Source organism: Heteronotia binoei, chromosome 16 (genome assembly GCF_032191835.1).
Source record: "Heteronotia binoei isolate CCM8104 ecotype False Entrance Well chromosome 16, APGP_CSIRO_Hbin_v1, whole genome shotgun sequence".
NCBI lineage: Eukaryota > Metazoa > Chordata > Lepidosauria > Squamata > Gekkonidae > Heteronotia > Heteronotia binoei.
This window is the reverse complement of record NC_083238.1, coordinates 51132202-51274045: the sequence shown is the minus strand read 5'-3', so window position 1 is coordinate 51274045 and position 141844 is coordinate 51132202. Positions and strand designations below refer to the sequence as shown.

Sequence of the window (141844 nt, the reverse complement as noted above, 5' to 3'; positions counted from 1 at the left end):
GGTTAGAATGCCATTGAAGTGTTTTATCAAGCTGGAGATTTCCACGCCTCCTAACTTCCATCTCTAGGAAGTTCTTTTTTGGCTGTAAACAGGAAGCCATCTTTCCAGGCTTTGGCTCTCGAGTGAGGCCATTTCGAGATTGAGCATTTTATTGTCCTCTTTTTCTTTTTATTATCCGTCTGATACTTCTTTTTTTCCTGAACACAGAGACAATTGCATGCTTCTTGTTTTATATTTTCTTCCCTAAACGCTCGCCCTCCCTGCCCCTCCTGCAGTGAACCCAATGTCCTCGAGGACTCCCAGGGCCTGGCCGCTGCGGGCAACCTTACTAGGTACAGTCTTCACCCTACCTGTGTGTCTCAGTGTCTGTGCTGGGGAACAGTCTGCTTCCTCTCTTCACTGTCTTTCCCTCTGCCTCATCCTTGACGCTCTTTCTCTCTTTCCTGCCATTTGTTTTTCTTGTTCTCCATCGATGACCAGGCCTGCAAGTCAAAGGTGCAGCCGTCCCGCTACGGTTGCGAGCTTTTCCCTGTGAGCAATCCCGATTGGCTAAACGTTTTTGAGGGAAAACAAAACGTGTCAAAGTTAACCAGTTCGAGGGCATGTTGTGAGATTGGCTGAAGGGCTGTAAGAAACTTTCATCACACATTATTAAATTTATGTCTCGGGTACCTGATTAGACCCGTTTATTTAAAACAACAACAATTACCTTTATTCATAGTATGATCTCATAGAGGGCAGATGTTTTTATAGGGATTCGTTTTATGTCCTAAAAGTAGCGGTGGGATTCTAGGTGGGAGCTCCTTTGCATATTAGGCCACACCCCCTGATGTAGCCAATCCTCCAAGAGCTTACAAGGCTTTTTTTGTGAGCTCTTGGAGGATTGGCTACATCAGGGGTGTGTGGCCTAATATGCAAAGGAGCTCCTGCTAGAATTCCACCCCTGCCTAAAAGGATTCGTTTTATGTCCTAAAAGAGTAGATTCTCAACAATATCAGAACCACCCTTCCGTGTAAGAACTAGGGTTGTCAGGTCCTACCTTCCTGCTGGCAGGTGGATCCTGGAGACATTTGGAAGTGATGGCATATGACGTTGCTGCTGTCATATGCAATGTTCTAGGTTTTGGGCAAAAACTCTGTGTATTTTTAAGCTACAAAACCATAAGAGTTTACCCCGAAACAAGAACGTTGTCTCGCAATGTCCCCAACATGATGACGTCACTTTCAAGTGACATCATCGTGTCAGGGATGTTGCACGGCAACAGTCCTGTTTGGGGATGGGGTTCCTGTCCACCAGCCAGCTTTGGGACAGTGGATTGGAGCCCCGCAGGCCAGGTGATCCCTTGGCTGGCCAGGGACCTAGAACTCCTAGTAGGAACAGCTCTCCCCAAGCCATCATATGAACATATATGAACATATGAAGGTGCCTTCTACTGAATCAGACCCTCGGTCCATCAAAGTCAGTATTGTCTACTCAGACTGGCATTGGCTCTCCAGGGTCTCAAGCTGAGGTTTTTCACGCCTACTTGCCTGAACCCTTTTTATTTGGAGATGCCGGGGATTGAACCTGGTACTTTCTGCTTACCAAGCAAATGCTCCACCACTGAGCCACCATCCCTCCCGTCCATCCTTAGAGACCCCCTCTTTATTATCTAAGTTTGTTGTCATTTTTTGTGCTTTCGTCTATTCAAGAAACAAACCGTCGTTTCAATTTGTGTGGTGTCAGATATCAACACAAATCTGTCCTGGAGCTTTGCTTGAAGATCAGAGAGAGGTTGGGCATTTGGGGTCACCCCATGGCCGTGCTTTGAAAACACTTTCATTTTCCTATTCTAAAGGGGAACTGCACCTTTAACATTCAGCTCAGTCATTTGAATCATCCTTATTGTCCTGTTGTGTTTATGCCTCTCAGCTGGTCCTCAATAGTTGGAAAGGTGCATGATGCCACCCTCCCCATTTCAGGGACACCTCCCCCTCCCCCCCAGCCCTTGGTGTCAACTGTGCTGTGGCCTCCTTTACCATTCTTGTCTAAAAACGAGGAAACTTTGAGAGGGATTTTCCTCATAGACGATTTCTTTGTTTTCTTCAGCTGTAGATTTTTTAGACCAGGAAATTGTGTCTGTCCTTGGATGTGCCATCTTGATCATTTTCATGATTCATGGAGCTCTCTATATTTGCATTCGTTGGCTCAGCAGGCGGATCAGTTTTTGGTGGTAGTCAGGACTTTTTTGTAGCAGGAACTCCTTTGCATATTAGGCCACACACCAATCCTCCAAGAGCTTATAGGGCTCTTCTTACAGGGCCTACTGTAAGCTCCAGGAGGATTGGCAGTATCAGGGGGTGTGGCCTAATATGCAAAGGAGTTCCTGCTAAAAAAAAAAAGGTGGTAGTAGTGTGTGTCTGTGAGGGGGAAGAGACAGGAAAGTCCATTTAATGAGAACAGAGCTTTTTAAAACCTCAAGCAAAATGTAAATACATTGATTGAACATGTAAATACTTCAATCAAATAAGACATTATGAAAATTTTCATCTAAGAAACTCCCTAATAGTAAAGTGAGGCCCAATATGTAAACCCCCTGATCAGGGCTCCACTGACTAAAACAGATAGTTCTGTAAACTTGGGGACCTCTTCAAGTTTTCAGAAAAATCTGAAACTTAAAAAAAAATTATTGCAGTTGAATGGAAGGAGTAAATGGCACCTTCCTTTTCATTATGGCATGAGAAGATATGGGAATACTTTGTGATAGAGAAAACAACATAGTTTCAGGCATACAAACTCTGATACATACAGGGCTGGTTGTAGGGTGCACAGTGCCCTAGGCAGGTCCACCAACCATAGGCAGGCGAGCAAGAAAGGCGGCAGAAGAGCAAAAAAGGTGGCAGCTGAGTGAGAAAGCCAGCACAGGAGCGAGAAAGCCAGCAGGAGAGTGAGAAAGCTGGCAAGAGAGCGGGGAAGACCTCTGTGAGTCAAATGGGGGGGGGGGCTAATTTGCCTAGTGGAAGGGCTGGCCCTGGAGACGTATCATCCTTAGGCCTCCAGGGCAAAAAATATCACCTGGATCCACCCACTGATCTCCAGATGAAAGAAATCCATCCCCCTGGAGGACTCTATGGCATTATTCCCTGCTAAGGTCCCTCCCCCCTCCAACCCCCAGATTCCAGCCCCAAATCTCCAGACATTTCCCAACCCAGAGTTGACAACCCTACTATACTTTGTTCCTTTGCTCGTTAGAGGAGAATAATGCTGGCATACTCTAAAGTGGGGGTATCTAAGATGGCGTCTGTGAGGGCCCTGATGCCTGTCAACAACTTCCCTGCTGCCTGCCAAATGTTTTTAGAAAGTGGGTGGATCCAGGTGATATTTTTTGCCCAGGAGGGCTTCTGATTGGCCACTGGAGCACTGATTGGCTGAGCAGCTTTATAAAATGTCTCTTTGGGAGCAGCTTGCCACTGCAGCACAAGAATCTTCACTGAATGGCTGAAGGTAAGCTGTGTATATATGAAAGGAAATGTTTTAGAACAGTATATTCATTTTAAAAGGCTCCTTATTAAGCAGAGCTTCTGCCTGACGTGTTGAAGAGTTGCCCTTGGAGTGATGTGTAGCCTCGCTCCCTGCTATTTTGTGGTTGGCTGCACCTCCTGTGGCAGCCATTTTGTAGTTGGCTCTGCCTTCTGTAGCAGCCATTTTGTGGTTGTGCTCACCACTGTGTCAGAATTCCAGAGGTACCTCAGGTTCAAAAAGGTTGAGGACCCCTGCTCTAAAGCAACAATGGTGGACGAAGTACTAAAGATGGCATATGTCATTACAGTCCACACGCTTCCATCTGCATCAATATATGAATTGTGTTGATGTAGGGATACCATTCCTCAGAGGGGGCAGGGAATCCCCTCGCTTTTGTGGGATCCTGCCTGTCGCTGGCCAATTGGCAGGCAGGAGGAAATCCCCCCCCCCAAAAAAAACCAGTTAGACCGCGTGTGATGTGCTGATGTCACTCGGAAGTGATGTCAGCACTTTGGAGATGTGGGGGGTAATGCTTTACTTTTTGGGCAAAACTCTATGGTTTGAAGCCAATTTTACCACAGAGTTTTGCTCAAAAAAGCAGAGAGTCACTCCCGACGGCACCAATCCGCTATCGGCATTTTTGGGTGATGCCAGCACATTGCGCCATGTCCCCCCTCCCTCCGGTATGCTTCCCAAGTCTCCCTGCTGGCAAAACGAAGGGACCTGGTAACCCAGAGGAGGGGGTTGCCTTTGCTGAGCTCAGATGACAGAAGCAGGCCGGCCATTGATCTTGTTACTTCCCAAGAATGCCAGTCATTCGGTCGGTCGGTCAGTCAGTCAAAATTTTTATTGTGCATAGCCATTGCCCATTACGAAACAGAACACAAAGTGTTGTCAGTCCAACTTGTCATATTCTTGGATTGCCAGGGCGATCCAAGAATGCCACAGGTAGGACTGACAACTCTTCTAAGTTCAGACCCTCAGAATGAGGCGGAGCTTGGTAGGGTAGGGTTCAGGCCCGGTGTTGCCAGGAAGTAGCACCTGGTGGACTGGAAGAATAGTCTGGTTGTACTGATCCTTCCGGTGTCGAACGGACAAGTTAGTGTAATCTTGTTGTAAGAACAACAACCCCCAGTTCTGGACCCTCACTGAGCCCTAGGGTTGCCAAGTCCTATTCAAGAAATGTGTGGGCACGTTGGGAGTGGAGCCAGGAGACACTGGGGATGGAGCCAGGAGCAAGGGTGTGACAAGCAAAATTGAACTCCAAAGGGAGTTCTGGCCATCAGATTTAAAGGGACTGCACACCTTTTAAATGCCTTCCCTCCATTTGGAATAATGAAGGATAGGGGCTTCTTCTTTGGGGGCTCAGAAAACTGGACCCTTTGGTCCAATCATTTTGAAACTTGGAGTGTGTTTTGAGGAGAGTTACTGGATGCTATGTTGAAAATCTGGTACCTCACAAAACAGCTCCCCCAGATACCAGCAGATCAATTCTCTATTATCCCATATGGCAGGGGTGGGGAACCTCCATCCTGAGCGTATACGGTGCTCGAGGTCACTTGGTTTGGCCCTTGGGGATTGCAGGACCAAACCGAGCCATGTGGCAGCCTCCCAGGGCCTGGCTGGCCAGCGAGGATCGTGGAGCCCAGTAGCGCTGTGCAGCAGCCTCCCCAGAGTCAGGCAGGGATCACAGGGCCCAGATGTACTGTGCAGCAGCCTCCTTGGGGCCTGGCTGGCCGGCCAGAATTGCTGCAGGGCCTGGAAAAGTTACTGTCACAGTTCAGTGTGCACTTGATTATCCCAGATGGTGTGGCCTAATATGCTAATGAGTGTGTGACCAAATATGCTAATATTAGGGGATGTGGTCCAATATGCTACTGAGTTCCTGCTGGGCTTTTTCTACAAAAAAGCCCTGGACCTATGCATTTGCCTAGGGCGGCGGGCCGGGTGTGTGTGTGCCAGATAACGCTTTCTCCACATGACTTCAAATAGAAAAACAATTATTTGCATTAATTTTGCTGGCCTGAATCATTCTCCCGCAGCGGAGCACTGTTTTTTTAAGTTGATAATTTTTTATGGCCCGCGAATGATGTTATAAATATCCATATGGCCCTTGGCAGAAAAAAGGTTCCCCACCCTTGCCCTATGGGAATTGGTCTCCATAGGGAATAATGGAGTGCCCAGCAGACATTTCCTCCCCCCCCCACTTTCTGATGACCCTGAAGTGGGGGGAGGGCCTCCAAACTGGGGGATCCCCTGCCCCCACCTGGGGATTGGCAACCCTACTGAGTCCCTTCATCAGAGCTCCTGAGAAGGTGGCTAAAACTATGGAAACTTTTTTATCAGGACTTGAGGCCTGGCAACTCTAACTAGGGTTTCCTGCTCCCTATAACACCTGTTCTAAAACCCATTATAAAATCTAGAGGGTAATTATACAGAGAGCACATTATTTGCTATACACCTTAGATAGAAAATTGAATCTGTGCACCGTTAACCTTGACTCACGCAGGAAAGGGCTGTAATCGTTATGGCAACGTTTTAGTAGGAGCACAGCAACCTTTTCTTCAATAGAAATCGGCGCTGTGGAGATAAAATCGGGGCTGGGAAGCCGGAGGACGCCAGCAGGAGGCGGTGGTGGCGCCAGCCGAGCTGTTGGAAGAGGTGACGATCGAGTTGTGAGGAGAGACAATGGGGCGAAGTACCGAGGTAGCTTGGGGCTACTGATGGGACGATGGCTCCTATCCCTCCCCCCCCGTGCTGCCATGATTGGTGGGGTTGTGGAGACAACCACGCTGTGGACAAAGAACTGGGGAGCCGGAACAGGCCAGAAAAGACCAGCGGTGCGGTGTGGCCGGAAGATTGCCTGGCGGGGCTGAGACATCTGTAGGCTAGTGTATGACGCCTGTGATTTTCTGGGTCCCTGAGAGGCTCAGCTGCACGACTGGTGGGGCACAGGGAGGCTGGCACCCCCCTGGGTCCCCTATGTTGTGTGGTGGGTTGCTTCAGGCTCGCCAAACAGCATGACAGCATTATTGTACTCCTGGGTATGACCACGCCCCCGGAACAAGAACACTTGCACTTTACGGTTATCGCTCCAAGAATAAGAACATTTGCACTTTATGGACATCGGCACGCCCCAAGAACAAGAACACTTGCACTTTACAGACACCGACACTTTAAATACAGCAGCGCTTTATTTAGTTCTTTTAAACCTCTTTTAACTCCTTTTAACTCTTGTTGATCTTAACTGCCAATATTAACAGAATTGGATTGCTGATGATAATTGTGACGGAACCGGCCCAATTCTGCCTTCAGACCCGGTCCCGTCAACTCCCTGTTGAGTCGCCAACTCCTAGAGGGAGCTATTTCTCCTCCGGCCACTTGGGCTCGCTGCCACCACCTGCTCAGTCTAGGGGTTCAGATTGAGAGGGACAGGACTCCCAATCCCCCTCTCCAGCTCTGAGGCCAGGCCTCAAGGTCCTCTGCCACTCTGTACTTGGGAATCACAGAGACCCCAGCACTTCTTCGGGGAACCCCTGGAGAATTGGCATCTTCTCCAACTGCATGCCTTCCCCCTTCCCCGGGGCCCCCTTCATAAAGCAGCATGGTCTAAGCGGTCGGGATCTATGTGGTACAGAGTTTGACTGCCAGCATTCAAAACAGAACAAAATGTTTAATAAGAAGAGAATAAAATAAAAAAAACAAACAAAAACAAAAACAGTTACATGTAAAAGTGTAGCACAGCACCTGATCAGCAACAAGAAGGGCAAATAAAAGGTGGCTTTAAACGCATCCTCTCGTCCCTGGTGTAAACTTGGTCTACCTTGTGAATTACTTACTCGGTCTGACTGTCTGGGGTCCTCCTCATCTTGAGTAGGCCTCTCCTACAGTCAGGAGCCCACAGACTCACAACCTTTCTCTTCGAGGGCCAGCTGCGGACTGGCCTTTTCCCGCCTAATTCGAATAAAAAACCCAAAAGAACTTCCTGCCCCTCTAGGAGGCTTTCCCCCTAGAGTTGCTGGTTTAACTCCAGAAGGGAGGAGGGAATGAGGGGAAGGCTAAAGAACTTCCTGCCCCTCTAGGAGGCTTTCCCCCTAGAGTTGATGGTTTAACTCCGGAAGGGAGGGGGGAGTGCAGGAAAGGCTAGGCCCCAAAGCCTGCCTAGTAGTTTCATGTTCCCCTCCAACCAAGCACCAACATTAACCAAGATGGCATTTCTCCACAATAATTCATTGGTTATTTAAATTAGATTACTGTTTCATTAATTGGCTAATTTAAGGAAACTGTGGCAAATTAATTGGGGAAGAGTAATTGATTGGGAGGGTTTTATACTTAAGGAGCCAATGGAGTTAATTAATTAATTATTTTTAGCTAATGAATTAATGGGTAGATTTGGGGTGGTGGTTTTAATTAAATAACCATTAGACACTATTGGCAGGTTAGCATAATTGATAGATTGGCTAGAGAAGGGAGGGTTGAAGAGGGAGTAGGTTCAGCTATTTCACCGGTCTGAAGTTCTGCAATTTCGCACCCGGTACAATTGTTCAATACAATTCGGACTCTTACAACACTGCCATAAGGCAGACCAAATTCTAAGGAATTGGAGATCGGCTGTGAGGCTTTTGCAAATTTCTTTGCAGATAAGATCGCGTCGCTCCACTGCGACCTCCCCGCCACATTGGAGACAGTATGCGAATCCGAGGCTCCGTGCCTGTCTTCGGATCATGTTCTGGACTGTTTCAATGTTCTCAGCCTGGAGGAAGTTGACTGGATTCTCTTGTCTACACGCCCTACAACTGGTGATCTGGACCCTCGCCCCTCCTGACTTATTAAAGCTTGCCAGAGGGAGCTCCGATATCCTGTACGGGATATCATGAATAGATCCCTGATGGAAGGGCATTTTCCAGCACCTCTTAAAGAGGTGGTGGTCCGCTCTCTCCTAAAAAAATCAACGCTAGATCCGGCCGAATTGGCACACTATCGGCCAGTCTCGAATTTACCCTTTTGGGGTAAACTCATTGAGAGGGCAGTGGCATTGCAGTTACAGAGTTTTCTGGAGGATGCTTCCGTTCTCGATCCCCATCAGTCCGGCTTTCGCCCAGGTCACGGGACGGAGACAGTGCTGGTTGCTCTGGTGGATGACTTTCAGTGGCATCTGGACCGAGGCGGCTTGGCGGTACTGATGTTGTTAGACCTATCGGCAGCATTCGATACGGTTGACCATCGTTTGCTGACTTGCTGTCTTGCTGATGCAAGGATTCAGGGGCTGGCCTTACAATGACTTTCCTCAATGGTCGGGGACAAAGGGTGGCGATTGGGGGTGAACTGTCCCGGAGGCACACGCTTGATTGCGGGGTGCCTCAGGGGGCGGTGCTTTCCCGGATGTTGTTCAACATCTACATGTGCCCCCTTGCCCAGATTGCCCAGAGATATGGGTTGGGTTGTCACCAATATGCTGATGACACCCAGCTCTATCTACTCATTGATGGCCGGCCTGACTGTGTCCCAGAAAATGTGGACCTGGCGTTACAGGCTGTGGCTAGATGGCTCAGGCTGAGTAGATTGAAACTAAACCCAGCAAAGACAGAGATCCTTTGCTTGGGTCAACGTGGTCCGGGAAGGGAAATTCCCCTACCAGCCTTTGACGGTGTGCCACTGACAATGGCACACAGGGTCAAGAGCTTGGGGGTACTATTGGAGCCTGCCTTGACAATGGAGGCCAAATAGCAGCCACTGCTAAGTCCGCATTCTTTCATCTTAGGCGGGCAAGGCAGCTGGCCCCTTTCCTGGAACACGACGATCTGGCAACAGTGATCCATGCAACGGTCACATCAAGGTTGGACTACTGTAATGCCCTCTACATGGGGCTGCCCCTGTTCCGAACCCAGAAGTTGCAGCTAGTGGAGAATGCTGTTATTAGGGCTCCCCAGGTGGGAGCACATTCATCTGGGGCTCCGGGGACTGCACTGGCTGCCAATAATATATCGGGTTTGGTACAAGGTGCTGGTTATTACCTTTAAAGCCCTATATGGCCTAGGACCTGCCTGCCTTAGGGACCGTCTCTCCCCACATGTTCCCCAGAGAGTGCTTAGATCTGGTTCTCAAAATCTACTAACAATCCCTGGGCCGAAGGAGGCCCATCTGAAGTCAACCAGGGATAGGGCCTTTTCGATTACAGCCCCTTGCTGGTGGAACCAGCTACCGGAAGAGGTGAGGGCCCTGCGGGACCTTGGGCAGTTCCTCAGGGCCTGTAAGACAGTTCTTTTCCAATTGGCATATAACTGACCGGTACCTGAAAAACCCCAAAGGTAGGTTGTAGGATAGCACATTGATAGATCGTTTTCTTGTTTTGACTGCTGTAAAATACTTAATGTATTTTAATATTCATTAATCTTATTGTTAGAATTTTATGTTGTGAGCCGCTCTGAGCCGCCTCGGTGGGGAGGGCGGGATATAAATAGAATAAAATGAAATGAAATAATTGCTAATGCAGGGTAGAAAACATTAAGAAGGGCTTTGAACAGAACAAGCAGAGAGTTTGTTTTCAGAACCTTTTATCTTGTGTATAACAGACATATGCGACTACTTAGTGAAGCCTGGCCTGGTGAATTGAAAAGCCAGTCCCTCATAACTAATTATAAAACCAGGAGTAGGATGTAAACAAGTTAGTCACGGCTAATAAGTGAAAAGAACCAGCTTGGCCGAACAACCATAAAAGGGACAAAGTACAAGTTAAAAAAAAATAAGAAAGGGTGGAAAGACCAACATTACAATCTGTTGCGGATGGTTTTGCATTGTCCTTTAAATAACAATGCAGAACTATGGAAGATATTCCAAAACTGCAAGCAAAAATAAATCCAAATTATACAGTAGCTTAAAGTAATTCCTGCTTCGGGTTGCCAAGTCCAATTCAAGAAATATCTGGGTACTCTGGGGGTGGAGCCAGGAGACTTTGGGGGTGGAGCCAAGATCAAGGCTGTGACAAGCATGATTGAACTCCAAAGGGAGTTCTGGCCATCACATTTAAAGGGACAGCACACCTTTTCAATGCCTTCCTTCCATAGGAAATAATGGATAGGGGCACCTTCTTTTGGGGCTCATAGAATGGGATCCCCTCGCCCAATTGTTTTGAAACTTGGGGGGTACTTTAGGGAGGGGCACTAGATGCTATACTGAAAATTCAGTGCCTCTACCTCAAAAAACAGCTCCCCCCGACCCCCAAAACCTCCAAATCAATTCCCCATTATACCCTATGAGAATCGATCTCCACATAGGGAATAATGAAGTGCTCAGCAGACGTCCCCCCCCCCCATTTCTGGCGACTCTGAAGTGAGGGAGTGGCCTCTCTAGTCACGAGTTGCTGCCAGCTTCTTCAAAGTAACACAGACACTCCACCCCAAGAGGAAGCCTTTCGGTCGGAGACTGAAGCCTCCGGAGGTGGAAAGGCACATGGTCCTCTGGGGGTGGGGCTTCCCCCTGCTGGCCAGCTGACTGGGGGCAGGAAAGAGCCTGGGAAAGCGGAAGAACCCCCGCTGGGACCTGCGGATTGGCAAGCCTATCTTTCACACGTATCGTGTGGCTCTAGGGTTGCCAATCCCCAGGTGGGGGCAGGGGATCCCCCCGTTTGGAGACCCTCCCCCCGCTTCAGGGTCGTCAAAAAGCAGGGGGAGGAGAGGGAAATGTCTACTGGGAACTCTCTTATTCCCTATGCAGATTTATTCCCATAGAAAATCATAGAGAATTGATCTGCGAGTATCTGGGGCTCTGGGGGAGCTGCTTTTTGGGGTAGAGACACCAAATTTTCAGTATAGCATCTAGTGCCTCTCCCCAAAATACCCTCCAAGTTTCAAAAAGATTGGACCAGGGGGTCCAATTCTATGAGCCCCAAAAGAAGGTGCCCCTATCCTTCATTATTTCCTATGGAAGGAAGGCATTGAAAAGGTGTGCTGTCCCTTTAAATGTGATGGCGAGAACTCCCTTTGGAGTTCAATCATGCTTGTCACAGCCTTGATCTTGGCTCCACCCCTAATGTCTCCTGGCTCCACCCCCAAAGTCTCCTGGCTTCACCCCCAGAGTCCCCAGATATTTCTTGAATTGGACTTGGCAACCCTATGTGGCTCTCAAAGCCCCCAATCCCCCATTGTCTGACTTGGAGAAAGCATTTATCTCTTTAAATCACTTCTCCAAGCCAAGCCAGCCAGTGGCTTGGAGAATGCATTTTGAAGTGAAGACTGTTTTCTTTCCTCCTCTCCCTCCTTCCCCCTATCTATTTTCCTTCCTTCCTTCTCTCCCTCCCTCTCAAACACCTGATGTTCATGCCTTGTGGCCAGAGCCGGATTAACAATTAGGCTAAGTAGGCACTGGCCTATGGCCCCCACACCTTTAGAAGCCCTGGGCTGGCTCCCCCCCCCCCCCCCCCGTTTCCCCCCCTGCTTGCAGCCCTCCAGGCCTGCACATGCAGCCAGCAACTGAGCCACTCTTTGCCTGACTTGCCTGGTGCGGCTGCTGCTGGCGTCGTTGCCAAGTTTGCCTTTCTCTGCCTCTCCCCCACAGCTTTGTTAAAAAGGGCTTTTGAGAAGGTGCCAGCAGGCTGCAGTGGGGGCCATAGGCAGTGGGATGGGTGCACAGAATCTGAGATCATTTGCAAGGGGCCCCACAAGATTTCAACCACCTGGGGGCCTCCACAGGGTTTTATGTGGCTCTCAAACATCTGATGTTTATTCTATGTGGCTCTTACATTAAGCGGCTGCCCACCCACGTCTGTCTTAAAGTAATTCTGCTGTGCAAGCGTAAGTGTTGAAAGTAAGTCTTACTTTGGGCAGAAATGCCTGGAATTGCTCTGCGACTTCAGCAAGAGTTTGTGTGTTTCTTATTTATTTCATTGACAAAATGTGTCACCTTGTCTGCCTCCCCGCCCGCATCTGTTCATTCTTCCATGGCATTCTGATCCAGCTTATAACAGCTTGCCATAGCCCCCAAATCACATCCCTTTCTAAATACTGATGGCTGGTTCAGTAGCTCGTGTTGTGACTTTGGGGGAGACGAGTTTGTAGCAGGAGGGCTGTTTTAATTAAATGGCTGCACGTGCGGAAAAACTAATTGGGCTGACTGATACGTTGGTATTAGTTGTATACCGCCCTGAGCCCTCTGGGTTTGATTTCCCACTCCGCCATATGCACCTGCTGATGTGACCTTGGGTCAGTCACAAGTTCTCGCAGAGCTGTTCCTCTCAAGAGCAGTTTCTGTCAGAGCTCCCTCAACTCCATTGACTTCACAGGGTGTCTGTTGTCGGGAGGGGAAGGGAAAGGAGATGGCGAGCTGCTATTGAGACTACTTCAGATAGTGAAGGATGGGATATAAATCCAATCTCCTCTTCTTCTAGATATCTGGTAAAGGACAATATAAAATTCATTAAGAAATAGCATCTGGATTACAGCAGCATCCCCCAAAATGAAGCTCTCATTTTCCACCCATCTGCAGAAAGGCTTCCTTCGCGACTGCATGAAGCATACGAAATCAGCAGATTGACGGTTCGACCCTGAGTAGTTATACCCTTTGACAGGGCTTCTTTTTTTGTAGCAGGAACTCCTTTGCATATTAGGCCACACCCCCTGATGTAGCCAATCCTCCACGAGCTTACAGTAGGCCCTGTAAGAAGAGCCTTGTAAGCTCTTGGAGGATTGGCTACCTCAGGGGTGTGTGGCCTAATATGCAAAGGAGTTCCTGCTACAAAACCCTTTTGAGAGAGGTAAAGGTAGTCCCCTGTGCGAGCACCAGTCGTTTTCGACTCTAGGGTGAAGTTGCATCACAACGTTTTCACGGCAGACTTTTTATGGGGTGGTTTGGGTGACCTTGGGCAAGCGATACACTCTTAGCCTAAAGTGAAGATTGCTTTCTTTCCTCCTCTCCCTCCCTCCCCCATCTATTTTCCTTCCTTCTTCCTTCCCATCATCCTTCCCTCCCTCCTCTCCCCCCTCCCTCCTTTTCCTCCCCCATCTGTCTTCCTTCCTTCCTTCTTTCCCTCTCTCCCTTGAGAATAAAATGAAGAGAAGTTGCCACCTTGGGGTCCCAGTGGGAAGACAAGAGGAGTGTAAATGAAGTAAGAGCCCCATGGCGCAGAGTGGTAAAGCTGCAGTACTGGAGTCGGAGCCCTCTGCTCATGACCTGAGTTCGATCCCAGAGGAAGCTGGTTCAGGTAGCTGGCTCGAGGTTGACTCAGCCTTCCATCCTTCCGAGGTCAGTAAAATGAGACCCCAGCTTGCTGGGGGGAAAGCGTAGGTGACTGGGGAAGGCAATGGCAAACCACCCCGTCCGTAAAAAGTCTGCCGTGAAAACATTGTGAAAGCAACATCACCCCGGAGTCAAAAACGACTGGTACTTGCACAGGGGACTACCTTTACCTTAAATAAGTAAACAAGTAAGGAAAAGTTAAGTCAGTTGGCAAAACTGAGTCTAGAAAAGGGTATCTCTTAGGGTTACACTGCTGGGGAACCATAGGACAGTCTGTTACTTAGACATTTTGTCCTGTTGTTCTCTGCCTCCGCGCAAATCTTGCATTTTTCTGCTGAGAACAGTGACCAACGGATGAGGGTCAGAGAGCCTGGAGGATGGAATCTCAAACCGCTTCATTCCAAAACACTTGATTTCCTTTCTTTTGCTACGCAAACATTACAGTTTGCTGTCGACCTGCTGCACCGCAAGGTGTTTTAATGCTAATCCTTTTGTTCTTTGACATAGCACACTTTCACACCTGCTGAGTGGTGCACTTTTAGTGCACTTCACCTTCCTTTGCAAGTGGATTTTGCTGTTCCATGCAGCACAGTCCTGTTGCAAAGCGCGTTGAAGATGGATCGAAAGTGCCTTATTTAGCATGTGAGAAAATGCTTTTAAGCAGGAGAAATCAAGGGGTGTCTACTTATAATATAGTGGATTCAATGCATTGAAGAGGCAAGGTGGTAGTGAACATCAGCTCTTTATTAGGTACAGCATAGCATAGGGCTGCACTCAAAGACTGGGGAACTGGGCCAACTATATACAACTCAGGGTTCCCGCGCAAGCATGCGATTGGGTCATTCAGACCAGCAGGGGGCCTGTGATTGGTGCAGGGCAGCAGGGGTTTGGATCCTGCTGCCCATTGTTCCCAAGTCCCCAAGCTCCGTTCATCTGGTTCCAGTGAGCCCGGCAGGAACACCCATTTCAGTCTTCAGTTGAGTCCGCATACACAACACTACTAAAAATTAGGGGAGATAAAGAGTCTCGTTTTGGATTTTAACACTGCCAACGTCAGAATTTATCTCAGTGCCGAATACTCAGCAGTGCAAGTAGTGTGTTTAGGATGGAATGAAACTGAATTTATTCTGAGTTAGCCGTGATCCACTTTTAAAAATTGCCCCTCTAAGTATTTACCTGTTCGCTAATGAGTTCTGTAGCAGAATACTAGCGTCTGTTTAATGGTGAAAATATGCTCATTCTTAATTCTATTTTTTAAAATCTGAGAGTCTCGTCAATCTTTTTTTTAAAATGCAGACATGCTTGCTCTAGGATTTGTGCATATCTTATTCTCTAGCCCCTAAGAGATTTGAGGCTAAAAGTCTGTGTTCAATGTAGTACCTTTCACCCCCCCCCCCCATTAAGTCTCATACCCATGATGTGAATTAAACGTTTGTCAACTGTGTTCATTATTCATTTTGTTCTAAATGTGAACTAAAGACACACAAAACTATGGAATTAAATTTAGGCAGGGGGGCTCCCATCTCTCCCCTAAACTCCACAAAAGCTTTTCTAAGATGCTAGAGCAGCATTTGGCCGATCGTCCTATTTAGACTTTTCTGCCATTGAAAGGGGAAAGCGGTTTTAGTGGAAACCAGATGCCATGTTGCTTGGCTGAAAACTGATCTCAGTTTTGACCCCTGGACACTGCTGGGATGTGTTGAGTCCTTTCTCTGCCCAAACCTCACCGATGAGCTTCCCTAGCCTTCCAAGACGGAAGAGTCTTTGAAGTGTCCGTGCCATTAGAATCTAGCCATATTTGGACCATCCCAGCATTAGAATGTAGCTGTACTTGTAGCATTCCAGGTTTATGTTCTCCCGCAGGGGTGACAATTATCTTGATCGTTCACAGGGTAGCAAGTGTGCAGAGCGAACCGGGACACCACAACCTCCTTCTGCAACAGCCGCTGGGAAGGAAAAGAGGCCTGAGGCAGGTAAGTTTGCTACCAGTTCCCAGTCTTTGAGATGGAATTGCTCCCGATGTTTTCTTCAGGGGAAGTTGATCAGGGGGTTAAAGTTAGGGGGGTTAACCCGACTGCTCAGCAATTGCGTTGAATGTCCACGAGTTCTCATATTGTGGAGAAAGGGGGGAAAGTACTGCATTCTCTACCTTCTCTAAAGACACACAAAACTGTGGAGTAGTTATTACATTGTGGAGTAGTTATTAAATCTAGGCAAGGAGACTTCCATCTCTCCCCTAAACTCCACAAAAGAGAGCCAGTTTGGTGTAGTGGTTAAGTGTGCGGACTTTTATCTGGGAGAACAGGGTTTGATTCCCCACTCCTTCACTTGCACCTGCTGGAATGGCCTTGGGTCAGCCATAGCTCTGGCAGAGGTTGTCCTTGAAAGGGCAGCTGCTATGAGAGCCCTCTCAGCCCCACCCACCTCACAGGGTGCCTGTTGTGGGGGAGGAAGTTATGGGAGATTGTAAGCCGCTCTGAGTCTCTGATTCAGAGAGAAGGATGGGGTATAAATCTGCAATTCTTCTTCTTCTATCCCATGCATAATCTTGTGAACCTCTCTCATGTCACCCCTCAGTCAACGTTTCTCCAAGCTAAAGAGCCCCAAGCGTTTTAACCTTTCTTCATAGGAAAAGCGTTCCAACCCTTTAATCATTCTAGTTGCCCTTTTCTGCACTTTTTCCAATGCTATAATTTTTTTTTGAGGTGCGGTGACCAGAATTGTATCTCCGTATTCCATATGAGACTGGTATTCTAAATGAGGCTGCACCATTGATTTATACAGGGGCATTATGATACTGGCTGATTTGTTTTCAATTCCCTTCCTAATAATTCCCAGCATGACGTTGGCCTTTTTTATTGCAATCGCACACTGTCTTGACATTTTCAGTGAGTTATCTACCACGACCCCAAGATCTCTCTCTTGGTCAGTCTCCTCCAGTTCACACCCCATCAACTTGTATTTATAGTTTGGATTTTGGGTCCCAATGTGCATTACTTCTCACTTGATCACATTGAACCTCATCTGCCATGCTGGCGCCCACTTGCCCAGCTTCAACGGATCCCTTTGGAGTGCCTCACAGAACACAGACCAGAACACTATCCACCTAACCAAGTGCTACAGCTTCCCGAAAACTGGGGGAATCCCCACTGGGAATGTGGGGACTGGCAACCCTAACGTTTCCCCAGTAGTAGCTTCCTGTCCCTGAAGACACAAGGTTATAATTTAGTATGTCTACAGTGCCATTTTGTTCAAATGTCTTACGGCCCTAAGCAAGAAGCTCTTGTTTGCAAAAGCAAAGTGTTTCTCCACTAAAAGCTTTGAGGGCTGGGAATATACCTAAAACAGGCGAGAGGCTCTTCAGAACAACCGTGTCCATCTAACTCTTCTTTCCACATTTTCCAGTTAAGGAGGCCCCTCTTGTCACGCCAGAAAACCCAAACTGAACCGCGCAGTCGGCACGGAGCCCGACTGTCCACCACGCGCAGAAGTATACAGCCGAAAACAAAACCGACCGGTGAGGCAACATTTCTCCAAGGCTAGTGTCTTATTATTTCTTTTCCAAATCACTGCATTTCTAGTCTCCCACACCACCAAGTTTGTGTTTGTGTGTGTATAATGAATTTAGCAAACTAGAATTAAAGTGATGCTCTGTATGCTTGGGAGGGACAACAGTGTGAGGACTTCTAGTGTCCTGGCCCCACTGGTGGATCTCCTGATGGCACCTGGGTGTTTTGGGGCACTGTGCGACATAGAGTGTTGGACTGGATGGGCCATTGACCTGATCCAACATGGTTTCTCTTATGTCTGGGGCAGTGATGCTCTGTATTCTTGGTGCTTGGGAGGGACAACAGTGTGAGGGCTTCTAGTGTCCTGGCCCCACTGGAGGATTTCCTGATGGCACGTGGGTGTTTTGGGGTACTGTGTGACACAGAGTGTTGGACTGGATGGGCCATTGATTTGATCCAACATGGTTTCTCTTATATTTTTATGTCCGGGCCAGTGATGCTCTGTATTCTTGGTGCTTGGGAGGGACAACAGTGTGAGGACTTCTAGTGTCTTGGCCCCCAGGTGGACCTCCTGATGGTACCTGGGTGTTTTTGGCCAGTGTGTGACACAGAGTGTTGGACTGGATGGGCCATTGGCCTGATCCAACATGGCTTCTCTTATGTTCTTAATCACTGATGTGCTTACGAGATTCTGAGATGCCAGACTTAACTGCATTCTGTAACTGCTAACAAGATCTCTATCTAAGAACATAAGAAGTATATATACACAGAAGTATACCCAGCATTAAACTTTGTCAGTCTTAACGTTGCCACTGAACTCAAACGTTGTTGTGCTCACCTGAGATTATGCCTTAGCAGCTTTCTGAAATGCATCTGGAGCTTTTCATCTTCATTCCTGGATAGGCAGATGCTAACCTCAGGAGAAGGGAGCCCGGTGGCGCAGTGGTAAAGCTGAAGTACTGTAGTCCAAGCTCTGCTCGTGACCTGAGTTCGACAACATTTTAAAAGCCATCCTGATAAGCGGAGCTTCAGCCTGAAATCCCTACGAGTTGCTTTTAGAGTAACGCGTGACTCCACTCCCTGAGTTTTTGTGGCTGGCTCCTCCTCCTGTGGCAGCCATTTTGTGGCTGGCTCCTCCTCCTGTGGCAACCATTTTGTGGCTGCAGCCACCATCCACTGTCAGAACCCCAAAGGTGCAGGATCGAATATATTGGCATTTTCAGGCATCAGCTTTGTATTCAGGGCATGACATGCAGCACAGTTTGGCGCTTGATTTGAGAGAGCGTGCCGGTTAACGGATGTGTTGCGAGACTCCTTGTTTAAAACCAAAAAAACTGGAGAAATGCATAGCCAGGTTGCTCTCGGTGGTTTACGGCAAACTGAAGTCAAGGTCAGTGTTCTCGTTATACTCAGTTACAAAGTAACCATGCTAAGATGGTTTTTGTTCCTGGAGGGAAAACATGCATTTCTCATTATTTTTAATGGTGCATAATGAGCATATTTGAAGGCCAGAAAATTCCACCCCTTTCTGGAATCTGCTGAACTTGACGCTTTTCGTCGGCTAATTACAAAGGAAAGCTTCTTTCTTTCAACTGTGGAACGGCAAGCCTATCAGAATATTTTCTCCATGTATTCTCTTTGTATTTCTTGGGATATAAAGGAAGGCATTGTGTCTGCCTGCAATTCCACTGTGCCTCAGGAACCGATGGCACACGTCACAATTTAAAAGCATCTCTTCCCTGGGGCCTGTAACGTCTAAACTGTCTCAAAGGCTCCACTCTTGATTGCTTTCTCAGCAGTTACTGCCTCTCAGCATAGATAAATTTGGTTCACTTTCAATAAACTTGTTTAAGGTCAGGGTGCCCGTCTGATGTTTATCCACCTTGCAAGTCACGAGGGGTGAATTTTGGATGTGGGGAGGTGGCAGACGAAAGGGGTGCCAGACAAGCCACCCCCCTGGTTTTCCGCAAACAACGCGAAACAGAATTATTCAGAAGTGCTTTTTTGCACAGGGTAATTCAACTGTACTGGAATGAAATGGTCAGAAGGGTGCATTGTAAAGAGGGACTGTGACCTACACCACTGTATTACTACCTAACACAAAGTACGCTCTAGAGTAGGTGGTTTCTACACTGTTTAATGCAGGGGTCATTCTGTAGAAAAACAGGTGGTGGAGCTCATCCAGAGATTGTTATGCAGCTGCACCTACTATTCAATGGACAAGGTAGGTAGGTGGGGAGCTGGAGGGGGGAGCGTTAGAAAGGCGTAGGAGCTGTGCTCCTGTTGAATTCAAGGCCTGGTTTAATGTGTCAGGTTTAACAGTTCATGCTTTGTTTCAGTTCTGCTTGTGGTTTCTGTTTGTTTTCATATTTCTGTAACCCAAACCCTGTTGTATCACTCATTGAATGTCTCATCCCGTTGATTGTACTTGATTTATAATATATAACCTGCCTTGAGTCTGAGAGAGGTAGACTGTAAAGATGGATGATGATGATGATTTCTGAGGGTTTTTCCACCCTTATTTTCTTTGCTTGTATGGTCTTGTTTCTCTCCCCGCCCCGCCACCATTCTGCATGTGTTTACCCCCTCCCCCAGTGGTCGATTTGATAAAAGTTTGCAGGAAGATATACTGGACACAAACCACTGTGATATTGAATTGACCACTAGGGGGAGCAAGGCACATGCAAAACAGGAAAAAAAATCCCCAAAAGGAACAGGAACTTGCAAACAAGGAAAATAAGAATATGGAAAAGCCCAATGCTACAAGCTGGTTTCAGAATGAAGGTAAAACGCTCCTATCCAAAAACCAAAAAAGACCACAGTTGCACACACAGCGGCTGACAGTCCAAGGGTGAAACGTGTTCAGATTTATTTTCCAATGTGATTCCGCCACTGTTTGTGTCTAACCCTGCAGTGGATCAGAAGCGATCTGTGACTTTTACCGAAGCGCAGTCAGAAACTTCCAGCTCGACTCCTGACCAAGCCCCAATTACGGTCCAGCAGCAGAGCAGCAAAAGGGGCAGCCCTGCAGATGCTGAGAAGCAGGAAGCGACTGGCAAGCCCGTCCTGACCTCCTCCCCGGCCATTATCGTGGCTGACCTCCACAGCCAAGCCACCACTAGCCAGGTAACTTTGGTGGCCGGGTGGGGGGGGGGAGAGGAGGAAAACGGGCCCATTCTGGACTGCGGAATATGACTGCAAACATTTGTGCTTCACATATCTGTGGAGAGCCCACAAGCGATATTAAGAACATAAGAGAAGCCATGTTAGATTAGGCCAATGGCCCCTCCAGTCCAACACTTTGTGTCACCAGGTGCCATCAGGAGGCCCATCAGTGGGGCCAGGACACAAGAAGTCCTCACACTGTTGCCCCTCCCAAGCACCAAGAATACAGAGCATCACTTGCCCCAGACAGAGTTCCAACAATACACTGTGGCTAATAGCCACTGATGGACCTCTGCTCCATATGCTTATCTAATCGCCTCTTGAAGCTGTCTATGTTTGTAGCCGCCACCACCTCCTGTGGCAGTGAATTCCATGTGAAAAAGTACTTCCCTTTATCCATTCTAACCTGACTGCTCAGCAATTTCATTGAGTGTCCACGGGTTCTTGTATTGTGAGAAAGGGAGAAAAGTACTTCTTTCTCTACCTTCTCTATCCCATGCACCTCTATCATGTCACCCCTCAGTTAATGTTTCTCCAAGCTAAAGAATCCCAAGTGTTTAACTTTTCTTACTCTGTGCTAGATGATCACTGTTTGTCCTCATTGAACCTTGATATATATTCAGTCAAAAGGGAATGTGTGTAGGAGCTTCAGTGCTGGTGGACACAAATGTGTTTCAAAAAGCAACCCCCCCCCCCAACTTCTACTCTTAAACAGATGCCTACCATGGAAACATAAAAGCTCCTGACACCTGTGGCAGATGGGGAAACACATCCACTATCCACTTTCCCTGTAAAAGGAGTGGTCTAATAGATATTTCCTGTCACTGTTAAATATTCAGCAGATCCAAATCTACATTCAGAGCAGTGTTCCCTTTAAGCTGAGTTAGTGTGAGCTAGCTCACAGATTTTTAGCCTCCAGCTCATTCATTTTTGTCTTAGCTCAGAAAAAAATGGCCCCAGAACACACTAATTTATGCAGTAGCTCAAAGCTTTAATGCCAGTAGAATTTTTGCTCACAAGACTCCACAGCTTAGAGGGAACATTGATTGGGACTATAAAGAAAACAATTACCTGAGCCATTATATAATTTTGGAGGGGGAGTTAGGTAAACCACGTTCCCAGGCAAATTATCATTTGATGTCCTTCTTCCAGTTTGATGTAGTGGTTAAGTGTGCGGACTCTTATCTGGGAGAACCGGATTTGATTCCCCACTCCTCCACTTGCACCTGCTAGCATGGCCTTGGGTCAGCCATAGCCCTGGCAGAGGTTGTCCTAGAAAGGGCAGCTGCTGTGAGAGCCCTCTCCAGCCCCACCCTCCTCACAGGGTGTTTGTTGTGGGGGAGGAAGGTAAAGGAGATTGTGAGCCGCTCTGAGACTCTTCGGAGTGGAGGGCGGGATATAAATCCAATATCATCATCTTCTTCTTTGAAGTGGAGAAAGCCTCAGAGCATGGACACTCTCTCTGCCTCCCAAGATTAAGCTGCTACACCCCTTTATTCCAAAGATCAGGGAAGACCAAATTTAGAAATAATAAAATGCATTGCCCTTCTGGGGGGGGGGGGATCTACAGTGGGGGTTCCAGCTGCATTGAGGCCAGTGCCTCAAAAGTCTGGCAATAAGGAAGACAGTTCTTCTGTCCTTGTCAGTTTCCCCTGCTGTTTTCTGGTTTCTTACTTTACTTCGATCCAGTTGGGTGAGACCACAGCACTATCCCTGTTAACACCTAAAAGGTGAATGGTGCCCTTGCCATGGAAGTTCAAAACAAGCTCTACAGAAATGTTTAAATGTTTTGTTATACAGACAGGTCATACATGCAGTTATAATGTGCGGACATTATAACTGCTTGTATGACCTGTCTGTATAACAAAACAGCTACTTGATTGTGGCAAACTATTATTTATACAACTTTACCTCATTCCTGTTGCCTGTTCACCTTCTAACTCTTAAAACTGTTACCTATCCAACCATGTCCCCTCAAAAGTGAAATAAAGCAGTTTGTTAGTTCTGAATTACCATCAGCTTTTCACGTGCCATAATCAGACAAAGGCAAAAGAAGGATTTTAGTTGGCTTCTCTGTTCCCTAGGCTTGGTCAGTATATATCTGAATACATTTAAATAACAGGGTGGGACAGTCAGAGAAACAAAGAAGTAAAAAAAGGCTGCTTAGCAGAGAGAAAAAATAAATGGAACCCCAAAGAGGAACTGTTATAAGTTAATCTTTCTGATTCTTGCTCCAGCCTGATCATAAACTCTCTTCCTTCCAGAGTGAGATGCTTTCTGTTGAGAAGGATAAAAAAAAGGAGGACAATCCAGAGGCGAGGTTGGTTCAAGCCCCCGGGAGCCCCCCACCCTCGCAGCTCTCCGACACGGAGGATTTTACAGGCCTGGAGACCACCAGCTTACTGGAGCATGGAGACACCGTCCTCCACATTAGCGAGGATAACGGGATGGAAAACCCCCAGTTCACCTTCACCCATGTTGAGGTGGGGCAGACTGACACTGGCCTAGATGAGTCCCACGTTTGACTTGGGGGAAGAGGCGACTGCCTTCGTATCCATCAATAAGTAGTTAAAAAAAGAGCACTTTATAAACTATGCGGGCCACATCTGGTAAGCCTGTCTGTGACGTGTGGGCCAATTTGTTGAAAACACATCAGCGCCTTTAGACAGATCCAGTTGGACTCAGGGCAGACCATGAAAGAGGAAATAGTTCCATAATGGAACCTTCCTGTGCACAGAATGAATCCCTAGAATCTGGCTCTTTGGGGTATCTCGTTTTTTCCAGTAAACCCCTCCCCCCCCAAAACAAACTCATTAAGAAATGCCAGGCAGAAAATCAGGCCTTTTCAGAGGCTAGCCACCTGAATACAGAAAGTTTATTTTTGTAATCTCAGAAGGGAGATATAGATAAAATATATATACATAGTATATTAATAAAAATATTACTGAGCTATGGATGCTTTATGACTGTATGTTCTTCGTTTAGCATCAGAATGCCAAATGCTCGATAGCGACCAGAGATTAGGCAATTTCTATCCCGTGTTTGAGATTTCAAACTCTGGGTTATATACCTGAAGAACCATAAATTTACAATTCCCTTAAAATTAACTGTACACTACAGTGAAGAATGTTAAGACTATGCAGTAACGTGGACATTTGGGTGGAGTGCTCTGTACATGAAGTAAATAGTATTAAACATTCTGCTTCAAAATATTAAGCAAATATTGAGCAAACGGGAAAAAGTGTGTGGATCTGCTTCCACAATCCATTTGCCCGTGTTCATACTTACAAGTGTATCTGTGTGTTTCCAAACCAGGAGCTGATATTGTACAGGATATTTACACTCATGGGGCATGTAACAACAAAAGATTTTATTCTCATGTACTCTCCAGCCATGTGTGATTCTCCGCGTGGAAAAAAAGTGTAACATTTATGAATTATACCTCACTTGAAAGTCATGGATAATTTGCAATCTTGGCTAAATGAAATATGAATGTAACCGTTAATTTTCAGGTAGCTAGTAACGTATTTTCATTCGTTATGTTGATATATATTAGTTCAGCTCAAGTCTAAAGGTTTCTAAAGTGGATTCTTTAGATTCTAAAGTCTAACTTCTGTACCACACTCCTTCATGTCCTATTTTCACAGTAGGTCACTTTTTTAAAGATTTTAAAATTAGAATTTGGTTTATTCTTCAAGTGTCTTTCTCGTTGATTTCAACAAGAAACGGGACATGGCACTGAACTTCCCTAAAAAGCGTGTATCTGTGTTTAAGCTCACATTCTTTCCACAGCTTAGGAAGCAGGATTCTGAGCCCAGAGGGAAGATCAACACAGTCTTCATTTGGTGCTTGTATATTCCACACCATTGGTTCTCAAGCTTTCATCACTGTTTTGACCTGAAAGATTCACATGCCCCATTGGAGGTCATGGTTGCTGTCTTGGCAACTCTCTCTGGCTGTTTCTAAACTTGACGGAAGACCTTCTCTAAGTGTGCATTTAAAAGTGTTCATCTACATTGCATACCGCCATCACTTCTGTCTTGTTTTGCATATTCTTAAGTCATCTACACTCGTTTTCTTGAATGGGCACCGAGAGCGGTTTCACCCCGGAGGTGCTCCTCACTTCAGAAGAGTACTTTTGAACAGGAGTTTTCTGCAGGTGGATTCAATGCTCATCAAATCAGAATCAACCCTGAGTGTAGAAACAGCCTACTGGAGAGCGGCAGCCAGTGAAAGGCAAAGCGGCTTCCTGAAAATATTACTTTAAAAGCAGCAGCTCCGCGGCTTACATTTCCATGCGCTGCTCTGCTGTATCTGTGATGTGCTGAAATGATTTATTACATTTACATCCCTCTTTATTTCTCATTGTGGAACCGAAGAGCCTCCACTGCAGATTTTCAAACAGCCTCCTTTCTAGGCCCCGGCCAGAGACTGACTGATCTTCAGTCAAAGAGCTGTGACTTAAGGGAAGGAGGGAAAGAACGATATTTTGCACATCTTCGCCAAAATCATCATCGGTGTTAAGATAAGGCACCTTGGTGTAGATTTGTGCCCTCTTTTCAAAAAGAACTTGCCGTGCAGATAAGGCAGAGGGAAAGAGCGGATGAGGCTGCAGGCAGAAGAAACTATATAGCATGGTACGAACTATAATTGAAGCCATCTCCTTATTCCGGCACCGATTTCCGTCCTGTTATTACCGAGGTAGGCTTGCAGCTGTTGCAGCCACTGTTCTCCAAGAAGAAGCCACACGCTCTGTGATAATTCCAGCTTTGCTTTGAAAGAACTTCCACCTCCTTTGGCTGGCCCCAAAGCAACCACGTCTCGCCTCTCCTGGACAATCAAGGTGAGACTTGCAGGCTCTCGAGTCTGCCTCCTACTGATCTTCTTACCCACCTGGCCAAACTTCAGGTTCTCACCTTGATTAAAGCAACACCTCCTGATTGGTCAAATTATCTGCTGCAGCAGTGCCCCAGAGGTGAAGAGCTCCCCCTTTGCCACCCATTCTACATCCCCTCCCCCAGTACACTCTCAGAGCCCTATTTGAGAACCGCTGTTTGTGTGTAACTCCAGTAATATAAAACGCCAAATGTTAACTGTGTGGCTCTTCTGGAAAATGGAAATAAATGTTGCAGTTCTTTTTAGAAGCACACCAGCCACATTCTCTGACCTACTCCAGTGTGATAGGTACTCTTGTGATTGGACATCATGTGCGAAATCAATTTTTCTGAATTACCAATTAAATATTTTTAGTAAGAAAACATTCAATTTTTTTTTAAAGCCACGATTTATAATTTCTCTGGTTCCTGACTGCAGGTTTTTTAAAATGGGCAGTGATCAAATCGTTTTTTATTTTGTGCACAGAATGACTGCCGTACAAAAATGACTCTGTCCCCCGACACGGCTCTCTGTTTGAACAGAGATGTTTTCGATCCTTACAGTTCAGATAAAGGGAGCATTTGTCTGTACAAGAAGCATTTTCATCAGTTGTGCTCCAGGAACAGAAAATACTGTGATATATCCAAGGTTCTTAGGAAATCTAGTAACTGGATCGTTACCCATTGTAAAGTGCTGAATCCATTGTAGCAAGCCATAATGAAAAGTCTGAATATGCCCAGTGAGGGTTTTTTTTTTAATTGTGATTTTTAAAATGATTAGTGACTTAGGGTGTTAAGTGTGGCAGCCCCAAAGAGGGCTTCTACTGAGATATGAGCACGTCTTGTTGTTCTGATGTATAATTTATTTCGTTCTGGTTTTGCTCTGCTCACTGCAGATGTGGACAACTGTACTCTAACAGAATTTGCGCTATATCGACAAGTGACAAGTATATTTCTGCTGTGAAGAAAAACAATGCTGCTTACTTAGTGTTAGAGGCCTTAAATGTGCGTGCAACGTTCAACAAATGTCCTTGTTGTAAGTCTTAACTGTGTTTTGTAAAATTTTGTGTTTCAGATTTTTACACCGACTTGCCATTGTTTGGTCTCCCTTTCTAAAAGACTGTGAGATCTAGTTTTGGGATCACAGCCACGGTCCTCGGGGGTTGTTGAAAACACTGTCTTCGACATGTGCCTCCTGATCGTTGTTCAAACGAGTGCCCAAAAATGTCACTTCAGTTTTGTAGAAAGGGAGAATTGTTCTATGGGAAATCCTCAGCGATTCCATCAACTGTGTATTTGTGTCTTCTTTTTATTCATGATCTTAGTTGTGCAGAACGTCTAGATGTATTCATGTGTAATCGTCTGTACATGTGTGCACATGGGAATGTCAAGGGATGTATTTTTAAAGGATGCTGCTGCTGAGATTTCGAAGAAAAGTTAACTGGACTTGAACTGGTTTCGTGTGGAATTTCACCAGTGTCGTTTAAAAGAATTGGCATTACAAATTCAACTTAATTAGGGTTATCTGCATAGATAGACTGTTTCCCTCTAAATTTCCAAATTAGGCCATTCCCTGTCTGGTGGAAGAACCCAACCCACCTCGAGTCCAAGGAGGTGAGACAGGAGAGAACTATTTTAAATCAATCAATCAATCCGATGCTTTAATGCCATTTATTTCAGTAATTCCCTCGCCAAAGAGTTATCTGAAGTTATAAAGGGAAAATAAAGTACATTCTACAGAAATCTCTTCAATTTTAAATAACACGGGATATTACAGTTAGTATCTGATCTCAGGGCGGTCAGTAGAATGTACCTTCTTAGCGACGCAGGCTACGCTACTGGAAGCGAAGGAAGGGCTATTTTGCCATGTTCATGTTAAAAGTGATGATATGAAACTGAGGGGCTTTTATGAAAACGTTTATAGAAGATCAATACTATGTATAGATTATAAAGTAAAGCATATCAAACTGTAAACGTTTGTTAATAGAAAAATCACACACACATCCCCCCGCGAGAAGATGCAAAACTATAGGTGGTGGTGGATCTGAAACGTTACCACTCTGCAGCGTGTGGTAAATGACCAAAGACAAAGGCAGAAACAAAAATATTGAGATGTCCGATGATATGTTTACGAAAGAAATGACAATGGTTTAGTGTTTGATTATGCATAAATAAAACTCGCCTACAAATAACTCTGGGGAATTTCGGTTTGTTTGATTTCTTCCCGGGCTTGCACTGTTTGCATTAACACAGCTGTGGCTGTAGGGTTTTCAAGGCCAGAGACGTTCAGAGATGGTTTGCCACTGCCTGCCTCTGAGAAGCAACCCTGGACTTCTTGGGTGGTTTCCCATCCAGGACTTTTTCCCCTAAGGAAATGCGGCGGAACGGAGTTTTGGAACCTCTTTGTGGAAACAAAATTCTGAAAAAAACATTTAAAGGTTCACGAGGGGCGCCCTTGTGTTTCTCCTTCATTTCCCTGAGAGTTCTGTCATCGCTTTTGCCAGGAAAAAAAAAGCCCGTTGCCATCCAAACACTAACCAGGGCCAACCCCACTTAGCTTCCAAGATCTGAGATCGGGCTAGCCTGGGTCATGTGGGCTAGGGCAGATTCACTGGAAAATAGATATTGTAATTGGGTGTGAACAGCTCTCTCATTGCAATTGGGAGCTCTGATTTTAAGTGTACCCGACTGCATGGATGAAGTCCTACACATATACATTTGGGTGCATTTGCAACCATTAGAGAGCCAGTTTGGTGTAGTGGTTAAGTGTGCGGACTCTTATCTGGAAGAACCGGGTTTGATTCCCCACTCCTCCACTTACACCTGCTGGAATGGCCTCAGGTCAGCCATAGCTCTGGCAGAGGTTGTCCTTGAAAGGGCAGCTGCTGTGAGAGCCCTCTCCAGCCCCACCCACCTCACAGGGTGTCTGTTGTGGGGGAGGAAGGTAAAGGAGATTGTGAGCCGCTCTGAGTGGAGGGCGGGATATAAATCCAATATCATCATCATCATCATCATCATCATCATCATCATCATCTTATACATACCTTTCAAATAAATTAAAAGTGGAGCTTGGCACTATTCACTTGGTCTTCCCTACCTGCATTCATTTCATGTGCTTAAAACTGTTGGCGGAGTAATTAACCCAGCAACAGTGGACAACCTGATTCAAGCGTAGATAAAGGTACATTTAAGAACTAACACACGTGATAGTAAAGAGAAGAGAGACAGGGTTCTCTAAACGCCTCTCCAACTGAAAGAACAAATTAAGTGTGGAACTTCTGAAAAGGAGGAGATTGCCCTAAGACTAACAATCTGGAGCCGGAAAAAGAATGACACTTAAAAGGAGAGAAAGTGCTTGGAGAAAATAGAAAACAGCAAAGGTCCACTAGGACTTTAACCAGGGGAGGGCAAACTGTGGATCGGAACCCACGGGTGGTTCTTTCACACATATTGTGTGGCTCTCAAAGCCCCCACCCCCCCTGCCCCATTAGCCAGCTTGGAGAAGGCATCTCTCTCTTTAAATCACTTTTCCAAGCTAAGCCAGCCCACAGCTAGAAGAATGCACTTAAAGTTGCTTTCTTTCCACTTCTCCCACCCTCCTCCCCATCAACCTACCTTCCTTTCATCTGATGTTCATCTGCAGCTCTCACACATCTGACATTTATTCTATGTGGCTCTAATGTTAAGCAAGTCAGGCCACCTCTGACCTTAACTAACAAAATGTGTGTCAAAATACGAATTTCCGTGAGTCACTGTTCACTCCTTCAATCCAGTCACGCCTGCTATCGTCATTCAGCATCTGAAACCACTTCTCTCCGAGATACAAGGACAGATGGACGCCCAGTCTAGTTGTACCTGAAGTAGCATTGCCAGCTCTAAGGTTGGGAAATACCTGGAGATTTTGGGGGTGGAGCTAGAGGAGGGCAGGGCTTGGGGAGGGGAGGGGCTTCAACAAGGCGTCATGCCAGAGTCTACCCTTCACAGCAGCTGTTTTCTCCAGGTGAACTGATTTCTCTGGTAATACCAGAGCTCCAGCTGCCACCTGTAGGCCGGCAACCCTGAGTCCTGAAGAAGTGAGCAGTGACTCATGAAAACTCATCCTGTCACATAGGTTGTTAGTCTTGAAGGTGCTCCAAGAGGCTTGCTTTTTTCTACTGCTTTTGTTGTTGTTGTTCAGTCGCCCAGTCGAGTCCGACTCTTTGCGACCCCATGGACCAAGTCACGCCAGGCCCTCCTGTCTTCCACCATCCTCCAAAGTCTGCTCAAATTTGTATTAGTTACATCAGTAACACTGTCCAGCCATCTCTTCTTTTGCTGTCCCCTTCTTCTTTTGCCTTCTGTCTTTCCCAGCATCAGGGTCTTCTCCAGTGAGGGCTCCCTTCTCATTGGGTGGCCAAAGTATTTGAGCTTCAGCTTCAGCATCTGACCTTCCAGGGAACAGTCAGGGTTGATTTCCCTTAGGACTGACTGACTGGATCTTGCAGTCCAAGGGACTCTCAAAAGTTTTCTCCAGCACCACAGCTCAAAAGCATCTATTCTTCTGTGCTTGGCCTTCCTTATGGTCCAACTCTCACAGCTACAGACTAGACCAGGGGTAGGGAACGTTGGCTCTCCAGATGTTTTTTGCCTACAACTCCCATCAGCCCCAGCCATTGGCCATGCTGGCTGGGGTTGATGGGAGTTGTAGGCAAAAAACATCTGGAGAGCCAACGTTCCCTACCCCTGGACTAGACTAACATGGCTACTCATCTTGATTGATCTCCTTGGAGATCAGAGCCACTTTCTTCAGAGGATGTGCTCTATGGCATTATGTCTGGCTGAGGTCCCTCCCTTCCTCCAGGAATTTCCCAACCTGCAAGTGACAACCTCTCTCTCTCTAGTGACTATTATGGCCAATGCTCCACACCAAGCAGTACCGTGCTACAACAGACTGCAGGTGAGAACTCAAAGGGCAAACCACCTTCTGTATACATAGACCTCGGAAGCCGAGAGTGGCGGGACGGCGCGTTGGCATGTGCTCTCCTCCCAGCTCAGCTTCCCTTGCAAGGGAAGCCGGGCTCAGAAGAGAACGTGCCCAGCCCGGCTGCTCTCGCCTTGAAGGTGTTACTTCTTGCAATGGAAGCCAGGCTCGGAGAACGTCTGCACAGTGTGCTCTCGGAGGTGCTCTGAAAGGTCAGTCTCCAAATGCCTCCAAAAGCAGTGCCTTCTTGGAGGCGCCATCTTCAGGGCAGTCTCAGAGCACCTCCAAGAGTGCGCTGGGCAGGCACGGCTCAACCAGCGCCCACCCAGCCTTTCTGTGCCGCCGCGCATGCCCTCTCCACTGGCAGGTGCTGGCTAGGTGCACCCAAGGCCTAGGGTTGCCAGGTCCAATTCAAGAAATATCTGGGGACTTTGGGGATGGAGCCAGGAGATATCGGGGGTGGAGTCAGAAGCAAGGTTGTGACAAACATCATGGAACTCCAAAGGGAGTTCTGGCCATCACATACTCCTTTTAAGCGCCTTCACTCCATTGGAGATAAGGAAGGATAGGGGCCCCTTCTTTGGGAGTTCATAGAATTGGACCACCTGGTCCAATCTTTTTGAAACTTGGAGGGTGTGTAAAGGAGAGGCACTGGATGTTATGTGGAAAATATGATGCCTCTACCTCAAAAGACAGCCCCTCCCCCAAGCCCCAGATACCCACGGATCAATTCTCCAATATACCCTATCGAAATCGGTCTCCTTAAGGAACAATGCCCAGCAGACATTTCCCTCTCCCCACCCCGATGCTTTCTGATGACCCTGAAGTGTGTGGGGGGAAAAGGCCTCCAAACTGGGGGATCCCCTGCCCCCATTTGGGGATTGGCAACCCTGATCACCTGACACTTTCCCCAGCCACTGGAAGGCTCCCATCCCAGCTACAGAACAAAGGCAGGTGCTCCTAGACCAGGGGTTTGGCCAAACAGTGTCTTGGGAGCCACTTGTGGATCTTTCACACATTGTGTGGCTCCTGAAGCCCCCACCGCCCCATTGGCCAGATTTGGGAAGGCGTTTCTCTCTCTTTAAAATGCTTTTCCAAGCCAAGCCAGCTGGTGGCTTGGAAAATGCATTTAAAGTTGCTTTCATTCCACCTCTCCTTCCTCCATCTATTTTCCTTCCTTCCTGTCTTGCAGCTCTCAAACATCTGACATTCTATGCAGCTCTTGCATTAAGCAAGTTTGGCCACCCCTGCCCCCCTAGACTCTTTCTTCATTCTGTTGCTTTAGCCCCACCTGGTTCCACCCTCCAAGGCCACTGTGGCAAGACGCCGCATGTCATTGGCTAGGCGCCTCCGCGTCCGCCCTCAAAGCCAGCCAATCAAACTCCGCGTACCGCGTGGGGCCACGGAAAAACGGAGGTGATTGGCTGCTCTCGTCTCAACGCCTGAGGGAAAAGCTCCGCCTAGTAACGGCGCTTTGCCCGGCTCCCTCACACCAGCTGCTTAGCCTTATGCATTCTGGGAAGTGTAGTCCTCCCCCCTGCGCTCCCAGACTCCGGCGACAGGCTGGGCGGAGGGACCGAAAACTACATTTCCCGTCGAGGCATCCCGAGCAAGTCCAAGCAGCCCGTTTGCCACCGAATGTTCCGCGCATGCGTTCCGCGCGCTTCCGGCTCTCAGCGTGAGGAAGCCGCTGAGGGGCCGGCCGGGCAGTCATGGCCTCCGGGTGCCGGATAGGCCCGTCCATCCTCAACAGCGACTTGGCGGCGCTGGGCGCGGAGTGCAGCCGCATGATGGACTGCGGGGCCGACTACCTCCACCTGGACGTCATGGACGGGTAACTCTGGAATATCGCGCCGCGGGAAGAGACCATAGAGAACGGGGAGGGAGCGTCGCACGCGCATGCAACTTCCGGTCGAAACCGGAACCCCACGGGCGGCCTTGAGACGACGCTCTGTCCCTGCCGTCTTTGTGGCGGCCGCCCCTCATTGCCCTCTGCTGGCGGAGACCTCAGTCCTCCGCTGCGTTTATTTTGTTATTCTTCGGGCAAAGGGTGGCCAAGTCCGTCTCAAGAAATAGCTGGAGACTTTGGGGGTGGAGCCAGGAGACATGAGGGGTGGAATTCAGTGGCACAGGAGGTGGTGGCAGCTACAAGCATAGCCAGCTTCTAGAGGGGATTGGATAAGCATATGGAGCAGGGGTCCATCAGTGGCTGTTAGCCACAGCGTATTGTTGGAACTCTCTGTCTGGGGCAGTGTGTGGGGGGGAAAGACCAAACTGGGGGATCCCCTGCCCCCATCTGAGGATTTGGCAGCCCTAGTGGCCAAATCCAGGTTTGGAAACTGTTGGAGATTTGTGGAGTGCTGCCTGGGGAAGGAAGGAGGGGCCTCAGCAGGCTACAGTGCCCCCCACCCAAGCCTGCGATCCTCTCTAGAGCAGAGGTGGCCAAACTTGGCATAGTGTAAGAGCCCCATAGAATAAATGTCAGATGTTGGAGAGCCACAAGACAAGAATTTCGGTTGTTTGAGAGCCGACAGAGACAAGAAGGAAGGAGGGAGGGGGGAAAGCATGAAAATAGATGGTGGGAAGGATGTGGGAGAGGTGGAGAGAAAGCAACTTTAACTGCATTCTCCAAGTGGAGTGATTTAAAGAGAGAAATACCTTTTTCCAAGTTGGCTGACAGGAGCTTTGAGAGCTGCACAATATGTGTGAAAGAGCCACTTGTGGCTCCCGAGTCACAATTTGGCTACCCTTGCTCTAGAGGAACTGATCTCTGTTGCTTGGAGGTCAGTTGTCATCCAGGCCCCACCTGGCTGTTGGCAACCTCGTTTGGGACTATGTTTTGGCCTTTCAGGGTTCCTAGTGCTTTAAAGTGCGGTGGCAGAAGTGATTCTCCTTCTGTTTCTGGCCCTCTCCTGCTGGGGAGGCTGTTTTGGCTTTAATGCTAGCGATCTAGCTCAAATTGTTCTCGTCAAGCGCTGGTCCTAGCTAGCAAATGCTACCTGTGGCTGCAGTTGTCTCAAAGCTTCATCCAGCTTAAGGGAAAGCCTCAGTTCAAATAGGAAGTCCAGTGGAAGAGCACCTGCTTGGAGTGCAGAAGAGCTCAGCATCTCCAGCTAAAGGTTGTCGCCGTGAGTCTGAAACAACAATAGCGGTCTTGATGAACCTATGGCTTGATTCAATATAAGGCAGCTCCATGTGCGTTGTGGTGTTAATTCTTCCCAAAGCATCGCTCACCGGTGAAGGAAAGAGAAGCCAAGCCGAGCCAACTCAGTTTTGCTGGAAACAGCGTGGCGGATTGATTTCTTAATTTAAACCTCACCTTACCTGGTTTTCTTCTGCGTTTTATGCTTGTAACAAGCCACTCTGTGAAGGGGCGTAACTGGCCTAAGGTGACCCAGTGACTAAGACACCACACTGACTGGGGGCAGGGCGGGGGGTGGGGTGGAGTAAAGCAGACGTTTTCCATGTTGGTTGTTACTTTTCAGCTACTCCTTTTGGACTGCGGTCCCTCTATTTGCATTAATTGCTATTGTCGTTGTCCTTTGCAAGAACAGCGACACGTTGCGTAACTGTGATCAGGGCGGCATGTATTCCCTGAGGGATAAAGAAAGAGAACTCTTTCCTGCCCTAGCTGCTGTTGCGATACATCACTCTGCTGGCTCGCTCTGCTCTTGCGTCACTTAAGCACATTCCTAGAGCAGGGGTGTCGAACTCATTTCTTATGAGGGCCGGATCTGACATAAAGGAGACCTTGTCGGGCCGGGCTATGATGAGTTGGGCCGAGCCATGTTGGGCTAGGCAGTGTGTGTACCTATTTAAGATTAGGGAGCAGAGATATAAGCTTTATAAAGGACACAGACAAACACAAATATATATTCAAAAAAACTTAAAACGTGCTTAAAACGTTAGCATTCATTGGTCTTAAAGGTGTTTTATTTGCATTTCTCCCATGGGATCCAGGGAACTGGGCAAAGGAAGCTCTGGCTCTTTCCTTCCTCAGGGGACCAGGAGGGGGAGGAGCCTCAGTCAATAGAAGGGAGAGAGGCTTGGCTCAGTAGCTCTGCTGTGTGATTGAGAGAGCCTGGCAAAGCAAGCGATTTCTCCCCAAGGGAGGAGCCTCAGCCAATGGAGAAAATAGAGCTTTTGCTCTGTAGCTCCTTTGTGATTGACCAAGTCTTGCAAAGCAAGCTGCAATGCAGAAGGAAGCAAGAGAGAGGGAGAAGGAAGCAGATGACAGCCAGTTGCTCGGGGGCCTGATAGACCTCCAAGGCCCTGATTCAGCCCCCGAACTGCATGTTTGACACCCCTGCCCTAGAGGGACGAAACTGCAGCTCCTGTTGAAGTTTGGAGAAGAGACTAGAATTCTATAATGTAGGCTTCTTATCATAAAAAAGTACTTTTCTCCCTTTCTCACAATATGAGAACTCGTGGACATTCAATGAAATTGCTGAGCAGTCGGGTTAGAACGGATAAGAGGAAGTCCTTCTCCCAAAGGGTGATTAACATGTGGAATTCACTGCCACAGGAGGTGGTGGCAGCTACAAGCATAGACAGCTTCTAGAGGGGATTGGATAAGCATATGGAGCAGAGGTCCATCAGTGGCTACAGTGCTCTGTATTCTTGGTGCTTGTGGGGGGGGCAACAGTGGGAGGGCTTCTAGTGTCCTGGCCCCACTGGTGGGCCTCCTGATGGCACTTGGTTTTTATGGCCACTGTGTGACACAGAGTGTTGGACTGGTTGGGCTATTGACTTGATCCAACATGGCTTCTCTTATGTTCTTATCCCAGTTAAGTTCTTGGGCAGCCTAGAGTTTGGGCTGCCACTCAACCTGCATTATATTAGTCCTCTTTTTCACCCACGATGACTGTCATTTTACTGCTCTTTTTAACAGATCTGTCAGGCTTTAGGAAGACCACAACCAAAAGCCACTCTAAATTTGGACTGATCAGCCCTTTTTGTCTCAATACTTGGAAAGATATATGTAGCACAGTAACAGGGGTGGCCAAACTGCGGCTCACAAGCCAGATGTGGCTCTTTCGCACGTATTGAGTGGCTCTCAAAGCCGCCGCCACCCCATTGGCCGACCTGGAGAAGGCATTTGTCTCTTTAAATCACTTCTCCAAGCCAAACCAAGAGACGGCTTGGAGAACGCGTTTAAAATTGCTTTCTTTCCACCTCTCCTTCCTTTCGAATATTTGACATTCATGTCTCGCGGCTCTGAGATATCTGACGTTTATTCCGTGTGGCTCTTACGTTAAGCAAGCTTGGCCACTCCTAATATACTGTCTGTCTCAGCAGGAATCTTAACGTATATCATTTTCTTTTCCCAACTGGGTAGGCATTTTGTCCCGAACATCACTTTTGGCCATCCTGTGGTGGAAAGCCTTCGGAAGCAGCTGGGGCAGGAGCCCTTTTTTGGTAAGCTGTTAATAATGGATTTAAAAATGTGCATCCTATGAAATGTGTGAATTCGCCTGCCTAGTTATAGACACAGAATTAGAATAATCAGTTTTTGGCAGACAGCATATGATCTTAAGAGATCTGAAGTGCTGACATTGCAGATATGGGAATAACTGTAAGGTCTCCACCTGCCTATCCTCCCTTGCTGTCCAGTTATGACCTACCTCTCAAGCCCTGCTCCCTGTGCCTCAGCCTTCGGAAGTGAGGCGAGTGCTGACTAATGACATCGGCTTTTCTGTGGTGACACCTTGCCTTTCGAGCATGCTCCCCCTTGAGGATCGCCTGCACCTCCTTTACTTTGTTTCAAGTACCAGGCCCAAACACCTGTTTTCACTCAGGCTTTTCATTAGGGGCATTACCTTACCAACTTTTCACAGGGGTGGAATTCTAGCAGGAGCTCCTTTGCATATTAGGCCACACCCCCCAATGTAGCCAATTCACTAAGAATGTACATAAAAGAGTTTTGTAAGCACTTAGAGGATTGGCTGCATTGGGAGGGGTGTGGCCTAACATGCCAAGGAGCTCCTGCTAGAATTCCACCCCTGACTTTTCTTAAATGGTCTGCTTCCGTTTTATGGATAGTTTTTGTACTGCTTATGTCTAAAAGCTTGTTTTGATATTGTGACAGTTTCAATCACAAGCTGCCACAAGCAGGACTCTGAAAAGACTGCATAGAAATATCTTAACCAAAGGAATAATTTTGCCCCTCCCCCTTTTCCCTTTATAAGCTCTCTTTTAAGTTCCTGAGATGATACAGATGGCATGGAATAAGCTTAAATACAGTTTAGAAGCGATCCGAAGATACAGTTGAGCGACAGCAGTTTCCCAACAGGGCATCCATTAGAATCCCTGCCATGGTGCCCGCTGATGTGTTTCTCATTGCCCTGTTGAGCCTTCCTCAACAGAAAGAGCCAATCCTGGTTTCATTGCAGTAGAACAGGGGTGGCCAACGGTAGCTCTCCAGATGTTTTTTGCCTACAACTCCTATCAGCCCCAGCCATTGGCCATGCTGGCTGGGGCTGATGAGAGTTGTAGGCAAAAAACATCTGGAGAGCTACCATCAGCCACCCCTGCAATAGAATGTTCTTCAGAAGAGGAATCACCTTTCCACCTTGAGGGAGCGCTCATCAGAAGCCGCTTTTTCCCGTCATAGAAGGTTGCTTCCACTGTTTTGTGATTGGGCAGAGGCCCCGGGAGCCATCTCTCCCTCTAGCCAACCCAATGCTTCAGTTTGAAGATTGCTGGGGTCGAATTCTAGCAGGAGCTCCTTTGCATATTAGGCCACACACCCCCATGCAGCCAATCCTCCAAGAGCTTACGAGGCTCTTTTTTGTAAGCGCTTGGAGGACTGGCTACGTTATGGGTATGTGGCCTAATATGCAAAGGAGCTCCTGCTAGAGCTTGGGATGTTCCATTGCACAAACGGCCGCCTGAAGCGATGAAAAGAAAGTAACGACGTCTTCTCTGATTTTTCCACTTGGCTCTTTCTAGATATGCACATGATGGTCGCCAAGCCGGAGCAGTGGGTGAAACCCATGGCCGTGGCAGGTGCAAACCAATACACCTTTCATGTAGAAGCGACAGAAAACGCAGGCGCGCTGATCAAAGATATAAGAGAAAACGGAATGAAGGTGAGGGATGGTTGGAAAAAGAGTTCGAGACGTTGTCACTGAACAGCTGCTAGTCGAAGTTACTATTTCTCAAACGCGTTTCTAAATAAATGCAATCAAATTGGAAGAACTTTTTAAAAAGCCTTCATGGTCAGAACGTCCTGGAGCTGCTTAATTGCAGGGACCACAGAGGGCAGAGGAGTGGTAATTCAGTCCGCCCAGGACTCCTAACGTGGAGTCAGGGTTTTGTTTTGTTATCACTTTAAAATGTTAAAAGGTAAAGGAAAGGTCCCCTGTGCAAGCGCCAGCCGTTTCCGACTCTGGGCCGACGTTGCTTTTACAACATTTTCACGGCAGACTTTTTACGGGGTGGCTTGCCACTGCCTTCCCCAGTCATCTACACTTTCCCTCCAGCAAGCTGGGGACTCATTTGACCGACCTCATCCACCAATCTTGGTACCCAGCTCTGCAAAACACCCTACAGACTATAAATCGCAGAAAGTCTCAGAACAACCAGCAAATTCCACAGAACAATCAGCACAGTCAACAACCATCTTCCTTATCTTCAAGCCCCTTCCAACCCTCCCAGCAATTAACACAGAACAATGGTCACATTCAACAGCCAGTTTCCTTATCACTACCCTTCCAGGAAGCCCCACCAAACAATGGGCACATCCACAAACCAATTGCCCTTTCATCACACCCCCTCCAGCCTAGAAATAGCAGCTCTCCAGCAGCCCTGGCCCCACTCAATGCACAGCAGCCAAGAAGGTCTGAACGCCTGCTCCGGCTGCAACGCCACTGAGGATGTTCTCCGCAGCTGAGAACGAAACGTCTGGAAGGAAAACTTTCTCCAGTAGAACACGGCACTTGATCCCGAAAGATTCTACAAACCCTAAAGTAGCTATGTTGTGCAAAGGAAGGCTATTTAACTGCATTTTTGTACTGTATTGTGAACCTATGAATTGTTGTGATTGTATACCAGTGGAATGATGAATTTTTGTAATCAAATAACACACTGAGAAGTAGTTTTGTACACGGAGAGAGCAAACTGTTGTTTTCTCAAAGTCCCATTTATGTCAGATCCAGCCCTCATAACAAATGAATTTGACACCCTGTCTTATGCGCTACCAAACTGTTTGTCGATGATTTCCCTGGTATAACCCCCATTATAATTTGTTGAAAGCCACTCCGAAGGTCCATGTGCTTTTACTCATCTAGTCAAGACAGAGCAGATGCTTAACGAGATGGTCATTTGCTTCTTCCTCTTCCCTAGGTTGGTCTGGCTATCAAACCAGGAACAACAGTAGAGTATTTAGCGCCATGGGCCAATCAGATTGACATGGCCTTAATCATGACAGTGGAACCTGGCTTTGGGGGACAGAAGTTCATGGAAGATATGATGCCAAAGGTAGGTTTGATGTGTCTCGATTACTGCAAATAGAGGCGGGCGGGCGGGCGGATGTCAGGGAGGGCGATTGATAAGGCAATGGAAATCTTTTAAGTTTTATTTTGGAACGCTGCTATATATAAATGTTGACTCTGCTGTTGCACGCCTTGAAGGAGAACACCCACCGCACTTCTTGCACTTTCTTTTTTGTGCTGCGGACTAGGTTAACTGGCTGAGAACGCAGTTCCCGTCCTTGGACATTGAAGTGGATGGCGGTGTTGGGCCGGACACCATTCATAAATGCGCAGAGGTAAAAAGCAACTTATGTCAAGGTCTGATGTTCCAGGAGCCTGCCCTTGTGTTAGGAAGCTTGTGAAGTCTTTAGGCCTTCTAGAGCAGGGGTGTCAAACTCATTTGTTATGAGGGCCAGATCTGACATAAATGAGACTTTGTTGGGAGGGCCATGTGGGGTTGGATCAAGCCATGTCAGGCTGGGCCGTGTGGGTACCTATTTAAGATTAGGCAGCAGAGATACAAATTTTATAAAGAACACAAATATTTCTCCCATGGGATCCAGGGACCTGGGCAAAGGAAGCTCTGGCTCTTTCCTTCCTTCCCCAGAGGACCAGGAGAGGGAGGAGCCTCAGCCAATGGAGAAAATCAAGGTTTTGCTCTGTAGCTCCTGTGCAATTGAGCAAGCCTTGTAAAGCAAGCTGAGATGCAGAAGGAAGCAAGAGAGAGGGAGAAGGAAGCAGAGGACAGCCAGTTGCTCGGGGGCCTGATAGGAGCCCTCCGGGGGGCTGATTTGGTCCCCGCACTGCATGTTTGACACCCCTGGTCTAGACTTTCTGTGGCATGGACTGTAATTGCAAAAAAGACTTATTCTGTCTCCACTTGGCTCTGTCAAAAAGTTCATAAAGTGAAACGCTTTCATCTGGGAAGTTCCGATTCGCACATATTTTTCCTAAATCCGTTAGCCTCTGTAGTGCTACAAGAGTCCTTTTATTTCTCCATTATTGTTGGAACTGTAGCTTTGTAGCTTAGGAGTCTAGGAATTGTCTCACTCTGACCTGGTGGATCAGGTTGTAAATGCTCAAATGCTTAGGATTTCATTTGAATATTGATAAGGTCTTTTTAATTAACTCTTTTCAGTCGCTCTGCAGGACATTCTGAGTAGCCTTTACATGCATTGGACCAGCCCTGAAATCCTTTACTCAGCACTGAAAAATACCCATGTTGTTTTGGTATCCTCTGTAAACAGTTATCTCCTGGACAACCAAAGTGCATTTCATATTAAAACTGGCAGCCATACAAGCATGGTCAGTAGATTCAGGACAGACAAAAGGAAACACAGACAGTAATTCAAATGTGGCCTTTGCTGTCAGAGGATGTAGTGATACCCAGCTTTCAAAGGGGATTAGGTACCTTCATGGAGGAGAAGTCTATCAGTGACTACTAACCAGGGTGACTAAAGGGAACCTCCTCATTCAGAGACAACAGTGCCAGGAATCCAGGAGGCAACATTGGGGAAGGCCTCAGCCTCTATGCCCTCTTGCTGGCCATCCAGAGAAACTGACCAGTCACTGTGTGAGACAGGAGGCTGGACTAGATGGACCACTGGGCTGATCCAGGAGGGCTCTTCTAATGTTCTTAAGAAGGCCTCGATCTCTCTGCCCTGTTGTTGGCCCTCCAGAGGAACTGCTTGGTCACCACGTGTGAGAGGATGCTGGACTAGATGGACCACAGGTCTAATCCAGCGGGGCTCTTCTGATTTTCTTAGGAAGGCGTTGGCCTCTATGCCCTGTTGTTGGCCCTCCAGAGGAACTGGTTGGTCACTGTGTGAGACAGGATGCTGGACTAGATAGACCACTGGTCTGATCCATCAGGGCACTTATGTTATCCTTCTTTGAGGAAGTTTTTAGTATGAAAGATGTGAAATACAAACTTCTGTCCCAGGGTGGCCAAACTTTGTCTCGGAAGCCACATGTGGCTCTTCCACAAATTCTGTGCGGCTCTCGAAACCCCCATCGCCCTGTCAAGCTGGCTTAGGACGCATTGCTCAGTAAATCATTTATCTCCAAGTCATGCCAGCCGGTGGCTTGGAGAAGGCATTTAAAGTTGCTTGCTTTCCACGTTTGCTGCCCCAGTCTGTTTGCTTCCCTCCCCGTCTTGTGGCTCTCAAACATGTGACGTTTATTCTGTGTAGCTCTTCCATTAAACAAGTTCGGCCACCTCTGTTCTATCGTGTTTTCAGGCGGGAGCCAATATGATCGTGTCCGGCAGTGCCATCATGAAGAGTGATGACCCCAGAGCTGTAATCAACCTTCTCCGGAACGTGTGTTGTGAAGCCGCGCAGAAGCGTTCGCTCGACCGGTGAAACCAGCTCACCAGAACGTTGGCCGAATGCTGCTTTTTTTTGTACGTGGGAGGGTGGGTAACCGTCACTGAATCGCATTACTGCTCAGATGAGACCAGGGGACTAAAGGGTCCTTCCTCCGCCGCAGAAGAGAGCGTTGCAGGACACTAAGCTTGTTCTTGCAGCCAGGGAGAATTTCAGTTCTGTACCGTCGCTCGACTGCCAAAGGCAAACCTGGGTACGTACCAGCATTTTATGGAAAACTTCTGTGTGTTTGCTCCGTATGCAACGATTAACTCTGTGCATTCCTTTCTCTTTAAGAAAAATAACTTCTTAATTGTGTGAAAATAAATGCTTGAAAGAACAGTGCGTTCATTGATCTTGAGAACTTCTGAGGTCTGGTTCTTCTGAAGTAAATTGAAGGGCGTGTGACGAATTGGGGAAGTGAAGAAACATCCCCTCCCCCCAAGTGGATAATGGAAACTGGAAGTAATAAATGGTAATAATATACAAAGTCAAGGAATCTTCGGTATGCCCTGACTTTTGAGATCAAAGTTGATTAATCTTCAGCTTCTTAAATGCCGAAAGTCTGTGTAAAAATGTTTCATTATTGTGAATACGTTAGCAGAAGGTAGTGGCTTATAACCTCCCCCCCCCCCTTTATAAAGCTACAGGTAGTCCCTGTGCAAGCACCAGTTGTTTCTGACTCTGGGGTGACGTTGCTTTCACGACGTTTTCACGGCAGACTTTTTACGGGGTGGTTTGCCATTGCCTTCCCCAGTCATCTGCACTTTCCCCCCAGCAAGCTGGGGACTCATTTGACCGACCTCAGGAGGATGGAAGGCTGAGTCAACCTGGAGCCGGTTACCTGAACCCAGCTTCCACCGGGGATCGAATTCAGGGCTCCGACTGCAGTACTGCAGCTTTACCACTCTGTGCCGCAGGGCTCATATAAGCAGAAGGCAGTGGCTTATAAACCCCTCCCCCCAATTTATACAGCGGCTTTAAAGTTTGCAGAAGACAAATAGAGAGATTATAGGTGTTCCCTCAGGCTTGGAGACGGATGAAGCAGGGACAAAGACCGCAGGCAAATCACGAACTGCTTTCTGTGTTGTCCCACAAAACCACTTAAACACACCTGAAGCTGCCTTCTACTGACTCAGACCAGTGTTCCATTAAGTAGTGTCCACTCAGTAGTGGCTCTCCAGGGTCTTGGGCTGAGGTCTTTCACATCTACTGCTCCCTGGTCCTCTTTAACAGGAGATGCTGGGGATTGAACCTGGGACCTTCTGCGTGCCAAGCAGAGGCTCTTCCACCGTGCCACAGAGCCCTTCTCCAGCGGGTACCCCCAAACAATTTGAGCAGTACAAGACAACAGCAACACCGCAGGAGGAAACTGACAGATTAATAACTCAGCCAAAGGATTAGAGCTCTTCTCCCTGACTATTGCTGTGCTCTTACGCGATTCACATTGCAAAAGTTGTTTTGCAAGACAATCCAGGAAGGATGCAAGTGGGCAGCCGTGTTGGTCTGAAGCAGTTGAGCAAAGCAAGAGTCAAGTGGCACTTTTAAGACCAACCAAGTTTTATTCAGAACGTAAGCTTTCATGTGCTCTCTAAGCACACTTCATCAGACGAGGGGATCAAGTATTGTAGGCTGAAATACATGCAGTTTGTTGATTAAGAGGGCCACACTATTTCAGCATGTGATCACAGCCAGTTTGCCTTCTTAATCAACAAACTGCATGTATTTCAGCCCACAATACCTGATCCCCCTCATCTGATGAAGTGTGCTTAGAGAGCACACGAAAGCTTCCGTTCAGAATAAAACTTGGTTGGTCTTAAAGGTGCAACTTGACTCCTGCTTTGTTCAATCCAGGAAGGAGCTACTGTTGCCTGGTCCTGCTAGAAGTCGCAGGTCTTAAAACCTTCCAGAGAATATCTAGTGGACAGATTTTCATTTCCATTGCACGTGTTGTGCTGACATTATCCTGATTTCTGGAATTCATACACCCAGTTGGCGCTCTTCACAAGTACCACGCACCGTGGTTTGACTCCTGGTTTAGGAAACTCACGCCAGCAACTTCAAGTATAAAGAAATAATTTTTAATTGTAAAACTTTGCACTGAAAATGGCTGCATTAGATATAGGCAAGATTCAAGTGTAACTCACTGGACAAGTAAGTGTTTTTTTAATTAAAAAAAAAGTTTAAAATCAACATTTGCAGTAAACTACAATCTAACATAGGCTGTAGTGCTGAAATGCAACAGAACGTTTCCCCAACATCCAGGGTACTTCCTCTCCACGTACGGTGGGGAGACACTACAATTGGGCTGTCTGTCCAAATATAGCTTAGTTCTGGACCTGAGATTGCAGAAAAGCAGCGATGCTTTTTAAAAATGCCTTCAACTATGCCTCACAGAAAAGCTACCGTCTTTGCAGCGGTGGGTGGCCATTTTGAGTGGGCATTTCTGAATGTGGATTGCAAGCCTGCGCTGTGTTTTCTGCACCGCCATTTATCGCATCACTAGAAGGTGCAAAAACAGCATTCCACACATAGGAATATTGGAGTACGCCAATCACTTGGTCTTCTTTTATGTATCCGAAATTGCTCTGTTTGTAACACTGCCTTATTAAGTTTCTACTTCTGTACAGAATAGACCCTTGTGCTGCTCGGGCATCAACAAGTACGTGGTTTTATTTTGGTAGAGGGTTAAGGAAAATATTTTAAAAGTTGCAGCTTTCTCGATAACTTACATTAAAAGATAAGCGATAAAAACATTTTAAATTTAATGCATGTTTTCAAATAGCAGTTCCAGCAGTGTAGGATTCAGATTTCTCTGCCCTCACATTGTGAAAGAAAAATAAATTATTTATATTGATTTTCTGTTTCTTTGTGTGAAATGTTTAGGTTTCCCCGAGTAAAGGGAACTCAGTAACTGTATAGTGCTTGGTCAATCTGCAAAGGCTGCCTGCTCGCTGGGTAAACTGCTGTCCTTCAAGGGGGACAGTATTTTTACACTGCACGAGCCAACAAATACCCCCAGGCACCGTGCCGGGTAGCTTTTCTGAGGTCACTTGAAATTGTTGCTTTGCTAAAAGTTAAAAAAGAGAGCATATCCTGCTACGCTGTACATACGCTCAAACGTCTGGAAAGAAGGCTAGTTTAAGACGGTGCAGAAAGTGAAGGGTGTGTGTGTTGTAGTTTAGGATCATCCATTTTTGACGTGTGGGGTATTCCAGATTGGAAGGATTTTCCCTTGAGGTTCAGGATAAAGAAAATTGCCCTTGTGATCCCATTCTGCCTGTCAGAGATAAAGACAAAAACACGTGTGTGGTAAGTATCCATACTGCAAGTCGAAAAGGCGACTGCTTGTGTGAGCGGGGAAACATTGTACCTTGCGCATCCTTCGCCCAGATTGGCTTCCTAAATCGGCTGCTTTCTCCTCTTGTCACCTTTGTCTTCTTGGGCCGCCCGTCCCCAAGGCAACCTGGTTGCCATCTGCCAGCTCCTCGGCAGACCTTTTCTTGTGGAGTTCGTGGCAGTTTGGCAAACAGAAGGCGCCGGGCAGAACACAGTCAGAGTCATTGTCGGTGGGCCTAGCTGAACTTTCGTGTTGAACTGGCATCTGCTCTTGGCATAGTAACACCTCTGCTTCTTCCTCCTTGAGTGGAAAAGTTCGACGTTCCCACAAAATGGACTGAAGGGGACAAGAGAGAGAGAGAGATGCCGTGAAGCTGTTTACGAGGCAGGAAACGGTGTTCATGTCCATTCCTAACAATCAAACAATGGCCTTCAAATGTCACTGGGCAGAGAACAATAGTGTTTCATTCTTATTCAACCTTTCTCTGAAGAGCCACGCAGTTCTTTCTCCCCTTCTCTACTGTATCCTCATAATGACCCTGTGAAATTAGGCTGAGAGAAGGAAGCCAACCTAAAGTCACCCGACAAGTTTCAGGACAGAGTGAGGATTTGAATGGGGGGGGGCGGGCAATAGTGTGTGTGTGTGTGGGGGGGCTTTTGGAGTTCTAGCCTTGCTGGTGCACCTTCCGATGGCACCTTTTGACCAATGTGTGATACAAGATCATTGGACTGGATGGGCCATTGGCCTGATCCAACATGGCTTCTCTTAGGTTCTTAACTTGGATCTCTCCAGTCCTGTTTCAACAGTTACCATCACTAATCAATTACCATCCCCAGGGCTTTTTTTTTTTGTAGCAGGAACTCCTTTGCATATTAGGCCACACACCCCTGATGTAGCCAATCCTCCAAGAGCTTACAGTTGGCCCTGTAAGAAGAGCCCTGTATTAATCTCTTTGAGGACTGGCTATATCAGGGGTGTGTGTAGCCTAATATGCAAAGGAGCTCTTGTGACACAAAAAGCCCTGACCATCACTAATCCATTCTAAGTATTTTAAACTGGACTGTCCACAAGAGCTTGCAAAGATGCTGATCCACACAGGTTCTGCTGGGGCCTTGCTGGGCAGCCCGATTTCAATGGGGCTGCCTAACAGAGCCTGGTTTCAACACAGCCTCCAAAGGAGTTGATCCTGCAGGCTGGGCTGCGGTTCTGCTGAGCAGCCACATTTAAACTTCACTGCCCAACGCAGCCTTCAGGAAGAACTCTTCCCCGCAGGATCGGCCGCTTGGAGGGCTCCGTTGGGGAAGTCTGGCTTAAAGGGGCTGCCCAGAAGAGCTTGTGGGGATTTCTCGGCTTCTTTGTGAGCTCTTTTGGAAACATCCCAAAATGCGCACCCCGAGTTTATCACTGGTTAGAAAAAAACAGTGCTGCTTGCTGGAGCTTGGCTGCTTCGGTAGGCAGACTTTTTTTTTTTTAAACCCTGCAAGTTTTAGAATTTAAAAAGCCAAATTTTAAATGTTATACTGAAAACACAGAAGATGGGTGGGAACTGATGTGGCACTTTGATGGTGGAAGCAAGACCAGCTCACGCTTCAGGGCCATGCCAGATGTGATGGCATCCTCATGGCTTCCACTGCCATTTTAAGGTCACTGATCACAGCAGGCCCTGGTTTCCCCTCCCCTTTTCAAGGGCCCAAGCAGCCACTCTTCTTGCTGATGTGCCACAGCTAAATAAATAGTAAAGAGGAAGGCTTAACATTAAAAGAGCCCTGTGACACACAGTGGTCAACTGCAGTACTGCAGCCCAAGCTCTGCTCACGACCTGAGTTTGACCCTGGCAGAAGCTGGGTTCAGGTAGCCGGCTCAAGGTTGATTCAGCTTTCCAGCCTTCCGAGGTCGGTAAAATGAGTCCCCAGCTTGCTGGGGGGAAAGTGTAGATGACTGGGGAATACAATGGCAAACCACCCCATAAAAAGTCTGCTGTGAAAACGTGAAAGCAACGTCACCCCAGAGTCGGAAATGACTGGTGCTTGCACAGGGGACTACCTTTACCTTTATGAGCCTGTGGCGCAGAGTGTTAAAGCTGCAGTACTGCAGTGGGAGCCCTCTGCTCACGACCTGAGTTTGATCCCAGCGGAAGCTGGTTCATGTAGCCGGCTCGAGGTTGAATCAGCCTTCCATCCTTCTGAGGTTGGTCAAATGAGTCCCCAGCTTGCTGGGGGGGGAAGTGTAGATGACTGGGGTAGGCAATGGCAAACCACCCCATAAAAAGTCTGCCAAGACAACGTCGTGAAAGCAGCGTCACCCCATAGTTGGAAACGACTGGTGATCACACAGGGGATTACCTTTTACCTTTTAAGGCTCAACACTAATGTGTTAAGAACATGATTGCAACCCCATACTGAACTAAGACACAACAGAAAAGAGCTGAACAAGAATGTAAATAAATTATTTTGCTAACGTCAAGAGGAATCCTTGGTCACCCACTTAAACCCCACTGTCACAAGGTATATTTCTACCCTTACTTCTTGGCTTCTTTCGAATGGGATGCTTGAGCAGAGAGAGCCGTCAGCTTCTGAAGTGTCAACAGTAGCTTCACCGAACTGGTACACGAGATCAGAGTTGTCGTGTTTCATTGCTGTATCGTAGCCCTCTGAATTCCGGCTGTATGTTCTAGAATGAGACAAAACAGGGCTCTCGTTTCTTCCAAAACCAGATGGATGATGGAAAGTCAAATACTTGCCCTGTCTTAAGTGATAATGGGGAATGGCATCAAAGGTCACACCCCCCACGCCACCGCCAAGGCAAACAGAGCGAGTGCTCCCCTAGAGCAGGGGTGGCCGAACCGTGGCTTGGGAGCCACATGTGGCTCTTCCACACATATAGTGGGGCTCTTGAAGCCCCCACTGCCCTGTCAGCCAGCTTGGAAAAGGCTGTTATGGGGTCTCTCTATTCAGGAGCACATACAGTCAAGGCTGTGGGAACTGCACTGGCTGCCAATAGTATTCCGGATTCGTTACAAGGTGCTGGCTATTACCTTTAAAGCCCTATATGGCCGAGGACCTGTCTACCTTAGGGATCGTCTCTCCCCACATGTTCCCCAGAGGGTACTTAGATCTGGGACGCAGAACTTATTGTCGATCCCCAGGCCTGGGGGAGGCGAGACTGAAGTCTACTAGAGAGAGGCCTTCTCAATTGCCGCCCCCTACTGGTGGAACCAACGTCCAGAAGAAGTAAAGGCCTCGTGGGACATTGCTCAGTTCCGCAAGGCCTGTAAAACAGTCCTATTTCGACTTGCCTTCAGCTGAATTATAGTACCGGAGGACGTCCAACTTTGCTGAACATATTGAAATTAATGCTAGCACTAAAACTGTTTTAAATTGTTTTAAACTATTTAATTGTTATTATCAACTTAATTGTCAAAACTCCAATGTTTGTTCATTGTCTTATTGTTTTAGTCTTGATTGTTGTGGGCTGCCCTGAGCCTGCTTCAGCGGGGAGGGCGGGATATAAATCCAAGAAATAAATTAAAAAATAAATCATTTCTCCAAACCCACCCAGTCGGCAGGTTGGGGAATGCATTGAAGTTAAAGATGCTTTCCTTCCTTCCTTCCTTCCTTCCTTCCTTCCTTCCTTCCTTCCTTCCTTCCTTCCTTCCTTCCTTCCTTCCTTCCTTCCGTCCTTCCTCTCTTGCGGCTCTCAACCATCTGACATTTATTCTATGTGGCTCTTACATTAAGCAAGTTTGGCCACCCCTGCCCTAGAGTTTTATCTCTGGTTCCTAACCACTCTGAAAGTATTTCAGTATTTCAACATCTGTCTCCTGTTATTGTATCCCATGGCGCAGAGTGTTAAAGCTGCAGTACTGCAGTCCTAAGCTCTGCTCACGACCTGAGTTCGATCCCTGGCGGAAGCTGGGTTATCAGGTAGCCGGCTCGAGGTTGAGTCAGCCTTACCTCCTTCTGAGGTCGGTCAGATGAGACCCCAGGTTGCTGGGGGGAAAGTGTGGATGACTGAGGAAGGCAATGGCAAACCACCCCGTAAAAAGTCTGCCGTGAAAACGTTGTGAAAGCAACATCACCCCAGAGTCGAAAATGACTGGTGCTTGCACAGGGGACCTTTCCTTTTCCTCTTATTATCCAGACAGAAGCAAACATATTCATGATGGGGCAAAAGAAAAGAGTGAATTTTCATATTCCTCTAATCAAGCTGACCACAAATATGCAATGTAGCTTTGCATCCTTTGCAAGCATTCTTTCACAACACCCTTCCCACCTTCTGACTGGGATAAAAGGACTCATATCTGAATCTAGTGTTCTTTCTAAGCTGATGAACAAAGCAGGAGTCAAGTGGCACCTTTAAGACCAACCAATTTTTATTTAGAACATATGCTTTCGTGTGCTCTTAAGCACACGGTTAAGGAGTCTGGGTGAGTACTCGAAATGGCTTCGAGGGTCACGGAGTCGAGAGGGGCGGTCGAAATGCCCATGTGTGGGACTGCACAGAGACCACGAAGAAGATATAGCCAATATCCCTTATTTGAGTATGTCAATAGAAAACATTATTCTGATACACTATTATAAAAGAGAAATACATTGGAATACTGTGGATGTAAGCTGAGTTAAATAGAGCCCCGTGGCGCAGAGTGTTAAAGCTGCAGTACTGCAGTCCTAAGCTCTGCTCACGACCTGAGTTCGATCTCTGGAGGAAGCTGGGTTTTTCAGGTATCTGGCTCAAGGTTGACTCAGCCTTCCATCCTTCTGAGGTCAGTCAAAGGAGTCCCCAGCTTGCTGGTGGGAAAGCTAAGATGACTGGGGAAGGCAATGGCAAACCACCCTGTAAAAAGCCTGCTGTGAAAACGTTGTGGAAGCAACATCACCCCAGAGTCGGAAACGATCGGTGGTTGCACAGGGGACCTTTCCTAAGCTGAGTTAGCATGAGCTAGCTCGCATTTTTTTAGCCTGTGGCTCACATGTTTTTAAGAAGAAGAAGAATTGCCCTTCTCCCCGAATCAGAGACTCAGAGCGGCTTACAATCTCCTATATCTTCTCCCCCCACAACAGACACCCTATGGGGTTGTGGGGCTGAGAGGGCTCTCACAACAGCTGCCCTTTCAAGGACAACTCCTGTGATAGCTGTGGCTGACCCAAGGCCATTCCAGCAGCTGCAAAAGGAGGAGTGGGGAATCAAACCCGATTCTCCCAGATAAGAGTCCACACACTTAACCACTACACCAAACTTGTCTTAGTTGGGGTGGAATTCACGAGGTGGCATGGGCAAAGTGGCCCGGCAAGTGCCTCATGCTTCAGAGGGCCTGAATATTCATTCTGGAGAAGAAGTGAGCTAGAACGGCTGTGCGGATCTGAAATGCCACCTGCCTGTTGCGCTTGGGCCACTGGCACTGCTCCCACAGCGACCACCGGGCTTGCTCTTTCTCTTCGTATTTTGCGTGCCGTGAAGAAAATGCTTCGTCAGACAGATCTTCCACCTGCATTGTAAAGAGCCCGAGTGGCAAATGTTATGAAAAGTGCAAAAAGCAGTTTAAAAGATCACTCGCAGGTTATCGCTGCAATACACATGTGTGATCCACACACGAAAGACACAGGCTATAGGCAATGTCCCCTCTAAGCTGCAGGGTCTTGTGAGCAAATATTCTACTTTGTGAGCTACTGGTATTAAAACTGTGAGCTGCTGCAGGACTTAGTGTGCTCTGGGGCCATTTTTCCTGAGCTAAGACAGCTGGAGGCTACAAATCTGTGAGCTGGCTCACACTAACGCAGCGTAGAGGGGAGATCCAAGTGGGCAGCCGTGTTGGTCTGAAGATCGTCTGATGAAGCGTGCTTAGAGAGCACACGAAAGCTTGCGTTCTAAATGAAACTTGGTTGGTCTTAAAGGTGCCACTTGACTCCAGCTTAGAGGGAAATAAAGGGAAATAAATCCATTTGTTTTCGAGGTATTAAGTGCTCCCTAGGATACTGAGGCATGAAAAAGTGAAGTACATCTGTCTTTTGAAATAACATGAAAGCAACTGCCCGGCTGTTAAGACCCCAATTGTAGTTACGTGCCAAGAGAGCAGGAAAGAACCCATAAAAACTAAGTCCATGGGGTCAGCACAAATCTGGCTTCAGTCTCCACAGCGCAAACAAGGAAAGAAAGGAGGCAACGTAAAGGACAGAGATGCTTAGAAAAGCAAATAATGGAACAAGGGACAAGGTTAAGGGAGCGCTGCCAAATGCACTAAGGGGATGGGGGGTGGAAATCTAGAAAGCCACAGAGAAAGGAGTCTGGCTCACAGGCTTACGAATGCAGCTTGCAAAATTCCACACGTAGGTATTTGAGCTTATCTCTGAAACCAGCAGCAATTCAATAATATTTGGACTGCTAAATTGGGAGCACATCCTTATTTACATGTTACATTGCCTCCAAATATTCCAAAAACTTCCCCCTGCAGTAGGTGTCATGGCACTCCTTGCTTGTCCCCAAGGGTCGTTTTTGTAGAAAAATAGGTGGTGGAGCTCATTAGCATAACTCATTAGCATATGCCCCCCTCCAGCCAAAAGCAACTTGATGCAAGAAAGGAGAGCCCCGGGTGAGCGAGGCCTGCTTGGGCTGGCCAGCCGGCCCAAGCAGGCCTCGCTCATCTGGGGCTCTCCTTGGCCACCTCTCCCCACAGTCAAAAGTCCAGCAAGCCACCTGCCACCCCAAATCACATAAGAAGTGGAGAAAGGATGGCATGGGCTTCTCCAGGGGTTACTGAGGGCTGCTGGGGGTGGCAAAGCCCCTGGCGGCTGGCTGCCTGCCTGTTTTCCAAATCCAGGGATTGTTATGCAGCTGCACTTACTATTCAACAGACAAGACAGCTGGGGAGGAAGAGAGGGAGCCATCAGCAAAGTTCAGGAGCTGTGCTCCTGGGAGCTCCTGCTGAATTCAAGGCCTGCTTGTCCCTAGGCTTAGGCCAGTAATGCTGGGATAATCTCCTGTTCAGCGTTCAAGCCGGAACTGAACAGGAGTTTCATGTGGAGGTCCCAGAGGTCAGACAGCCCCCGACAGGGCAGGCTACAGTCCCAGTAGTAGTACTATAGAGCTCCTCTTGAGGGCTTGGCTGCTCCAAACAATTAACTCCAAACAATCCGGACACTAATTATTTGGCCTGACTGCTGAAAAGATCCAGAGCCCAGGAGCACCTGAACTACTAACAAAAATTTGTGGCAGGGAATGAGCTTTTGTGAGTCACTGCTTGCTTCTTCAGATACAGCTAGAATTCGTTTCATAGAATCGTAGAGTTGGAAGGTACCTCAGGGTCATCTAGTCCAACTCACAAACACCTCCCTCTAAATTCACAGGATCCTCATTGCTGTCAGATGGCCCTCTAGCCTCTGTTTAAAAACCTCCAAGGAAGGAGAGCCCACCACCTCCCAAGGAGGAAACCTGTTCCACTGAGGAACTTCTCTAACGGTCAGGAAGTTCTTCCTAATGTTGAGCTGGAAACGCTTTGGATTTAATTTCAACCCATTGGTTTTGGCCCTACCTTCTTGGGCCACAGAAAACAATTCCACACCATCCTCTATAGGGCAGCCCTTCAAGGACTTGAAGAAGGTGATCAGATCACCTCTCAGCTGCCTTCTCTCCAGGCTAAATATGCCCAGCTCCTTCAATCTTTCCTCACAGGACTTGATCTCCAGACCCCTCACCATCTTCATCGCCCTCCTCTGGCCCCCTTCCAGGTTGTCTTTATCCTTCTTAAATTGTGGTGTTCAAAACTGAACACAGTACTCCAGGTGAGGTCTTACCAGAGCAGAGTAAAGTGAAACCATCACATCACGTGATCTGGACACTATAGTTCTGTTGCTACAGCCCAAAATTGCATTTGCCTTTTTAGCCACCACATCACACTACTTCTTGGGATACATCTAGAATTCATTCTAGCTGTTTCTGAAGATGTGGGCAGTGACTCCCAAAAGCTCATCCTCTGCCACAGATTTTGTTAGTGTTTTAAGTTGCTGGCGGACTCTGGCTCTTTTCTACTGCTACAGACAGACAAACATGGCTATCCATCTTGACTTGGTCGTGGTATTCTTACCCCCTAAGCCCAGGGTGTCAAACTCATTTGGTATGAGGGCTGGATCAGACATAAATTAGATCTTGCTGGGCTGGACCAAGTGTGTCATAAAATGTAATGCCAGATAGGGGAGATATACACTTTGTCAAGGACACAAGTTCAGTTAAAGATTTTTTTAAAAAACCTTAAAGCATGGCTAAAAAGATTAGCACTCTTGCAATATTTTGTTTATTTAATGGTCTCTGATAACTGAGACTTCATGCTCTGAATTATTGCATCAAAATCTGGAGGCAATGTCTGTGCTGTAGCAATCTTGAGTATGCTGTTCAGGTGTGTCTGTAAGTTGTAAACCTGGCAAAGCAAGCTGTGATGCAGAAGGAAGCAAGAGATAAGGAGAAGGAAGCAGGCAACAGCCAGTTGCTCAGGGGCCTGATAGGAGCACTCCAGGGGCCTGATTTGGCTCCTGGGCTGCATGTTTGACACCCCTGCTCTAAGACATCAAATTTCTCATACTATGGAACTTTTTAGCAGCTTGAATAGCCCTGTGTAGAATGACTCTGCCAGAGCCTGGAAGTTAAAAACAAGCACCGGTTAGTTCTTGGATAGGAGATCACCAAGGAAGGCCAGGGTTGCTATGGAGAAGAAGGCAATGGCCAATCACCTCTGCTCATCTCTTGCCTTGGAAACCCCACGGTCCTGGGATCGCCAGGGGTTGGATGAGATCTGATAGCACACAACTATTATTATTATATAATTAAAGGACATAGTGACTACAGAACAGAAGCAAAGTTACAGATCATTCAGTAAAGAGGAAAAATACAGTCTACCTTTCCTTCATCTTCATGGAGACTTGGCAAAGGCACAAAGCTAGCGGTTCTCCAGCTGTTGGAGAGAAAAGCATCCTTAGCTCAAGGGAGAGGAACCAAACTCATTTCCTTTCCGCAGTGTGAAAAATAACTTCTCTCAGCAAATTAACTAATTACATCCACTTCTATTCATGGGTTGCAAGTGAACATGAACTGAGAGCCAGTTTGGTGTAGTGGTTAAGTGCGCGGACTCTTATCTGGGAGAACCGGGTTTGATTCCCCACTCCTCCACTTGCAGCTGCTGGAAATAGCCTTGGGTCAGCCACAGCTATCACAGAGCTTGTCCTTGAAACAGCACCTACCTCACAAGGTGTCTGTTGTGGGGGGAGAAGATAAAGAAGATTGTAAGCCGCTCTAAGACACTGATTCAGAGACAAGGGTGGGGTATAAATCTGCGGTCTTCTTCTCTCTGGCCCCAAGGAAGGCAGTGTTTTGCTTGGGTGCGCACATACCTGAGATTTAACTGGATGGTTTGGTAGCATGACAGATTTTGGTACATGCCCCCAAGAGAGGGCTAAACAAGCACAGTTCCTTCAGGCTGCCACGTGTGCCTCCCCCCAAATCACAGTGTTGCCAGCAGGGAAGGAAGGAAGGCCAAGACTGCTGATCTGCCTCCTCCCCCTCCAAGAGCTACATAGACATAGGAGAGAGCCCATGTGTGTGGTGGTTAAAAGTGTCAGGTGAGTAACTGGGAAACCCAGGTTCAAATTCCCACAAGGGCTATGGAAACTCACTGGCTGACCTTGGCCCAGTCATGCTCCCAGGCCCTAATCTACCTCAAAGGGTTGTTGTGAGGATAAAATGGAGGAGAGGAAGACTGTAGATTTATACCCCGCCCTTCTCTCTGAATTAGAGACTCAGAGCGGTTTACAATCTCCTTTATCTTCCTCCCCCACAACAGACACCCTGTGAGGTGAGTGGGGCTGAGAGGGCTCTCCCAGAAGCTGCCCTTTCAAGGACAACCTCTGCCAGAGCTATGGCTGACCCAAGGCCATTCCAGCAGCTGCAAGTGGAGGAGTGGGGAATCAGACCTGGTTCTCCCAGATAAGAGTTTGCACACTTAACCACTACACCAAACTGGGTCTCAATGTAACCAGGACTATTCTCTCAAAGGAGAACAATGTAAGCAATTTTGGGTCCCCAATGCGGAGAAAGGCAGGGTATGAATGAATGAATGAATGAATGAATGAATGAATGAATGAATGAATGAAATAAACACAGACCAAGCTTCATAGAAGTCAAAGAGTTGGTTTTATACCCTTCTCTTCACTACCCAGAGGATTCTTGGAGTGGCTGGCAATCCCCTTCCCTTCCTCTCTCCACAACAGGCGCCTTGTGAGGCCAGTGGGGCTGAGAGAGTCCTGAGGGAACTATAACTGAACCAAGGTCACCCATCTGGCTTCATGTGGAGGAAGAGTGGGGGATCAAACTCAGCTCTCCAGATTCAAGTGCACCAGTCCTAACCACTACACCAAGCTGGCTCTCAAGGGAGCTACAGAGCTCAGGAAAACTGTTCATCGTCCTCCTCTCTCTCGTTTTGTCCTCACAACAACTGAGAAAAAGTGACTGCCTCAAGGTTGCCCCGTGAGCTTTGTGCTTGATGGCAATTTGAACCCAGGTCTCTCCAATCTGAACCTGGCATTCTAACCATTACACTGTACTGTAGTAATGGCGGGGGGATAGACAGTGGGACCATAAATAGCCAGAACCATAGACTGGATTAGAATACGAAGCCCGGAACCAATAATGAAATATCTCTCCTCCAGACCTGAGATGTCAGAAAGGGGATGGTCAATTACTGAGGACCCCAAAGTAGGCTGTGCACCAACTGCAAGAGAGGACAATTAGCCACCAATTTCTGGAGATTGATCCTGGGTATGAAAGTCTAGCAAACGAAAATTAAACAACTGCAACAGAAAAGTACCTTGGAGTGAGAATCTCTTTATACTGCAGCTTCTCCAATTTAGATGGTGCAACCAGCGACATTGGGATGACTATGTTATCGATATCATAGGAGCTCTCACTCCTCAGCCTCCGTCTGGAAGTGAGCTGTTTAAAAATAATTGGAAATTTCCTGACCTTACGGTTTGTAGAAAGACAGAAAAATATTTTGATGCATCAGAACTAGTGGATGAACTGGCCCTTTAAATAAATCATCGCGCTGTACAGATGGAATATTTCTGTTATAGTAAAATATAATAAATCTCTCTTCTAGCAATTATTCACATGTTCTGGTGTATCTTTTCCTGTACAGAACAACAGTTTCCCAACATTCAACCAGTTGACTTCCAGCAAGACACACCGCTGGAAGTCAACACAGTTCATGCTGACTTCCAGCGAAGTGCCAAAGACAGACATTCGTGCTACCCTTAGTAAGTGTAGTATCCCTTCCTAGAATGGTGTACAAACCACTCCAGCAAAAATTTCAGCTCTAAAGCGTAGATCAGTTCTCAGTACTTTTAAAATATAACACTTCCCCCCCAAAGATCTGTGGTCTTTCATAATACCACCCAGGGGTGGAATTCTAGCCGGAGCTCCTTTGCATATTAGCCCACACCCACCTGACGTAGCCAATCCTCCAAGAGCTTACAAAAAAGAGCCTTCTAAGCTCCTGGAGGATTAGCTATGTCAGGGGGTGTGGCCTAATATGCAAAGGAGCTCCAGCTAGGACTTCACCCCTGACACCACCACTTATGGTGGAAGTCTGCCTTCTTAGAACAAAAGCATTATAATAAATCCTGATTTTGAAAGTATTATTTTAAGAGTGAATAGTTCTTACACTACCTTGGCTCCTTAACTTCTGGGCAACTCACAGATACAGGGGCTTGGACATTTGTTCAGGGGATCAATCAAATATTGCCAAATGAATGTTAAGTATTTAAGCCAATATTTGATTAGAACTGTAGCAAAAGAAGTTCTGGAACATAAAAACGTACTCCAATGAAAATACCTAAATTAATTCCCAGGTGATTTCTGGTGATACTGGAAGCTGGGAGAAATAAAATTTAATTTATGGGGAAAGCAATCCTAATCAGGTCTACTCAGGAGTAAGCCCATTTTATGCTATGAGCCCTGCTGCTCCTTGGCAAGTGTTCTTAGGACTGGAGCCGCTATTTCTGCCACAGGAGGGGTGGCGGCTACAAGCATAGCCAGCTTCAAGAGGGAATTGGATAAAAATATGGAGCAGAGGTCCATCAGTGGCTATTAGCTACAGTGTGTGTGCGTGTGTGTATAGAGGCCACTGTGTGACACAGAGTGTTGGACTGGATGGGCCATTGGCCTGATCCAACATGGCTTCTCTTATGTTCTTAAGTAATTTTCAATATACAGAAGAATGTTATATTAAAAAAAAATAGCTAAACCACATTTGCTCCATTTTTCAAATTAAGAACTGGATTTTTTGCTTTAATTCCTACATAGAATCCAACCTGGTGGTGTAGATTTGGCCCTTGTAAGTCATATTTATCACATTCTTCCTGAATATACAATAATTATTCCATTGGGGGGGTCAACATGACTTCCAGAGGTCAACATGACTTCCAGGTGTGTGTGTGTGTGTGTGCATCCCCTCCTAAAATACACAAAAATACCCCCCCCCCCCAAAAAAAGTAGGGAAAACAGGCCAGGATGGGTGTGTCAGAGACTCAGGAAACTCATTTTACAGCACAAGTAAGCAAATTTGCGTTCGGAATCCTACTGAAGTCATTTCAACGAGAAAGCCTTCTTAGGATGGTACTGCCAGTCATGTACAAAGCTTCCACATAAGGGGGGAACAGCATGTGTGGGGCCCTTACCCAGGGGCAGAATATTCTTACCCCACCCCCCATGTGCTAAGGTTAGCGAATTGGCTTAGCAGTGAGCCTTGAGACCACACTTTGTGCCACATCGCTCGACGAGGCTGTCGATCCCCCGGTTCGTTAGTCTGAGCCTACCTGTGATGATGCACCGTCGCTAGACCGAGACACCTCACTGCTGGTAGTTCCCGTGAAATGGTTGTGGGATTCCTGTTCTTGCTGGATGGGAAAGGCCTCGAATCTGTGGTGGCCATCTCCTGCTACTAACAGAAAAAGAAGAGTCCTTTATATACCCGTAAATTAAATTCTAATACATCCTGTACATTAAAACACATGGAGGAGAGCCAGAGAGTTGCAGAGGTCAGAGGGCTGGATGAGGATCCAAGATGCCCAGGTCTGAGTTTTGCCATGGATGCTTGCTGGGTGATCCTGGATCCATCACTCCCTTACAACGTAACCTACCTTACAGGCAATGTTCCCTCTAAGCTGCAGAGGCTTGTGAGCAAAAATTCTACTTCGTGAGCTACTGGCATTAAAGTTGTGAGCTACTGGCATTAAAGCTGGGAGCTACTGGCATTAAAGCTGGGAGCTACTGCATATATTAGAAGGAGAAGAAGATTATTGTTCTCCGGGGTCATCCTTCCTGAGCTAAGACAAAAATGTGTGGAGGCAAAAATCTGTGAGCTAGCTCACGCTATCTCAGCTTAGAGGGAACACTGAATAGTGTTATTGCAGGGCTTTTTTTTTGTAGCAGGAACTCCTTTGCATACTAGGCTACACCCCCCCCCCCCCGATGTAGCCAATCCTCTAAGAAGTCTTCTCACAGGGCCCACTGTAAGCTCTTGAAGGATTGGCTACATCGGGAGGAGGGGGGTGTAGCCTAGTATGCAAAGGAGTTCCTGCTTCAAAAAAAAAGCCTTGATGTTTTGTATTAATGTACCTCCTCATTTCTTTCATTTTTCAAAGGGAAAAATGCTCACCAATTGCTGTCTCGCTTAAATGTCTCTTCTTCCTTCCTTCCGGCAGCTGCACGGTTATTTCTGACAAAGGCTGATGGTTGGAACTGGACGGGTGTCCACAGCTCCACTGTTGAGAAGCTTTGTACTGGCTACATTCTACAAGAGAATAAGCATTCTTTTATTACTGTTTCTTCCTTATTAAAAATAAATGTACAAGGAGGCCAAATGCATGCTTGTAAAACCTCAACCTACCTGCAACCAGTAATACAAACACACCAAAGTGGTATGTTGCTGATTTTTCAGTCTTCCATAACTTTTACGACACACATTCTATGATTTTTATAACATCAAATGTACATCCCAAACAGTGACTTAATTCCAGGTGGATGTGTTGTTAAGTACAGAATAATATATCAGAAAGACAGCATAAACCAGAAGTGCCATAATTAGTTTTGCTTATTTTCAGTAACAGATGCCGGGCTTTTTAAATTGTTTTTGCAGGAACTCCTTTGCATATTAGGCTATACTCCCCTGATGTAGCCAATCCTTCAAGAGCTTACAGGGCTCTTGTTACAGGGCCTACTGTAATCTCTTGGAGGACTGGCTACATCACGGGGGTGCAGCCTTATATGCAAAGGAGTTCCTGCTACCAACAAAGCCCAAAACAGATGATTAAAAAATAAATTAATGCATGTTTTACAATCAGGGTTGATCTGCCATGCACAGACGGGATAAATTTAAGATTGGCAGAACACACTGTCTGAGTGCATTCTTGGACCAAAATTTATTATCAGAGGAAACTGGTTGGTACAGTTTCTAAAGAGCGCCTTTTTTTCCAATTAGATCTTTCTTGTAAGTTGTTGGCATCATCCTTTGCGGACTTCTCTTATGCAGCCAAGTGGATCTATCTATGCTCCTGTGAATATCGAGGTTGGACAACTGTAATGTGCTATATAGGGGATTGCCCTTAAAGACTAATTGGAAGCTCTAATTCATGAAGAATGCAGTTGCTGTTCTTTTAATTGGGGCGGGGGGCTGTGAACATATCATGACTGACTTCTGAAACCTTGCCCGTTTGCTTCCAGAGTCAACTCAAGGTGTTTAAAGCCCACCCTGATCTGGGACCTACATATCTAAAGGATACTAAAAGGTAAAGGTAGTCCCCTGCTATCTACCCCCAATATAGGAGAGACAAGTAAGCTCTCCTAGTCAGTTCTTGCTCACAGAGCCCTCCTACCAATTTGTGTTCCCCCCCCTGTTCAGTTCTACTTATTGGGCTCACATAGGGCTGGCGCGTGGGAGTGGATCAAGTAGGCAGCTGTCTAGGGTGCCACCTGGCCTAGGGCGCCAAGAGGCACCCCTCCTCCTCCCGCGTCATGCCTGCTGCCTTCCCAACCTCACTGAGGCTTCCTGAGCTTCGGAAAGCCTCAGCAAAGTCAGGGGGGTGTAGCAGCGAGCATGTTCAGAGCTCAGCTCTAAGCGCACCCGCTGCTATCCGGACCTCACAGAAGTCGGGGCGAGGGGGGGGGGGGGCGCGTAGCAGCAAGCACCCACTGCTGGCGCATTGGAGTCCCTCTTCCTCTTCAGAGGGAGCCAGGTCTTCCCAGCTCCCTTTGAAGAGGGAAGAGCCGAGCTTAGTGTTCACGTGATGTGTGCGCGGCCTGATGACGTCACTTCCGGTAACGTCATCAAGCTGCGTACGCACTTTGCGTGTGTGAGGAGAAGATTGGAGGAGGCACCAGTGCAGGGAGCAGCATGGAGTGCCAGAAACCCTAGCACTGGGCCTGGGCTCACAGACTGATGGAAGAGGCTAGGTGTGTTCCATCGCTGCCAGTGTTTAGGAAGCCCTGCACAGCTCTTCTGTTCCAGAAAGCCTTTAGCTCTGGAAGCTGAGTGTTCAGATAGTGGCAATGGTCTGGGCTTCGCAGCAATTTTTAATAAATTCTGCTGTGCACTTTTGAGTGTGGTTAATGTGTTCTGATTTTGTTCTGTTTTTTGCCTGGGAAAAGATGGGATTAAAATGTTTTATTTATTGATTTTTAAATATACAGTTTTTAATCTTTAAGACTGTCAGCCCTTGAAAATCTTGGTATTCTGCAAACCTAGGTGGGTTGGGAGTCAGAAATGAGCTTCAGATATTTATTTCAGCTGCAGTTTTCACTCTCACAAACCAGAAAACCCTTCCTTCTAAAGAATGCATGCCACGTAGCACCCACATGTATATGCCTCATGAATTCTCATCAGTTAACAATGTCCGTACATGAGAGAATAACAGCACAGGATGGGGCATGAAAGGACTGTATTGCATACCATCAGATGGAGACATTTCAAACTCCAAGCCAAGGGTGGCAGTTTCAAAAGGGTCCCCTTTGAGGTCACATTTCTGAAGCAAGGCTTTCAAATGAACGTGAAGAGGAATATCTGGAAAAGACAGAGTGGTGTTGCATGAATGGGAATAAAACTTCATACCAAAGTCTACTTACTGCAACTTGTACATGCTCTGAGTATGTATTTCATGGCTTATCCCAAGTACTAATTCACTGGATGGTCCAGACGAGCTCAATCTCTGCAGAACTTGGAACCTAAGCAGGATTGGAGAGCCAGTTTGGTGTAGTGGTGAAGTGTGCGGACTCTAATCTGGGAGAACCGGGTTTGATTCCCCACTCCTCCACTTGCAGCTGCTGGAATGGCCTTGGGTCAGCCATAGCTCTGGCAGTGGTTGTCCTTGAAAGGACAGCTGCTGTGAGAGCCCTCTCCAGCCCCACCCACCTCACAGGGTGTCTGTTGTAGGGCTGCCAATCCCCAGGTGGGGGCAGGGGATCCCCCAGTTTGGAGGCCCTCCCCCCGCTTCAGGGTCATCAGAAAGGTGGGGGGTGGGGAGGGAGGAAAATGTCTGCTGAGAACTCTATTATTCCTTATGGAGATAATGGAAATGGAGAATTGATCTGCGGGTATCTGGGGCTCTGGGGGGGCTGCTTTTTGAGGTAGAGGACCATTTCCGTATAGCATCCAGTGTCTCTTCTCAAAATACTCCCCAAGTTTCAAAAAGATTGGACTAAGGGGTCCAATTCTATGAGCCGCAAAAGAAGGTGCCCTCTCCTTCATTATTCCTGTGGAAGGAAGGCATTTAAAAAGGTCTGCAGTCCCTTTAAATGTCATGGCCAGAACTCCCTTCGGAGTTCAGTTATGCTTGCCACAGCCTTGCTCCTGGGTCCACCCCAAAGTCTCTTGGCTCCATCCCCAAAGTCCCCAGATACTTCTTGAATTGGACTTGGCAACCCTAGCTCTGTTGTGGGGGAAGAAGATAAAGGAGGTTGTAAGCCGCTCTGAGACTTTGATTCAGAAAGAAGGGCGGGGTATAAACCTGCAATCTTCAGTTTTCTTCAGGTTTGGCCTGGGTTAGTATTTGGACGGGAGGCCACCAAATAATTCTAGGCTCATTCTGCAGAGGCAGGCCATGGCAAACCACCTCTGAACATTTCCGGCCTTGAAAACCCTCGGGGTCACCAGGCGACAGTTGTAACTTGAGAGTATTTGTCATGATCTTGGGCCTAGGAGGCCTGCAGGCCCCAGGGAAGCCTGCCTAGGAGTTACTGGGATGAGCCTACATGTGTGCTTGAGATGTTTTTATCTATACACAGTAAAATGTGAAGTCCACAAACCTGCATTTGTTTTTTTATCAGGGAAATGTGATGGATTTTGCCTCATCTATGAGGCACATTTAAGAATAAAATCTGTTCTTGCTGCCATATAATGTAGGAAATCACCCATAAAATAAATCTCTGTGAATGTTTAAAAAAGGTAAAGGTAGTTCCCTGTGCAAGCACCAGTTGTTTCCGACTCTGGGGTGACGTCGCATCATGACGTTTTCACGGCAGACTTTTTACGTGGTGGTTTGCCATTTCCTTCCCCAGTCATCTACGCTTTCCCCCCAGCAAGCTGGGTCTCATTTTACCAACCTCGGAAGGATGGAAGGCTGAGTCAACCTCGAGCCAGCTACGTGAAAACCCAGCTTCCGCCGGGGTCAAACTCAGATCATGAGCAGAGAGCTTGGACTGCAGGACTGCAGCTTTACCACTCTGTGCCACGGGGCTCCTCTGTGAATGTTACTTAGTTAGAATTCAGAGACTTCGGCAATCCACTTCATCCTAATAGGAAGTCTGCCATATTGGTTGAGCTGCCCGCTCGGAGTTGGGAAATACCTGGAAATGTTGGGGGCGGAGTCCAAGGAAGGCGGGGTTTGGGAAGGGGAGGGACCTTTGCAGGGTATAATGCCAAAGAGCCCACCCTCCAAGGCAGCCATTTTCTCCAGGGCAACTGCTCTTGACTATCTGGAGATAGCAGGAGATCTCTATGTGCCACGAAGAGGTTAGCAGCCCTACATATTGGATTATGCTGAAGGCCAACATGACACCTCTAGTTTTCCACAGGCTGCTTCAGTGTCATCTTTTGTCAGAGCCCCAACCTTGTACACAAAAGCACCAACTTTCCGACATCTCTTCCTTTTTTTTGCATCTGCCACTGAATCGAGAATCAAACTGCAGAAACCATTCTGTTTTAAAACCGTATTACTCTTGGGGTACAGGGTGCATGCGTGTGTGAAGAAGACGGCAGATTTATACCCCGCAGACTCAGAGCAGTTTACAATCTCCTATATCTTCTCCCCCAACAACAGACACCCTGTGAGGTGGGTGGGGCTGAGAGGGGTCTCCCAGAAGCTGCCCTTTCAAGGACAACTCCTACGAAAGCTCTGGCTGACCCAAGGCCATTCCAGCAGCTGCAAGTGGAGGAGTGGCGAACCCCGGTTCTCCCAGATAAGAGTCCGCACACTTAACCACTACACCAAACTGGCTCTCTAAGAGAGAGAGAGAGAGACTCTACATGTTTAGAATACATCAAACAATGGAAGTTCTTTTGCTAACTTCAGTGGAATTTGGATTACACTTAAGGAAAGTTTAGCATAGAAAAATGCTATTTTTTTGAAATCTTTCTTACAGTGTAGAAAGATTTCATAGATATTCTTCAGTTGTTTCGAAATGTTATCAGGGCCACAATGTGATGTTAACAACAGATCCTATGTATTACAAGGGCTCATTTTACCTGATGGAAATGATAAGATGGGATGGAATGAAGAGTCGAGTTCTAACATAAACTGTTTGCTGCGGTTCTTGTAACTATTCCAAGCGCCAGATGGAACCACCTTCTCTGTGGTAGAATGAAGCAAATCATCTCTCAGTGCTGTAGCCTGCAAGGAGACACACAGATTTCATTTAAAACCAGGCCAGGTTTTATGTGAAGCTGAACTGAAGGGAAATGTGTAGTTTATTTTCACCAAAAGACCGGGTAATTTGGTCAACGGAACACCACACCATCTTTTGGGAGGAGGGGGGCAGTTCTAGAATGAGTTATGGCAAATTCTGTTAGTTGAAATTTCAACAATTTACCTCAGAGTTTAAACAATTTACCGCAGAGACCCTTTACCAAACCATCTGGATAAAAACAAAAACAATATGGCCGCCTGGGCTATAGTAAGTGGCTGATTATGCTGATTCTTTAGCTGTCTAATTTTTAGCATTGAGAAGTCTTCTTTGAATCTGCTGCAGAAAAGTCTTCTATAGAAAATAATCTTACTATGATTCACAACATCTCTCTAGCCCTCCTCTGCAACTAGAGTGCAGCATCTTAGCTTATGGCACATTTCGCATATAAATTCTCAAGAGAATTGATACAAACCAATGTGAGAAATTAAAGCTAGCATTTCCTAGCCTTAAAACTTAATTACCTGGCCTCAAGGGCTATCATCTAGTACAGGGGTGACCAAACTTGGCTACCTTCAGTTTGGTGTAGTGGTTAAGTGCATGGACTCTGATCTGGGAGAACTGGGGTTGATTCCCTACTCCTCCACTTGCACCTGCTGGAATTGCCTTGGGTCAGCCATAGCTTTTGTAGGAGTTGTCCTTGAAAGGGCAGCTGCTGTAAGAGCTCTCTCAGCTCCACCTACCTCACCGGGTGTCCGTTGTGGGGGGAGGGGGAAGGCAAAGGAGATTGTGACCACTCTGAGACTCTGAGTATAGGGTGGGATATAAATCCAATATCATCATCATCATCATCTAGTACAGGGATAGCCAAACTTGCTTAACGTAAAAAAGGTAAAGGTAGTCCCCTGTGCAAGCACGTCTTTTCGACTCTGGGATGACGTTGCTTTCACGGCAGCCTTTTTACGGGATGGTTTGCCATTGCCTTCCCTAGTCATCTACACTTTCCCCCCAGCAAGCTGGGGACTCATTTTACCCATCTCAAAAGGATGGAAAGCTGAGTCAACCTCGAGCCGGTTACCTGAACCCAGCTTCCGCCAGGATTGCCATTGCCTTCCCCAGTCACCTACACTTTCTCCCCAGCAAGCTGGGGACTCATTTTACCCACCTCAGAAGGATGAAAGGCTGAGTCAACCTCGAGCCGGCTACCTAAACCAGCTTCTGCTGGGCTCGAACTCAGGTCTTGAGCAGAGGGCTCCGACTGCAGGACTGCAGCTTTACCACTCTGCGCCACGAGGCTCTCTTAACGTAAGAGCCACATAAAATAAATGTCAGATGTTTGAGAGCCGCAAGACAGGAAGGAAGGAAGTTGGAAAGAAACCAAATAGATGGGGAAAGGGAGGGTGGGAGAGGTGGCAAGAAAGCAACTGCATTCTCCAAGCCACCCACTGGCTTGGCTTAGAGAATTGGTTTCAAGCCAGCTTCATCCTTCTCCTGGCTTCTCCTCCCTTCCTCGCTGCCGAGGGGGAAGAGCCTTCGCGATGGTGGAGGAGGACGAGGGGGCGGTGGCAGTGGCGGACCAGCCGGCAGTGTGACCAGCAGCGGGAGCCGGCGAGGCGAGAGCGAGACCAGCGGGGCCCGCCCGTTGCCTGCCAAGGTGCACTTTTTTTGCATTATTCACTCCATAAGACGCACACACTCCCCCCCCCCCCGCTTTTTTTGGGGGGGGGGGAAACTGCGTCTTATGGAGCGAAAAATACGGTATTTGAGATTGTGCTAGTTAAGGGATGGGAAGCAACAATCCCTCAGCAGCTCCCCTAACTTTGACTGCATTGTCAAAAATGTTCTGAGATTTAAGCAGAAAAATCTGGCAACAGTAATGTCTCGTTAGAGCTATGTATAACGGTTTCGCTGATGAACGAGAAATGCTGTAATTCAGAAACAGAAACACAACTCAGAAATGAAGGGCAACAGTCAAAAGAATATGTTATTTACACCAACTGCACAAACCATAATTGTACAGGGCTTTTTTTGGGGGGGGGGGGGGTAGAAAAAGCCCAGCAGGAGCTCCCCATGGCATGCTGAGAAAGGCTGAAACCACCGGAGAGGCATTTAAAGATGGCTCCCTGTGCTCAAATAAGGGATATTGGCTATTTATTTCATTACATATACTCAACCCATTTTCATTTTATGTATTCCTGTTTTCTAATGGCAGACTAGAATGATATTTATAATGTATAGATTGATGTTGATAAGTTGATTGGGTGGACTACAAGTTGGATACACACGTCCTTTTGTGATTCACCTAGATTTGCAGAAACACCATTTGGCAGAGAATTTTATTACCTTTTATGGCTATCCAGACCAAACGGCTTAGCCACACTGTTTTATGTGTCCATGTGACCAGTTAGTTTGCCATACTGCTTGTATTTCAGCTCACAATACTCGATCCCTCGTCTGAAGTGTGCTTAAGAGAGTGACCGAAAGCTTACGTTCTGAATAAAAACTGGTTGACGGGAGTTGTAGGCAAAAAAACATCTGGAGAGCTACTGTTGGCTACCCCTGGGATACACAGTTTGGAACTTGTAGAACAGCTCTTAGAAATCTGGACTGAACTATTTCTTGTGGGGCAAAGCATGAGGAGGGTGGTCCTAGAAACGTTCCACAGAGCAGCTGTGCCAATGATTTGGCCTTATATAACTTTAGGGCTGCAGGAACAAAGTATCCGCCATGAGTTCGAAAAAATTTCAGTATGACATTTGCTGATCTTTCCCCTAGATTGGCAACATATTTGCTGTGCTTAACCCTAGAACCAGAGGCCCGTAAAACTACACCTAAGTATTTAAAACTGTCAACTTGTTCTATCTGATGTCCATTTATTGCCCAATTCCTGGGTTTTGATCTACTCCCAAAGGCTACAATTTTGGTTTTTTGATAGTTTACTGTGAGACGTTCATCTTCACAGAACATGCTGAACTTCCTTAGGGTTAAATTCTTAAATTTCGATCTCTATTTTAGTATACTATGTCTGTTTTTTATTTTTTCATACTATGTTTATACTGTATTCTGGTCGTGAGACTGTAATAAACTATGATGATGATGGCCCATCCAGTCCAACACTCTGTGTCACACAGTGGCCACAAAAAACCCCAAGTGCCATTAGGAGATCTACCAGTCGGAATAGAAGCCCTCCCACTGTCCCCCACCCCACCCCGCAAGCACCAAGAATAGAGAGCATCACTGCCCCAGACAGAGTTCCAACAATATGCTGTGGCTAATAGTCACTGATGGACCTCTGCTCCAGATGTTTATCCAATCCCCTCTTGAAGCTGTCTATGCTTGTAGCCACCACCACTTCCTGTGGCAGTGAATTCCACGTGTTAATCACCCTTTGGGTGAAGAAGTACTTCCTTTTATCCGTTTTAACCTGACTGCTCAGCAATTTCATTGCCTAGTCTTGGCCACTTTCAGAGCCTCCAGCTTCTGAGAAGTGGCAAGCCCCACAGTGCATGGGAAAGGGTGCCCCCTGGCTTTTTAAAAAGCCCCCTCCCCTTTTAAAATCCTGGCTACAGCCCTGAGAATAACCAATATACCGACCTTTGGGAAGAGGGAAAGGAAAGGTCCCCTGTGCAAGCACCAGTCGTTTCCAACTCTGGGGTGAGGTTGCTTTCACAATGTTTTCACGGCAGACTTTTTATGGGGTGGTTTGCCATTGCCTTCCCCAGTCATCTACGCTTTCCCCCCAGCAAGCTGGGTTCTTATTTTACCGACCTTGGAAGGATGGAAGGCTGAGTCAACCTCGAGCCGGCTACCTGAAAACCCAGCTTCCGCCGGGGATCGAACTCAGGTCGTGAGCAGAGCTTAGGACTGCAGTACTGCAGCTTTAACACTCTGCACCATGGAGTGGGAGAAATAAAATAAAGTGAATGAATTAAAGGCCTGGAGAAAACAGAAGAAAACTAATTTTTTTTTACACATAAGGACTTTGTTACAACCTATAATACTGGTAAAGCCTCTACTTATGGATTGATTTGCTGACTAAAATCGCTATATCAACAATCTCCAGCTGCCGGCAAGTTTTATCCCTGTAATGGAAACCATACCGTAGGTTTCTATTAATTTAGCAAAAACATAAAATGAATGGAAGGGGGGTTGTCGTCTGCCTTGGATTCTTTTATGTTTACGGAAAGAAAATTATTATTAGTAACCAGCTGCACTTAGGGGGACGTTGTTTAATAGTTATGGGATGGGAGGAGAAGGCTCCCTTCTGGTGACAGCAGCTTCCTCCCCCCAAATCTAGGGCAGTGAGCTCCATCAGGGTGACCGCTCCCCACTCTCCATGGGGCCAGAGTTGCCAACCTCCAGTTGGTGAATAAATACGCAACCACGAACGGTTATACTGACCAACAATGACTAAGACTATATTACAATACAATAATGTGAGAATAGGTGAGAATTCACAAATGCATAGAGACACAGATAGAACTCTCAAAAGAGTGCATTCATGGAAGACTGTGGAGCACCAAAGTGCAGGGAGTCGACTTGTAGCTCCTGCTACAATGAATCTTCAAGCAACGGAAAGCTCTACTCCGTTTTCCTTCAAATCAAATAATCCAGGGACCACAATTCAAACAGCTTCACAGTTAATCAGGATCAACAGCCTCTTCCATATAACACGGAAGTAATCTCACAATATCTCATCCAAGGACATATAGTCTCAACTAACTTCAAACAGGCTGGAGAATTTTCTGGGATTTTACTGATTTGCAGCCGACGGAGATCAGTTCCCCTGGAGAAAAGGGCTGCTTTGGAAGGTGGAGTGTAGGGCATCGTACCCTGACAAGGTCTCCCTCTTCCCCAAACCTGGGACGGTTTCAAGAGGGGATTGGATAAACATACGGAGCAGAGAAGTCCATCAGTGGGCAGCTATTAGCCACAGCATATTGTTGGAACTCTCTGTCTGGGGCAGTGATGCTCTGTATTCTTGGTGCTTGGCTTCTAGTGTCCTGGCCCCACTGATGGACCTCCTGATAGCACTTTTTTTTTTTTGGCCACTGTGTGACACAGAGTGTTGGACAGGATGGGCCATTGGCCTGATTCAACATGGCTTCCCTTGTGTTCTTATGTGACACATAGCGTTGGACTGGATGGGCCACTGGCCTGATCCAACATGGCTTCATTATGCTCTTATGTGACACAGAGTGTTGGACAATGCGCCATTGGCCTGATCCAGCATGGCTTCCCTTATGTTCTTATGTGACACAGAGTGTTGGACTGGATGGGCCACTGGCCTGATCCAACATGGCTTCTCTTATGTTCTTATGTGACACAGAGTGTTGGACTGGATGGGCCATTGGCCTGATCCAACATGGCTTCTCTTATGTTCTTATGTGACACAGAGCGTTGGACTGGATGGGCCATTGGCCTGATCCAACATGGCTTCATTATGTTCTTATGTGACACAGAGTGTTGGACGATGGGCCATTGGCCTGATCCAGCATGGCTTCCCTTATGTTCTTATGTGACACAGAGTGTTGGACTGGATGGGCCATTGGCCTGATCCAACATGGCTTCTCTTATGTTCTTATGTGACACAGAGTGTTGGACTGGATGAGCCATTGGCCTGATCCAGCATGGCTTCCCTTATGTTCTTATGTGACACAGAGTGTTGGACTGGATGGGCCATTGGCCTGATCCAACATGGCTTCATTATGTTCTTATGTGACACAGAGTGTTGGACGATGGGCCGTTGGCCTGATCCAACATGGCTTCTCTTATGTTCTTTCCCCTAGCCAGGGCAGCAGTGATGGCACTGCTTTCTTACCACATGGGGGCAAGAGAACCAGTTCCCTTAGAGTTGCCAGGTCCCCCCCGCTGGGCACCAGCAGGGATCAGGTTGTAGGGTTGTCCAATCCAGATCAGAGAACCCCTGGAGATTTAGGGATAGCGCCTGGAGAGGACCGGGACCTAAGTGGGGTTCAGTGCCATGAAGTTCACCCTCCAAAGCATCCATTTGCTCCAGGGGAACTGACCTCTGTAGTCTGGAAACTGTATTATTGAACTGTGATGCTCTGTATTCTTAGTGCTTGGGAGGGGCAACAGTGGGAGGGCTTCTGGTGTCATGGCCCCACTGATGGACCTCCTGATGGCGTCTGTTTGTTTTGGCCACTGTGTGGTACAGTGTTGGACTGGATGGGCCATTGGCCTGATCCAACATGGCTTCTCTTATGTTCTTAACTCATTTGTTATGAAGGATGGAACTGACATAAATGAGATTTTGTCAGGTCGGGCCACGTGTGTCATAAAATGTAATGTAATGGAAACAGACACTTTATAAAGGATACAGACAAATGCAATTAATAATTTTTTTTCTTAAAAAAAACCCCCTTAAAATAAGAAATGCTTAAAATGTTAGCACTCTTGCAGTATTTTATTTAACAGTTTCTGATAACTGATACCTCTTGCTCTGAATTACTGCATCAAAATCTGGAAGCAATGTCTGTGCTGCAGCAATCTTGAGTATGCTGTTCAGGTGTTGTTCAGGTGTGTGTAAGTTGCAAACCTACTTTTGATTTATTGACATTTGTTACAGAAATCTCAAGATTGATACTTTGATCCTAAGACTCAGGGGAAAACATGAAATGGCTGGCCATTGCGAGCTTTTGTACATAAGCTGCTTCCTGTGCTGGTCAGCCAATGGACAAAAATTGCTCTGTAGCTCTTGTGTGATTGAGCAAGCCTGGCAAAGCAAATGTGACACAGAAAGAAGCAAGAGAGACAGTAATTGTGATGCAAAAGAAAGCCCAAGACAGTAAGTTGTCCGTGGACCTGATAGGAGCCCTCTGGGGGCCTGATCCATCCCTCAAGCTACACGTCTGACACCCCTGCACAAGGGCTTCTCGCTTGGGCCTGGGGTAGTTGCAGGGAGGGGACGCATCCCCCACCAGGCATGGAACAGACTTGGGGGGAGGGACTGCTTGAAAAGGAAAGGAAAGGTCCCCTGTGCAAGCACCAGTCGTTTCCGACTCTGGGGTGACGCTGCTTTCATGGCAGACCTTTTTACGGGGTGGTTGCCATTGCCTTTCCCGGTAATTACACTCCCCCCCCCCAGCAAGCTGGGTACTCATTTTACCGACCTCAGAAGGATGGAAGGCTGAGTTAACCTGGAGTCAGGTACCTGAACCAGCTTCCGCTGGAATCAATCTCAGGTCGTGAGCAGAGGGCTCCGACTGCAGTACTGCAGCTTTACCACTCTGTGCTACGGGGCTCTAGGGACTGCTTACTTCCCGCTTTTCTTTGAAAATGCAATGATTTAAGCCCGCCAAAGCCAGTTTTCGCAAGGTTCGTCTTGCTCTGACCTGTCATGTATCAATAAATAGCTATTAGTGGAATGAACTGTTTGTGATCATTGAACTGCTGGGTCTTGACAGATAGGAGCCCCTCTGGGGTCAGATTCAGTCCCTCAGGCTACAAATTTGACACCCCTGCACAAGGGCTTCTCACTTGGGCCTGGGGTAGCTGCAGGGAGGGGATGCATCCTGTCCCCCACAGGCCGATGGTCCACTAGAACCAACCCCTCTATGCATTCTGCCAGAGAGGCTCTTTTTCACAACATGCCGGAGTTCTTTTTTCAACACAGAACAGAAACTCAGCGGGACTGTAAGGGTCACACATTTATTTATTTTTTGTCAGGCATTTTATTGCTAAGGATAGAAGGCTTTGATTATTGCCAGTCTCGCAGTGCAAGAGCTTTGTCACCTCATACTGTTATTTTCTCAGCAGTAACCAAGGAACATCACAGTCAAGCGTGAAAGACTGGACTTTGGGAGCAGGGGGGGGGGGGGGAGACAATTTTCATGGAGATAAAGCAGAATGCGTTGTGGCAATGTTTGTTTGAAACGAAAACCCAAGCTAGAAAAATGCTATTGCGTTCCTCACCATCCCAGCTTTTCCGCATTACCTGTGCTGCAAAGCTATCGCTACGACGGGATCTATAAAAACAGAATACTTGAATACAAAGCACCAAGAATACAGAGCATCACTTTCCCCAGAGAGTTCCATCTATACCCTGTGCCTAATAGCCACTGACGGACCTCTGCTCCATATTTATCCAATCCCCTCTTGAAGCGATCTATGCATGTAGCTGCCACCACCTCCTGCGGCATTGAATGTCATGGGTTAATCACCCTTTGGGTGAAGAACCCAGCTTAGCTTCTGAGTTCTGCCAAGCTCAGGCTAGCATGGTCTGCACCCAATCTCCCTTGGGCTATGCAAGTTATGCACCAGCAATGGTGAGGGGGTGTGTGCTTCATAGTGAGAAAGCCCTGAGAGAGGCCGTCAAGCTTCTTATAAATTGCGTATTGTGTGAACAGACCTGATGTGGATGGCCAAGGTTAGGATGATCTCATCTGATCACAGAAGAATTTCTCGCCTTGAAAAGCCCATGAGGTTGGCAGAAGCCAGCTGTGACTTCACAGCGGGGAAAAAAAAAAGGTATGAAAAATCTTCTCATCTGAAGGAGAATTTAATGGCCTTCAGAGAGACCCAGTTTGGTGTAGTGGTTAAGTGCGCAGACTCTTATCTGGGAGAACCGGGTTTGATTCCCCACTCCTCCACTTGCAGCTGCTGGAATGGCCTTGGGTCAGCCACAGCTCGGACAGAGCTGTCCTTGAAAGGGCAGCTTCTGGGAGAGCTCTCTGAGCCCCACCTACCTCACAGGGTGTCTGTTGGGGGGGGGGGGAGGTAAAGAAGATTGTGACTGCTCTAAGACTGAGATTCACAGTATAGGGCGGGATATAAATCCAATGTCATCATCTTCTTCAAAGTTCAATTTAAAAATAATCAAGCATCCCTGGTTTAGCCAGTTTCTATACCAGGGGTGGCCAAACTGTGGCTATTTGACACATATTGCGTGGCTCTCAAAGCCCCCACCGTCCTGCCGGCCAACTTGGAGAAGGCATTTAAACTTAGGTTTTTAAGGTTATGATTTATACAACTTTTTTTATTTGTACTGCCTTGGTGTTCAATAAAGCTGGTTATTTTGAAAAAAAAACCCCTCTCTTCTCCAAGCCAAGCCAGCTGTTAAAGTTGCTTCCTTTCCGGCTCTCCTTCCCTCATCTAGTTGCCTGCCTGCCTGCCTTCTTCTCTCTCAAACTTCTGATGCTCATGTCTTGTAGCTCTCAGGCATCTATGTCGCTCTTATGTTAAGCAAGTCTGGTCACCCCTGTTCTGTACAATTAAATCATGGTGTTTTGTTTGATACAGCATGCTCTGGGTTATAACATTTCTGTGTTAAACAATTATATTTGGTAATATATGGTAATTATATCCAATACTAATAAAATATTAATAAACACTTACTACCTTCCCCATACATTACACTTTTCCCTCTCCCCTCCCCCCAAATCGTGACTTCCACCAGTGCCAATTACCTAAAATTCTAATATCAAAATGTATCTTTAACTTTAAAAGAATCTTATTAAAAAGAATATATATCTATATATCATTTCACAGAAAAATAAAAAAACCACAATTCTTATACTTTATAAAGTCCCACCCAGTTATTATAGATCATCTTTCTTCTTCTAAAAACCTAAGTGGTATTCTCAAAAATCACCCAATGTCCTTTTACTTTCCATTCTTTTTCTATATATCTTCTGAATTTATCCCAATCCATTTTAAATCCCTCTAAATCATAGTCTTTCAAGATTCTTGTAAGTTTATCCATTTCACTCCATGACATAACTTTTACAATCCAGTCCCATTTTTCTGGTGTTTTATCTTGCTTCCATAACTGCGCATATAATGTCCTAGCAGCTGAAAGCAAGTACCAAATTACAGTTCTATCTTCTTTTGGAAATTTCTCCATTTGTAATCCCAATAGGAAAGTCTCTGGAGTTCTCTTAAATTCATATCCCAAGATTCTAGAAATTTCTTGTTGAATCATTCGCCAAAACTGTTTCGCTCTTTCACAAGTCCACCACATATGGTAGAAAGAACCTTCATGCTTTTTACATTTCCAACATCTATCTGGAATCTTATTGTTCATTTTTGCTAACTTTTTATGAGTCATGTACCACCTGTACATCATTTTATAACAGTTTTCTTTGATACTATAACATGTCGAGATTTTCATAGAGTTCTTCCACAAGTATTCCCATGTTTCCATCTGTATTTCTTTATTAACATTAATTGCCCATTTTATCATTTGAGATTTTACTACTACATCTTCAGTAGACCATTTCAGTAATACTTTATATAGTTTTGAAATCAACTTTTCATTATCTCCAAGCAGAACTTTTTCCAATTCGATTTGCTCTTTTTTTATTCCTTCACTTTTAATGTCGCTTTCCACCAGGTTCTTAATTTGTTGAATTTGAAACCAATCATATTTGTTACTTAATTCTTCCATCTTTAGTTCAACTTTACCACCTTGAATTTTCAATATTTGACCATATGATAACCACTTTCCTTCACCTTCAGCATATATTTTTATTACTTCCGTTGAACTTCCTCCATAAATCCTCCAAGTTTTCTTGTTTAACTAATTCAAAAAAAGATGTTGGCAGTTTCCCTTCCTTGTTATTTTTTTTCCTCCCCGATCTATCCAATGTATTTTAATTGTACCATTAAAATATCCCATTACCATAATTTGTTCATATGACACTTGATCAAGCTGTTGCATTATTTCTTTTAAAAAAAGAATCTTTCGCACCATTTGGTGCATATAGTCCCAGCAACAGTGGGTTTTTTGTATTTAATGTTACTTCCACTGCTAAATATCTCCCATCATTATCTTTAAAAATTTCTTTTGGCTCCAATTCCTGTTCAATATAAAAAGTACACCTCTTTTTTTTGTTTAGCCAATGAATAAAATTCCAGACCCAATTGCTTATTCCATAAAAATTAATAATCCATTTGTTTAATATGAACTTCTTGTAAACAAATTATGTTGCATTTTTGCTTTGTAATCCAATGAAATGTTGCTTTTCTTTTTTGAGGTGAATTTAGTCCATTAACATTCCAAGATAATAATTTGTAATCAATTATGTTTTCTTCTTTAAACTGTGTCACCAAATTCTTTATGTCCCTCCAAAAATCTTCTCAGTTCTTATACACTTGTAATTGTAATCCTTCTGCCTTGGAGATCAAAACTCAAGGCTTCTGGTAGAATCCATCTATACCTTATATCATTGTCCCGTAATTTTCCTGTTAATTTTTTATAGGCCTTTCTATCAGTCAGTACTTTCCTTGGCAGCTCTCTCATAATCCTCACTACACTGATTCTACCACGAAGTTCTTTTCAAAGCTTTTAGCTATAATTCTTCCCACCATATCTCATGTCAAAAATGTTACTACCACGTCTCTTGGTAGTTTATTTTTCTTAGCTTAGAGAGAATTGACTCTATATACATAGTCATATTGGTATTTTGATGTTTCTAAATCATCTTCCAAAAAATCCACAATAATTTTCATTATATAATCCTTCAGATCTTGTTCATTCTCAGGTACTCCTCTCAGATGTACCAGGTTTTCCATCAGCTTACAGTCCTGCAATACAGCTTTCTCTTGCACACTTTTTAAGGCGGAATCGTATTCTTTTACTTTTTTCTCCACATCATCCACTTTTTTGATGTTACCACAGTTTCATTTTTAAAATCTTCAATTTTTTTCTCTAAAGCTACTATACTAGCTTCAATGTCTTTTTTAATTTCTTTCTTGAGTTCCTTCATTCCTTTCATCAGCCTTGCTTCATAGCCTCTAACTGCTCCTGCATCTTTTCCATTGAAATGGCCGTTGCACGTATTGGCTTGTGATCTGTCCTTAAAAAATACTTGAAAACATGATCTCAGCAAATTGAAAACTATGTATCAGATTTAAAAGAACAAGACTTGCTCTTTCCAATGAGCCTAAAATCCTCCTATGGGTTATAACATTTCTGAAAGAATTGTTCAGCTCATGGCTACGGTAAACAAGGCGAGGCTGAACTAAGACATCCAAGGTTAACTTTTAGCTGGAAAAAAAAATCAGTTTACATATAGAAGGAGAAGAGGAAGGGATGCTATTCAAATACACCATCACTACAATTTCCAGAGACCGTAATTATTTTAAGCTTTTATAAACTATGAAATTGCATGGTTCCTGAAGGAAAAAAAAAGGGGGGCAATGGAATGCAAACCATTATATTTGCGGCTAGTAAAAACAGCCACTGGAAAGAATGGTAAATGTTCTGCATTGCCAGAGTACTTTTTTGTGAAACTTGACAAAAGAAAGCCCAGTTGCTATTTTAAAACAAACAAAAGCCAGCCTCTCCATTTATTTTTACTGCATAAAATGCCAGACAGTTGAACTCCAATCATGTTACATGCTGATAGCCACAGACAGGTTTTGTTTTGTTTTTACTGCCAGACATCATGAACGGAAGTAATACCTGAGCCAGGAAGCCAGCCGATCCAAATTTAGAGGGCGCTTTTCCATTCAAGAAGAGCCCCGTGGCGCAGAGTGTTAAAGCTGCAGTACTGCAGTCCTAAGCTCTGCTCACAGCCTGAGTTCAATCCCCGGCGGAAACTGGGTTTTCAGGTAGCCGGATCGAGATTGACTCAGCCCTCCATCCTTCTGAGGTTGGTAAAATGCGTACCCAGCTTGCTGGGGGGAAAGCGTAGATGACTGGGGGAGGCAATGGCAAACCACCCCGTAAAAAGTCTGCCGTGAAAACGTTGTGAAAGCAATGTCACCCCAGAGTCGGAAATGACTGGTGCTTGCACAGGGGACCTTTTCTTTCTTTTCCATTCCATTCAAACAGGATATTTAAATAAGGTTCCTCAAGTCATGTTACCATTGCACTGGGGGGGGGGGGGGGACGACTCAGCTTGATGATCTCTTCCTTGCAATTTTAGCTGATATTTTAAGATATAATATGCTGAATGGGTATCTGGCTGCAATTTCAAGGTGAAAAAGCAGTTTCTGTTACTGGTAACAACAATGACATTAAATACACACTCAACTAAAAACTACAGTCCTTCCCCAACATGTATGTTCAGCACTGCTAAATTCAGGGAAAGAACAAGCTACAGACAGACAGGGCTTCTTTTGAGCAGGAATGCAGTTCCAGCTGGCTTGACATCAGGGATGTGCGGCCTAATATGCAAAGGAGCTCTTGCTGGGCTTTTTCTACCAAAAAGCCCTGTGAAAAACAATGGTGATGTTAGTGGTGTGGCCTGTTATGCAAATGAGTTCCTGCTGATAGACCTGCGAGACTCACAGGGGGTAGGGAATCCCTAACCCCCACCACCACCACCCATCACTGAGGCTGGTAAGTCTCCCAGCCCTGCTGCCTACCACAGACCCACAGAGAGTGATTAAGGTCAGATATTTGAGAGCCACAAGGAAGGCTAGGCAGGCAGGCAGATAGATGGGAGGGAGAGGGAGAGATGGAAAGCAAGCAACTTTAACATTAAATGCATTCTCCAAGCCGCTGGCTGGCTTGGCGAAGTGATTTAAATAGACACATGCTTTCTCCAAGCCGACTGACAGGGTGGTGGGGGCTTTGAGAGCCACACAGTCCGTGTGAAAGAGCCACAGTTTGGCCACCCCTGCCATAGAGTTTTTAAGTCCAGGTTGGGAAATTCCTGAAGATTTGGGGGTGGAGCCTGAGGAAGGACAAGATCTGGGGAGGGGGGAGGGATCTTAGCAGGGGGAACTGATCTTGGTTCTCTCTGGAGATCGGCAACCCTAACAGTGGGCTCCACTCAGAGCTGGAGAGGTGACCTCTTGTTTGTCCCAAGAGTGGCTCTCATTACGCTGAGGAGGACATCTTCAGTATTTGGGCAGATCAAGATCAGGGCGACATTTAATGCCTTAGCAGTTGTGCTGGACACTGAAGAATGAGGCCCCCTTATTCCTCAAGAATTTTTTTTTTTAAGAGCAAGATTGCTTTCTTTTCGTGCCTTGGAAGAGGCGCTTATTAGCTGTCTTCACTTGTGAATATTCAGTTTTTGAGGGGAAGTCTGTTTTCTTTTTTTTTTTTTGGGGGGGGGGGTCGGTTTTCTCCCCATTCACTTAATTTAACATGATATACTTCACCTCTGCGTTCATCTATTTACTTTGGAGAAGAGTCCAAACACTGGAAACTTGTAAGAAGTGCAGAAATCCTGCTTCTACAACTAACATTCTTGTTCCTTATCTTATCTTCATTCCGTACCTTCATTTAGGAAAGGAGATGGGATCGCAAAGGGTTTTTTTTTTTTTTTTAAGAACACTTGTTTCTGGGGAAACGTGTGATATCACATTGCTCTGTCTGGTTTTTGGTCGTCAATGTTTGTTTAGCTGGAAGGGCTTACACAGCTGGCCGTGCTTCGTCTGAGGGAAACTGAAATAGTACATTGTCATTCCTTTCTTCATTTCTGCTGTTCCTGACTGGCCTAGCTTTCTTCTTTGAAGCCTTCGTAATGCTTTTAAATTGGTCGGTCTTAAGTTAGGATTCTTCCCAGAATAAAAGGCTATAGACCTGAATGAATTAAATAGTAAATATATCAAGCCGAGAAAGTTTAGAGACAGAGTTAATTTGAGATATTCTGAGTTATGTGGCCGGAGTTTGTGAACTGCAACGTGTTCCACAAACATCATTTGGGTCTGAACTCAGATCTCCCAGATAAGAACATCAAAAGAGCCTGCTGGATCAGACCAGTGAAGGTCCATCTAGTCCAGCCTCCTGCCTCACACAGTGGCCAACCAGTTCCTCTGGAGGGCCAACAACAGGGCAGAGAGTCCAAGGCCTTCCTAAGAACATCAAAAGAGCCCTGCTGGATCAGACCAGTGAAGGTCCATCTAGTCCAGCCTCCTGTCTCAAACAGGGGCCAACCAGTTCCTCTGGAGGGCCAGCAACAGTAGGATAACTGGCTGTGTAGAGTTCTCTCCCCTGTCCCCAGGTCAAAGAACTACATTCCAATCTGCCATTTGAGCCAGTTTAGTGTAGTGGTTAAGTGTGCAGACTGTTATCTGAGAGAACTGGGTTTGATTCCCCACTCCTCCACTTGCAGCTGCTGGAATGACCTTGGGTCAGTCATAGCTCTTGCAGAACTGTCCTTGAAAGGACAGCTTCTGGGAGAACTCTCTCAGCCCCACCTACCTCACAGGATGTCTGGTGTGGGGGAGGAAGGTAAAGGAGATTGTAAGCCGCTCTGAGACTCGGAGATTCAGAGTGCAGGCTGGGATATCTTCTTCATTCCAAGTTACATTACCATCTACTATTCTAATCTCTTATTCCAAATAGGAAATTTGTCAGTCAGTAGGTTTCCGGTATAAGGGGGTGTCTATGTGACTGTTGTGTATTTTTACAGTAGTGTCCAGAAAATGTATTTCTTGCATTGCATTGCATTGTCAAGTTGATGGCGGGGTGAAAGTCGTTGAATGCCTGGTGGAATATGTCTAGGGAAACGTCATCCCAGAGTCGGAAATGACTGGTGCTTGCACAGGGGACCTTTCCTTTCCTCTTTACCATATGTCCAGACAATAAAAAATGTCATCACAGATATGAGAGGTATGAGTGGGTGGGAGTTCAGGAAGCACTGCTCCAAATTAGCCATAAGGACGTTAGCATATTGTGGGGCCAAGAGGGTGCCAAAGGCTGTACCATTGATCTGAAGGAACAAGGGGAGGGACGGTGGCTCAGTGGTAGAGCATCTGCTTGGTAACCAGAAGGTCCCAGGTTCAATCCCTGGCATCTCCAGCTAAAAAGGGTCCAGGCAATTACCTCAGCTTGAGACCCTGGAGAGCCGCTGCCAGTCTGAGTAAATACTGATTTTGATGGACCGAGGGTCTGATTCAGTACAAGGCACCTTCATATGTTCAAGTTCTTGCTAGCTCTTAAGTGGTTATGGGCGGGAACAAAATGGCACAGTCTGGTGTCAAAGTCGGTTGCAGCATTGTCAGAAATCACATTTCTTATGGCTTGCAATCCATCTTTGTGTCTATGACTAGTAGAACTTTCCTGATCTGAAATACTGGGCTGGAAGATTTGGATGCAATGGCTGAGAAGCAGTTTGTTTTATTGTGATAATGTGATTTTACAATGCTAGTTGTAGGTTTTTAAGGTCTAACCCATGGGTGGCCAAACTTGCTTAACAAAAGAGCCACACAGAATAAACACCAGATGTTTGAGAGCTGCAAGAGCATTAGATGTTCGAGGGAAGAAAGGAAAATAGATGGGGAGAGAGAGAAGGGAGAGGTGGAAAGAAAGCAACTTTAAATGCATTCTCCTTGCCGCCAGCTGGATTACCTTGGAGAAGTGACTGAAAGAGAGAAATGTCTTCTCAAAGCCAGCTGATGGGGTGGTAGGGGCTTCGAGAGCCACACAATATGTGTGAAAGAGCCACATATGGCTCCCGAGCTGCAATTTGGCCAGCCCTGGTCTTACCTAAGGAGTCTACTCCCATTGTAAGAAGAATCAAATTGGAGGAAGGCCCATTTAGGTTGGAGGGACATTTTCCGAATTTGCTAAGTGGAGTGATTGGATACAAACCGGGGTGTTAATTACAAAATACAGAGACAGGGATCATAAGAACATAAGAGAAGCTATGTTGGATCAGGCCAATGGCCCATCCAGTCCAACACTCTGTGTCACACAGTGGCCAAAAAAACTACATATACACATACATATACATATATATATCTATATCTATATATACACACTGTGGCTAATAGCCACTGATGGATCTCTGCTCCATATTTTTATCTAACTCCCTTTTGAAGCTGTCCATGCCTGTAGCCACCACCACCTCCTGCGGCAGTGAATTCCACATGTTAATCACCCTTTGGGTGAAGAAGTACTTCCTTTTATCCATTCTAACCCGACTGCTCAGCAATTTCATCAAATGCCCACGAGTTCTTGTATTGTGAGAAAGGGAGAAAAGTACTTCTTTCTCTACTTTCTCCATTCCATGCATTATCTTGTAAACCTGTATCATGTCACCCCGCAGTCGACGTTTCTCCAAGCTAAAGAGCCCCAAGCGTTTTAACCTTTCTTCATAGGGAAAGTGCTCCAAACCTTTATTCATTCTAGTTGCCCTTTTCTGCACTTTTTCCAATGCTATAATATCCTTTTTGAGGTGCGGTGACCAGAATTGCACACAGTATTCCAAATGAGACCGCACCATCGATTTATACAGGGGCATTATGATACTGGCTGATTTGTTTTCAATTCCCTTCCTAATAATTCCCAGCATGGCATTGGCCTTTTTTATTGCAATTGCATACTGTCTTGACATTTTCAGTGAGTTATCTACCACGACCCCAAGATCTCTCTCTTGGTCAGTCTCTGCCAGTTCACACCCCATCAACTTGTATTTGTAGCTGGGATTCTTGGCCCCAATGTGCATTGCTTTGCACTTGGCCACATTGAACCTCATCTGCCACGTTGACGCCCACTCACCCAGCCTCAACAGATCCCTTTGGAGTGCCTCACAATCCTCTCTGGTTCTCACCACCCTGAACAATTTAGTGTCATCCGCAAACTTGGCCACTTCACTGCTCACTCCCAACTCCAAATCATTTATGAACAAGTTAAAGAGCATGGGACCCAGTACTGAGCCCTGCGGCACCCCACTGCTTACTGTCCTCCACTGCAAAGACTGTCCATTTATACTCACTCTCTGCTTCCTATTAATTAGCCAGTTTTTGATCCACAAGAGGACCTGTCCTTTTACTCCATGACTCTGCATCCAAATCTGTTTAGAGTGCAAAACCTTAATCCAAGTATTACATAAGGGAACGTTTTTCAACATGGGTTTTAGTCCTAATTAGAACTTTGATACAGACAGTAGCCCTGTCACCATAGGAAAATCTGACCGTTTCTTCAGACGTCTCAGCATGCCAATACCCTGACTTCACAAAGGAATGTAAGAGCAGTGACATCATTTAATTCTTAAACAGTGCTTTATTTCCACTATTAGCTTATTTAAAGCATAGCCTCATAGCTCAGGGCTTTGGCATCCCTATATTAGTTTGGTTGCTCTAAAGCATTAATTTGCAAGCAGCACCAGAAAGCTCCAAAATGTTAATACGGACTAGCACATAAAGTCTACAGTGCTGAGCAAGTTAAATGGGACATTCTGACTCCTAGAACTAGTATGAAGCCTGGCATGAGGTTTCAGTTCACAGTTCAGGTAGTAGTGCCTGAAACAGAGGGCACATATGCTTAAGAACATTAGAAGAGCCCTGCTAGATCAGGTCAATGGTCCATCTAGTCCAGCCTCCTGTCTCACACAGCAGTCAACCAGTTCCTAGGGATGCCCAACAACAGGCCATAGAGGCTGAGGCCTTCCTAAGAACATCAGAAGAGTCCTGCTGGATCAGAGCTGTGGTCCATCTAGTCCAGCATCCTGTCTCACACAGCGGTCAACCAGTTCCTAGGTCATAGAGGCTGAGGTCTTCCCCTGGTGTTCCCTCTTGGCTCTGGGATTCAGAGGATTCGTGCCTCTGAATGTAGAGGTTCCCCTCATCAACCATGGCTAGAAGCCATGGACAGACTTGTCCTCTTTGAATCTAATAAATACCTGAAACATTTTTTTAAAAAAAAATGGGGGACAGCATTCTGACAAGGCAAAAAGATGCTTTCATTCTTGGTTCTCATAAAAGCATGCGTTGATGAAACAGACTGCCATAATTAACCCATTCTCCTCCTCATTTGCCTTCTTCTCTCTTCTACCCTCTTCTCAACCAAAGGGGCAGACCCAAAGGATAATGTAGGGATGCCATCTCAACACAGTGCCTTGGGCCAAAAATGTAACTACCTCACCTAGGTTGTAAGGAGGAAGACAATGACACACCGAACAGCGATTCCAAAACTGAAGGAACTGAGATAGTAATTAGGCTTGCTTGCCTCCAGGTGGTGGCTGGAGAACTCGTGGGATTTCAAGTAAACATAAGAGAAGCCATGTTGGCTCAGGACAATGCCCCCCCCCCCAAGCACCAAGAACACAGAGCATCACAGCCCCAGGCATAAGAACATAAGAGAAGCCATGTTGGATCAGGCCAATGGCCCCTCCAGTCCAACACTCTGTATCACACAGTGGCCAAAAAAAACAAGTGCCATCAGGAGGTCCACCAGTGGGGCCAGGACAAAAGAAGCCCTCCCACTGCTGCCCCCCGCAAGCACCAAGAAGACAGAGCATCACTGCCCCAGGCATAAGAATATAAGAGAAGCCATGTTGGATCAGGCCAGTGGCCCATCCAGTCCAACATTCTGTGTCACAGTGGCCAAAAAAACCCAGGTGCCATCAAGAGGTCCATCAGTGGGGCCAGGACATTAGAAGCCCTCCAACCGTGCCCCCCAAGCACCCAGAATACAGAGCATCACTGCCCCAGACAGAGAGTTCCAACAGTACACTGTGGCTAACAGCCACTGATGGACCTCTGCTCCAGATGTTTATCCAATCCCTTCTTGAAGCTGTCTATGCTTGTAGCCACGATCGCCAGGTGGGAGAGATCAATTCATCTGGAGAAAATGGCTGCTTTGGAAGGTGGACCCTATGACATCATAGCCCACTGAAGTCCCTCCCCTCCCCAAAGCCCGCCCTCCATAGCTCCACCCCCAAAATTGCCTGGTGTTTCCCTATCCATAGCTGGCAATCCTAGTAATAATAGTAAGCAAGGCCACATCCGAGACCATTTTGCACGTGTCCAGCATATAGGATCTATTCATTCAGACTACTGTGCCTCATTTAGAATTTCACAGAACAAGAGTAAGTACACATGGTGGCTACGGGCTCTTTGAGAAAGAAAGGAAACATAGTCTCACCTGCTGGTTCCAATCAAAGTCAGTCTTCATTTTGTACAGTTTTCTCCTCTGGAAACTCTGAACTGGTCTGGTTCGAGCAGATGTGCTCACCACCAAAACAGATGATGCTCTAAGCCTTGTCTTGTCTTTCCTTCTTCTCTTCAGGTGCTGCTGGTCAATCAGCCAACTGCTGGAAGACGAAATTTCCTCAGCGGTTCCTGCACCTCTGAAATGCACCAAATAATAAAAATTATCGCAGGAGGTCAAGAATGCTAAAAAAAAAAAATTCTGGAATTCTGACATGAGGCAGTGGGTGCAACCACAAAATGGCGACATTTTCTATCAGCATGCACACACACAAAACCCAACTGTGGAGGTGAAATTTTGAAAAATACACCAGGAAAGAGGAGAGAATAAAAATTTAAAATCTCCACTGTGATTGCAGCCTCAGCTAAGAAATGTCACTTAAATCTGAACACCCAATGAGCTCTCCAGTGTTAACACTGTTAACATTTGCTATGAGGGCCGGATCTGACATAAATGAGACCTTGCTGGGCCAGGCCATGTATGTCATAAAGTGTAATGCCAAGTAGCAGACACTGACACGTAACAGATTTTTTAAAAACTTAAAACATGCTTAAAACATTAGCATTCTTGCAATATTTTGTTTATTCAACAGTCTGATAACTGACACTTCTTACTCTGAACTACTGCATTGAATACCGGAGACGATGCTTGTGCTATAGCAGTCTCGAGTATGCTGTTCAGGTGTTTTTCAAGGGTGTACCTGTAAGTTGCAAACCTACTTTTGATTTGCTCACGGACCTGATAGGACCCCTCTGGGGGCCTGATCTCCCCCCCCCCCCGGGTGACATGTTTGACACCCCTGATCGAAACCGAACTCCTGTTGAATACAGGCTAACACATCTCAGTCACAGTTCATGTATTATGTTTCTTTTCTTCGCAGCTTTGAGATATCCTCCAGTTTCGAAACACATGGTGTAAGTCACTACTTTAATCCTGAAAATACTATAGTAGTGCCTGGATGCTGAGAAGCAAGGCTTAAAAAAAGATTGTGCTGTCATTTTTTTTATTACCTCCCTCCAGTACCAGATTAAACCCTGTGGAGGCCCCTAGGCAGTCAAAATCTCGGGGGGCCCCTTGCAAATGATCTCTGTCAGGAGCGCCCATCCCACTGTCCATAGTCCCCGCTGCAGACAAAGCTGTGGGGGAGAGGCAGGGAGAGGCAAACTTGGCGATGACGCCAGCGTCAGTCGCACCAGGCAAGTCAGCCAAAAGCGGCTCAGATGCTAGCTGCACGTGCAGGCTGGGAGGGCTGCAAGCAGGGGGAAATGAGGGGAAAGCTGGCCGGGGCCCCTAAAGGTATGGGGGCCCATAGGCCAGTGCCTACTTGGCCTAATTGTTAATCTGGTCCTGCATCCCTCAACTGATAAAGCTGCTAAGTTATCCTGCAGTACACCACTGGGTCACCTACCTTAGAGAGATGCCGTTGACCGTATCTTTCTGTCTGCATGGCTTTGAGGAGAGAGGAGAGGACGTGGGAGAAAGGCTGAAGGGAGCCATCAGACTGCTGATTATTTCGCTCAGCTGAGCACTCTGAAACCGTATCAAAGAAAAAGGGAAGTGTTTTTACATTACAGCCTTTTACCCTCCCCTATTTCAAGATTCAACTTGGCCCCCGTTATATTGAGAAATTATTTGGCCTGCCACTTTTCTTACTAAAAAACTGCCCTGAATATTTTCTATTGTTCCATCTATTTAAGAATGCATCCAGCCCAAAAACTCTTTTTCACAAGCATGTATTTGAACCAGGTCTCCCCTAGCAAAGTCCTACGTAATAGTCACACCACTACACATACGTGGGAAAGACGCAGCAATGTTTACTGCTTTGAAAAGCAACCAAACCATGGCAGGTTCTCTCTGTTGCAACCTCCCAGGAGTGAAAGTGACTTTTTATGAAATCCAGACATTAGCACACGTGGTACAAATCTACTAGAAACTGTTCTCAAATTCCATTTCCGATCCCATTCCCCTTTGAATACCTGTTTCTCTATGTTTTGGAGAAGCAGAGTCGGACTGCTGGGTGACATTTCAAAATCGTTTTCAGGCCAAGCATCCTGCCTCAAAGGATGGGCTTGAGAATTCCCTGCGGTGTGCAATAAAGCTTCTTTGTCTGCCGGTTGCGTTTGCTTCTTCAGGACGTCTTTTGGAGTTGGGAGTTCTTCTAAGGTCACCATTCCCTAGGTGACAACGAATGAACACAGTTTGCAACGGCAAACTAATTTGCCTAGGTCAGCTGTAATTCTCAGAGCATACTGCTTAAGATTCATAAGGTCACTTGCTTAATGTTCATAAGGTCACACCAGGAGGTGCATGTGGAGAAGTAGGGAATCAAACCTGGTTCTCCCAGATAAGAGTCCATGCACTTAACCACTGCACCAAACTGGCTCTCACAGGAGTGAGTCCCCTTTGACCACCCACAAAGATCTGAGAAGGACTGCGGGAGCTGCAGGTGGGAAGCCAAATAGCACAGGCAAGAGGGAAACTGAGTGAGACAGAGTGAAGGGGAGGGACGGTGGCTCAGTGGTAGAGCATCTGCTTGGTAAGCAGAAGGTCCCAGGTTCAATCCCTGGCATCTCCAACTAAAAAAGGTCCAGACAAGTAGATGTGAAAAACCTCAGCTTGAGACCCTGGAGAGCCGCTACCAGTCTAAGTAGACAATATTGACTTTGATGGACCAAGGGTCTGATTCAGTATAAGGCAGCTTCATACGTTCATATATGTTCATAGTCCTGAAAAGCTTTAATAAGCGACATAGAACTTCAAGCGTCAGCTGTCTGCAGACAACAGGTGAATAAGCGCCAGCAAAATTAAGGTGTGAAATTAACTCTTGCAAGAAGCTAACAGTACAGTAGAAATGAGCAAGAGTCCAGTAGCACCTTAAAGACTAACAAAATTTGTGACGGGGATGAGCTTTTGTGAGTCACTGCTCACTTCTGATACTTCCTTCTGCTTACAAATCTCCTTTCCCTTCCCTTGCCTACAATAGGCACCCTGTGGGGGAGGTGGGGCTGAGAGAGCTCTCCCAGAACTGCTCTTGAGCAGACAGCCTTGAGAGAACTTGTGGCTGACCCAAGGTCACATCAGCAGGTGAATGTGAAGGAATGGGGAATTAAACCTGGTTCTCCCAGCATAGGCAGCTTCAAGAGGGGAATGGATAAGCATATGGAGCAGAGGTTCATCAGTGGCTATTAGCCACAGCGTATTGTTGGAACTCTCTGTCTGGGGCGGTAATGCTCTTGGTGCTTGGGGGGGGGGGGCGCAGTGGGAGGGCTTCTAGCATTCTGGCCTCACTGATAGACCTAATGATGGTGCCTGGTTTTTTATTTATTTATTTTAGTCACTGTGTGACACAGAATGTTGGACCGGATGGGTCATTGGCCTGATCCAACATGGCTTCCCTTATGTTCTCATGTTCTTTTATCTGAAGAAGTGAGCAGTAACTCACAAAACATATCCTGCCACAGATGTTAGTTTTTTTTAAGGTGCTACTGGAGTCCTGCTCTTTTAAAACCCAGAAGCCATGGAAAATGGTGAAAATATTGTGTTGGATTCAGACTTTCCATTGGTGAAAATGGGAGAAGAAGAGGAGACTGGATTTATACCCCGCTGTTCGCTAGCCAAAGGAGCCTCAGACTGGCTTACAAATCTCCTTTCCCTTCCTCTCCCCACAACAGACATCCTGTGAGGTGGGTGGGGCTGAGAGGGCTCTCACAGCAGCTGCCCTTTCAAGGACAACTCCTGCGAGATCTCTGGCTGACCCAAGGCCATTCCAGCAGCTGCAGGTGGAGGCGTGGGGACTCAAACCCAGTTCTTCCAGATAAGAGTTTGTACACTTAACCACTACACCAAACTGGGTCTCACAGGAGTGAGTCCCCTCTGACCACCCACAAGGATTTGAGATGGACCACAGGAGTTGCGTGTGGGGAGCCAAATGGATGGGAGCTGTAGCGAGGAAGAAAACTGAGTGCGACAGAGTGAGAAAGTTGACTGGATGAAACTCACTGACCAAGCTAGAAATGGATCACTTGAAGAACCTCCCCTCCCCTTACTGAATGACATTACCTTGGTGGCACGGATCTGCCTGTGAAGATCAGTGAGTTGCTGGATTTTGTACTCTATCTCCGAAATCTGTGCTTGAAGCCATGTCCAGCGGCAGCCAATTTTAGCTCTGTCCGCCAGCCACTGCCAGTCAGATCTGTATTTACTGGGAAAGAACACAGAATTCTGATTAGCCAACAAAAGGATGACACCCGCTTTCACAAAGGCCACTTCAATATCCTAGGTAACCAAGGAAAATCTAGCATGGCAGCAATGTTCCCTCCAAGCTGTGGAGTTTTGTGAGCAAAAATTCTACTTTGTGAGCTACTGCCATTAATGTTGTGAGCAAACAGTTTGGCTACTGCATAAATTAGTTTGCTCTAGGCCATCCTTCCTGAGCTAAGACAAAAATGTGTGAGCCGGAGGCCAAAAAACTGTGAACAAGCACACAGTAACTCAGCTTAGAAGGAACACTGCATGGCAGACAGGTAATTCATCAGTAACTCAGCTCTGAGCAGCATATATTTTCCCCAAGTCAGGGGTGTCAAACATGCGGCCCAGGGGCCAAATCGTGCCCTTGGAGGACTCCTATCAGGCCCCCGAGCAACTGGCTGTCATCTGCTTCCTTCTCCCTCTCTCTTGCTTCCTTCTGCATCACAGCTTGCTTAGCCAGGCTTGCTCAACAGCACAGCAGCTACAGAGCAAAACTTGTACTTTCTCCATTGGCTGAGCCTTGGGGAGGAAGGGGAGGAGGGATAGCTTGCTTTGCCAAGCTCTCTCAATTGCACGGCAGAGCTACTGAGCCAAGCCTCTTTTCCTTCTATTGGCTGAGGCTCCTCCCCCTCCTGGTCGCCTGGGGAAGGAAGGAAAGAGCCAGAGCTTCCTTTGCCCAGTTCCCTGGATCCCATGGGAGATATACAAAGAAAGCACCTTTAAAACCAACGAGTGCTAATGTTTTAAGTATGTTTTAACAGTTTTTTTAAACAAATATTTAAATATGTTTGTCTGCATCCTTTATAAAGTTTATATCTCTGCTATCTAATCTTAAATAGGTACACACATGGCCCAGCCCAACAAGTTCTCATTTATGTCAGATCCGGCCCTCATAACAATTGAGTTTGACACCCCTGCCCTAAGTAATACACTTAACATTTTCCCCCAGTCAGTGGTAACCAGCTCCATTTTTTACTTCAAAGAACTGAAAATAAAATCAGTAGTATTAAGTTAAAACTGGAACGCGTTAATGTTTTTTTACTAGCACAATCTGAGTGTGCTTCACACCCTTATCAAGTCTTGTTACGCCTACCCAATCACTGCGCGCTTCCCTCACTAGATGTTCCGATTTTTAACGTGAAATTCAACATGTAACAGTGAACACTGCAAATACCTTGCAAACAAACAAACAAACCCTGTCTTGTATTTAAGATATTTCATGTTTAAGGGAGAACACTGTAACTAAAATTTAAACTGAAGAAAGGCAGGGTTGTCTGCCCAATAAAATGTAAAAGCTGTTTTAAAACAAAACAAAGAGCAGGGGAACTGCAAGAGGCTCAGGGTGGGGGGGCTTCTCATCCCCCTGTATCATTTCTACTCCCCACACTGTTTCCTCTTTCTCTTCCCTTGGGAGTCTCTCCCAGCTTTCTTCTCTTCTTTCCACTCACCCAGAGCGGTGTAGTGGTTAAGTGAGCGGACTCTTATCCGGGAGAACCAGGTTTGATTCCTCACTCCTCCACTTGCAGCTGCTGGAATGGCCTTGGGTCAGCCATAGCTCTCATAGGAGTTGTCCTTGAAAGAGCAGCTGCTGTCAAAGCACCCACTTCAGAGGGTGTCTGCTGTGGGGGGGGGGGTGTAAAGGAGATTGTAAGCCGCACTGAGACTCTGAGATTCAGAGTATAGGGCAGGATACAAATCCAATATCTTCTTCTTCTTCTTTTTTTCTTCTTCTTCTTACCTTTACCTATCCCTTCAGCTTTCCTTCCTTCCCTCCCTCTAGCACCTTCTTCGCTTCTTTTCCTCCCATGCACCTACCTTTCCCAATTCTCCCCCCTTTCAGCTTCTCCTCCTTTCTCCCCACTCCCCCGTTTCCTTCTTTCTCTTCCATCTTGTTCAGTTTGCCTCCTTCCCCCACCCTATGACTGACAGAAATGAATGCCTGGGCAGCTTCGACATATTCGTACACTTGCTTGGCAACCCTCCCAAACGGCCACTGAAATCTCAGAAATGTAGTCTCAAGAAATCACAGTGGGTGATCACCTCTTACAGAGTCCTGCAGCGCAGAGTGGTAAAGCTGCAGTACTACAGTCCGAGCTCTCTGATCACGACCTGAGTTCGATCCCAGCAGAAGCTGGGTTCAGGTAGCTGGCTCAAGGCTGACTCAGCCTTTGATCCTTCCGAGGTCAGTAAAATGAGTCCCCAGCTTGCTGGGGGGGGGGGAAGTGTAGATGACTGGGGAAGGCAATGGCAAACCACCCCGTAAAAAGTCTGCCATGAATATGTGAAAGCAACGTCACCTCAGAGTTGGAAATGACTGTTGCTTGCACATGCAACAGATGCTGCATTTACTACTGAGAAGAATGTTTAACCCCTGTTGTGTTTAAGGCTTCAGATTTTTCTGTAAACTTGGGCCTTCCTACGGGTTTATAGAAAATTCCCCTCTCTGTCCTGGCACTGTATGGATTTCCCTCCCCCTTCACAATCTATAGCCTTGTGTAGAATCAGATATAATGATTACATATCCATCAGGTAGCTATGTCCTATCCATAAAGACGTTCCTAAAGGAACATCAAGCACTATGAATAAAGATGTGGTAATGATGGGCCACTATTACCTGGAAATTAACACAGCTTTCCAAACATCTGGGTCTCTAAATAAGCTTTGCATTTTTACAAAAGGAGAAACTATTTAACTTGAGAAATGAAAGGCCATTGCAAACAAACCTCAGCTACAAAAAGCTTCATAAAACAGCTGCTTACTAAACAAACACGCCGGCCCCAAACAACAGAATTCCAAAAAATCTGCTTGGGAAACAGTTCATTAAAATGTAAGGAGTGCAATCTCTAGCCTAGAATGTGCTTTGACTCACACATTCCGGAAGATGCAAGCTTCCATTAACTTCAACAAACTCCTGTGGATAAAGGTGACACACTGGAAAAATATGTAGATAATTCCAGCTACGAGGGAGGTTACAGCGTCTACTAGTTAAACAAAAGGCTCTTTATTTCATGGGCTGGAAACTGCAACATGCCCTCACATGGTTCTCAGCTAGCATACGAAGCTGCCATCTACTGAATCAAACCCTCAGTCCATCAAAGTCGGTATTGTCTACTCAGACTAGCAGCGGCTCTCCAGGGTCTCAAGCTGAGGTTTTTCACGCCTACTTGCTTGGACCCTTTTTAGTTGGAGATGCCGGGGACTGAACCTGGGACCTTCTGCTTACCAAGCAGATGCTCTACCACTGAGCCATCATCCCTCCCTTTGGCTCTCCAGGGTCTCAAGCTGAGGTTTTTCACGCCTACTTGCCTGGACCCTTTTTAGTTGGAGATGCCAGGGATTGAACCTGGGACCTTCTGCTTGCCAAGCAGATGCTCTACCACTGAGCCACCATCCCTCCCTAAAGTCAGTATTGTCTTCTCAGACTGGCAGCGGCTCTCCAGGGTCTCAAGCTGAGGTTTTTCACGCCTACTTGCCTGGACCCTTTTTAGTTGGAGATGCCAGGGATTGAACCTGGGACCTTCTGCTTGCCAAGCAGATGCTCTACCACTGAGCCACCATCCCTCCCTAAAGTCAGTATTGTCTTCTCAGACTGGCAGCGGCTCTCCAGGGTCTCAAGCTGAGGTTTTTCACGCCTACTTGCCTGGACCCCTTTTTAGTTGGAGATGCCGGGGACTGAACCTGGGACCTTCTGCTTACCAAGCAGATGCTCTACCACTGAGCCACCGTCCATTCCTGACTTCTTACTGCTGCCTCCAAATAATCAGTGAATTCCAGCCCATGACCAACAAATCCAATCAGATTCTACACCGATAGATTACTTATTAACAATGGTATGTATAAACCATCTGCCAGCAGGCATTTAGAACATGTACAAAAACATCAGGTGCTCTCGTTGTGGCTTATCGTTCAGAAGCAAAGAGAACGAAAGTCAATAAGTCAACAATCAGCAGATGGCTCAACAACTGTACTGTCGGAGCATACTGGTCCCAGGATTTGCAGCCACCGGAAGGAATCACAGCCCATTAGGCTAGAAGTGCTTCCACTCCTGAGGCTTTCTATACAACCACATCAATAGTGGATGTCTGCACAACTGCAGTGTGGGCTTCTGTCGCTTCCTTTATTGGGCATTACAAGCTGGACACTTTCACTACAGCGGAAGTGGCTTTTGGAAAGGTGGTCCTCCAACAGGTGGTTTCATTAGTTGTCCCCTCTCCAAAAATTAAGTTTTTGGAACATCCCAGGCACAGCAGGAAGCCCTCCTTTCTCTCAAATTAGAACTTCTATCCAAGAAAGAAAAGGACAGTGTAGACCGGAGGTGTCAAACTCATTTGTTATGAGGGCGGATCTGACATAAATGAGACCTTGTCGGGCTGGGCCATGTTGGGCTGGGCCACATGTGTACCTATTTAAGATTAGGTAGCAGAGGACACTTTATAAAGAACACAAACACAATTTTTTAAAAAATCTTAAACATGCTTAAAACATCAGCACTTGCTGGTCTTAAAAGGTATTTCTTGTATTTCTCCCATAGGATCCAGGGAACTGGGCAAAGGAAGCTCTGGCCCTTTCCTTCCTTCCCCAGGAGACCAGGAGGGGGAGGAGCCTCAGCCAATAGAAGGAAAAGAGGCCTGGTTCAACAGCTCTGCTATGCAACTGAGAGAGCCCGGCAAAGCAAGCTCTCCCTCCCCACTTCCTCCCCAAGGGAGGAGCATCAGCCAATGGAGAAAATAGAGGTTTTGCTCTGTAGCTCCTGTGCAGTTGAGCAAGCCTTGTAAAGCAACCTGTTACACAGAAGCAAGCAAAAGAGGGAGAAGGAAGCAGATGACAGCCAGTTGCTTGGGGGCCTGATAGGAACCCTCTGGGGACTTGATTCGGCCCCTGGGCTGCATGTTTGACACTTCTGGTCTAGACCCACACTTTGTTCAGAGTGTGGTGCTTTTTTCAATTGTGCTTGCCTTCTGTTGATTCTTTCTGTCTGATCTGCTTATCTTGTACAGATTTTTCCCTTATTCTAGCTCTCATTCCTCCCGGATCCAGCATTTTTTTTTTTTTTAGTGTTAAGGTTATTGTTACTGTTTCTTTGGGGTTTTTTCCTGCTGCGTTCACATGTTTCTTTCATCACATTTTGAAATGTTGGGTGCACATTGTGTTGTCACTGGACAGCTATGGAAGTCTTTGAACTAAAAAAGAATGGGAACACCTCAGAAGTGGAAAGAGTGACCTGCCTCTCGGACTTATGGGAAAAATGAGTATTCAGTTGCAGCTGAATGTTCTCCTGTCCCTCAACAGAGAACATTGGGGTAGTTATGAAGGTTTTATTTTTGTGACTATCCCATTCCATCACCTGCCCTACAGGTTCTGTTCCTGATCTCCATATCCCCAAACTAACAATAATATACTCACCAACCAGAGTTACGATAGATGTTTCTGCTTCCTTTTTCTCTTTTAGGACAATCACATTTCCTACAGGTGCCTCATCTCCTACAGTATACTCTAAAAATTATCCCATACTAATAATCCATTACACTGATTTGTATATTTCATTGGATTCATATTTGCAAAACAACTTGTCAAAGCTTTCCCCCCTCTTTATTCTGTTTTGAGTAATGAGCAAACTTGTATTCAGAGCTGAAGTTTTTCCAGTTTTTTTTTTTGTGTGTGTATCTATATCTATCTATCTACCTACCTACCTACCTGGCTTTTTTTGTAGCAGGAACTCATTTGCATATTAGGCCACAAACCCCTGTTGTAGCCAGTCCTCCTGGAGCTTACAGTAGGCCATGTAAGAAGAGCTCTGTCAGCTCTTGGAGGATTGGCTACATCAGGTGTGTGGTCTAATATGCAAAGGAACTCCTGCTATTAAAAAAAAACCCTGTACACACACACACACACACTTTTTATTATTTTTAATTGGAAAAACTTCAACTCTGAGCACTCACACACACACCCCCAAGGAATGGGGTTAGGCCTAGCAGGGAAACTTCTCAGATTCTCCACTTTACTAAACCCTGGTTGAAGTTACTGTTAATTAGGGCTTTGTTGTAGCACAGCCCTATAAGAACCCTATAAGGAGTTCCTGCTACAAAAAAAGCCCTGCTGTTAATCAAGCAAGCAACCCTCAGAGGTGGCCAATGGTAGCTCTCCAGAAGTTTTTTGCCTATAACTCCCATCAGCCCCAGCCATTGGCCATGCTGGCTGGGGCTGATGGGAGCTGTAGGCAAAAAAACACCTGGAGAGCTACTGTTGGCTACCCCTGCCATTTAACACAAATACAAAGGAAACATGGAATAACTGGTTGTTATTTGAACTGCTGATGGAAATGTGATAACACACATCAATTCTGGTTTAAAGGATTTCTGCAAAGAAAGAATATTGCAGATTACGCCAGTAATTCAATGAATCCTTAAGTCATTTTACAAGATCATTTTGTCCTGTTCCAGATAGATGCCTGGATCTGCGTCGCTGCTGGCTGCTACATTACTGACAGCAGCCAGCTGGAAAAACCTTAAGGTCCCCACACCCAAGCAGTGGAATAACAAACTATAGGAAACACTGATTCTGGATCAGATCTCACCACAGTTGAGCACTGCTGACTGTTCTTCATACTCTACACATTTGAACAGCAGACAGCTCTAACTAAAACCTGTAAACAATCCCTGACATACAGTTCTGTTTTCATCTATTAACAGATCACTGGCTTTATACAATGTTAAGCTTGCTGGGGGTAAAGTGTAGACGGCTGGGGAAGGCAATGGCAAACCACTCTGTAAAAATGTCTGCCAAGAAAACGTCATGATGCAGTGGTCCCTCTAAGCTGCTACTGGAATCAAATCCTGCTCTTCCACTGTGGGCCGACACAGCTATTCACCTGAAACAGTCTTTGCTGCTGTTGACTTTATCGATCCAAAATGTAGATTCAACATCTACAATACTCCCTCTAAGCTGTGGAGTCTTAAGACTCTTGCGATTCAGAATGGAGGGCAGGATATAAATCCAATGTTGTCGTCTTCTTCTTATGACTACATTGAAATATATCAGGGGTGGCCAATGGTAGCTCTCCAGATTTTTTTTTTGTTTGCCTACAACTCCCATCAGCCCCAGTCAGCATAATCAATGGCTGGGGCTGATGGGAGTTGTAGGCAAAAAAAAAAACATCACGAGAGCTCCCGTTGGCCACCCCTGACATATATAATGAAATAATTATACAACTCATGGCCCAGTTGCTAACTAGCCATAGACCAGTACTGGTCCACAGCCTGCGAGTTGGGGACCCTTGAGTTAAACAATAAAAGCACACACATCCTGGCCTTATATTGCGTTTATATTTCACAAACCTCAATTTTGCCACAGCTGTTCTGGAAACTTGCTCATCATCGTCTTCACTGGAGCTGCTACAAGTGGCGTCAGAATCCAGACTCTTCTCCACTTGAGACAGGAGGCCGGTCGTGGAGCGGGCAAACAGCTGGATTTCACCGGGGACAAAAGTGAAATCCCGCTGCAAGTGTTTACTCACACTCGCCTCGGGATTATTACTTTCTGTTTTAATTCCAGCGTATCTATGACAACTGCCATCCGACATCCTGTTGGGGTTATGGAAAGCTTTCATTCTCTGCAGCTGATGTCTCACAAAGCATCTCATTTGCTGGTCACAGAGTTTGACAACGTGCTTTGCCAAGAGGATCTGCAAATGCTTCTGAGTTCTTTTGGCCCGGCTTAGCAAGGCCTGCTGCTTATTTACACACTGGAGTAAGCGAAAATTCAACTCCTGTTCTTTGCTACAGGAACCGCTGTCTATTTTTGTTTCTGGGGCTTCGCAATGATGGAACACTTTTCCTTCTTTCATCTCAGTATTTATAGATATAGGCTTACCCAAAAAACCATTCTTCCATTGCCATTTAGAGTTAGGAAGCTGCCTTTCTTCCGCACGGCTGGATGCAGTTAGACGTGGCTCCGACGGTTTCCCCATCTCTGAAGAGTTCTGCATTGCTGCCCCTAATAAACTTTCCCCTTCTCTAGTTTCGGAATTAAGAATCTGACCAAAGTGCGTATTGGCACTGTTATATAAAGGATTTCTCATCCTGGAACAATTTTGCTCTTCCCCGCTCCTCTGCATACAATGCTTATTGTATATACTGGGAGAAGAATTGGAGTTCGTTAATATGGGGTAATGTTTTGAAGACTGGGAGGCAAAGCACTTTAAATCAAAGAGATTGCTTTGGAGGCTGGATGGTGGGGTGGGAAACCCCAGAACCGAGTAAGTGATCTGGGCCACGGAATCCTCCTTTATCTTCTCTTTGACAGTTTTGGCATTTCCCACGCCCAACGTTTCACCGGACTCCATAGCTTTTGAAGACAAGGAAGAGGGTAAGCAGATACCATGACCTTTCATTACTTTCTCTCGGAGAGCAGGTGTCATAGCTGCTCTAAGCAGTTTACGCTAAATCTGAAAGGGAATTTAAAAAAAAGGAGTAACTCAGATTGTCATATTCTGATCTCATTCCTAGGGTAGAATCACAGAATCATAGAGTGGGAAGGGACCTCCATGGTCATCTAGTCCAACCCCCTGAACAATGCAGGAAACTCACAAACACCTCCCCCTAAATTCACAGGATCTGCATTGCTGTCAGATGGCCATCTAGCCTCTGTTTAAAAATCTCCAAGCAAGGAGAGCCCACCACCTCCCGAGGAAGCCTGTTCCACTGAGGAACTGCTCTAACGGTCAGGAAGTTCTTCCTAATGTTGAGCCGGAAAATCTTTTGATTTAATTTCAATCCGTTGGTTCTTGTCTGACCTTCTAGGGCCATAGAAAACAATTCCATACCATCCTCTATATGACAGCCCTTCAAGTACTTGAAGATGGTGATCAGATCACCACTCAGCCGCCTCCTCTCCAGGCTAAACATGCCCAGCTCCATATATACCATATATATACCATATATACGTAGGACACAGTTTTAGGTAATGCTGTAAAACCTTTGTTATCCAGCACCTGATTATCCAGAATGCTCAGTTAACAAGTATTGCCCAGAGAGCAAACACCCCCAGTCCATCGTACCTTTGCTTCTTTGAGTTTGTATGTGCCTTGTCTCTACAGCTCAAGCAAAGGAAACCCCCAGTAAATAGTACATTACAATCTACACCAGGGGTGTCAAACATGTGGCCCAGGGGCTGAATCAGGCCCCCCAGAGGGCTCCTATCAGGCCCCCGAGTAACTGGCTGTCATCTGCTTCCTTCTCCCTCTCTCTTGCTTCCTTCTCCATCAAAGCAAGCTTTGCTAGGCTTGCATAGGAGCTACAGAGGAAGGGGGGGAGAGGCAGAACTTGGTTTGCCAGGCTCTCTCAATCACACTGCAGAGCTACTGAGCCAAGCCTCTCTTCCTTCTATTGGCTGAGGTTCCTCCCCATCCTTGTCCCCTGGGGAAGGAAGGAAAGAGCCAGAGCTTCCTTTGCCCAGTTCCCTGGATCCTATGGGAAAAAATACAAAGAAAGCACCTTTAAGACCAATGAGTGCTAATGTTTTAATCATGTTTTATTTTAAGTTTTATCTGTCTCCCTCTATTTGAACATAAGAACATACGAAGCTGCCTTATACTGAATCAGACCCTCAGTCCATCAAAGTCAGTCTTGTCTACTCAGACTGGCAGCAGCTCTCCAAAGTTTCTGATGGAGGTCTTTCATATCACCTATGATGAGATGCTGGGGATTGAACCTGGAACCTTGGGCAAGCAAAGCAGAGGCTCTTCCCTCCCCTCCAATTGTACATTTATATTAAAAAGATACACATTAAGAAAAAAAGGCATATCACATCTAATTTTTGTAAAGTGTGTAATGATAAATACTGAAATAATTCATTCTTCCTAAGTCTCTAGGACAAACTTGCAATTTAAGATGTGACACATCTAAGTATGAAACAGTCCACGGTCTTTTAAAAACTTTTTAAAATCAAAATATTATTTAACAGAAACATGAGGGTAAGATGCAGAACATGAATGCTCTGCTACAGATTGTTCTCTCAAAACTTTTTGGTAACTTCATTGTGCCCTGTAGAAAAAAGACTGTTATAGAAATATTATTACATTATTCCCTGAAGTTAGTCACTATCTGCGAACCTAGGATTTGTATTTGTAAGGTATTTTTGAGTTTCCTACATTGTGCAGGAGGTTGGACTAGATGACCCTTCAGGTCCCTTCCAACTCTATGATTCTTTCCTAAAAATCAGATGAACTTGCTTTCTTTTCCCTACCTACATTTCTCAAATCCAACAACAGTTTTTGAAAATATTAAACAATACCAAATAAAAGAGATAGAATATAGCTGGGGAAAATTGGTGCTGTGTCGCTGTTAAAGGTAAGCAGGCACAGAACCCCAATCATTTCTTTAGATGGGGGAACACAGGGATTCAGGTATAATATCAAAACAACACCAAATTTAACATGCAGTTAAGCCCCAAGAAGGAAGACGGTCAATGAAGCGTAGAGATCTACGGAGCTGATGCTGCTACTTCTCCCTCCAAACATCTGTGTGTGGCTCCACCAAGGGAAATGCTTTGCAAGCACAGCCTAATATGGTAAAGGGACAGCTCAGCTTATACAGAGTACCCAGTTATCTCTTTGGTACCTCTGCTTAATGGACTGCAAATAGCACTGCTTGGAAAGAGATTCCCCTGAAACCTTACCAGGGGTGCCGAACTCATTTGTGAGACCTTGTTGGGCAAGGCCGAGTTGTGTCGGGCCAGGCCATGTGTGTACCTATTTAAGATTAGGTAGCAGAGATATAAACTTTTTAAAGGACACAAATAAACATGACTAAAGTGGTTTTTTTTAAAAAAAACTTAAAATAAAACATGCTTAAAACATTACCACTTGTTGGTCTTAAAGGTTCTTTCTTTGTATTTCTCCCATGGGATCCAGGGAACTGGACAAAGGAGGCTTTGGCTCTTTCCCTCCCTCCCCAGGGTACCAAAAAAGGGAGGAGCCTCAGCCAATGGAGAAAATTGAGGCTTTGCTCTCTGTAGCTCCTGTGCAATTGAGCAAGCCTTGCAAAGCGAGTTGAGATGCAGAAGGAAACAAGAGAGAGGGAGAAGGAAGCAGAGCAGTTGCTCAGGGGCCTGATTCAGCCCCCAGGCCGCATGTTTGACACCCCTGCCTTAGACAGCTCATGCCATTCAGCATGGACAGTACTAGGCTGGGGAGCGATTGTCCTGATAGCCTAGGACAGGGGTCCCCCCAATGAGGTGCTCGTGGGCGCCATGGTGACCACCAATACCTTCCCTGGCATCCACTAAATGCTTTTAGGAAATGAATGGGGCCAGGTGAGGCTTTTGCCCAGCAAGGCTTCTGAATGACTGCTGGATATGTGATTGGCTGTGCAGATTTTTGCTTTGGCAAAAACTGCCACCATGGCATAAGGCTCTAGACTGTGAGTCCATCTGTCAGCTAAAAACCTCAATCCCACAGGCTGAAGTGAAACAAAGAATGGGGGTTCTCGTCACACAAGTGTGTCACTGCAGTTGCCACCCTCCAGGATCTGGAGACCTCCTAGAAACCACAATGGATTTCCAGTTGACAAAGAAAATGGGTACTTTTGCAAGGTGCACTCTAAGGCAGAGGCGTCAAGCATGCAGTTCAGGGCTGAATCAGGCCCCTGGAGGGCTCCTATCAGGCCCCCGAGCAACTGGCTGTCATCTGCTTCCTTCTCCCTCTCTCTTGCTTCCTTCTGCATCACAGCTTCAATCAATCAATTAATCAACATTTTATTTATATCCTGCCCTCCCCGCCGAAGCAGGCTCAGGGCGGCTAACAACAACAAATACAGTAGATCATACAATAAGTATTTAAAATCAGTATCTCGCTTTAAAACAGTCTAATTTAAAATTTAAATTGCTTAGCAAGGCTTCCTCAGTCACACAGGAGCTACAGAGCAAAGCCTGTATTTTCTCCATTAGCTGAGGTTCCTCCCTGGGGGAGGAAGAGAGGGGAAGGAGAGCTTGCTTTGCCACACAGCAGAGCAACTGAGCCAAGCCTTTCCTCCTTCTATTGGCCGAGGCTCCACCCTCTCCTGGTCCCCTGGGGAAGGAAGGAAGAAAGGAAAGAGCCAGAACTTCCTTTGCCCAGTTCCTTGGCTCTCATGGGAAAAATACAAAGAAAGCACCTTTAAAACCAATGAGTGCTAATATTTAAGCATAGATCCAAGTAGTCAGCTGTGCTGGTCTGAAGTAGAAGAACAAAACAGGAGTCAAGCTGCACCTTTAAGCATGTTTTATTTTAAGGATTTTTTTTTAAAAAAATATTTAATTGTGTTTGTCTGTGTCCGTTATAAAGTTTATAGCTCTGCTACCTAACCTTAAATAGATCCACACATGGCCCACCACGACAAGGGCGTTAAATTTATGTCAGATCCAGCCCTCATAACAAAAGAGTTTGACACCCCTGGTCTAAGGCAGGGGTGGCCTACGGTAGCTCTCCAGATTTTTCTTTGCCTACAACTCCCTTCAGCCCCAGCCAGCATGGCCAACGGCTGGTGCTGATGGGAGTTGTAGGCAAAAAAACATCTGGAGAGCTACCGTTGGTCACCCCTGGTAAGGCATTACGCCCCACTGAGGACGCAGTCCTCCCCAAACCCCGCCCTCTTCAGGCTCCACCCCCGCCTTCCAAAATCTCCAGGAGTTTTCACAGACCAGAGAGGCCCAACCCAGGATCGCACGACTGGGGTCAATTCCATCCCTGCACTGGAAGAGCCGGAAGCAACGACGTTCGCGCGCGGCGGGCCTAAGCCCTCCGCCTGCCTGCCTGACACGTGTCACTCATCTCTCCCCCTCCCCCAAACCCCGCAGCTACGGTACTTTTTTCGCCGTCCAGCCCCGCCCCCTTCTTCCCTCCCTTGACGTCACGCCCCGCCCCTATCCGGCCGACCAATCGGAACCGCGCGCGCGGGCCAGGCGCTTTTTTTCCCCGCTGCCCCGCCCCCTCAGCCCCCCTCTGACCGCCGTTAAAACCCGAAAGCAGCGGGGGGGGGGGGGGAGAGAGAGTTAATGGCCTCTCCCGCCGTTACTTTCTGAAGGGAAAAAAACCGTCGCGCCTCAGTCCCGCCCTCGCCTGCTGTTACCCCGCTGCGGTGGCCCCCGGCGGAGGCGGCGTCCCGCTACTTCTCCGTCCCGCTTTCTCCGTCGCGCCGTCAACAGTCGCTCGGCTGTCCAAACAGCCGCCTCAGCTGCCCAAAAGGGGGGTGTGCTGAAGAGGAGCGGGGGCGGGGCCGCGGCCGGATTCCTTTAGCCAATCGCAGGGCGGGGGGGCGGGGGTATGCAAATGAGGCGCGGCGGGCCCGAGGGTTTCAAGTGGGCGGGGCTTGGCTTGCCTGGGACTTCTCGCCGCCTCGGCTGAACTCTTCTTCTTTGCTGGCCCCTCCCACCTGGAGCGAGAAGGCGGAGCCGGGGTGGTTATTGTTGAGGGGGCTCATCTTAAGTGGCCTGCTAGTGAAACAAGGGTGGAGACAGAACAAGAGGGGAGCCGTGTTGGTCTGAAGCAATAGAACAAAGCAGTAGACAAAGTCACCTTTAAGACCAGCTAAGTTTTATTCCCAATATAAGCTTTCATATGAGCACACGAAAATAGTCACCAGCAGTCTTAAAATACAGAGAATGTTACCAAAGAGTGAAACCTAACAGAATCCTTAAAATCATTCATACAAGGCATATAGGCTGGTGACGATTTGTATTGTATTTATGCAGCTTGTAAAGGCTCGTGTGAAAGAGGGCAAGACGTGCATCCCTGGAGCGGTGTTGCGCTTTGCTGCTGTTCGTCCTTCCACAGGCTACTGCTGAAAGCAATTTTGGAGCATCGGTCTCTATCTTCACGCCTTCTTAATCCCCTCGGACCACCGCTAAGAATCATGAACTTTGATTATAAATTAAACGACTTTGGTCTTGGGTGGGACTTATACTGCACTTTGGTCCAAGTTCTTTATTATACGTATAAATTTTTGAAATTGTTTCATATTTGAGGCTGGTTTATCGTGGATGCTTTTCGCTTACCTGTTTCTCTTTCCCAGGTTACTCTTTGTTGTGTAATCCCCAGGATGGGAGGAAGGGGATCCCCCAGTTTGGAGGCCCTTCCCCGCTTCATGGTTATCAGAAAACCCTCCCTTGCCGGTCCTTGACAGTTTAGATCTTGGGACTTATGCACAGAAAAACGGTTCCTAGGTCACTGCCTTGCCCTCTTTAGGGCTATAATAAAAGGCACATGTAGAAAGCCAGTTTCATGTAGTGGTTAAGTGTGCAGACTCTTATCTGGGACAACTGGGTTTGATTCCCCCCTCCTCCACTTGCACCTGCTGGAATGGCCTTGGGTGAGCTTTCTCAGCCCCACCCACCTCACAGGGTGTCTGTTGTGGGGGGAGAAGATATAGGAGATTGTAGGCCGCTCCGAGTCTCTGATTCAGAAAAGGGCGGGGTATAAATCTGCAATTCTTCTTCATGTCTTCTTATCCCCTCCCAAATCTACAGGGGAAACAAAATCCCAAGGAAAGAGTCCTAACGTGGTGTCCATAGGCAGTGTTCCCTCTAGCTAGCTCAGTTTTTTAGCCTCCAGCTCACACATTTTTGTCTCAGCTCAGAAGAAAAATGGCCCCAGAGCAAACTGATTTCTGCAGCTCACAACTTTAATGCCAGTGGCTCATGAAGTAGAATTTTTGCTCACAAGACTCCACAGCTCAGAGGGCGTATTGCCCATAGGTGCCATGATGGCCGCCAGTTTTTAACAGGGGTGTCAAACTCATTTGTTATGAGGGCCGGACCTGACATAGATGAGAGCTTGTCGAGCCGGGCTGGGCTTTGTTGGGCAGTGCTATGTGTGAACCTCTTTAAGATTAGGTAGCAGAAATATAAACTTTTTAAAGAACACAGACAAACATGACTAAAGATTTTTTAAAACAAAAAACACCTTAAAACATGCTTAAAACATTAGCACTCGTTTGTCTTAAAGGTGCTTTCTTCGTAATTCTGCCCTGGGATCCCGGGAAGTGGGCAAAGGAAGCTCTGGCTCTCTCCCTCCCTCCCCAGGGGACCAGGAGGGGGGGGGAGCCTCAACCAATGGAGAAAATTGAGGTTTTGCTGTGTAGCTCCTGTGTGATTGAGCAAGCCTTGTAACGCAAGTTGAGATGCAGAAGGAAGCAGAGAAGAGCCAGTTGCTTGGGGGCCTAATTCGGCTCCCAGGCTGCATGCTACGGTCACCTCGAGACTGGACTACTGCAACGCCCTCTACATGGGGCTGCCCTTGTGTCGAACTCGGCGGCTGCAGCTAGTGCAGAACGCGGCGGCTAGGCTGTTGCTGGGGCTCCCAAGGTGGGAGCACATACGGCCGGGGCTGCGTGGGCTGCACTGGCTGCCGGTGGCATACCGAGTTCGATACAAAGTGCTGGTTATTACCTTTAAAGCCCTATATGGCCGAGGACCTGCCTACCTGAGGGACCGTCTCTCCCCATACGAGCCCCAGAGGGCACTGAGGTCATCTGGGAAAAACCAGTTGAATATCCCTGGGCCAAGGGAGGCCAGACTGAAGGCCACCCGGGATCGGGCCTTCTCTGTCACCGCTCCATTATTGTGGAATCAACTTCCTGAGGAGGTGAGGGCCCTAAGATGTTTAGATCGATTTCGTAGGGCCTGTAAGACCCACCTCTTCAGGATGGCCTTCGACTAGTGACAGAACTAGTGGGAAAGCTAGATATGCTGCTGAAAATGTTTTATTCTTGAAATGTTTTATTCTTGGAAGTCTACTAAAAACTTGATGCTATAACGCCATATTATTATTATTACTATTGTTATGCTAATTTTAACAACCTATAATTGTTTAACTATGTTTTTATAATATGAACGGATGTAATATGTATTTTATGCTGTGAGCCGCCCTGAGCCTGCCCCGGCGGGGAGGGCGGGATAGAAATAAAAAATTATTATTATTATTATGTTCGACACCCCTGATTTAGATAGCTAAAAAGCCAAACAGTGAAATCCCCGACCTTGTACACCAAATTGAATGCAAAAGTCACTCGCTTTTTGAAATTAGGTCCATCCTGTCTTGTCATCAGTTAGCAAAAAAACCCCAACAACAGAAAAACACCCAGATGTATTTTATGCTTCGCCGAAACGCTGAACGTCTAAATGGACCAGGACATTTTAGGCTCATTCGTACACTATGAACATGGCCAGCAGGTACTGCTTTTTGCATCCAACTTGCGATGTGTTTGGGAACGCTAATGGTCCCATTTGGGTTGCCAACCTCCAGGTGACACCTGGAGATCTCCCACAACTACAATTGATCAATGATTGACTAAGATCAGTTCCCTTGGAGCCAAATGGCTGCTTTGGAGGCCGGTCTGAATGCCACTGTAGCCTGCTGAGGTCTCAAGCTCCACCCACCACTGGCTCTGCCCCCAAAACCTCCAGGCTTTTCCCAACCCATAGCTGACAACCCCATATTCTTTGTATTTTCAGAGAGTTATTTCTGACTGAACAGGTATCAAAGACTAGGAAAGCATTACTGAAAATTGCCCTTTGGGGTGTGTAATTATTACTCTCCTTCATTTACAGTTCCACGTGACATAGATGCAAGTTGCAATAAGACAACTTCGGTTGCATGTAAACTTTATTAATATTCCTGTACAATCATCTTAACGGCTCATTCCTCAGCTCTGACAAATACTTTCTTGTGCTTATACAGATATGTAAAGGCAGTTAGAAGAGCTATACATTTTTTATTAGGGTATGTCAGGGACAGGCCGGCCTCTCGCCATTTCCAAGAATTTTCCATTACTGCCTCTTTCAGCGCAGAGCTGTTTCCTCTTTTCAATAACAATAATTCATCCTCCCCGTGGGTGTTTGATTCTAATGCTTAGGGCTAGACTGAGTTACACTAGAAATAAAAGAATTCAAGTTCAGATTAATACCCGGAATTGAGTTTGCTTAGCCTGTTACTACCATCACATTGGGGGGTTTTTTTGTCTTTGCAGAATTACAGCATTGCAGATCAGCAAAAGAAACAAAGGTGGTACGATTCTGTGTTTTTGTAGTATTTTTTAATAACAGCGTTTCCTCTTCTTCGGCTAGACGAGAGTTTCTTCCTCCAAAGTCATTTCCATGTATAACTGAATTCCAGGCCAACAGTAACTAGATTCGGGAACCAGGGTAACCATTGAGCTATGTTTCACTTACGATGTCTCTAGCAATGAGCTCTTTCATGATTTCATTGGTGCCACCGTAGATGGGCTGAACACGAGAATCTACAAAAGATCTTGGGGGGGGAATAAGTGATGAATGAATGGACTGGAAGACATAAAAGAACTACTTCTAAAACAAGAACACGCATACTGAAGAAGTATGCTTGCAACAAAAGGTTATTCCTTGAGTAAAACTGGGTTGGTCTTAAAGGTGCCACTTGACTCAAACTTCAGTTGCTTCAGAGCAACACGGCCACCCACCTGAATCTACTTCTAAAAACAGTTATTCTTTTTCATTCGAGTCCACCTCACATGACTGTTGTGCAGGGGTGGAATTCTACCAGGAGATCCTTTGCATATTAGGCCGCACTTCCCTGATGTAGCCAATCCTCCTGGAGCTTACAAAAAAGAGACTTGTAAGCTCTTGGAGGATTGGCTACATCAGGGGTGTGTGGCCTAATATGCAAAAGAGCTCCTGCTAGAATTCCACCCCTGCTGTTGTGAGACCCATTCCCGCTGCCCCACACTCCTCGGCAGAAGATAAAGATCCACTAGATAGAAAGTTCTGCCGGGAAAGGCTACAAGCTCTAGAATCTGGAACTTCTAAGCTACAGCCTGTATATTTTAAAACCTCGAGCATCTGAGGGTTTTTTTAGTTTGTCTGCTTTTAGCTAAGGGAACTTCAGAAATAATTAAATATAAACTCAGCCGCAAGGCTCCCTTAAATCAGTCAGTGCAGGGAAAATATGGAGTCTCCTCGAAACATAACATCAGGAGTGGAATTCTAGCAGGAGCTCCTTGGCATATTAGGCCACACCCCCTGATGTAACCAATCCTCCAAGAGCTTACAGGGTTCTTTTTTTGTAAGCTCTTGGAGGAATGGCTACATCAGGGGTGTGTGGCCTAATATGCAAAGGAGCTCCTGCTAGAATTCCACCCCTGCAAAACATACAGCTTTTTCATTTTATCTTTTTTTGACCCTATGTTCAAGCACAGAAGGACTGACTTCTCCCATATGTTCCTGCCTGGGAATTAAGATCAAAGGGAGAAGCTGTCATCACTGCCCCACCAATCAAAGAAGCCTATCTGGTGGGCATATGAAAGAGGGCCTTTTAAGTAGCGACCCCCACGATTGTGGAACTAACCTTCCTAGGGAGATAGATCGAGACAGGTAGCCATGTTAGTCTGTCTGTAGCTGTAGAAAAGAGCAAGAATCCTGTGGCAGCTTTATGCCCTTTCATGAGCCTCTGCTCACCTCTTCAGATATCGGGAGAAGTGAGCAAAAGTGACTCACAAAAACTCCTCCCCTTCCATAAATTTGGTTAGTTTTTAAAGTGCTCTGGGACTCCTGCTTTTTTCTACTTCTCAAGGAGGTGCGCCTGACCCACATATGTTTTATATTTGAGAGGAAATTGAAAACAGTTCTATTTGGGATACAATAGATTAGACCAGGGGTGGGCAAACTTGCTTAAAGTAAGTAGAATAAATGTCAGATGTTTGAGAGCCACAAGGAAGGTAGATGGGGGACATAAGAGAAGCCATGTTGGATCAGGCCAATGGCCCATCCAGTCCAACACTCTGTGTCACATAAGAACATAAGAGAAGACACGTTATCAGGCCAATGTCCCATTCAGTCTGACACTCTGTGTCACACAGTGGCCAAAAAACCCCAGGTGCCATCAGGAGGTCCATCAGGGAAGGAAGAGGTGGAAAGAAAGCAACTTTAACTTTAAAAGCATTCTCCAAGCCAGTGGCTGGCTTGACTTGGAGAAGTGATTTAAAGAGAGAAAGGCCTTCTCTAAGCTGGCCAACGGGGTGGTGTAGGCTTCAAGAACCACACAATATGTGTGAAAGAGCCACATGTGGTTCCCGAGCCGCAGTTTGGCCACCCCTGGATTATTTTTATTTATTTATTTATTTATTTATTTAGAATTTATATCCCGCCCTTCCCACGAGTGGCTCAGATTAGACTAATTTACAGGACAAATAGAATTGCAACCTTCTGAGCTAATTGACTTAAAAGGGGTAACTTGCCTTAGGATGGAGCTTTGTATGATTTTACTTCTCGGCAGCCCTAATTGGAGATGTTTAACTGTAGCCTTTTATGAATTTTTTAAAAAAATAATTGTTGCTTTATATTGTAAGAAGTATTTTCTGCCAGCTAGAAATGCACCTAGTAAATGTTTAAAATACATAAAAGTAAATAATTAAAGAGCAGAATAGCAAAACCGTTGGAACTTCTGGGGGAGTACAAGGCTCTTCCTGTGAAAATGTTTTATCTTTACGGATGATCAGTTAGTCAAACAAGGCAGCGGAATCAATGAAGGCTAAAGAGCAACTGAGCACTCACTTGGCAATTGGGAATTCCCACATGTACCCCCATCCTCCGTGGAGCTGTACACACTGGGTAGCCACACTGTTTTGGAGATCAGAAGCCCTGGAAAGGAAACAGTCCAGTACGTTGCTAAAAATGATTGAGTTTTTATGTACCAGAAGACAGTTTGGTGTAGCGTTTAAAACCGGCGGTCTCTAATCCAGAGAACTGGGTTTGATTCCCCCCTCCTCCACATGCAGCCAGCTGGGTGACCTCCGGTCAGTCACAAGTTCTCTCGGAGCTCTCTCAGCTCCATCCACCTCACAAGGTGTCTGTTGCGGGGAAGGGAGGGAAGGTGATTGTCAGGTACTTTGAGACACAGGAGGCCTGCTGGGTAACTTTGGGCCAGACCCAGTTCTCTCAGGGCTCTCTCAGCCCCACCGGCCTCACAAGGGGCCTGTTATGGGGAGAGGAAGGGAAGGCCATTGTCAACTGCTTTGAGACTCCTTAGGGTAGAGAAAAGTGGGGTATAAAAACCTACTCTTCTTCTTCAGTTTCAATTGTTCTTTAAAAAGGTAATGGTAGTCCCCTGTGCAAGCACCAGTCGTTTCCACCTCTGAGGTGATGTCGCATCACGACGTTTCCACGGCAGACTTTTTACGGGGTGGTTTACCCTTGCCTTCCCCAGTCATCTACACTTTCCCCCCAGTAAGCTGGGTACTTATTTTACCGACCTCGGAAGGATGGAAGGCTGAGTCAACCTCGAGCCGGCTTCCTGAAAACTCAGCTTCCACCGGGATCAAACTCAGGCCGTGAGCAGAGCTTAGGACTGCAGTACTGCAGCTTTACCACTATACGCTATAAGGCAGTTTTCTTTTCAATTTTCTCTTCAAAGGGACCGCAGCTGTTTAAGCAGCCATCGTCCTACCTAAATTGAACAGAACTCTGGGCACTGCCGTGACGTTTTAATATGCAACAAAAATTAAAAAGAATGGCCAGCATTCACAGATCTCAAACCAATAGCTTGCAACGTTCAAAACTGTGAACTGGATGTAAGACTTCTGAAAAGGAACTGTTTCAAACACAACAAAGGATGTTCAATAATCATGACAATCTGACTTTACGTAATATCATTCCAGAGGGCTATCTAAAGAATTCTTTTTGGCTGGGACTGAACTGACCAGAACATAACCCTGAATTTTCATAGCAATTAATTCTAAAGAACTTCAGTACTGGTTTAGAACAGAATACACCAAGTTCTCTGGGACTAGTCAGGTTTTCCAATTAGCAATAAAAACAAACAAAAAGTTCTATGTGAATACAGGATAATCTAAACTCTACAGAAAAGCCATGCAGAAAAGCAATATCTGTCTCATAACTATATTGGAAGAAATTATATAAGAATGTAAGAGAAGCCATATTGGCTCAGGCAGTGGCCCATCCAGTCCAACACTCTGTGTCACACAGTGGCCAAAAAACCCAGGTGCCATCAGGAGGTCCACCAGTGGGGCCAGGACACTAGAAGCTCTCCAACTGTTGCCCCCTCCCCAAGCACCAAAAATACAGAACATCGCTGCCCCAGACATAAGAACATAAGAGAAGCCATGTTGGATCAGCCAATGGCCCATCCAGTCTGACATTCTGTGGCACACAGTGGCCAAAAAACCCCAGGTGCCATCAGGAGGTCCATCAGTGGGGCCAGGACACTAGAAGCCCTCCCACTGTTGCCCCCTCCCCAAGCACCAAGAATACAGAGCATCACTGCCCCAGACATAAGAGAAGCCATGTTGGATCAGGCCAATGGCCCATCCAGTCCAACACTCTGTGTCACACAGTGGTCAAAAAACTCAGGTGCCATCAGGAGGTCCATCAGTGGGGCCAGGACACTAGAAGCCCTCCCACTGTTGCCCCCTCCCCAAGCACCAAGAATACAGAGCATCACTGCCCCAGACATAAGAGAAGCCATGTTGGATCAGGCCAATGGCCCATCCAGTCCAACACTCTGTGTCACACAGTGGTCAAAAAACTCAGGTGCCATCAGGAGGTCCATCAGTGGGGCCAGGACACTAGAAGCCCTCCAACTGTTGCCCCCTCCCCAAGCACCAAAAATACAGAGCATCACTGCCCCAGACATAAGAGAAGCCATGTTGGATCAGGCCAATGGCCCATCCAGTCCACCACTCTGTGTCACACAATGGCCAAAAAAAAAAGTGCCATCAGGAGGTCCACCAGTGGGGCCAGGACACTAGAAGCCCTCCCACTGTTGCCCCTCCCAAGCACCAAGAATCAAGTTGTAAAGTGCGCTGAAAGTGGATCAAAAATGCATTATTGTGTGTGTGTGTGTGTGTGTGCGTGTGTGATGGGAGCCTTAATCTACAGGTTTTCCATGAGTACATGCTTTAAAAAAAATTGTTTTCTGTCCTTTCCTGATCTCACATCTGGCTTCTTTCACCCACGTGGTAAATTTAGTCAGGCATCAGTACAAAGTACTACCTTTGTAGTTGGTACTTGTCTAACTCTGTCTGGTGAAAGATGAGTTAAGCTGTAACAGTAATAGTGGCCCAGGGCATTTTCTGGCTAATGAAAAACAGAACTGTAAGAAGCGGGCCCACTCAGGGCTTGCTGTAAGACGTCAGTGGCCAATATTTTCACCCTGAAGTTGGACCGATTTCAAAAACCGATAGCAGCCAAATGCCCAGCATGCGTTTGGAATGTGAGCTGTGGTGAACTAAAACAACGTTTGGAGCCTCTATAATAAGGTCAAGTTGCAGTCTCTTTTCAACTCTAGTTAAATATTCCTAAAAACTGAAATGGCTCTCAGGCTTCTTTTGCAAGGTCTATTAAGGTCAATAAAGCAATCCTCTATTCTCTCTCTCCCTCCCACACGCAAATAGTCAGTTCCTTTTGGAGACAGAGTCCACCAGGCTAAATTCAGGCCTGGTCAATCTAGGTGCTATAACTCTGCAATTCCCAGTAACGGAGATTCTCTAAATCTTTTTATTAAAGCACACCCAACTGAGATTGAATCCTGGCCATTTAGCCAGATTCTCCTGTGCTAAAGACCAGCTCAGGGGTCCCATAACACCCACCAATGCCTTTCCTGGTGCCTATTGTGAGAAAGTGGGTGTGGCCAGATGGAGCATTTGCCCAGCAGGGCTTCTCATTGGCCACTGATGACCCAATTGGCTGTGCCGATTTTCAAAATGGCTGCCTGTAAGAAGAGGCCTGTAAGCTCCAGGACGATTGGCTACATCAGGGGTGTGTGGCCTAATTTGCAAAAGAGTTCCTGCTACAACTCCCCCCCAAACACACACAACTATAAATAGTAGCTACACAACTGAGTGGGAAGAAGAACAAAGTAGACATTGGAACCCTCCTCTTCCCTGGTAACTTTCCATTCCTCCCCCCCCCCCCCCCCCCGCCAAGCTTGGCTGTCCCCACCAAGAGCTCAGTTCACCAGCCTCTTCACATCTGGAAGGATCCTGCTGAAGAACATAAGAGAAACCATGTGGCATCAGGCCAGTGGCCCATCCAGTCCAACAGTCTGTGTCACACAGTGGCCAAAACCCAGGAGCCATGAGGAGGTCCACAAGCAGGGCTAGAACTCCAGAAGCCCTCCCACTCTTGCCCCCAAGCACCAAGAATACAGGACATCACTGCCCCAGACATAAGAACAAAAGAGAAGCCATGTTGGATCAAGCCAGTGGCCCATCCAGTCCAACACTGTGTCACACTGTGGCCAAAATTCGGGTGCCATTTTGGAAGTCCACCAGTGGAGCCAGAACTCCAGAATCACTTCCACTGTTGGTCCACAAGCTCCAAGAATACAGAGCATCACTGCCCCAGACAGAGTGTTCCCTCTATACCTTGTGACTAATAGCCACTGATGGACCTCTGCTCTTAATAACGTAAGAGAAGCCATGTTGGATTAGGCCAGTGGCCCATCCAGTCCAGCACTCCGTGTCACACAGTGGCCAAAACCCTGGGGCCATCAGGAGGTCTGTCTCTGGGGCCAGGACATTAGAAGCCCTCCCACTGTGGCCCCTCAAGAAGAAGAGAGATTTATTTAGCAGGCATACCAGTATTTGGCCATCGAAGCAGTGGCAGAGTCCAGACGTTTCACTGAGTGAAGTTGCAGACAGCTATCCAAAAAGGCCCGGCCTACACAAATCTGTGTTTTCAGTTCCGCCAGCTTGTGCTGTACTGTCTTTCAATATGCAAAGGAAAAAAAACAAAAGAAAAGTTTAATGAAAGAGAGAGGCTTTAAAAAGAACTTTAAAATATTTGGAGGGGGGAATGGGGAGAAAACTGCATGGTTTGGTGTCGTGGTTAAGTGCGCGGACTCTTATCTGGGAGAACTGGGTTTGATTCTCCACTCCTCCACTTGCAGCTGCTGGAATGCCCTTGGGTCAGCCATAGCTCTCTCAGAGTAGTCCTTGAAAGGGCAGCTTCTGGGATAGCTCTCAGCCCCACCCACCTCACAGAGTGTCTGTTGTGGGGGAGGAAGGTAAAGGAGATTGTAAGCCGCTCTGAGACTCAGAGATTCGGAGTGGGGGGTGGGATATAAATCCAATATCATCTTCTTCTTCATAACGGGGATACCCAGTGTGGTGCCCCCAGGCGGCACAGCCCCCACTGCCACCTTTCCTACTGCCTGTGAAGTGTTTCTAGAAAGTGGGCAGGGCCAAGTAGAGCTTTCTCCCAGCAAGGCTTTCGATTAGCCATTGGGAACTTGATTGGCCGTTCGGGTTTTTAAAAGCATTGCTTTGGCAAAAGCTGCTGCCACAGCACAAGGAGCTTCACTGGGTGACCACAGGTAAGCCACGGCAGCCATTTTGTGGCTGACTTCACCTCCAGCGGCAGCTGCGGTGCATCTGAATTCCACCAATTACTCCCTGCCCACGGAGGTCTCTGGGAACTGGCACGAGAAATCTTTGAACCATGAATTTTCACCAAATCACCATTTCCAGACTAGTAAGAACCAAAGTATACGTTGGGAGCAATGTTCCCTCTAAACTTGAGTTAGTGTGAGCTAGCTCACAGTTTTTTAGCCTCTGGCTCACACTTTTTTGTCATAGCTCACAAAAAATGGCCCCAGAGCAGCAGCTCACAACTTTGATGCCAGTAGCTCACAAAGTAGAATTTCTGCTCACAAGTCTCCACAGCTTAGAGCAGGGGTGTCGAACTCATTTGTCATGAGGGCCGGATTTGACATAAATGAGACCTTGTGCGGCCAAGTCATGTGTATCATAAAATGTAATGCCAGGCAGCGGACATATAAACTTTATAAAGGGCACAGACACACAAAGATTTCTTTTTTGCTTAAAATAAAACATGCTTGAAATATTAGCCGGCTTGCAACATTTTGTTTTACAGTCTCTGATAAATGTCACCTCTTGCTATGCATTACTGCATCAAAAACTGCAGACAGTGTCTGTGCTGTACTAGTCTTGAATATGTGCTGTTCAGGTGTGCACATCTGTAAGTTGCAAACCTACTTTTGATTCATTGACATTAATTACAAACATCTCATGGTCGATGCTTTGAGCCTAAGACCCAGAGGAACATGAAGCGGCTGGGCATTGTGAGCTTTTGTACAGACGTTGCTTCATGTACTAGTCAAGAACATGTGCAGGCACCATGGCACAGATTGAGGGCTATGTGCTTGTCTACAAAACTATAATTTCTCCCAGAAAAATGACAACTAAAAAAAATACAACTTCCCCCCAAAAAACAACTACAAGAACAGAGAGACAGCCATGTACAGTGGTCAATGTCAGCCTACTATCTGGGAAGTCTAAATTCAAGACCCCCAATCAAAGGAAAATGTGAAAGAAAAAATAAGGGAAATTTGCTGGATAAACCTGGGGTGGAACACACTCTCAGCCTAATGCTGATATTTCTCTTCTAAATAGTTCACATGCTTTCCTATTGAGAAAGACTGGAGGGCATGAGTACAGTGAAAAAGAGGAGGGGGACCCAGTTACAAGTCCAACAAAACTCTCTCTCTGTAGCAAGGCAAAAAGCTCATACCTTCACTAAAACGTTACTAGTCTTAAAAGCACTCTTTGTAGCTCTCCTGATGGTGGGGACTGGCAAAGGAAGCTCTGGCTCTTTCTTTCCTCCCCAGGGCAGGAGGAGGAGCCTCAGCCATTCATTACAAGGAGGAGAGGCTTGTCTCAGTAACTCTGCAGAGTGATTAATTGAGCCTAGCAAACTTAATCACACAGCAGAGCGATAGAGCCAAGCTCCCTCATTGGCTGAGGCTGCTCCTCCCTCCTCCTTCCTTTGGGAAAAGGGAGGGGAAGGCTGCTTTGCTGCTCTGGCTTATTTGGGGAGAAACACAAAATGGGGACCGAAAAAAGGAGGCAAGGGAAAATGAAGCAGATGACAGCCAGTTGCTGAAGGGCCTGCTTGGAGCCCTCTGCGGGCCTGATCCGGCCCATGGGCCGTAAATTTGTCCAATAAAAATCTCACTGAGTGCCCCGAAAACATCTCTCTTTCCTCGTTCACGTTCCACCTTGCTGTCAAGATTCCAAAATGCCATTTGCCTAATCTTTAACTGCTTCTCTGCAGGTTAAGAATGCAAGAATTGCCTTTCCAAGTCGGACCAAAGTATCACATAGAATCATAGAGCTGGAAGGGACCCTTTGGCTCCATCGGGGAGGTGTGGCCTAACATGCAAAGGAGCTCCTGCTAGAATTCCACCCCTGCTTCCTGAGCAAGGAGGTTCTGCCTGGCTAAATCGCAGGGCTGGACAAAAAGCTAAAACAAAATGCTGAGATTTCCAGAAAAGCAAATATAATCCCTACAGATACCCCGCTACACACAACTGGAAGGAGACACAGAAGAAAACTCCGTGGGATGCAGACGAACACACCAACACAACTCAACAGGACAAGCGAACAATCCGAAAACATTCACCTGCAGATGGGCGATCGTTTTGCCAAAAGCCTTCCTTTCTCTGACGTAATTTCTTGTCTCTTCGAACATGAATTCACAACTGGCAATCGCCATATCCGCTATCAGCAGCCTTTCCTTAAGAGAGATGAAGAGTGATTATAATGTAGAATTTGCTGCCAGAGGATGTAGCCGCCCTGAGCCTGCCCAGGCGGGGAGGGCGGGGTATAAATAAAAGTTTATTATTATTATTAGTCACAGGAATAAGCAGCTTTCAAAGGGGATGAGATTCGTGGAGGAGAAAGTCCACCACGGTGGCTGAGAGGAACCTCCACATTCAGAGGCACGACTCCTCTGAATCCCACAGCCAGGAGGCAGCATCAGGGGAAGGCCTCTATGCCCCATTGTTGGCTCTCCAGAGGAACTCACTAGCTACTGTGAGAGACAGGATGCTGGACTAGAAGAATCTCTGGTCTGATACAGCAGGGCTTATGTTCCTAGCGAGGCCTTGGCCTCTATGCCCTGTTCATAGAATCATAGAACCAAAGAGTTGGAAGGGACCTCCAGGGTCATCTAGTCCAACCCCCTGCACAATGTAGGAAACTCACAAATACCTCCCCCTAAATTCACAGGATCTTCATCTCTGTCAGATGGCCATCCAGCCTCTGTTTAAAAACCTCCAAGGAAGGAGAGCCCACCACCTCCCAAGGAAGCCTGTTCCACTGAGGAACCGCTCTAACAGTCAGGAAGTTCTTCCTAATGTTGAGCCGGAAACACTTTTGATTTAATTTCAACCCATTGTTTCTGGTCCTACCTTCTGGGGTCACAGAAAACAATTCCACACCATCCTCTATATGACAGCCCTTCAAGTTCTTGAAGATGGTGATCGTATCACCTCTCAGCCACCTCCTCTCCAGGCTAAACATGCCCAGCTCCTTCAACCTTTCCTCATAGGACTTGGTCTCCAGACCCCACACCATCTTCATTCCCCTCCTCTGGACCGGTTCCAGCTTGTTTATATCCTTCTTAAAACGTGGTGTCCAAAACTGAACACAATACTCCAGGTAAGGTCTTACCAGAGCTGAGCAAAGCGGTGCCATCACTTCATGTGTTGTTGGCCCTCCAGAGGAACTGGTTGGCTAGTTCCTCTGGAGGGCCAACAACTACTTGAGACAGGATGCTGGGCTAGATGGACCTTCACTGGTCTGATCCAGCAGGGCTCTTCTGATGTTCTTATTAAGGCCTCAGACTCCATGCCCTGTTGTTGGCCCTCCAGGGGAACTGGGTGGCCACTGTGTGAGGCAGGAGGATGGATTAGATGGATCCTCACTGGTCTGATCCAGCAGGGCCCTTCTGATGTTCTTAAGAAGGCTTCAACCTCTCTGCCCTGTTGTTGGCCCTCCAGAGGAACTGGCTGGCCACTGTGTGAAACAGGAGGCTGGACTAGAGGGACCCTCACTGGTCTGATCTAGCAGGGCTCTTCTGATGTTCTTATCTGGGATACCTGAGTTCAGACCCAAACTATGCCAGGAAACTTGCTGGGTAACTGCAGTGAAAATACTAAAATCCTTTACAGAAATTTATCTCTGTATCTAGAGACAGAGAGAAAAAAGAATATACTCTGTAAAGAGGCAGTTCTCCATGCCCTGTTGTTGGCCCTCCAGAGGAACTAGTTGGCCATGGAGTCAAACAGGATGCTGGGCTAGATGGACCACTGGTCTGATCCAGCAGGGCTCTTCTGACATTCTTATGAAGGCCTCAGTCTCTAAGTCCTGTTGTTGGACCTCCAGAGGAACTGGCTTGCCATTGAGTGAGACAGGATGCCGGATGATATGGACTGGTGGTTTGATCCAGCAGGGCTCTTCTTATGTTCTTATGACCAGGGAGAAAACACACTCAGGTGTGCTGATTAACAAGTCAGAAACCCTCTTCCTTGTAATTTCCCTACATTTAGAATATTGTGATTGATATACCTGGGCACCAACGCAGTTAATCCCACCTCAACAATTTTGGTTTAAAAATATGGCTCTGCTGTATTAACTGCGAAGAACATGCCCCCCTACCCCGCACCATTAAAAAAAAAACATTCCAGCAGAACTAATCACGTCTTTGTGGCATTTCTGAGTGCAGAGTGGGGTCCGGCCTACCTGAGGCAGTTCAGCCATGAGGTAATAGAATCCTTTGTTCTCATGCCCAAGCAGTGCACTGGCGGGCAGACGGACATCTTCAAAGAAGAGCTCAGCTGTGTCCTAAAATTCAGCAATATGTAGGGGGGGGGGGGAGGAGGAGAAAGAGAGAAAAGGGTCACATATTTGCAGTTGTTGTGGGGGAGAAAAAAGGTCACATATTTGCGATTGTCATGTCTGACTTCCACATTGATCAAAGGCCTGTTGGGGGATTTTTCCGGAAGAACCGGTTATCTTCCACAGGCTGAGGAGAAGTTGTCAAAACTGAAAGGTGTGAAATGTTGGGACAGAGATAGCAACCAGAGAAGGCCGAATGAGAAGCGCGTCTGTCCTGTTCAGCTGGTGTCGGAGGTGGTGGTGGTCGTCCTGATGCTGAGGGGCCTGTGAGGGAAGCTGAATGTCCCAACCGCTTTCCTTCCACTTCTGCCTAGGCCAGGGGAGTCGAGGAGACCAGCCACAACTGAGTCAATGGGAGAAAAATTGACTCCCTTCATCCACAGTGCCCTGACCTGGATGGTGCAGGAGGGGGAGGCAAAGAAGGAGGAGGAGGAGGAAAAGGAGGAGTTGGTTTTATACCCCACCCTTCACTCAGAGTTTCAGAGCAGCCTCCAATCTCATTCCCTTCCTCTCCCCACAACAGACATCCTATGTCACAGGGGTGTCAAACTCATTTGTTATGAGGGCCAAATCTGACAAAAATGAGACTTTGTCGGGCCGGACCATGTTGGGCCGAGCCATGTGTGTACCTATTTAAGATTAGGTAGCAGAGACATAAACATTATAAAGGACACAGACAAACACAAATATCTATCTATCTATCTATCTATCTATCTATCTATCTATCTATCTATCTATCTATCTATCTTAAAAACTTAAAATAAAACATGCTTAAAATAATAGCACTCATCGGTCTTAAAGGTGCTTTCTTTATATCTCTGCCATGGGATCCAGGGAACTGGGCAAAGGAAGCTCTGGCTCTTTCCCTCCCTCACCAGGGGACCAGGAGGGGGAGGAGCCTCAGCCAATAGAAGAAAGACAAGATTGACTCAGTAGCTCTGCTGTGCGATTGAGAGAGCCTGGCAAAGCAAGCTCTGCCTCCTCCTCAAGGGAGGAGCCTCAGCCAATGGAGTAAATAGAGGTTTTGTTTGTAGCCCCTTAGCTATTGAGCAAGCCTTGCAAAGCAAGCTGTTATGCCGACGGAAGCAAGATATAGGAAGAAGGAAGCAGATGACAGCCAGCTGCTCAGGGCCTGATAGGAGCCCTCTGGGGGCCTGATTCGGCCCCTGGGCCACATGTTTGACTCCCCTGCCCTATGAGGTAGGTGGGACTGAGAGAGCTCTGCAAGAACTGTGACTGACCAAGGTCACCCAGCTGGCTGCACGTGGAAGAGTGGGGAATGGAACCTGGTTCTCCAGATTGGAGTCTGCCACTCTTGACCACTACACCAAACTGGCTCTGAATAAATAAAGCAACTCTGTTGCCTGGTTTGTTATGTCTTAGCCACCAAAGGACTGAGAACCCTTCCGGCAGCCTTCCCATGGAGGCAGAGCTCACAGGCAGGCCTCACCTGTGCCTTCAGGCCGATTTTCTCCAGCTTGCGCCCTTTGATGAAGCCTTCCATGCCGTCTTCCACAAGGAAAAGGCTGATGCCGTGAGCGGGTGAGCGGGCCTCGCGGTTGGTCACGGCCACGACGATCACCAAGTCGCTCATCCAACCGTTGGTGATGAAGACCTAACAGAGAGGGCAGGGAAAGGTGTGGGCTGTCTGGGTTCTATCCCTTCCGTTGCTACACGGCTCTGTCGAAACGCACTTTGCGTCGAATACCTGCCCTTTCAGCTGCTGTGGTATTTCTTTTTTTCCTTCCATTTAAACTTTATTATATTTTACTTATTGATACCAATAAAGAAACACAAATTAAATAGCTTGTTACACAGTGTTGCCACCAGGGCTTTTTTTTGCATCAGGAACTCCTTTGCATATTAGGCCACACCCCCTGATGTAGCCAATCCTCCTGGAGCTTCCAGTAGGCCCTGTACTAAGAGCCCTGTAAGCTCTTGGGGGATTGGCTACATATGAAGGGTGTGGCCCAATATGCAAAGGAGTTCCTCCTAGAAAAAAATCCCTGGTTATCACTAACATCAAAATATTAAACCAGAGTTACAGTTAAAAATAAATCGACTTTTCATACAAATGTTTATTCGGTATATAATCCTTTTGTGACAAATAATCAATTACTGGATACCATGGTTTTATAACTTTCTTTTTGTATTGTACAAGAGAGCTATTTGATGTCAAAAAGGCTAATTTACTTAAAATAAAGCAGTCCCAAAGTTTGTTTATCCAAAGATGTAAACTGGGTACTTTATTATCCTCAGGGGTGGGATTCTAGTAGGAGCTCCTTTGCATATTAGGCCAGACCCCCCCCCCCCCGATGTAGCCAGTCCTCCAAGAGCTTACAAAAAGAGCTTCGTAAGCTCTTGTAGGATTGGTTGCATCAGGGGGTGTGGCCTAATATGCAAAGGAGCTCCTGCTAGAATTCCACCCCTGATTATCTTTCAATTTTAGCGCTATTAGGGTTTTAGCTATAGAGATAAGTGCTAAAGTTATTTCTTTTCTTGGTTCTGCTGTGGTGCTTCTCCACTAATACCGGAACCAGTCTGAAGAAGAAGAGTTGGATTTATACGCCATCCTCCATCCAAGAGTCTCAGAGTGGCTTGCAATATCCTTCCCTTCCTCTCCCCACAACAGACACTCTGTGAGGTAGGTGGGGCTTAGAGAGCTCTTAAGAGAACTGCTCTTCAGAGAAACAGTTCTGAGAGAACTTGTGAGTGACCCAAGATCACCCAGCTGGCTGCACGGGGAGGAGTGGGGAATCAAATCCGGTTCTCCAGATTAGATTCTGCCACTCTTAACCACCACACTAAGTCAGCTCTCAGGCAATGCCAAGCTGGTACACGGGTAAACTGCTTTTGTGCCGTGCTTTTCCTGCCAAGATCTCACAGGAGCATAGATGGAATTATCCCTTTTCTCCTCACAAGTACAAGGCAGAGTGGACTTGGCAAGATAGAACATTCCCTGCTTCTGCCTCCTGAAAACCATGCATCAGAGTGTTGCAGAAAAAAATTAAAATTGGTTCACACATTTCACAATTTATGTCTTTATATTGTTTAGAACAGGGGTCCCCAACCTCTGGTCCATGCACCAGTACTGGTCCACGGCCTGTTAGCAACCAGGCCATGAGCTGTATAATTATTTCATTATATAGTACAATGTAGTAATAATAAGAAGATGATGACGACATTGGATTTATATCCTGCCCTCCACTCTGAATCTCAGACTCTCAGAGCAGCTCGCCATCTCCTTGACCTTCCTGCCCCACAACAGACCCCCCTGTGAGGTGGGTGGGGCTGAGAGGGCTCTCACAGCAGCTGCCCTTTCAAGGACAACTCTGCAAGAGCTATGGCTGACCCAAGGCCATTCCAGCAGCTGCAAGTGGAGGAGTGGGGAATCAAACCCGGTTCTCCCAGATAAAGAGCTGGCACACTTAACCACCACACCAAACTAATAGAAATAAAATGCACAATTGTATCATCCAGAAACCATTCCCTCCCAGTCCATGGAAAAATTGTCTTCCACAAAACCGGTCCCTAGTGCCAAAAAGGTTGGAGATCGCTGGTTTAGAACATTTAGCGGTACTAATGCTTAGAAGCTCTTAGATTTTAGCTGCTGAAACGGAAAATTAGATCAGTAAAAGGGAAGTTACTTCGAGACAGGGTTTTGCTGAGTTGGAGTTGATGGAGATACAGATAAGAGGGTCCATGGGCACGGGCCAGCACCATCTGGGTGTGTCCCGCTGGTAGCAGAATATGGGAAAAGATTTTATTAGGGATTAAGAATCTGGATTCTCAGGCTAGAAAACTATATAAGGTTTAGAATTTTCTCACCAGTTGGCGGCTTGAGTCAGAGAACCAAAATGGCGTCTCTGGGCAAGTCAACCACAAAACTGGGTTAAAGATCTTGAATAGATATTGAGCATTTTTTTTGAGCTTTTAGAAAATTCAGAAATGGCAGGTATGTGGTTATATAAGAAGTATATTAATGAAGATATAGAGCAAGTCTAACCACTGAGACTGCTAACCACTGAAGCAGGAAAAGTCTTTTAATTGTATTAACTGGATTTTATTTGTATAAGACTTTATCCTAACTGAAAAAGATGTATTGGAGCTAACTGGAAGGGTAACGTGGATTTGTTTGCTAACTATTCTTGCTTTCCTATTAATAGTCCAAGTCTGCTGTCCTGTGAGAAGATCTGCAGTACAATAAAGTTTAGCACCTGTTTGTAGCATCTGCTATTGGGTCTCATGTACTGGTTCTATGAGAACACCATGTTGTTCGGGAATCGTGGTTTGGGAAAGTGTTTATGAACTATAGAAGGGAAAATTTCTCCCACACACAGAGGGGCGGGGGGGGAACCCACCTAGTTTAATTAAAACATCTTAGAAAATGACAACACAAAGCATGACATTTCCCCCTGTATCCTAATAATACAGTCAATGGGAAATTAAACTTTTGTGTGTTGTTTCGAATTGATGGCTTCGCATTCTTTGTCTGTCTCCCCAGTTCCGCCGGGCGATTTCATACCAAGCAGGTGATTAACTGCCAGCTCTTTCCCACCATGCAATGTTTGAGTCCCTGATTACCAACTACGTTACAGCGTGAAAGGAACACATTCTTTCAGCGCTCTTTCGATCCTCCCCGGACAAAAGCCGGGCAGAACCCCCCCCCCACCCTTTCCGAGATGCCTGAGTTCCAAGTTGCCAGCAACAGTAGCTAGGTGATTTTGGAAGCCCGACCCAAACGGCTTGGCCCCAAGTCGCTGCGCAACTGTAAAACCCGAAGCCTTGGTTGCTAACTTGTATATTGTGATGCAGGGGTCATTTTGTAGAAAAAAAGAGGTGCCGGAGCTCACTGGCACAACTCATTTGCATATGCCGCACACACCTGACATCACCGGAAGGTGTACTGAATTATATCACCTCAGCATCCACCATAAAATGCTTCTTGAATTATCACTGTCGTAATGAAACCTTCCTCTCATCATATTTTTAAAATGACTTTCTCCTCTGTGGCCACAGGCGCATGAAGATTTCCATCTAGCTGCTTGATATGTTTGGGTTATTTTCCCATTTTGTGTGTGTGTGTGTGGGGGGGGGAAATATTAGAACGTTTGTCAATTCTTAGAGTTCAGCAAAATTCTCACAGGGGGGTTGAACGTTGGAGCCCAGAAGCAAGTGAGAGAGAGCACAATAAAATTTAGAGGTTCTGGAGTTCTGCTCCTGTGAGCTCCTGCCCAAAACGAGGCCTGTTGTGAGGACAACTTAACAACATGACTTTTTTCTGTAGAAAAAGCCCAGTAGGAACTCATTTGCATATTAGGCCACATCCCTTGAAGCCAAGCCAGCCAGGACTGCATTCCTGTGCGTTCCTGCTCAAAAAAAGCCCTGCTTAGCATTCAATTTGGCACTGCAGAACTGAAAAGCTCCTCTCTCTCCATACCTTGCTGCCATTTAGAATCCAGTCGCTCCCGTCCTTTTTGGCAAACGTTCGTACGCCCTGCAGATCACTAAAGGGAAAACGCATAGTGAAAGCTTAAGGGAACTGCAAAACATTTCAAAACAGGGAGAGAGGGAGGGAAAGGGGGGGAGGGAGAGAAAGAACACGCATGAAGCTGAGTTCTGTCGAATCAGACCATTGGTACATCAAGGTCTGTGTTGCCTACTCAAACCAGCATTCAGAAGGAGGGAGCGGCGACGCACGAAAGCCCCTCCCCTGCCGCACGTTTTGTGAGTCTTGTGCTCCTGGAACTTTGGTCTTTTCTGCTGGCTACACCCAGACTAACATGGCTAAATACCTTGATCATATCGGTAGTGGTTCCCTGGAGTCTCAGGCAGAAGTGAGAGGAAGAAGAGATGGGATTTATACCCTCAAATGGTCTCAAAGGATCATTACACCTTCCTCTCTACAAGGGCTGCCTTCTAAATTTCTACCCAAAGGACACTCAGAGCGGCTTACGATTGCCTTTCCCTTCCCCTCCCCTCAACAGACACCCTGTGAGGTAGGTGGCCTAAGAGAACTCTGAGAGAACTGCTCTTGAGCAGAAGAGTTCTGCGAGAACTGAGACTGACCCAAGGTCAGGCCTCAGATTCAGCACAATTTAGAAGGCGGCCCTTATAGGGAGGAAGGTGTAATGGCCCTTTGAGAACCTCTTCTGTTTGTACAAAGAATGAGCTTGTGCCTTGCATGGAATTGACAAGAAGGACTGGTCCCCCTTTAAGCCACAAGTCTTGACAAAGGCAACGAAATGTCTCACACCGGTTTTACGTGGAATGGCTTCATATGAATAGACTTTTCTTCTCACACGTCAATATCACTCTGGAGGACTTTGGGGAGGGACGGTGGCTCAGTGGTAGAGCATCTGCTTGGTAAGCAGAAGGTCCCAGGTTCAATCCCCGGCATCTCCAACTAAAAAGGGTCCAGGCAAATAGGCGTGAAAAACCTCAGCTTGAGACCCTGGAGAGCCGCTGCCAGTCTGAGTAGACAATACTGACTTTAGGGAGGGACGGTGGCTCAGTGGTAGAGCATCTGCTTGGTAAGCGGAAGGTCCCAGGTTCAATCCCCGGCATCTCCAACTAAAAAGGGTCCAGGCAAGTAGGCGTGAAAAACTACAGCTTGAGACCCTGGAGAGCCGCTGCCAGTCTGAGTAGACAAGACTGACTTTGATGGACCGAGTGTCTGATTCAGTATAAGACAGTTTCATATGTCCATGTGACGGAAAGCAATGGGTTGACCATAAACTGAAGACGCACAGGGCTGCGTCAGGTGACCTGAGGGTGGGGGCAAAGTGCTCAGAGCTCTCAGGGAGGGAAAAGTAGTGGAGTGAGAGAAACTGCTGAGGCAGGAGTTCAGTCAGTTGGCTTCTGACAGAGAAGGTGCCTGTCAGAGAAGTCTGTCAGTGGGGACCTGACAAAGACTGAAAGGGTCAGTTCGAGCCTGCCAGAAGGGCTGAGAGGGCAGCTGATCCTGTGAAGGAGCTTGAGGCGGAGACGGGGAAGTCTTCCAGAGACTGCAAGCTCGACAAAATCAGCCAAGAGGGCTGTGTGTGTGTGAGTCAGTTAAGACCTGAACGGTCACAAACACCTATAGACAACTCTGAAGATCTAGTGAGGAGGTTGAGGGAGTGGATGTGGGTCTGAGACACCAAGAGGGCTGAGAGGAGAGACTCCAGTCGTGGGGTGAGACTAGACACATCAATCCCAAGACGCCAGACCTTGGCTAGAGGTGGAGAGTGAGTTATAGGAAAACTGTGAACTGTGTAACTGTGAGAGACTCAAGAAAAGACAAAGTGATTGTAAAGCCTGAAACAACTGAGCAACGTTTTAGCCTGTGTAAATATCTCCCATATCCCCAAGTTTAAGACTTTGTGTTATAATAAATCTGTGGTTTAAGTTAAAGTTCTCAAGAGCCTACATATTTTGTGGGAAGAACAAACAAAGCTGCTGTGGTCCCATCAAATAAACAAGTAAAATACCCCGAAGAGACTGAAATAAAGAGATCCAGTGAGGTCGTGAGGTTGGCGCTGCTATAGTCCACTTTGTGAAATATTTACTTTAAGGATTGTGTGAAGTTCTTTGTGGCACCTTTAAGAATTGCCAGTGTGAGCAAGTCTTGAAAGAGCCATTCTGTGGACTCCCTTGTATGTTTATTGTGCCTGCCAGCACATCTTCATATAGGAGTCCTTATTGTGGATATTTGTGATGCGGTGGACTTTGTGATAAATTTCCAGGCTTAGTAGTAAGAAGTATTTCCCAGTATTTCTTTTTGGTATTCTACTTCTATGCAGGGAATCCCCCCTTTTCTTCTACTGAACCCTAACAGGGAGAGAAAAGTTACTTGCAACACAATGTTGTTTGCACACTCAGACTCTGAATGAGAATGGGATTCCAAGAAACTGCACACAGGACAGGAACCTTCCGACCTTTTCTGTTCCGTGCTGCTCTCAGCTCACCTTCCAGCCCCCGGCTCGGTCATGGCTATCGCGCCAATGCACTTCCCTGCTGCCATTTCGGGAAGGAATCTGTCGATCTGCTCTCGGGAACCGTAGTTGGCGATGTAGGGCATGACGATGTCAGAGTGCAGGCTGAAGCCGGGGCCCGTGCAGTTAACATACATTCTGGAAAAGAGGAGGGGGGGGGGGAGAAGAAGGGAGGGACGGTGGCTCAGCGGTAGAGCGTCTGCTTGGGAAGCAGAAGGTCCCAGGTTCAATCCCTGGCATCTTCAAAAAAAGGGTCCAGGCAAATAGGTGTGAAAAACCTCAGCTTGAGACCCTGGAGAGCCGCTGCCAGTCTGAGTAGACAATACTGACTTTGATGGACCGAGGGTCTGATTCAGTATAAGGCAGCTTCATATGTTCATATATGTTCATGAAGACCGTTCAGAAGGCGACTTTGCAATGGCGTCATAAAGAAACGCCTTCCACAAGTTTCGTGAGTCTTGCGCTCCTGGACCCTTTGTCTTTTCTGCTTGCTACACACAGACTAACACGGCTACACATCTTGATTGTATCGGAAACAAAGCAACTTTAAATGCACTCTCCAGGCCACCTGGATTCAAAGAGAGAGATGCCTTCTCCAAGCTGGCCAATGTGGTGGTGGGGGCCTCAAGAGCCACACAGTGTGTGTGAAAGAGCCGCACATGGCTCCTGAACCGCAGTTTGGCCACCCCTGGTATAAACTTTCAGTGGAAAAGAGCTGGAGTTCAGCAGCACCTTGAAAGACTAACACAATTTGTGGCAGGAAAGGAGCTGCCACATGGATGTGTGGGATAGAGGAAGCAGAGAAAGAGGTCCTTTTCTCCCTTTCTCATAATATGAGAACTTGGGGAAATTCAATGAAATTGCTGAGCAGTTGGGTTAGAACAGATAAAAGGGAGTCCTTCACCCAAAGGGTGATTAACGCATGGAATTCACTGCCACAGGAGGTGGTGGCGGCAACAAGCATAGACAGCTTCAAGAGGGGATTGGATAAACCTATGGAGCAGAGGTCCATCAGTGGCTATTAGCCACAAGGTATTGTTGGAACTCTCAGTCTGGGACAGTGATGCTCTGTATTCTGGGTGCTTGGGGAGCCACAGTGGGAGGGCTTCAAGTGTCCTGGCCCCACTGATGGACCTCCTTATGATACCTGGGTTTTTTGGCCACTGTGTGACACAGAGTGTTGGACTGGATGGGCCACTGGCCTGATCCAACATGGCTTCTCTTATGTTCTTATGTGACACAGAGTGTTGGACTGGATGGGCCACTGGCCTGATCCAACATGGCTTCTCTCATGTTCTTATGTGACACAGTGTTGGACTGGATGGGCCACTGGCCTGATCCAACATGGCTTCTCTCATGTTCTTATGTGACACAGTGTTGGACTGGATGGGCCACTGGCCTGATCCAACATGGCTTCTCTCATGTTCTTATGTCCTTATGATCTTCTGTGAGCCACTGCTCACCCCTTCAGATCATTCTTTAAGAAGCTACCGGACTTCTGCTCTTTTCTACAAGCAGGAATGATGCTCCCTGAGTCTTTTCACCCCAGCCGCAAGGTGGGAGAAGCATTTCAAAGAATGCTTGTAAAGGACGCAAAGCTACAATGCACATTGTAATCTGCTTGATTAGAACACGGAGGAAATGCTCGGGGGCAGAAAATTAGTATCTGTAGTGAGATAAAAATCCTCTGTCCCTATTTAGCTCTTAGGAGAGGGGGGAGGTCCATTGTTCTGCTTTGTTTGACATCCTACATCTGATACTTCTTTGCATTGTTTCTAATTTTGTCATTCCTTTTCACAGTTTACAAGAAGTCTCATGCTATTTCAGTGCATTGTTTTACTCCGTGTCATCCACCCTTCAGTCTCAGCGAGAAAAATGGGTGAAAAGCGAAAGCAGAATGAATACATAAGTAAATGTTTTTAAAGGAACTTGGAAGTGGTGAGAGCAGGAAGAAGAAAAGTCGGTTTTATACCACACTTTTCACTACTCAAGAGTGTCTTGGAGCGGCTTATAATCTCCTTTCCCTTCCCCTCCCCGCAACAGACACCCTGTGAGGTAAATGGGGCTGAGCGAGTTCTTTCAAGAACAGCTCTAGAAAACAACTCTGAGAGAACAGTGATTGGCTTAAGGTCACCCAGCTGGCTGCATGTGATGGAAAAAGAAGATGATATTGGATTTAAACTCCAATTCTCAGAGTCTCAGAGCAGCTCACAATCTCCTTTATCTTCCTCCCCCACAACAGACACCCTGTGAGGTGGGTGGGGCTGACAGATCTCTGAGAGAACTTGTGGCTGACCCAAGGCCATTCCAGCAGCTGCAAGCAGAGGAGTGGGGAATCAAACGCGGTTCTCCCAGATAAGAGTCCGTGCACTTAACCACCACACCAAACTGGCTCTCAAGGGTGGGGAATCAAACCCAGTTCTCCAGATCAGAGTCCGCCGCTCTTAACCACTACACCAAACGGGCTCTCTGCACCAAACAGAATGAGAACACAGGACACAAGAGGAGTTTTTCAGAGCTGCAATGGCTACTTACTGTTCTTCCCAGACGACTGCTGCGGAGAACAGGTCTCCTCCTATACCGCCGCATTCTTCCGATATGTTAACTCCCAGCAACCCCTGCTGGCCGGCTTCTTCCCAGAGTTCTCTGCTCACCTGCCCTTCCTTTTCCCATCTGCAGAGAAAACCATATTATGAAAAGGCAATGCCCAGGGGTGGAATTCTAGCAGGAGCTCGTTTGCATATTAGGCCACACACCCCTGATGTAGCCAATCCTCCAACGGCTTACAAAAAAGAGCCTTGTAAACCCTTGGAGGATTGGCTACATCGGGGTGCGTGGCCTAATATGCAAAGCAGCTCCTGCTAGAATTCCACCCCGGCGATGCCATCTTTTGACAGTCTGCATAGCTCCTTTTTGATCATTTATTCAGTAAGGACACAAGTTTAAGAGCTTGAAATAACAGACCACGGAGCCCAAGGTTATTGACTCCGGATTAGGATATTCCAAGATTTGGGGTTAGAAACTGGAGAGGAAGGACCTGAGCAGGGTATAGTGCTACAGAGTTTTATTTATTTTATTTTATTTATATCCCACCCTCCCCGCCAAAGGCAGGCTCAGGGCGGCTCACAGGTTAGGGCCAAACAATGACTGAACAAATAAAACAGCAATAAAACATAAGACATAAAAACAATCGTTAAAACATCAGTATCAGTAGATGCTAGAAGAAGAAGATATTGGATTTATATCCCGTCCTCCACTCCGAAAAGTGTCAGAGTGGCTCACCATCTCCTTTACCTTCCTCCCCCACAATAGACACCCTGTGAGGTGGGTGGGGCTGGAGAGGGCTCTCCCAGCAGCTGCCCTTTCAAGGACAACCTCTGCCAGAGCTATAGCTGACCCAAGGCCATTCCAGCAGCTGCAAGTGGAGGAGTGGGGAATCAAACCCGGTTCTCCCAGATAAGAGTCCGCACACTTCACCACTACACCAAACTGGCTCTCCAAACTGGCGAGTGCAATAGTTCATACAAACAATTTAAATTTCAGTAATAGCAGGTAAATAGTTGGTCGGAAACAGATGTTCCAGTGTGGTAAGAGAAATCCAGAGTTATGGGCCTAATCCGTTGCTACAGATCTTGCCGTTATGGGAAAGCGTGGTGAAAGAGTGCCGTTTTACGGGCCCTGCGGAACTGTGAGAGCTCTCGCAGGGCCCTAACCTCCTCCGGCAACTCATTCTACCAGTGAGGGGCAGCGACGGAAAAGGCCCTGGCTCTAGTTGACTTGACCCTGGCTTCTCTGACGCTGGGAACTGTCAACAGGTTTTGAGATCTATTCACCCTCCAAAGCAGCCATTTTCTCTAGGGAAACTGATCCTTGTAGTCTGGTGATCAGTAGTAATTCTGGCAGATCTCCAGGCACCCCCTGGAAGCTGGCAACCCTAGCCCAATGGGTAGAAGAGGTGTTGCTCTCAGCTTAAGAGCTCCTCCTAGTGGCAACATTATCGAAAGAGCCGTACTCTGCCGTTTGCGTTTTGCATCCTGTCCTCTAGAACAGGCTACAAATTCTTTTAAAAAATGTTAACCGGGAAGAAGAAGAAGAAATTGGATTTATATCCTGCCATTCACTCAGGGTCTCAGTGCCACCGCAATCTCCTTTACCTCCCTGCCACAACAACCACCACCACCCTGTGAGCAGTGTTCTCTCTAAGCTGAGTTAGCATGAGCTAGCTCACAAATTTTTAGCCTCTGGCGTGCACATTTTTGTCTTAGCTCAGGAAGGAGGACCCGAAAGCACACTCATTTATGCAGCAGCTCACAACTTTCATGCCAGGAGCTCACAAAGCAGAATTTTTGCTCATAAGACTCCACAGCTTAGAGGGAACATTACCTGTGAGGTAGGTGGGGCTGAGAGAGCTCTCACAGAAGCCGCCCTTTCAAGGACAACTGCTGTGAGAGCTAGTAGACTGTTGCACTAGATCAGGGGTGTCAAACATGCATCTTGGCAGCCGAGTCAGGCCCCCAGAGGGCTCCTATCAGGCCCCCGAGCACCTGGCTCTCATCTGCTTCCTTCTCCCTTTTTTGCTTTCTTCTGCATCACAACTTGCTTTGCCAGGCTTGCTCAATCGCACAGGAGCTACAGAGCAAAGTTCCTCCCTTGGGGAGGAAGTGGGGGAAGGAGTGCTAGCTTTGCCAGGCTCTCTCAATTGCACAGCAGAGCTACTGAGCCAAGCCTCTCTTCCTTCTGTTGGCTGAGGCTCGGCAAGCCAATGAGGTGGATTAGGCTGAGGGTGTGTGTTTGTCTGTCCTCTTTATAAAGTTTATATCTCCCTGACCTGGCATTACTCATGACACCCATGGCCTGGCCCAACAAGGCCAAGATCCGGACCTCACAGCAAATTAGTTCGACGCCCCATCACTAGATTGTGCTATAAAGCCCCTTGGCGGGAAACAGAAATAGGAAATAACCAGAGGCCAGGAAATAGGTGGGCAGGAACTGCTGCGCAGATGCTGTGTTCTACTCTGGAGCTGTAGCAGCAACGACAGCTCCTCAGAGGATCATCCCATCCATTTAAAAATATATATATATTTTTAGTGAAACAGTGTTCTGATACAGTGATACGCCACACATTCACTTACTCTGCGTGATACGGAGCCACGGCCTCCTGGAAGAACCTTCGGACGCTTTGCCGGAAGATGTCGTGGTCCGTAGAGAAGATCCTCCGTGTTCCTATGTCCATTAACGTTTTGGAGGAGGAGGTTTCCAGGCGTGCCGCGTCATGATTTTCGGTGTGGAGGTACCTTAACAAAAGAGAAGGAAATACTTACGGAGCTTGTCGGGAAAAAATACATCCTACTTTCTCCTTATAACCATGCTTATCCCAGCAAAGCTATTGCTGCCTTCTTATTTTTATTTGGATTTTGTTTGGGGCTGTTGTGACTTGCATTTCGGTCCCTGAATTTCCAACACAGTGTGACTTGGGGACTGGGGGGAGGAGCCTCAGCCAATGGAGAAAATAGAGGTTTTGCTCTGTAGCTCCTGAGCAACTGAGCAACCACGGGTCACCTGACTGTAAGGGACTAATGCAATCTGCCTATGACGATCAGTAGCTGGAAGTTTAACTGGTCAGGATTGGACTTGACCAAGAAGAGGGCTGTTCCAGGGAATGTATATAATAGGGGACCCAAACCCGCCATGTTGTCTTGTGGTGTACTCGTCAATAAAGTATGTTGTATTCTAAACGTCTCTAAGCCCAGTACATTACAGGGGCTCTGGTCCCTTGAGAAGAAGAAGACTGCCGATTTATACCCCGCCCTTCTCTCTGAATCAGAGACTCAGAGCGGCTCACAATCTCCTTTATCTTCTTCCCCCACAACAGACACCCTGTGAGGTGGGTGGAGCTGAGAGGGCTCTCACAGCAGCTGCCCTTTCAAGGACGGAGCCTCAGAGAGGCTCACAATCTCCTATATCTTCTCCCCCCACACAAAAGACACCCTGTGAGGTGGGTGGGGCTGAGAGGGCTCTCACAGTAGCTGCCCTTTCAAGGACGGAGCCTCAGAGTGGCTCACAATCTCCTGTATCTTCTCCCCCCACAACAGACACCCTGTGAGGTGGGTGCGGCTGAGAGGGCTCTCACAGCAGCTGCCCTTTCAAGGACAGAGCCTCAGAGCGGCTCACAATCTCCTATATCTTCTCCCCCCAAAAAAGACACCCTGTGAGGTGGGTGGGGCTGAGAGGGCTCTCACAGCAGCTGCCCTTTCAAGGACAACCTCTGCCAGAGCTATGGCTGACCCAAGGCCATTCCAGCAGCTGCAAGTGGAGGAGTGGGGGAATCAAACCCGGTTCTCCCAGGTAAGAGCCTGCACATTTAACCACTACACCAAACTGGCTCTCCCAAACTCTCCACCGGCCATGAAATTTGATAAAATTGATTTCAATGGAAAGCTGCTAGGGATTAAGATGTCATGCTGTGGTTTGATCAATGTAACTGGGGGAACGCTGTGAACTAGGGGGAAACGTTTGGTGGATTCCCACTGCTGATGGGAGTTGCTACTCACTGCTTATGCGGCATTTGTAAGTTAAAATCCAGTGAAATAATGCAAAATATGCAGCCGGCCTTTGAGAGACCAGTATGCTTTATTTTAATGGGGCTTATTGTAAGGTTTTTTAAAATCCAAGTCAAGTCTCAGCAAGAAAGGTGGCATTTAAACACAGTAAGGCCCTGTTCACACAGCGTGTCGAGTCCATGTTAAACTGACCCGGTTCTGTTCCGAATATCTTTGTTCCAGATATTATCGATCAGACTGCCATACTGCAATTCGAATCACTCCGCGGTGAAAACGTCTTCTGACGTCCACACAACAGCACCATGCAGTTCTTCCCCCTCCATTATTACGTGCATGCGTGCATTGTGCACATTATGTGAATAAGCGCAAAGGTTAAAACATTATGTGGTTATGCGGTTATGCGCATATAGCTAAGTAGTAAAAAAAGACTGTGACCGTAAACCGGATGTCTGAGGCTCCTTTTGCTCTCGGACAGTCTTCAGACATCCCGAGGTTGGTTAATATCGCAGCAGAACTATCTAGACGGATAAAACTACGAAGTGAAACCAGAGAACTCAAAAAACACCACAAAGGAGCAGGTAACAAAATAATCCGGTTTAGAGAAGGATTGGGGGGAGGGCGGCTACCACAAGTTAATACTGGGAGGCAGATGTTGCTGTTTTGTGTGGAGAGCCAGTTTAGTGTAGTGGTTAAGTGTGCGAACTCTTATCTGGGAGAACCGGGTTTGATTCCCCACTCCTCCACTTGCACCTGCTAGCATGGCCTTGGGTCAGCCATAGCTCTGGCAGATGTTGTCCTTGAAAGGGCAGCTGCTGTGAGAGCCCTCTCAGCCCCACCCACTTCACAGGGTGTCTGTTGTGGGGGAGGAAGGTAAAGGACATTGTGAGCCACTCTGAGCCTCTGTCCTTGAAAGGGCAGCTTCTGGGGGAGCTCTCTCAGCCCCACCCAACTCACAGGGTGTCTGTTGTGGGCGGGGGGGAAGGTAAAGGAGATTGTGAGCCGCTCTGAGACTCTTCGGAGTGGAGGGCAGGATATAAATCCAATATCTTCATCGTCTTCTTCTTCTTCTGTCTAAGCAGCCACTTTAAATCCGGAAGGGGCTCAATGTAATAAATAAAACTGTACAGTTAGTTAAGATACTTTTTGTATTGTATTCTTGTTTTATATCATTGCTAGCTGCCCTGAACACACTTTATGAAAAAAAGTATTTAACATATGGAATTCATTGTCTTGTGAGAAAGGGAGAAAAGTCCTTCTTTCTCTGCCTTCTCTATCCCATGCATGACCTCGTAAACCTCGATCATATCGTATCAGCGCTGTGGATCTGAGGGCTTCCACGCTTACTGCAAAAGTGGCAGAGAAAGGGCCGGCAGGTCCTGGCTGCCGGTAGGGTTGCAAAATCGCGGTTGGGAAACTCCTGGAGATTTGGGGATGGGGTCTGGGGAAGATAAGGACCTCAGTGGGGTGTGGTGCCATAGAATCCAAAACATCCATTTTCTTCAGGGGAAGTGGTCTCAGTTGCCTGGCGATGAGTTGGCATTCCAGGCAGTGGCGGATTGGCTAGAGCAGGGGCGTCGAACTCATTTCTGATGAGGGCCGGATCTGACATAAATGAGACCTTGAGGGGCCGGGCCATGTCGGGTCGGGCCATGTGTGCACCTACTTAAGATTAGGGAGCAGAGATATACATAAATTTTATAAAGAACACAGACAAACAGAAATATATATATATATATATATATATATATATATATATATATATATATATATATATGCCCAGTTCCCTGGATCCCATGGGAGAAATAGAAAGAAAGCATCCTTAAGACCAACGAATGGTAATGCTTTATGCATGTTTTAAGTTTATATATGTATGTTATATGTTTTAAGCATGTTTTATTCTAAGGGGGTTTTTTTAGAAAAAAAATTAAGCATTTTTGTCTGTGTCCTTTAAAAAGCTTATATCTCTGCAACCTGATCTTAAATAGGTGCACACATAGTCCGGCAAGGTCTCATTTATGTCAGACCTGGCCCTCATAACAAATGAGTTTGACACCCCCGAGATTCTACCATTTCAAAGCAAACCACAGAAGTTAAAAGCAAAGTTAAGCAGGAGCCCAGAAGCACCTTAAACATTTGCAATAACTAGCAAAATTTATTCCAACAGAGCAGGGGTAGAGTTCTAGCAGAAGCTCCTTTGCATATTAAGCCACACACACCCCTGAAGTAGCCAATCCTCCAAGAGCTTACAAGGCTCTTTTTTGTAAGTTCTCGGAGGATTGGCTGCATCAGGGGTGTGTGGCCTAATATGCAAAGGAGCTTCTGCTAGAATTCCACCTCTGCAACAGAGGCTTTTGCGAGATGCACTGGAGAGACCTCTGGCTTCACTAAAGATTATGCTGAAATATCTTCAAAATAGATCCAGGTTGGCGGCCGTGTTGGTCTGAAGCAACAGCAGGAGACCCGTAGCACGTTGAAGACAAAACAAAGTTTTACTGAGAATGTCAGCTTTTGTGAGCATGCACGTTCGGTCAGTTTAATTTCATTGTCTGACAAAGTTTGCATGCACACAAAAGCTTACTTTCTGAATAAAACTTTCTTTGTCTTAACATAAGAGAAGCCATGTTGGATCAGGCCAATGGCCCATTCAGTCCAACACTCTGTGTCACACAGTAGCCAAAAAACCCCAAGTGCCATCAGGAGGTCCACCAGTGGGGCTAGAAGCCCTCCCACTGCGCCCCCCCAAGCACTCAGAATACAGAGCATCACTTGCCCCAGACAGAGAGTTCCAACAATAAGCTGTGGCTAACAGCCCCGTGGCGCAGAGTGGTAAAGCTGCAGTACTGCAGTCCGAACTCTCTGCTCACGACCTGAGTTCGATCCCGGTGGAAGCTGGGTTCAGGTAGCTGGCTCAAGGTTGACTCAGCCTTCCATCCTTCTGAGGTCGGTCAAATGAGTCCCCAGCTTGCTGGGGATAAAGTATAGATGACTGGGGAAGGCAAACCACCCCGTAAAAAGTCTGCTGTGAAAATGTCGTGATGCGACGTCACCCCAGAGTCATTAATGACTGGTGCTTGCACAGGGGACTACCTTTTTTTTTTTAATAGCCACTGATGGACCTCTGCTCCAGATGTTTATCCCATCCCCTCTTGAAGCTGGCTATGCTTGTAGCCGTCACCACCTCCTGTGGCAGTGAATTCCACATGTTAATTACCCTCTGCGTGAAGAAGTACTTTTTAAAATCTGTTCTAACCTGACTGCTCAGCAATTTCATTGAGCGCCCACGAGTTCTTGTATTGTGAGAAAGGGAGAAAAGGGCTTGTTTCTCTGCCTTCTCTAAAGCTGTTACTGGACTCCTTTGTTCTATCTTTAAAACGTCACTGGAAACCACGGAATCTTGGTGCCAACAGAGTGACACGGCTACCCTTCGGGATTCCTTTTCCCAGGTAGTCCAGCACTTGAAGGCTGGGCTACCTTTCAGACCTTTGCCCAGCCTCTCAGTGGCAAACCTGCCAAGTCAGCACCTGACAGCCACAGTCGAAGATTGCTTCAGTTACAAGCTCTGTCACGTCACAGCAAAAGGCTCGCCCACGTTGGAACGAGGGAAAAGTTCACCACCTCTGATGAAACAAGTGGAAGATCCAGTTGGAAGGTCAGGGTGGAACACCCATTTTGCTTCCCTGAAGTTCTTTGGCGTCTAGCTCTGCTATCCTGGCTTTTGCTCTCTCTTTAAGCGTGAGAACAGAAGAAGAGTTTTTCTGGGTCAGACCAGTGGTCCATCTAGTCCAGCCTCCTGTCTCACACAGAAACCAACCGGTTCCTCTAGCGTGGAGGTCTCCAACCCTCAGACCGGTAAAGGCCCGTAGCCTGTTAGCAACCGGTCTGAGAGTTGTATAATTATTTCATTATATATTACAATGTAATAAGAAGATGACAACAACAACAACATTGGATTTATATCCTCCAAATTTCAGACTCTCAGAGTGGCTCACAATCTCCTTTACGTTCCTCTCCCACAACAGACACCCTGCAGGGTAGGTGGGGCTGAGAGAACTCTCTGGAAGCTGCCCTTTCAAGGACAACCTCTGCCAGAGCTATGGCTGACCCAAGGCCACTCCAGCAGCTGCAAGTGGAGGAGTGGGGAATCAAACCCCGTTCTCCTAGATAAGAGTCCACACACTTAACCACCACCCCAGACTAACAGAAACAAAGTGCACAACTGTACCATCCCAAAACCATCGGCCATCCCCTCCATGAATAAATTGTCTTCCACAAAACTGGTCCCTGGTGCTAAAAAGGTTGGGGAGGACCGCTGCTCTAGAGGGTCAACAACAGGGCAAAGAGACTGAGGCCTTCCTCAGAACAGAAGAGTCTGGCTGGATCAGTTTCAACTCCTGGAGATCTCCAGGCCCCATCGGGCGGTTGGCATCCACAGCCATCATGCCACCGTTCAAGCCCCTGAGGAAACTCACACCGTCTATTGGGACAATGCCGAATCCATCTGTAAGCCTGGGCACAGGGCAGCAGCAAAGCGGGCGCGATTTTCCTCCCACCCACCCCCAAAAAGTTTGTTGGGGTCCTGCCCAGCGTTCCCTCTAAGCTGCAGAGTCTTCTGAACAAAAATTCTACTTTGTGAGCTCTGTCCTGGCCTTAAAGCTGCGAGCTGCTGCATCCATCATTGTGCTCTGGGGCCACTTTTCCTGAGCGAAGAGAAAAAGGTGTGAGCTGGAGGCTAAAAAAATCCGTGAGCTCGCTCACACTAACTCAGCTTAGAGGGAACACTGGCCCTGCCATTTTCCTCTAGGGGGAAAGCCTGCCCGCTCTGCCAGAAGAAGAGGAGGGGAGTGGCACCCCCTCCCCCAAATTGGCAGCTGCCCAGCTTCAAGCTCGGGATCATTTGCTAAGGCACCCCAACTTCCAAGAATGCTCCCCCCCCCCCGGCTTGGCCACCTCCCCTCTTTTCCTGCGCTCCAGTCGCGCAAAGTCAGCTGGAGACCTTTGCAAACCTCCGCTTTTGCAAAGAGGGAGAGCGCGCCTTTTACGCACACCCCCCCCCCCGCCTCTGGAGAGTCACCCACCTGCCCGGGGGCGCCCTTTGGCCACCGAGCCCGGCCAGCCCCCGGAGAGCCCGGCTCGCCAGCAGCCGCCAAGAAGCCATGCCGGGCCCGGGAAGCCGAAAAAAAGAAAACCAGGCTCGCGCCTGGCGCCCCCTGGCGTCCTCGAGAACCCAGGGCAGGGGAGGGCGCACAGGCCAGGCTGTTTTGGGGAGGGGTGTGTGCGTGCGTCCAAGGCAGCCTGGCGGCGGGGGAGGAGGAGGCAGGATGTTCTGCTGGAGCATGTTTGCAATGCAAGAATCTGGGGTTCCCAACCTCCAGGTGGGACCTGGGATCGCCTGGAATTGCAACTGATATCCAGACTTCTTCTTCTTGTTGTTGTTGTAGAATCATACTGCTCCGCCCCCAATCAGGGTTCCCACTAAGCTGTAGAACAAAATAGGAGTCAAGTGGCGCCTTTAAGACCAACTTAGCTTTATTTAACAAAGCGGGAGTCAAGTGGCGCCTTTAAGACCAGCTTAGTTTTATTTAACAAAGCGGGAGTCAAGTGTCACCTTTAAGACCAACCAATTTTTATTTAGAACGTAAGCTTTCTTGTGTTCTAAATAAAAATTGGCTGGTCTTAAAGGTGCCACTTGACTCCTGCTTTGTTCAACTGCTTCAGACCAACACGGCTGCCCGCTTAGTTTTATTTAGAACGTAAGCTTTCTTGTGCTCTCTAAGCACACTTCATCAGACGAGGAATCTGGTACAGTGAGCAAAGCTTACCTTCTAAACAAAACCAAGTTGGTCTTAAACCCTCTAAGCTGAGTTAGTGTGAGCTAACTCAGTTTTTGTAGCCTCTGGCTCACACTTTTTTTGTCTTAGCTCAGGAAAAATGACCTCGGAGCAAAATAATGTGTGCAGCAGCTCACAATTTTAGTGCTGGTAGCTCACAACTTTATTCCAGTAACTCACAAAGTGGAATTTTTGCTCACAAGACTCTGCAGCTTAGAGGGCACACTGCCCCCAATGTCTCCTGGCTTCACACCCAAGTGGAGACCAAAGCCAGCAAAAAGAAGCTGTGAAGAGTATTCACACGTGCACAGGAGACACGCAACAAACCCCAGGAGGAAGACTTCATCAGACAAAATTGAAATGGCAAGCAGCAGTTCTTAATATAAGCGGGCAGTGAGTTGGTATGTAGAATCATGGGAATGTTTTAGAGCAGGTATGTCAAACATGCAGTTCGGGGGCCAAATCAGGCCCCCAGAGGGCTTCTATCAGGCCCCCGAGCAACTGGCTGTCATCTGCTTCCTTCTCCCTGTGTCTTGCTTCTTTCTGCATAACAGTTTGCTTTGCAAGGCTTGCTCAATTGCACAGGAGCTAGAGCAAAACCTCTTTTTTCTCCATTGGCTGAGGCTCCTCCCTTGGGGAAGAACGGTGGAGGAATAGCTAGCTTTGCCAGGCTCTCTCAGTTCCACAGTGGAGCTACTGAGCCAAGCCTCTCTTCCTTTTATTGGCTGAGGCTCCTCCCCCTTCCCCAGTCCCCTGGGGAAGGAAGGAAAGCGCCAGAGCTTCTTTGCCCAGTTCCCTGGATCCCATGGGAGAAATACAAAGAAAGCATCTTTAAGACCAATGAGTGCTAACATTTTAAGCATGTTTTAAGTTTTTAAAAACATATATTTGTGTTTGTGTTCTTTATAAATTTGTATCTCTGCTACCTAATCTTAAATAGGTACACACATGGCCCAGCCGGACGTGGCCTGGCCCAACAAGGTCTCATGTCAGAGCTGGCCCTCCTAACGAATGAGTTTGACAGCCCTGTTTTAGAGCATATGAAAGATTACATTCGGAATAAAACTTAGTTGGTCTTAAAGGCGACACTTGTCTACCGCTTTGTTCTACTGCTTCAGACCAACAGGGCTGCCTTCTTGGATCCCTCTCAGCTGAGTTAGTGTGAGCCAGCTCACAGATTTTTAGCCTCCAGTTCACACCTTTTTGTCTTAGCTCAGGAAAAATGGTCCCAGAGGATACTTAATTTATGCAGCAGCTCACAACATTAATGTTAGTAGCTCACAAAGAATTTTTTCTGCTCACAAGACGCTGCAGCTTAGAGGGAACTTTGCTCCCCCCCACACACACTCAGACTTAAAAGGAGGGGAGGGGTTACAACGTGCCTGCTCAACTCTGGTGGAAAAAAACGCGCTGCTCCTTTAAGAAGTGATGGCGGAGGAAGGGGAGGGGGAGGAGACTGTCGGAGCGGGAGTAGCAGAGTGAGGGAGATGACTTGCCCGACACAGGGCTTCAGGAAAGAAAATCAGGCAGACACGTGCAACTAGTGCCAAAAGGTGTATTAACATATATACACGACAAGTGCTCTCTTGTGCAGTCTATACAATATCACCTCCACGGACGAAGTGCTTCGCCTAACCACCATCTCACAGGGAGAGACCTGTGTGATGCACACACAGATCATATATAGTCCAAGCAGCCAATCCTGGCCGTGCTGACTCAGCAGATTGCATCACTTGGCTTCTGCCGGCTCAAGCCGGTCTGCTGATCAGGTCACTGTGACCTAGCCTGGCAGCTAGATCACCAGCTGTCATACTGTAGCTGTCAGACTGGGTTTATGTAGATTCTTGCTCCAACACACCTCCTAATCTATTTAAACCCAGTGCACCAAAACACTTTACACAGTTTACATACATGTCCACCAGCAACATTACAGTTCATATTTACGTAGCTCGGAACCCTTTCCGGAATTCGTTCAGGAACTCATCATGATTGTAAAACACATCATCGTGTTCCTGTTCAGCCAGCTCTTTCAGACGCTTGGCTTCAGCCTCCTTCTCCCTTGCCTCGCACTCTGCCACCCAGGCTTTCCATTTCTTAGCCTTTTCTTTTAACATTTCCTCAAATCCGGGTGGGTCTGGATTGACAGTCAGAGTGACATAGGGACACTTGTACCTAGCGGGACGTTGGCCTTTGGTGGACCTGGCAGACACCCGTGGCCCTGCGCTTGGACCAGCTTTGTCTTCTTCGGGTTGCTCTGTTCCCACCTCCTGGGCTGGTTGCTCTGCCCCTGTAATTGGGTGTTGAACCTCCTGACTCTCACACTTTACCTCCAGTTCCTGCATTTGAGGCTCTGCCTCCTGACTCTGCTCGTCAGGCTCTGTGCCAGCATTCGGCTCACCTTCTCCAGCCCCGCTGGGTGCCACCTCCTGGGCTGGAGTTCTGGGCTGCGCTCCAACATCGTTATCGCTACTTGGCAGCAGGACAAATTGTTTCTGCAAGGAGTGCAACCTTGGCCAGCTGCTTTTTTCATTGAACTGGGCACTCTTACTAAGTGTTATCTTGCTTTTGCTATTGCAGAAACGATAACACCTGGCCCTTGGCTTGTAGCCCAGAAAAATTAGGCTCTCTGCCCGGACATCCCCCTCCCCGCTACTCGTGGAGTGGATGCCAACCCGAGCCCGTGACCCAAAGACTTTTAAAGAACTCAAATCTGGGGTCTTGTTCAACAGTAACCTGTAAGGCACATTTTTCACAGTATTACACCAAACCCTATTTTGCAAAAAAACAGCTGCATGTATGGTTTCTGCCCAATAGGTCATTGGCAGTTGTGCATCCTCTAACATGCAATACATCACATTCTGCAATACAGCCCCATGCCCATTTTCTCGGGGCGTTGCCGGGTTCGTCAGACGGTGGGCGATGCCCTTGTTCTCCAGCCAACGTTTCATCTGGTTAGATAAGAATTCCCCCCCTCTGTCGGTTTGTACAGCTAGGAGATTAACCCCTAATTGTCTCTCCACTGCTTTGACCCACTTGGTGAATGTCTTATACACCTCAGACTTATGCACCATGGTGAAAACCCACGCGTACCTCGTGTGGTCGTCGGTGGCCACCAAGCAGTATCTCCTCCCCGACAGACTCCTTGGCAATGGGCCAATAACGTCTAAATGGACTAGTTCCAGGGCTCGTGTGCTTTCCCTTGAGCTTTCTTTAGCAACAGCACACGCCTTGCTTTTGGTCTTCTTGCAGACCTGGCAATCCAAGTAACATTTGCAAGGATTTACTTTCAAACTAGGCACAAGCTCCAGGGTTTTCTTTAACGCCCTAAATCCGCAGTGCCCAAGTCTCCTATGGAGCAAATGTATACAATTATTGTGCACAGGCTCATTCGACACCTGAGCCACCTGGGCACAATCACTCTGGACCACATACAGTTTACCTTCCCTCTTTCCTGTCACAAGCAACTTTCCCCCACCTCCCAGGATTTTGCAGCAGGTTTTCTCAAATCTCACCTGGTATCCCTGGTCAAACAGTGTGCTAACACTCAACAGGTTAGACTGCAGTGAGGGTACATACAACACATTTTGCAACATACATTTCAGTGCAGGAAATTCCACATTGCCTGAGCAAACAGAATTGGCAGTGGTCCCATCAGCCAATCGCACATACTTATGCTCAGGACTGTCAATGTTTTTCAACAACTCCTTCTCGCAGCAGAGATGGCTCGTTGCCCCGGAGTCTAAAATCCAAGCAGACCCTGTGCTCTCTACTGCAGACGTGACCAGCCGGGTTGCTTCCTCACACGGGCTGGCGGTCCTCCGCTCTCGCCGCACACGCCCCCGCCTCTTCTCCCTCTCAGGGCAAGCTCGGAGCAGGTGCTGCGACGACCCGCATCCATAGCAGCGACGGACTGCAAACGCAGTCGGCTCCACTTCCTCCACCTTCGGACGCCTGCCAGCAGCAAAAGCTGGCTCATTCTTGGCTGTCTTCCCGGACACACCGATAACAGCACGCTGCCCGGCCGACACCCCCGGACAGCTCACGGCCGCAATTCTCTCTTGGAAGTCAAGCAGGTGGGCACAGACGTATTCCATGGTCAGGGTCGCTACGTCCACCGTCTCCAGAGAAGTTATCAGGGGAGTGTACTCAGGTGGCAACGACGACAGCAAAATGTACACTCTGTCGTCTGGAGCTACAGTCTTGCCTCTTGCCTCCAGCTCAACGAAACAGTCCGTTAGCCGTTTGATGTGATCTTTCACACACCCTCCAGCCGGCATAACGGTGCGGAACATCCTCCTTGTCAAGGCCATGAGGGAGCCAGCAGTGGTGCTAACATGCACCGCACTCAACGCGTCCCAGGCAGCCTTGGGAGTGTCCTTCCCTCGCACATAAACCAGCTGGTCATCTCCTATAGACAGCACTATGTTGGCCAGTGCCTTATCCGATAACACAGTCTCGGCAGGAGATAAGTCAGCAGGGGGGTTACTCACGAACAGCCATTGCCCTTCACGCTTGAGGTAGTGTTGCATTCTCAGGCTCCACACCGCGTAGTTGGCTGAGGTGAGCTTCTCAACGGCTACTCCAAGCTGTTGCTGAGCCATCGTGCCGACTCCTCCTCACGGCTGGCTGCCGACGTCCCTCTGGCTCTCAAACAGAGAACGGTGGTGCTTCTGTGTCCTTCACCGGCGTTCCTCGCCTCCGGCTCTTTCCAAACTCACAGTCAGCTCAACTCTCAACTCTCTCCTCCGCGCAGCGGAAGCGCCCTGGGCCCATAACCCTGTCGGAGCGGGAGTAGCAGAGTGAGGGAGATGACTTGCCCGACACAGGGCTTCAGGAAAGAAAATCAGGCAGACACGTGCAACTAGTGCCAAAAGGTGTATTAACATATATACACGACAAGTGCTCTCTTGTGCAGTCTATACAATATCACCTCCACGGACGAAGTGCTTCGCCTAACCACCATCTCACAGGGAGAGACCTGTGTGATGCACACACAGATCATATATAGTCCAAGCAGCCAATCCTGGCCGTGCTGACTCAGCAGATTGCATCACTTGGCTTCTGCCGGCTCAAGCCGGTCTGCTGATCAGGTCACTGTGACCTAGCCTGGCAGCTAGATCACCAGCTGTCATACTGTAGCTGTCAGACTGGGTTTATGTAGATTCTTGCTCCAACAGAGACGTCATGTGATATAAGCGTCCCCGGGTTTTTGCATTTTGCAATTTGTGTGCAGCGGGAGGGGGAGGGAGGTGGCAATGCTTACTTGCTTTAGTGGGGCTCGGTTCTACAGAAGGCCCG

At 46.9% G+C, this 141844-nt stretch overlaps 4 protein-coding genes and 2 non-coding genes across 7 annotated transcripts in view; 2 read left to right on the top strand and 4 right to left on the bottom strand.

The window, feature by feature from the left end:
* Positions 1-23746, top strand: part of UNC80 (unc-80 homolog, NALCN channel complex subunit) — a 219538-nt gene extending 195792 nt beyond the window's left edge. The window contains exons 61-65 of the mRNA XM_060257048.1: positions 276-332; positions 15623-15704; positions 17137-17248; positions 20155-20366; positions 22670-23746. Of these exons, the coding sequence (XP_060113031.1) occupies positions 276-332; positions 15623-15704; positions 17137-17248; positions 20155-20366; positions 22670-22930 (724 nt within the window). The 3' untranslated portion in view covers positions 22931-23746. The remainder of the gene's footprint in view (positions 1-275; positions 333-15622; positions 15705-17136; positions 17249-20154; positions 20367-22669) is intronic.
* A 7969-nt stretch (positions 23747-31715) lies between these two features.
* Positions 31716-41421, top strand: RPE (ribulose-5-phosphate-3-epimerase). 2 transcript variants are annotated; one of them, XM_060257084.1, is made up of 6 exons: positions 31716-32073; positions 35578-35657; positions 37191-37330; positions 38586-38720; positions 38923-39009; positions 40954-41421. In XM_060257084.1, exons 1-6 carry the CDS (start codon positions 31952-31954, stop codon positions 41074-41076), a joined length of 687 nt encoding a protein of 228 aa, XP_060113067.1. In that variant the 5' UTR covers positions 31716-31951; the 3' UTR covers positions 41077-41421. The 2 variants fall into 2 exon arrangements, with proteins under 2 accessions (XP_060113067.1, XP_060113068.1); XM_060257085.1 differs by having other exon boundaries at positions 31929-32062.
* A 3085-nt stretch (positions 41422-44506) lies between these two features.
* On the bottom strand, positions 44507-100698 carry KANSL1L (KAT8 regulatory NSL complex subunit 1 like). Its single transcript, XM_060257047.1, has 15 exons — positions 100562-100698; positions 94793-95901; positions 87270-87411; positions 85187-85384; positions 84619-84740; positions 83145-83349; positions 63195-63339; positions 60405-60515; positions 58116-58250; positions 57274-57392; positions 55266-55390; positions 53303-53357; positions 49795-49904; positions 46942-47089; positions 44507-44755 (listed from the first exon to the last, which is right to left on the bottom strand). Exons 2-15 carry the CDS (start codon positions 95872-95874, stop codon positions 44507-44509), a joined length of 2946 nt encoding a protein of 981 aa, XP_060113030.1. The 5' UTR covers positions 95875-95901; positions 100562-100698.
* TRNAA-GGC (transfer RNA alanine (anticodon GGC)) lies at positions 90781-90855 on the bottom strand. Its single transcript has one exon. It is a non-coding gene; the product is annotated as a tRNA-Ala (tRNA).
* On the bottom strand, positions 90948-91022 carry TRNAA-GGC (transfer RNA alanine (anticodon GGC)). The gene has a single exon. It is a non-coding gene; the product is annotated as a tRNA-Ala (tRNA).
* Positions 100699-104079: 3381 nt separating the features above from the next.
* On the bottom strand, positions 104080-135943 carry ACADL (acyl-CoA dehydrogenase long chain). Its single transcript, XM_060257073.1, has 11 exons — positions 135794-135943; positions 129291-129452; positions 126694-126831; positions 124132-124296; positions 121623-121689; positions 117633-117797; positions 116027-116128; positions 113904-114017; positions 111059-111186; positions 107016-107102; positions 104080-104739 (listed from the first exon to the last, which is right to left on the bottom strand). Exons 1-11 carry the CDS (start codon positions 135871-135873, stop codon positions 104646-104648), a joined length of 1302 nt encoding a protein of 433 aa, XP_060113056.1. The 5' UTR covers positions 135874-135943; the 3' UTR covers positions 104080-104645.
* Between the last annotated feature and the right edge of the window lie 5901 nt (positions 135944-141844).

What these genes read in the sequence shown, in the direction of transcription:
- RPE (XM_060257084.1), top strand. Translation starts at nt 31,952, where the DNA reads ATGGCCTCCGGGTGCCGGATAGGCCCGTCCATCCTCAACAGCGACTTG. An exon ending in CACCTGGACGTCATGGACGG is followed by an intron (nt 32,074 to 35,577) that starts GTAACTCTGGAA and finishes CCAACTGGGTAG; the next exon opens with GCATTTTGTCCCGAACATCA. An exon ending in TAAGAGAAAACGGAATGAAG is followed by an intron (nt 37,331 to 38,585) that starts GTGAGGGATGGT and finishes CCTCTTCCCTAG; the next exon opens with GTTGGTCTGGCTATCAAACC.
- KANSL1L (XM_060257047.1), bottom strand. Translation starts at nt 95,874, where the DNA reads ATGACACCTGCTCTCCGAGAGAAAGTAATGAAAGGTCATGGTATCTGC. An exon ending in TCCAAAACATAGAGAAACAG is followed by an intron (nt 84,741 to 85,186) that starts GTATTCAAAGGG and finishes ATACGGTTTCAG; the next exon opens with AGTGCTCAGCTGAGCGAAAT. An exon ending in GTCAACGGCATCTCTCTAAG is followed by an intron (nt 83,350 to 84,618) that starts GTAGGTGACCCA and finishes GGTGCATTTCAG; the next exon opens with AGGTGCAGGAACCGCTGAGG.
- ACADL (XM_060257073.1), bottom strand. Translation starts at nt 135,873, where the DNA reads ATGGCTTCTTGGCGGCTGCTGGCGAGCCGGGCTCTCCGGGGGCTGGCC. An exon ending in AAATCGGCCTGAAGGCACAG is followed by an intron (nt 116,129 to 117,632) that starts GTGAGGCCTGCC and finishes GCTGAATTTTAG; the next exon opens with GACACAGCTGAGCTCTTCTT. An exon ending in TGGGAATTCCCAATTGCCAA is followed by an intron (nt 104,740 to 107,015) that starts GTGAGTGCTCAG and finishes TCCCCCCCCAAG; the next exon opens with ATCTTTTGTAGATTCTCGTG.